Source organism: Melospiza melodia, chromosome 3, assembly GCF_035770615.1.
Source record: "Melospiza melodia melodia isolate bMelMel2 chromosome 3, bMelMel2.pri, whole genome shotgun sequence".
NCBI classification, from domain to species: domain Eukaryota; kingdom Metazoa; phylum Chordata; class Aves; order Passeriformes; family Passerellidae; genus Melospiza; species Melospiza melodia.
In genome coordinates, this window is record NC_086196.1 from 41,567,842 (window position 1) to 41,689,737 (window position 121,896).

At 40.9% G+C, this 121,896-nt stretch overlaps 3 protein-coding genes across 3 annotated transcripts; 1 reads left to right on the forward strand and 2 right to left on the reverse strand.

Moving 5' to 3' along the window:
- Nucleotides 1–19,348: 19,348 nt before the first annotated feature.
- IL20RA (interleukin 20 receptor subunit alpha) lies at nucleotides 19,349–39,005 on the forward strand. The gene is made up of 7 exons (XM_063151469.1): nucleotides 19,349–19,394; nucleotides 30,370–30,499; nucleotides 33,011–33,189; nucleotides 33,855–34,030; nucleotides 34,628–34,772; nucleotides 35,315–35,454; nucleotides 37,940–39,005. Exons 2-7 carry the CDS (start codon nucleotides 30,426–30,428, stop codon nucleotides 38,852–38,854), a joined length of 1,629 nt encoding a protein of 542 aa, XP_063007539.1. The 5' UTR covers nucleotides 19,349–19,394; nucleotides 30,370–30,425; the 3' UTR covers nucleotides 38,855–39,005.
- A 29,340-nt stretch (nucleotides 39,006–68,345) lies between these two features.
- SLC35D3 (solute carrier family 35 member D3) lies at nucleotides 68,346–73,493 on the reverse strand. Its single transcript, XM_063151470.1, has 2 exons — nucleotides 73,058–73,493; nucleotides 68,346–71,921 (listed from the first exon to the last, which is right to left on the reverse strand). The coding sequence occupies exons 1-2, from the start codon at nucleotides 73,491–73,493 to the stop codon at nucleotides 71,092–71,094; spliced, it is 1,266 nt and encodes a 421-aa protein (XP_063007540.1). The 3' UTR covers nucleotides 68,346–71,091.
- Nucleotides 73,494–76,675: 3,182 nt separating this feature from the next.
- On the reverse strand, nucleotides 76,676–119,010 carry PEX7 (peroxisomal biogenesis factor 7). The gene is made up of 10 exons (XM_063151471.1): nucleotides 118,885–119,010; nucleotides 117,508–117,565; nucleotides 115,868–116,018; nucleotides 111,386–111,463; nucleotides 110,974–111,082; nucleotides 100,624–100,730; nucleotides 100,110–100,223; nucleotides 97,046–97,101; nucleotides 90,640–90,739; nucleotides 76,676–79,318 (listed from the first exon to the last, which is right to left on the reverse strand). Exons 1-10 carry the CDS (start codon nucleotides 119,006–119,008, stop codon nucleotides 79,250–79,252), a joined length of 966 nt encoding a protein of 321 aa, XP_063007541.1. The 5' UTR covers nucleotides 119,009–119,010; the 3' UTR covers nucleotides 76,676–79,249.
- Between the last annotated feature and the right edge of the window lie 2,886 nt (nucleotides 119,011–121,896).

The following is a 121,896-nucleotide window of genomic DNA, read 5'->3' on the forward strand; positions in this document are numbered from 1 at the left end:
GGTGCTATTTCTCTGAAGGCAGTATAATTCAATACGCAATATTCAACAGTCCTGCCTGGAGTGCAGCATACCCACGTAATCCGAGGCAGGAGGCAAAAAGAGGACATTGCTCTGCACACTCACCAGCCTTACTTCAGGAGCTGAGGTTGTTCCAGTCACTCTCAGCTTCTCATAAATGACAAGAAGCCCTGTGATTTCACCAACAGAGACTGACAGACCAGCATTACAGCGACAAGAGAACAAGGAGTCTCCCTCCTCTGCCTTGGATTAGGCTTCTTCCCTGCTCTAGGGGCTCTGCTCCTGCTCACAATGTGCAAGTTTCACAAGCTACACTTCACAACATCATATTTCCTTGCTGCACTGGCTAGAAAAGAAAAGAAACACCCAAGAAATTTCTGCTGTGTAAGCATGAGGGTCCAAAGAGCTCACTGAGGTTTAAGGGCAGCAAACTGAGTATTAACTCCCACCCTGCACTTCATTTCAGCTGGTGAGCAGTGCAGAACACGGTGTACTCCCACAAACAGTCAAGATTAAAAACATCTGTTTCATGTTTACTATCCAAACACCAGTGCTAGTATTTCTAATGAATTTCAAGACTTGAGCAAGCTGAAGACTGAAGTGACACAAACAGCAGGCCAAAAGAGGACACTGGAAGACATTACACCCATGTTATGAACATAGCAACTACAAGCAGGCACAACAGAGCAGTGAAACTGGCTGCTTACATTATTAAACATAATGTAATATTCCTAATGTAAGTAGAAGCAAGTTTTGATGCACCTACATAGACCTTTGCAGATTATGTCCTTCCAGCCTTAAAGCATTTATCTGGAGAGCAGCATGGACAAACTCAACAAGAGAAGAAGGCTGGTCCAGTGGGTTCAAGTCCCAGGGCATCCTTGGGATTTGGAGAAGACAGAATTCCCCCAAACTACTTTCACTTTCCTAGTGGCAAAGTTGGAGAAAAAAGTGAGAGGTTTACTATTCTCTCTTGGCTATTTTGCATTTACTGTCATGGATCAGGAGGCTGTGTATTTAACCCTCACAAAGCAAATCACTCATGGTTTTAGGCAAGCTCTGGGCAGATACTGGTGAGTAGTACTGGACATAATGGGTCTGGGGTGGTATCACAGCTATTTGGAGAGGCTGTGAAGCAGAAGCAGGGACAGACTCCCTGCTTGCTACAGGCTGTGCCAAAATCAGAGCCAGCTTTCACAGTCCAAAGGCTAACTTCACACAATGATACAGGTCATCTGTTCACTTGATTAGGGACAGCATTTTAGCCATGGTCTGAAGACCAGACTCCTCAGAAATACTTACTTGTAAACACACAAACAGGATGACAGTGAAGAGCCATTGTGCTAATTGTTATACCCACAAAAGGACATCAGGAAAATTGTTATTAATTTTTTTTTATTTCAGGCAATGTGAACACCAGATGTGAATATTTCACTACTACAGAAAAATCAGAATTACTTTGTAAAGAAAATCCCAATTTAAAAACTCCAAGTTAAAAAAAAAAACCAAACCACAGTCATAGGGTGCAATTTCATTTTTCATTGATAAATGTACCTAGCTTGGCCGGAGCCAAGCCAATGGAAAAGTACATTTCAGAACTGAGCCTTTGATGAATACTTGAACTCTCCTTTTTAAAAGAAAGTATAAAAAGGGAGGGATTTACTCCTGAAACAAGTCTGTATTACTTTTCTCAGAAGATATACATTTCTAATCAGTGCATGCAGCTGTTACTTCACAGATTGGAAAACAAATTTAAGCTGAAAAGAAAACAGCTAAATCCCAAATCCCAAGGCAATGTTTTCTAAACAAACCAAGGAACTATAAAAAGAAGCATGGCTGAACCATATATGGGATTACACTGACATGTTGTGGCAAGACAGGAGTAATGCAATACCTTAATCACAGCTGTGACCACCAGCTGCAATGCTGTGCTCTTTCCTCTGCTTGAGGAGCAGAGAGAAGTCTGGGATCCTCAGCCCCAGACCAGGGACAAGGAAACTGAGAAAATATACAAGCAAGATATCATCACTGGATCCTTCCAATATTTCCAACCACAGTATGTGGAGCTGTGAAGTCATTTACAGATCTTAGCAGGAGAGATGCTTCCCTGTCTGAAAGCAGAGCTGGAAACCCTCATCCCACATAGCTGCAGATATGCATTTGGAGGCCACCAACCTCTGAGCTTTCAGCCAGTTGGAAAGCTCTCTGCTAAAAAAAAAAAAAAAAAACAAACAACCAAAACCAAGAATCCATGAATGATTCAGTTGAATAATCTTTCCTATATCACTGATACTTTGGGGGAAAAAAAGGTTCAGGCTGTGTCCTGAAGCATGACATTTTCAGAGAAAAAGGGGCATGCAGAGAAAAGAATTAACAGAACTGTAGAACTGTGGCAGTGAATAAGCTCCTCAAGCATGGAATTATAAAGCCTTTCCATCTATGGAGTCCCAAGAATTAGTCTTAATACCAGAGAGCTCCAACTCATCCTAACCAGTGAGTAGTTGTGGTAGGGAGATAAAAGGTGACATGAACCAAGGCTAGTTGCAATTCATTTGAGGGTTTCTGAGGAGTCCCTGGGGGCCCCCTAAGCTGTGTGTTCACTGTGGCAGCAGCAGGCAAGGAGACTCCACACAGCTTCTGAGGGTGCTCATTAGATGAGGGTTTATTGGGGGTCCCACCCCCAGGAGCAGCATGGTTCCTGAGTGTTGTATTCATATTTCTAGAGTCCCATACCATCTGAGTGGTGTTCTCACAAGCAGCTCTTCACAGCAGTGAGGTTCCCAGAGCTCCTCCAGGGCTGTCCCTAACCAGCCAACCCACCCCCTTTTATCCCAGTTATCTTCATTAGCCACAGCTGCCACCCAATTAAGGACATCGCAGCTGCAGCCCATTTAGAACAACTAGGATTGGGGCAAGGCCACTTATACAATACATATATTTTACTAGGACTCCTCCTATATTTCCCCCTTTTCTTTTACTAACAGATATTCAAATACAATATAGATATTCAAGTACAATACATACATTTCCCCATGACTCAAAGGCCAGGTTTCTCACAGCTCCTGGCTGTCACAGCTCCTGAATTCAAAGGCCATGTCTCTTCACAGCTCTCAGGCTGCCGCAGCTCTTGGTTCTCCTATCTTCTATCACGTCTTGTTGTTACATTTCTAGAGTCCCAGCTCTCAGGCTGCCACACCTGAGGGAGAAGGGAGGCAGGGGGAGAGAGGGAGAGCCTAGGGAGAAAAGGGCCAAGAGAGACTCTGTGGTCTCCCTCACACAGCCTAACAGGAAGGTTCAAAGAGGGCGCAGAATAAGCCTTGGGCCAGTGGGATTACAGATCCATGGTACTGCAGGGGAGGATCACAGGCTTGGAATAAACCGTGCATTTTCGAGGGGTGAGACAGAGCACACCATTTAAATAAAATGTAACACCACAGTATGGGAAAACTTCATCAGGTCAAAAATTCACAGTTCACCCACAGAGACTTCCTTGCATGGTCAAGGTGTGAGTCTTCAAGAAACCAGAAGACTGTCACATTGTTTCTCCATGACTTCACCTTTGTGGAGATGCAGAAGCTCAAGAGGAAAGCAAGGCTTTTTGCTTCTTCAGGTTTCTCTGGAAAGATCATGGATATGGTATCTAATGGCCACATTTGAAATGCTGACAGAAACAAAAAGTTTCGAAAACAAGACAAGTTGTTTTCCAACTTATCTTGTTCTTGTGAAGAAGAACTTGTTTTTCAAAACAAGTTCTTGTTTTCAAGCACGTGTATTCTTTTGGCAACTCACAAGATGCTCTGATGTGGTCTGTTTTATTCTCCTGTCTGCTTCCTGCAGAGAGTTGCTGGTCACCACATGGCTGCAAAATTCTGCACTTCTGACCGGGATCCATGGGACAGGGAGCCAAATGGGATCCATGTCCTGCAACATTCAAGATTGCAGCACTCAGTATTGTAATACATAGTTTCTAGGCATTGTGCTTAGTGCAATGCACAATATTCAGTGAAGTGCCTGAATTGCTGGGGAGAAGTTTCTTTCTTATTATCATAATCCCAGACTGGAATTTTTCTGTGTCTTGCCTGTCTTGTTGCCAGCATCTGCACTGTTGGCACACCCTGACTGCTGCTTTTGTGCCTTGCCTTTGCCTTCCTGGCATGGTGGAGGGAGTCTGAAGCTGTCCATGCATCAAGTTATTGAAGGGGAAAGGTGACAGGGCAGGGCTTTCATCTCATCCCTGTTGTTTGCAGGATCAGCAGTCCATGGATGCTGGAGGGATGCTGCTGCTCCCTTACAGGTGCAGCCTTTAGGACAGTCTGAGAGGGGACTCTGCACTGCTGACAGCTGTGCAGCTCCTTGGGAGGTAAAGCTGGGTGTCACCAAAATCGGGCTGCTTACAGTGCAGTGTGTGCCAGGGGCTGCTCCAGGCCCTGCTGGGCTGTGCCCAGCCAGGAGCAGCCACTCCTGCTGTGTTCCAATGCACTCCTCCAGGAGGTGGGCAGTGGCATGAGCACAGGGGGAGGGGGAAACTGGGCCATGGTAACCAGCATGTTGGCTGGAGTGGCTCTCTCCTGTCTCTGCAGTTACATAAAATACAAAAAAAAAATACCAGTGCAAGGAAGCACAATGCCATGTGAGCACCAGAAGCACTGAGTTGTGAAGAAGCTTCTTTCAACTTCCTTGTCTCTGACCAAGGAAGATGTAAGTATAATAAAGAAATACTGATTCAAACCCTCTCACCACTGGTGTACTATGAGCATTTTGCAGACAATGCTTTTTATTTTTATTGTGAGTAAACTTCAAGCCATTTCATATTTATTCTGATAACTAACATTTATGTCAGGGTGGAGAGAATTATACATAAGACAGTGGTAGGGATGTGAAACAACATTATGAGGTTCCAGCAGCAGAAGAAAAATTATTCCTTTTACTATATATATCCTTTATACTACAGATAATAATACCACACATAATTCACTTCTAGGAAACATTTCCTCTGTAGGCACAGCAGGCATTTCCCACATGTTTTCTGTGGACAGCAGGTTTTTTACAGGAGTCACAGGTCTTCTTAATTATATAATTCTCTGTGCCTGAGGAGCCAAGTACTGTGCAAGGTAACAGGGAATAGCAAAACTGATTTCACCGCAACATAAAGCTCAGCACAGTCAAAAGTGCTGCTGCTTCATTCCATTGCCTTCATACGTAATAGTGTCATTAATAGGAATCTGGTTTTATATTACAGCAGGAGTAAAAAAGTCAAGACATAGCAGTGGTTAGGACATCTCAAACTGTAGGATGAGTGTCTACATTTTTGCAGGCCTGAGAAGTAAATTAATTGACGTTTTCTGCTGAAACACAGAATACACTTTTATGGGAATAAAAATTCAAAAAGCTTGCTGCTTTTTTTTCCCAATAATATAGAATAGAATCACAGAATATTCTGAGTTGGAAGGGACCCACAAGGATCATCAAGTCTACCTCTCAAGTGAATGGCCCATGCTGGGATCAAACTCACAACCTTAGCATTATTGGCACCATGTTCCAACCAACTAAGTTAATTTTGGTGTTATCTTCCAAGTATAAAAAAAAAAAAAAAAAAAAAAAAAGGTCGTTAGTCATTCTAGGGCTGACTTTCTGTTTCTGAACCAGTAACTTCCTGCATCTTTTGAAACACAGCTTGCCAGAATAGGTATTTCCCCTTAAAATAACTTGGCACTTAAAGCCTCAGCTGATCTTTAACCACTGAACTTGCTGACTGTGATATAAACTGTGCCATTATCTTTCTTGCAAAGGAAGACTTATGCTCAAATTTGGCACTAATGTATTACTTTGACAATTATTTTTGTGTGATAGGCAGTACCACAGCAGTCTAGTATTTGAGGTCCTGAAATCAAAGAAAACAAAATCCAGTTCCCTGAATTGCCCACAAGCTTTCTGTGTAATCCTAGCAATCATTTAGTTCAAAGAGGATTGCTTGTACATCTTTACAAGTACCTCTGAATACCTTTACAGACTGGATTAGTGCCCTTCCCTGTTTCACATGGATAGTACAAGCATAAGTACATGAAAGTATTTAAGGCACTCTGAAAGTAGGGATATTTAGAAGATTAACTCCCACTGAAGTCAACAGTTTTTGAATTACATGTTCCCCACAAGAACGTGTTTATTCTTGCCTTGGAAGGATGAACTCTTCTAACTGTCTAGCTGTTTTAATGACTGTGGTCTGCATGGTCCAGCAAAGTTGTTCCATGTTTCAGACATTTATCATGGCCCAGAAAGAAGGTGCACCAAGTCACTCTGCAGAAGTCCTCTCCAGGTGGTGATCTGATGGCATGGTGGAACCACGAGAGGTCAGCCTTTGTGGAGTTACATTTTATTGAAATGATATGCTCTGTCTCACCCCTCGAGAAGGTACGGTTTATTCCAAGCCTGTGATCCTCTCCTGCAGTACCATGGATCTGTAATCCCAATGGCCCAAGGTTTATTCCGCACCCACTTTGAACCTCCCTGTTAGGCTGTGTGAGGGAGACCACAGCCTCTCTTGGCTCTTTTCTCCCTAGGCTCTCCCTCTCTCCCTGTCCAGGTTTAGAGCAAATTTGGGGAAGAATCCCCCAAAGGAGCTCCGGTGGGAAAAGCAGATCCAATGGGCCCCTCCCCCCAACTGGTCCGGGAGGAAAAATTACCTCCTTGGAGAAAGGTGGAAAAAAACTGTTTATTAAACAATAAAACCAAAACAATATCAAACAATGAGACCCCTTGCCACTCTAAAAGAGATGACAAACTGAGAAAACCCTGGGTTGAAGCTCAGCTCACTCAGTCTCTGATCAATCCCTCTGGTGCTGGAATTGTCGCAGGCCAGGCCCGGCCTGGTGGGCCCAAGTGTGAGCTGCCAGTGCTCCCCTGGTGTTCAGTCCAGAGCAGTTTCAAGAGGTCCAAAGAAAAAGGAAAAAAAAACAGTCCAGGGAACTTCTTTGCCTCAGCTAGCTAAAACTAACTAAAAAGCAAAAACAGAGCTCTGTTCCGCTGTCTTTCCATCCGCAGACAACACAGTCCAGGAGCAGGAATGTGGAGGAGTGAGTGCAGCGTCTGAAAACAAACTGCTGCTTCTTCTCCCCCCCTTCACTCTCTGGAACACTCTTAAAGGTACAAAACTTATTATTCACCATAAACAGAATGAGACGAATTGGGGATAAAAGCATCATATAGTCAACCCAGGACACTCCCCTTTCCCCCTTTTCCCTCAGGAACCATGCTGCTCCCGGGGATGGGACCCCAATAAACCCTCGTCTAATGAGCACCCTCAGAAGCCGTGTGGAGTCTCCTTGCCTGCTGCTGCCACAGTGAACACACAGCTTAGGGGCCCCCAGGGACTTCCCAGGAGCCCTCAAACGAACTGCAACACCATACAGCTAGCTCTACACTCTGATTTTTTTTTTCACTTGTGTTTACAGGACGAGCTTAGCTCCCCACTCCTCACCTGATCTGCTGAAATGAGCAGAGCACAAAACAAATCTAGAAGCTGAAAATCTGATTTCCCAAGGGTGAAGCCTGTTACAAGTGTATGTGAGTACATATGCCAGTGGCAGAAGATAACTGGTAGAAACACAGATGTTTGTGATGCTTGCTGCTACTTAAACAATTTGCTTTTACTCTGTTATAACTAATAAAAACTTTTGTACAGCAGGAAAACCAGACCAGTAAAGACATGACTTGAGAAGAGTACAGAAATAGAAGGTTTCCTGAGGTGAGATTAGTCAGGCAGTGGGCAAGTGGCAGCATACCCACTCGGGAATGACAGCAAAGCCCAGGGGACCATATAAAGGCAATAACAGTAAAACACCTGGTGGTCAGGGTTAAACATGAATACCAATTCTTAAAAGAGAAATCTCTACCTAATATATGCTCAGAGGTTTTGTACAGAGTTTCATGAACGTACACACAATGCAGGCAGCCAAGCAAGTGGCTACATACTCAATCATCTCGGTCAGCAGGCAGCCTCAGCAGTCAGACTCCAGCTTTGGTCCACCTGTAAATTCCCCACTTTCCCATGTGATTTGCTGGAAGGAGGTGGTACTATGACTGGAAACAGTCATAGTAACAGTCATAGTAAAGTTTATGGCTTTTCTCTGTTCTTTAAAGTCAGATTGTTGCCCTGACGTCTTGTGCTACTGCCATTTGTCAGTAACACACTGTAAGAGATGAGCAAGTACAAAATATCACAATTAGATTTCCATGGCATTGTTAATGTGAGGTGTAAGTCAGCTCAAACTGGCACACTTGCTACCTTTGACATTATTTTAGAAAATATCACAGCATCAACCAAGCTGAAAACTTCTCAGATATTTTCCTTGCTGATGGCAAGACAACACACAAAGCATTATAATGACCAGTGTGGGGTCTTGTTGAGGCATGAATTAAAGGTCCTGGAGCATAAAATATTTTTTTAAATAGATTTTATAATTTTGAACTGCATTATGGATGCACATTTTCAGTGTGGGCTCATCAAAATTACCAGAAATTAAGAACATACTTAGCTGGTACTTTTGAGGTTAATCTGATTATGTGTCACCCATCTAGCTTTCTCTACATCTAGCTCTTTTCTCTCATGGAAAGCCCTGTCAAGATGAGTCCTCTGACATACGTTTTCAAGTGTTGCAGCACGTGCTGAAGTAACTTCGAATCAAATGGAATTGAAACTGTAAATTTGAGCAGGATCTTTCAGGCCAAATATCCAACATGAGATGAGAAACTTTATTTATTATCAACATTGAATTCCAACTTTAATAGGACTCCATTGTAATCATACATCCAGGATAGGATGTAGTTGCTTAAATCAGGGAAGCAGGTACATTTTAGGTAGTGAGGGTATCATGCCTGGTCTTCACGTGCCACTGCAAAAGAGATTTCAGGTCTCCCTGTAACACATAGGTTTTCCCATACCTGTTCTTGCAGGTGTCCTGGATACTCAAGGAAATGGTACTGGAGTATCTGATATTATCAGCTATCAGAGTGCTGTGTGTGGGTATCTCTGTCCTTTTAGGTGGTGATGTATTTTTCTCCTGAAAGTCCTTGGCTGAGGAGCAGCAAATCGCACACGCTCTTTCACATAAACTAAAAACTGCCCTCAAATGAGTGCAGCTCCTGCATCAGTGGTTAGGTGTCCACTTCTTGGCTGACTTGAAACTAGCTAATTTGGATGCTCTTAGCAAGGTAGCAATGAAAATGCCCCAAAAAGCAAACCACCTGACTACTTGCAGCCCACACAGAGTTTCTATTCCCTACAGCAGACACACTGCTATATGCATCTCAGCTACCTCAGATACAGGCCTAGATGACACCACAGGACAGCATAACCCTGTCACAGTGGGTGCCTAGCTCTGGCTGTGCTGTGTGGAGACAGCCATACATGTGACTGTCCCTGTGCATGTTCCTGAGGTCTGTGTAACACTCAGCGCTGTCCCACTGTGGCTGCAGTGCCACCCGGCCTCACAGCAACCCATTCTCATGACTCTGGTTGCAGAAATCTTCCCCCTTGCCTGCACAAACCACCCCTACTATTGTATGGACATTTTTGCTTCCTTGAAGCAGCCATGGTAGGCCAGTTTGGAAGCCAGGATACCAGACTTAAAAGGTTAATGATCTATCCATTATGCTAAATCCTATGCAGCAGCACTAATTCTTCCCATTCAATCATCCTTTTCCTAAGAGCTTGGGAAAATACAAGAGACATGGAAGGCTACTGATTTATTGCTGTCATGCAAAAGGTCAGACTAAGGAAGACCAGACACCCAGTTGCCCTATAAACTTAGTACATGACAAGCTGTCTGTTAGTTTGTCTTCAGAACATCCTTTGACAAACAGCCACCATAAAAATCACTTGGAGATTTTCAGTAACTTGTAATTCACTTTTCTGGGTTTTTTTCCCAAAGAAAATGAGAAAATAGATGATATCAGCTTCCAGCATCACATGTTGACTCTGAAATGGAAGCTAAGATACTCTGATTTTCCATATCAGCTACTTACACATCACATCTCCATGAGGGGTGAACTGATGAAGGTTATCACAGAAGGTAACTCAGCAGTGAGACTGTAGAAAAGATTTCTGTTATTAAGTCAGAAACCCAGACTATATAAAAATCAATTATAAATATTTAAATAAACTGGTGTATCTCTCACTTTTAAGCTCCAAAGCAGAGTTTAGGACTACTGAGAACACAAACATCAATGTACATACAGCAGTAGAAAAATGTGCTTATATATGGTATATTTTTGAATATAAAGACATTTATGTATGTAATGTAGATGTGCATTTAGGATATATGAACATATATATTCTCTGCAAGCTGAGAGACACAAAAGAACCTAAGCCACCGCTTCTGAGCTTCTCTCTGTAGGAGAGTTGCCTTCTGACAGCAAGATAAATGAGGTGGCAGCTGTGGTCATTCTCTAGTGCTCATGCTTGTTTAGTACTCTGATTAATGATGAGTGCTTTACTTAGCCTAATTTCTCTCACAAGCCTTTATATGCTGCTCAGAGCCCAATGTAAACTTCATGCGCAGATGCACCCATACAATAAAATGTTTCCATATTGAAAATGACTTTAGTTTAATTTCAAAGTGAGTCCCCCAAGGACCTTATTGGTAGGGATGCACTATCTTGATCTGCCTTGACTTCAAGCCTGGGTTCATAGGCCATCCACAAAAGTTGCAATGTTGCAGTATAATGTGCAGTAAATATTAAAAGGAAATTATGACATCCAGTTGCTATTTTAGTAAATTTGTAAATTCATTTGGACATTTTGGAAAAAGAGGGAAAGGAGCAAGAGCATTGATAGAGGAAAAAAATCTTTCATATTGGAAATCCATCCTGGGAAGATTTACCTGTCTAAGCAAAGTAAGAATCTCTAAAAGAATCTCTAACCTTTACTCTAACACTCCTTCTGACTGAGAATATTGTTCCATCCCAGAAAAAAGTATGAAGCATCATGACATGAGCCTTCTAAAGGAAAAATAAATGATGGAGTCCTGCTGTGTTCTTATAATGATTTCTAACTACATATCCACTACCATCTGAATAAATATTTTATGAGATGAAAGTAATTGATAAAATGGCATCATGTGGGATCATCAGAAGGAGTTTCAACACATCTTTGTGGGCTGGTTTATTGCAACATTTGCACCCAGAAAGAGCCAGGTGAGTGACTTCTCTATGAGTAGTAAACAGCTGAGAAGCTTAGAAATAACCTGTGGTCATAGAGTGCATAACAGGAAAACAACACTGTCATAGAGACAAAGGCACATAGGAAGGCAGATGTGAACTCAACACATACACTGGCTTTCAGCAAATCCAGCAGAAATCAAGAATAACTCTCAAATTGACATTTAAACTCTTAAGAGAAGGAAACTTATTAGTCAAAAATGAAAGCATCTTCTATGTGGAAAAGCAAAAATGAAAAACAAATTAATGGATAGTTCTTCACATCATAACAGCAAAGAAGAGAGGCCAACTTAGAACACATATCTATTCTCTATATTTAAGTTATTCTTGCTTTTTCAGAGAGATGAATACTACCATCTATTTGGCAGGCCACTGCTGAGACCTGCAAAGGGCTTGCACATCCTCATCAATTCGCTAACTGGACATTAATTTTTAGACTAATCTTACTCAGACCTGAAACTTCAGCTTTGACTGTATATTTTCTCTTTTTTTGGTACCTAATTTTAAATGTAAGTTGATGTCTTGAGTGCAACTTTTCTAAATAACACTCTCTAAGTCAAAAATAAAGGTATTCTTTCATTAGGGTTTTCTAAATTAGAACTAGTATAGTAAGAAAACACAAATAAAAATTATCCTTAAATTCTTTGAGATTCTTGCAGCAAATATAAACTTAGTACTTATTTTCCTAAGGCTAAGATGCTCCAATGTGTTTTGTATTTTTCTGCAGAGATGAATTGTTGACATTTTAGGAAATAGATTTAATAGAATTTTTAGTGGCTGAAGTATTAATGCTATCAAGCATTTATGTGGTCATATTGATTTCTTTACCATTGCATACAAAACAAATAGCATCAATGCTTTCTTCTTTCAGAAGTTTACAGTATGAGTTATAGCTAATGCTTTCAAAATTATACCATTATGGCTTCTTTATAGGCTATTTGTTTCTTCATTCCATTTTGTCTAGCAACAAAATACTTGTAAAAACTTGATTTCAAGGCTTAATAGTCTGATACTGGAGTTAAGCAGGAAAGATGAAAGTAACAGGAAATTCATTCAGAAGTGATGGGATTTGGGATTTGCTTATTTTCTGTACAACTATAATGGAAGCAAAATTTCTGTTTAGGTTGTGGCTGTTACTGCAAACTAATCCTCCAGCCTCTGAAAGACAGGGCGGTGATTCCTATAGATAATTTCTAGTTGGTAGCCTCATTAAATTTTTGCTGTGTAAGCTTCACCTTACTCACACATTCACACACCGTGCTCCTGCTTCTGTGAGCTTTAGAATCACCATCCACTTCCATGGGCTTCAAGGGGCTTGTGTGCATCACAGTAACAACTATTCACAGAATCAGGGAATAAGCTGAGTTGGAAGGGACCCACCAGGCTCATTGAGTCCCAACTCCACAGCACCATTCCCAAGATGTTGGAAGTGCCATGTCATATCACCTGTGCATGCCCCTGCTCCACTTGGAAGCACTTTTTTCTACTGTTAGAACAAAATCTTGCTTTTAGGGATCTCTCCTTCCTTAACAAAACACTGCTGGAGTGACATCTCTCCCCCTTACATACATGCCATATCTGCCAATTTCACAGGAGAAGCCATTCATTATTTATATGGAAAAAGCCTTCTCCATCCATTTGAGTAACTGTTTCAGCTGCCTCTTATGATTTATTAACCATTTGCAATGTTTCTGCTTTTCTTTGTTACATTATCATAACAGGATGGTAGCAGCACTTCAAAAAGGACACTTTCCACTCTGTTCCCAAGGGGAGGTAACAGAGCACTGCAACAGCAAAACTTTTGAATGCTTGACTTCTTTATTCACAGTTTTTTGAGTATGACCATATTTTGCACATCTAATTTCTAGGTGGCAGTACTGCCTGGGCTCAGCAGACTCTGTTGGGCCACAGTCTGAAGGGTGATCCCCACAGCAAGCACACCATGAGTACAATTTGGGACATGTCACATCTACCTGTGTTATGGCCATTGCCTCCACCTGCCTGCAGGGAACTCTGCCCTGTCTGTGGCTGCCCCAGCCTTACTGCCCGTGTGAGAAAGAGTCCTGACAATATGAGTTATCCAGACTCAGGCTTATCTGATTTCAAAGACATGACTGACTTTGGGCACTTAAGTTAATAATTATGCCTGACTTTCTTGCTGTCTGCAGCACTAATCACACAAAGGTCTTCCAAACTGAATTGCAGTCCTCTGATTTAGGAAGACACCTAAAACAGGTGCTGTTTTCGAAATGCAAAGTCGTGAACAGATGACTGAAAATCAGACCTTTTGAAGCTCAGGCATGTTAGCCATGCAGGTGTGGTAGCACCACAAACCTCAAGCATTAAAAACCAGCAGGTGTTCAAAAATCGTTTGCGAACGTAGAGTAAGCCCACAAATTCAGATGTCTGATCTAAACCCAGATGAGATTGCGTCATTCCCCTACTTCTCAGGTCAGGAAAGATGCATATAGCAGCAGGGGAGGTAGCTGAGACACCTGTCTGTGGTTTCTAGGTGCCATAGTATGAAGGACAGGTTGGACCCTTAGAACCCAGACAGGAATAGGTTTCCACCCTGTTCCAGGTGTTTGCTAGACTAATTTCTGTCCTGCAAGGCTGTACCTTAAGGTTATTAATGTTTCTGATAAGCAATTTAAGTCTGGTTTGCAGGACAGGCACGTTTTTTAGCATATCATCACCATCATGACTTTCTGAAGGTTCATGAGAGACCTCTTGGGAGTTACACTTAGTCTGTCCTTAACTCAGAGGCAAACTTCCTCTTGCAGGCTGTTGAGCTCGAACATTTCCCAAGCACTTTCTGCTTCAGTGAGTGTCCTGGGTCAAGCTCAGTCAAGGTGTTGATTATTATGACTATTACTTCTCAGTCACAGTTAGGTCTTTTCCATCTCAGTGAACTCACTTTGGATTTGATTTTACAAGTCAAGGGTGGTCTTGGCTGCACTCAGTGGTTTGGTCAGCTCTTCTGGGCTCTATTCAAATCAGGATTTGTGAATACACCACTCAGAATAGTTCTGCCCCTGTGACTTAGGAGGGTGGAAGAATGACTTCCATGTTTGCAATGGTTTAACTTCACTGATTCTGGTAGTATCAGTAGACTGAGTCAGATCAAGAACACGTGCCACATCCTCCTACATGTAATATGATGGAAAATCATAACTACTCCTTGAATTAGAGACAAGGAAAAGTTCTGTTGAAGGTGTTATCGAGTGTGATCACTGGAAGGCTTACATTGATTTCCTGGAGTGTAAGCCTTATAATGTGCACTTCAATTTTAGAGGGACTGTCAAAGGAAGGAAACATGGAGTATTCAGAAGAATATGGGTTTTCTTTTCTGTGAGGAGACCTTTATTTTGTGATGTCACTGTCAAAAAGATCAAGGAAAAGTGTATGTGTAGCAAAATCCATGTGCTAGGAACCTCAGCCTCAGCAAACATCTGCTTTTACTGCTCCACTTTGGGTTAGGGTTCCAAATGCCACAAAGCCTAGAGCTCCAGGGACACTGGAGGGAGGCTCTTGAATAGACTCCCTTATTCTGGCTTCTTTGGAAGGGAACAGGAACACAGAAGGATGTATATGTCCACATTCAAATTTGTCACTGCAGGTAACCTATATGCAAAGTGTCTCTACACATGTTGGCTCTTTGTATATGAGAACTTTATCCTTGGTCATGTTTGCATTTATCAGAAGCACTTTGTAAGAGATAAAAGGCAAAGCATTTGCAAAAGATCCAACTGAACTATCCCCAGAGTTTAGAATATGTACTACTCTCATTCATTTGTGCTTGAAGTTTAGGTAGTTCCCTGTACAGCTGTGTGGGTATGTTTCTAATCACAGCTGTGTATAAGAATGGGGTTTTTTTATTGATGTTGATTGTTTTACTTTTGAGTGAAGACTACTTATTTTGTTTAGTCAATCAAATTACAAAGAGAAAAGAAGCAATTTTTAAGGTGCTTCAGTTCACTGTGAGCAAAAGCAGGACTTTCTGGGCTGTTTATTTTTCCAAAGTTCTGAAAAAGAAATTTGTTTAAATGAGATCTATTAAACTCTTTATCCAAGGTCTTAAAGAAATATAAATGTCTGATCCCTTTCTTTCAGCCTATGACTGAAAATAACTGTACTGTTTTGCATACCTTGAAAATTGTGAACTTTTATATAAATCTTTTAGGGTAAATGACAAATATTTTAGTAAATGAGTATGAAGAATCACTTTCACAAGAGGTACTTAATGGGGGAAGATGAGTAACTGTTGTTACACCGAAACTACTGCAGCATGAGGAATAAACTATAAACTCTGTCAGGAGGAACATGAATAATCACTCAAAAATCTCTTCCATAACACTCAAAACAATATCAATTCACTCTCAGTTTTCTCTTTGAAAGAGAACTCTGATAAAATCATACATCAGAAAAGGGAAAATGTTATTTAACTTATTGTTGCCTAAGTATACATTTATCTTCAAAATGTGAGTGAATTTCATAATCAGAAAGGAAGTATCACAAATAAATGAGCTCTGCTTTATTTTCCCTTGGAGACTTCCCTAGAAGTTTTTAAATAACAGCACGGAGGGCAGCAAAGCCAGCAGCCAGGCAGTCTTCTCATCAATGTGAACAGTGTCAGAGGCACTAGCTGGCAAAACTACAAGTATCAGGATTAGCAAAAGCGACACCTTGCCATCAATCCTCTGCTGAGCTGAACAGCAAGACCAGTGCCTCTTGATTGCACCTAGTGGAAAAACCTAGTGGCCTGCACCTGAGTTTTAACCTGGCTGGCAGAATACAGATTCATCAACAGAGAACTGATGAGTAGGCAAAAGCATGTTACAAATATGAGAGACACAAAACTGTACCGTATCAGAAAAAAGCACCCCAATCTAACCCTAAACCAATTGGTTATACCTAAAAATCCCTTTTACGACTTGCAAAGTGGTTGGTCAGGTTACACAAGATACAGATTTGTTCCTGCAGTGAGCACAAAACACACAAACTGCACCTTTCTCAGTTCTACATCTGGATTTCAAAACATAAGTCTGATAGCACCTTTTAGTGCTTTCAAGCACTTTAAGTTCCTCTGAAGAATAGTACACTGCTACTGTTCTGTTGAAAGAATGCAAAGGCAAAAATTTTCTGGAACATTTTCTGAGCTGTAGGGGGATAGAATATAAGTAAATGAAGGTGGTATAGAATGTAATCTTACCCCCTAAAGAGTTGAAGCTGAGCCAATTATTAAGGATTAGGAGCAGGCCTGATTTTAACAGGCCACAGTTGCAACCAATAAGAAGAGTGTTATAGAAGAATGGATTGGTTGGCTGAGGAGGAACTGGAATCAGTTGGTTCCTGCAAGGATAAGGAAGAGTCACTGCCTGGAGGAGCTGCCTATAAGAAATATCAAGCAGGTATGAAACTCTAGCAATATGGAAGCCTTGCAATGTCATGATAATAGAACTCTTGCTATATAATAACAACACTGGCAAGAGCATTTATGTTTTCCACATATAATTGAAAAATTGTCCAAAGCAGCCTACCTGCATCTTAAATTGCAAAAATTTAAAAATTTCCATAGAAAGATCAGTTGTGCAAGGCTAGATTGGATTGTGGGCACATGTCTGAAGCTTTCAGGTCCTTCTAGTTCTTATGTTGTTCTTATTGAATACATTTGGCAATGTCTGATGCTGTATGCATTGAAATGATTCTTTCATTTACACTCTTGAGTTAAACTATTTACAGAGTAAAGCATGGGCCCTCAATTTTCTGAGACCATCTCTCTATTTGCTGTCAGGAGGAAAAGTCTCAGAAAAGTTCTTGCCTTCACTGATAGCAGGCCCAGATCCAGTGGGATGCATCTGGGATGTGAGGATCTTGACTGCAACTCTATTTTGTTCAAACAGGCCTTTTCTTATTGCTTGCAGAAAAGAAATATGGTCTGTAGAAATATCTGTGCAGTCCATCTACCTCACTCTTCACCTGCTAACGCACCCAGCTCAGTCACCACCCAAGCACAGCCAACATATCACCGTCAATTGGCAGAAACACAAGGCCAGACACTGCCAGCCCCACTCAGGCAAATTTCCAGTGAAATTACCAACAGCAACTGAGAATGAGAAAGGAGTCTGGGATTACAGGTAGTGTAGGAGCCAAAAGCTGTGTGTACACTGTTCTGCAAAATAAACATATTTCTCAGAAATTTGAACGGTACTGAGAATGAGAGGGAGATTGTTGAAAAGCACAACTATGACTTGATTCAAGCTGCAGCTCCTGTGATCGGGGAGAGAGAAAGAAAATCAAAAAGGGCACTTGCAGTCCCAGATTGATGCAATCAAGCTGGTCTTACACTGGTTAACACTCCTCACCGTAGCAAACCCAGAATTTCCTCCCTCCTGCTGGGCTTCTGGGACTAAGGATGTCAGGTGAGAAAAACCCCTCAAGCCTGCCAGCAAGGTTCCTTGGAGAGGTAAACTGCTCCTGAACACCTGTAACACAGAATCTTATCAGGAAAGATTATCATCTCTTTCTCACACTCATTTGACAAAGGCTGAAGCTTATCCAAACACCATTTCAACACCCAGGTAAAAAGGGGAATAAATCAAAACTTCAAGGATTGGATTTTTTTTCAAAACATTTATGATACATAATCCTAAATGTTCTTCTGAATTTTTCCATTGTATATCTGAATTAACTTATTAAACTATTTTTTTATAATAAACAATAAATTCTTCACCCTAGTCAATCTTTTAGTCACCTTGTAGAGCAGTTAAATTCTACTCCTAACCACTGTTGTGTACAATCAAGCTGGAGCAAATCTGCAGAAGTTAAGGGCTATATGCAAATTTGCTGTAACATAAGTGAGAGAGATCCTGTCCTGCTAAAATGCGATTCTTCTATCATTAATTTCTTATGTATATCGTTTATTTTAGACAAAAAAAAAAAGGTAGAACAGACAGAAACAGCTACTGGGGAGAGAGGTCCATCAGGAGCTTCACTATAGTGTGAATGTCTATATGGATATATATACTTACAATATATATTACTGTATATATGCACCATGTACAGTTCCTCATCTTCTGCAAATTAGAATTAGAGAAACAAGCAAGACAATAATTTCCAAAGACAGCCTCTTGTTTTACCAGTCAACTCATCACTTCAGTGGATTGATCTGTAGCAGTTTTGTTGACACCCGGCTCTTGTTTGCATAATTCTCCTTTTATACAGAAAGGCCTGAGGGAAATGGCTAGTGATGAAAGGATTAAGAGAACAAAAACTGGCAAAAGTTTGCCAAGATGGAGAAGGTAAACGTGAAGGGAACGTAACAAGTGGGAGGACAGCAAATCAGGTCATTTGGCAGGAAAGGAGCTGGCAGGGATCCGTCTAAGGGAAGAAGGGCTGATGTCTCAGCACCTTCAGCTGCCAGCGCCTCCCCAAGTACTCAGTGTGTGCACACTTCCAGGTCCCCTCACCTCCTGCTCTCAGTGAGGGCTGCACTGAGCAGCTCCACCCTCAGCGAGAGCTCTGTTAGCAGCAAAAACATGTTATTTCTCACGAGTCCAGAGATGCTGAGGTGGGAATGTGCCTCTGCAGCCCCCCTACTCCAACCGGGGCCAGGTGGAACAGGATGCTCAGCTCTGTCAGGTGGATTTTGAGCGTCTCCGAGCATGGAGACTCCATAGCCTCTTTCCATCTTCAAATACACAATTAAATGCGAAGTAGTGGGGAAAAACGTATCTTTGAACACTCAGAGATATACCACGTTAGCCTTCATTTTCCTCTAAGAAAAAAAAATAAAAATGAGGTGTGCAAGAGCATCCCACTCATGTCTCACGGTGGTTTCGAGGGAGAGTCATTCATCAGTGAAAGCGCTGAGGGATGCAGGAGAAACCACCCCGCAGCTTGGAGGCGGTGTCGGGGCGGCACCGGGCGCTCCCCGCGTCCCGCAGCTCCTCCCCGCCCGTCCCGTCCCGTCCCGTCCGCAGGGCCCCGCGGGAGCGGCACCGCCCGGCTCCTCCTCCCTCCTCCCACCTGCCCGGTCCTGCTGGCCCCTGCGCGGCGCGAAGGGGCGCCCGGGCCGGGAGATGCGGCCCCGATGGGCGCCGGGCTGCTGGCGCTGTCGCTGCTGCCGCTGCTGCTGCCTCCGAGCCCCGCGGCGCGCACAGGTGGGTGCCCGGGAACAGCATCCCTGCCCGGCTGGGAGCGGGAGCCGGGACAGGTGGGTGCCCGGGAACAGCATCCCTGCCGGGCCGGGAGCAGGGACAGGTGGGTGCCCGGGACAGCATCCCTGCCCGGCCGGGAGCGGGAGCCGGGACAGGTGGGTGCCCGGGACAGCATCCCTGCCCGGCTGGCAGTGGGTGCCCGGGACAGCATCCCTGCCGGGCCGGGAGCGGGAGCAGGGACAGATGGGTGCCCGGGAACAGCATCCCTGCCCGGCCGGGAGCGGGAGCAGGGACAGGTGGGTGCCCGGGAACAGCATCCCTGCCCGGCCGGGAGCGGGAGCCGGGATTCTGCTCCCGCAGCTCCCGTCCGCCCCAGACAGCCGCGCCTTGGTGCTTGCTCGTGGTTTGGCTGGAGGAGGAGAGCTGGCTATTTCTGTAATGCCGCTTCATCTTTTCCTTTTTGCTGGAATTAGGTTTTAGGAAGCTCTGCACTGATTTTGCTGTCAGCTCTTAAGTTGATAGCGTGCTCTTGAGATAGTTCTTATTATACGCGTTTGGATAATTCCCCAAATACCTTTGGTGTTTGTAGGTTCTTTTCTGTTTGACAGGCACCACCCTCAGGAGTCTAACTGAGCAGTCAAGAGCCAGATTAACACAAAAGTCAGGATGGGGTTTTGACAGAGATACTCAGCTGGTGGGTTACAGTCCTGAGTGGCTCCCAGTCCCACCTCTCACCTGCTGACTCTATCATATGGGGGCATCAAAGCACGAGAGACGGAGCAAAAAAGGTGGCAGCTGGAGGGGGCTGTGGGAGCAGCTCAAAGAGCGAACTGTCTTGGCATGGTCAAGGATGTTACCCAGTGGGAATGAGCTCATAAACTGTAGCCTGGACCGTGTGTGCAGGGGGAGTCGCCTGCTGCTGTTAAAATCACGTGTTATTTCTCTTTTTTTGTGTATCTCCAGTTAAAAAATGGAGTGAGGCATTGGAAGGATTAGCAGATCTTCTAAGAAACCTACTCTGCTTTAATGCTTTTGTTCTCTGCTGCGAGTGTTGCCTCCAAAACTCAATGCATAAATGCAGAGTCTGCTCCCGTTTAACTCTACAGCAAAACTTTCTGATCCTGTGAGAGCTGGAAGGCAGTGAGGAGAGTTCTCCACAACCTGAATGCCTTCAAGCACCACTACTGTGTCCCATCTAACTCTTTTGATAAACTACTCCACCATGCATCAGTGATTTTTATTTCCTTTCAGAGGGATCGATGCCAGCTTCTTTTTAAGTAACTGACCACATAATTTTCATCTTATTTAAGTCTGATGGTCATCAGTGCAGAGTGTTGTGGAAAATCTGTACAACTGGCATTCAGTTACCATTTTAAAAACCTTTAAAATGTGTTTGCTACTGGTTTTGATTCCAAAGAAAGTTTAGAAAAACGTCCAGGGGGTTATGCTGCCTTTGTCTAGTGGTTGCTCAAGGCAGAAGGGAATCTGTTTGCACATTCCTGAGGTTTTACGTGGACGTGATTTCAGGGATTTGTTGACAGTCAGCAATACTAGCAGGGAAGGGAGAGCTGCGCCTGTCACTGAAGGCTTTGAGCTTCCATTTTCATCTCTTTCAGTGTGAGACCATGAATGTCAGTAAATGTTGGCAGTATTTTGCTAATAATGTAAGAAATTATGTGAAGCATAGAACTGTCACAGCAGTGCTTGTGTGCTTTCTCTGAAGTGAAGTGATAGGGTAGAGTCCCCTTTGGATTCTTTGTTCCAACAGAAGAAACCAGGACCCAAGTGCCATGAAAAGCAGTTTTACAGCAGGACTTTGCGGACTCAGATTCTTACATCTTACGGGATCTGTCCTCTGCCTGTCTCCTTGGGATCTCTTGTCAAGTAACTTTCTGAACTCCTCAGCAGCAGCATTTAAACACTAAATTATAGCTTGATCTTTGCAAAACAACTTTTGTTTTCACTGTGAGGTTTAGTGGGTATGATTTTACCCTTTCTGGATTACACCTACTGTTCCAGCAGTCTCTAACTGTTTTCAGGCCCTGCTGTCTATGAACTGTACCTAACAGACTATCTGAGCAAGGAAAAATATTTCACTTGTCATTGCAATTGGTGTTTTCTATTAATTGGTTTCACTCAACCATTTAAAAATCTGTACTGTAGAACAAATAAAAAAGTGCAGAAAATGTGAAATAAAATGGAAAATTTTTTAAATCAGTGGGATCAAGAATGTTCAAGCATGTTCAAGCATGTTCCTCTTTACCACAGGGAAGTCTTTAGCAATTTTTGTGAGGAACTGATAAGGATATGAAGGAACAGCCTGAATTTTCTAAGTGGTAGAATACTAGTCTATTAACTTACCAAGCTTCATCTTAAATCCTTCTGCTTGCTTAGGGAAATGGGAGGTTTCCCTAACCACATTCTTCTGCAGTTAGAGAAACCTTGAAATCCTTGGCCCGTAGAGTCCTGTCTCTCTCTTGTAGATCCATACAGAAGAAAGAATGCACTTGCTACTACAGTGTATCCTTATTCTGAGGAAAGGGAAATGAACCTTAATGCTGTACTGCAAAACTAGAAGCATTTTGATTTATTTAAGGCATATTTTACTATTTTCATTCAGGTAAGGTATGTGATTTTGAAGCAAATCTCAAAAATTTCTGTTACTGTCTTGGAATTCGATTTCTTGTGGATGAAGCTGCCATTGAAGATGTGCTTCATCAATGTGTCGAGTGCAAGTACAGCTGGTCCAATGTTAAAATGCAAAAACCTGAAATGTATATAATGCAGACAAGGTTTTCTCAGTGCAAACATTTTAATGTAACAGACCTGCTTATGCTGGGTAGCAGTCCTTGCTATCATACATCCAGCCTTACATCCCCCTGGAGCTGATATGTGGCTATATCAACTACATTTCATATGATACAACCTTGAATGTTTCCCCTTTTTAATGTTTTCTAATAGCAATGTAAGTTGCTTGTTCTGCATTGACACACCTGATTTAATTTCCAATCTTCATATTCCACTTTGTCATATTTTTACTAATAAATAGTAGTTTAAAAAGCAGCTTCAGGCCTCCCTTTAAGCAAATTCCTATGTGTTTTCTTTCACAGTTACTAGAACTGTACTGGAATGTACAAAACATCTCTTTTGAACTTGTTCTGGGAAATACAGAATAAAAGGCTAGATATAGGAAAAGCAGTGGGGGAAAAATTTGTAAAATTTTTTTAATGATTTTTTGAACTCTTTGCTTGGAAATTTTGTGCACATAGTATTTCGTATAACCTAGTACATGTCTATAGACTTTGCAGGATTGAAATACATGTGTGTTGGTGATAATTTGTGTGCTTACCAGAGAGAGCATAAACCTTCAGTAATAAGAGTGGAAGTCGATGGAGGGGTTGAGCTTGGTGTTTTTGCACAATATTTCCTTGCTCTCTGCTACTATGAAGGAAAGAGGAGTAAATGTAACATAAAAATAAATAAAAATGGATATTGGCTTAAGGAGAAGTGCAGTACATGAAGGAGTTGATATAGCTGAAAGGCTCATCCTTACCTTCTCATCTCCAGCTTCCAATCTCCTGCCAGGCTATTCTAGACAACACCGAGACCTAGCCCTAGTTCTTGGCTTTGTGTGTGATTCCTCAAACTCTTATTGCCTGATAATTATGGATGGAAATGGTTAAAGGAGGTAGTTCATTCCACGGAGGCACTTCCAACACTGTTGGGATTTGTGATTAAAGCCCAAAATTAGATGTGCATTGCAGTTCCCTGTGCAAACACTCAGTTTCACCACTGTAGCTGAGAACCATTCCTTTCTGTGGCTCTTGTTTCTAGTGACCTTTATAGTCTTAATTCCAAGAGAAACAAGTGGTTAGGATAAGTCATTTGTGTGTGTGTATAGTTCCTATTTATGTTTGGTTTTGTAGTTTTGGCTTGTACAGATTTCTTCTGATTGAGTTCTCCCTGAGAAGGTTTACTGATTATCTGCAAGTAAGGGAGAGAAAAGCGATCCTTTATGAAACCAACAAGAACTCCCATATTTTAAGAAGCTTAACTTTGTAAGAGCCTGAATTTTGGAGCTCAGGACTATCCCTAGATAGAATTTAAAATAACATGCAGCTCTTTTCTTTGTACTTGGTGTGCCAGTAACTTGGGATATTGCTTGGAGGCACCACATTTCTGTTCAGTCTTTCACCAATGGAGAGGTGCCACAGGAGTTCTCTGCAAACAGTTCCTTCCCAGAGGCATTCCCTGAGGGAGGTGAGGCATTACAAGCTTTCAGGGATTGTTGGTCCTTCCTCTCAGATCTCAGGCACAGAAGGTGTTCAACTTTCATCTTCTTAGGATTGCCTTTCCCTCATAAAGGAAGGCAAGTGCTCACCCCCCCATCAATCTTGCATTCAATCTCCTGTCCAAGGCAAAATGTGGATTCAGAATTGTGGATTTCATTAATTAAAATTGTTTTGACTCCCAAGAAAAGCAAAATCTCTTCTCTAGAAAAGCCATCAGTAGGTCACAGAGCAAGGAGCAACATCTATTAGGCAATAAATATAATATTGTTAGTTGTAATTGGATTGTTGTTACCTAATAGCAGTTAGTCAGTGCTGAATGATGAAAGCCAAAAATCATTTTGGTTCAGTTTGTATGTAAAAGATAGATATTTTATGTAAAGATGGATTAGGAGTGTACCAAAATTTTGTGTATGGCAATTTGGCTGATAACTGTCACAGAGCATAATTTTTACAATATTTCAAATAGAAAGCTTAACTCTTGGATACTTTCAAAAACAAATATAAGATGTCAGAGGTATTCTAACTAAGCTTGCATTTTCTTGGCCGTTCAATGTGATTGATCTAAGTAGTAATAATTTGGTAGTGCTAAACATGTTCAAGGTAGAAAAGAAAAACCTCAACATTAAACACTAAACAGGCATTTTTCAGTATTTCAAATAATTTCAAAGCATGTGTTCTAAAAAACAGCTACCACATCATGGCATTGTGCCACCACTGGGTTTTTAAAATTAGTGTAGTTCTTTTTGACAAAAAATGGTTTTGTATGCCAAACTTAACAAAACCTCTTTCCATTTTAAATTAGAAACAAAACAAAAAGAACCACACTGGAACCAAATCAAACCATCAAGCACAAAACACCTCAGTCAGCATCTCAGATTACAACTCTGAAAGCCTTGAAAAGGCTGTGGCTAATTTAATAAAAACCCACCTTGAATTTCACTCACCTTGTTTGCTTGTTTTAGGCCAGTATTGGTCACACAGAATTAATAGAAAACATACCTGCAATAACTTTCGCCTGCTAGAGTGCATCAAGCAAAGGTGTTTGCAGCAGGGCATGGGGAAGGTGGTGGGAGCGCTGCTCTTGTACTTGCAAACTTTCAACACAGTGGAAAGAAAGTTCAGTTTATTTTATTTCATACATGGTAGCAAAAAGGAATGGGTGTCAGCTGCCATGGTCCTCTCCACCTCTCTCCTAACAAACCTTCAATGGACTGCGAAGAATTTCTCTTCCTTTCTGAGGCTGGGTGTTTCTGGACTGAGTCTGAAATGTCCTTTGGCCAATATTCTCTTTAGAAGTGTTTTGGTAAGTTAGGGCAGGGTTTGGATAAATAACGGCAAGGCTTCCCATGGAGGAGGAGAGCCTGTCAGGGCAAGCCACAGCTTCAGTCCCACTTCTGTATCTGCAGTTCTTCTGGCTGTATTTCCACTCACACTGTGACGAAATTACCTCCTCAGGCTCACCTGTTTCCAGTGGCAGCCTGCCCATTTCTTGAAAAACAAACCCCATGTGCCCCAGTCTCATCCTTTTCCCATCTTTCCCCACCTCTTCCCTCAAGTTTTTTCATCTGCCCCACCACCTGGTTTTCATGCAGCCTTATGTTTGCCTTTCTGTCCCTGTCTTTCTCCCCTGTGCCCCCTCTGAGCAGGCTGTGGTGGGAGTGGTGGGCTCCTCTTGTGGGAGAGCAGAGCGTGCTTTGTGGTTAGCTCTCGAGTGCTGCTATGACTTGAACAGGAAATCACCTCTGTGCTCCTCCCCACATTCCCACCAGCACCACTCAAGTCAGAGGGTTTCACTAACCTGACTTCACGCCCTGCGACACCCGAGTTCCAGCAACCCACCATGAGAAAGGCAGCTGAGCTGTAAGGGCTCCTCTGTACCTCTCCTCCTCATCATCCTCCTCCTCGTCCTCCTCCTGCTCTTTCTTCTCTTCCTCATTATTTGGTCTGGTGAGCTTGAGTCAAAAAGAATCTGCACAGAGAAAAACTTTCAGGATCGCTTAATTTTTAACAAGCATACTCATTTGTTTAAATTGTTGCTAAGATGATGAGTAAGTAATAAGTTGGCTAAAGTGTACTCCTTTCTCTGTGTAACTTATGATCTCCAGCTTTGGCTCAGTCCCCCTGTTTACCACTTGGTGCACTCCCTTGCATTCCTGCATGGCCAGTGCTGACTTTCCTAGAGCTGGAGATGTACCAGAAAGTACAACCCCAACACTCTGCTTGTGGAAGAACACTGAACATGATGCTGGATGGACATTTGCTCTGAGAACGACCATTTTTATTTTTATGTTATACTTAGCCATGTGTTTGAGGGACTGTTTTTCACCAAGAACAACACAACCATCAAAACAGATGAGCTGGAGAAAGAAAAGAGAAAAAAAGCCTCAAAAAAATGAAGAGCAACAGCACAGGAGGAGCAAACAAGATGTCATAGGAATATGATGGAAGTCACCCAAAGTTGAACTGAAAGACTAAAGAAAGACCAGTGGCTTAGAGCATTTGTTGCCAGAAGCAAGGTATCCTAGACGGATCCTTAATTGCTTGATGCTTCACTGGTGGGTCTAAGCTACCAGTGGGAAAAGGAAAATCAGGGACTCAGCCTGTTTGAAAGGCTGTCCCCTCTCTGAGGTGTGTAAGAAGGGATTCAATCCATGGCGTTAAAGGAGCAGCTGCAAATGCTGAGGCACAGCTGTAGTAATGCCCACAAATTTGGTACCCAGCACGAAGGTTTCCTTCCATTGGAGGTGCTCCCAAGGGCCACTTTTGTATAAGAAAATATGACCACAGTTGAAGCCCAAGTCTCTGCCATTGTCAGGAAAGCAGTTCCTCTTTTGATTGAATTCTGAAATGACTGTAGGGGAGGAGTTATTGGCTTTTACTGCTGTGGGTAACAAGACTGTTGCAGTAAGGCTCATCTTTCTATATTAATGCTTTCCACATCACTCACTGTCTTAAACTGTATCCTGCAGCTGTCTAGAAGGTTCTGTGATCTTCTTTGTTGCTGTATTTGATTGGATAATTTGGTGTTTGCACCTCTGTGCCATGCCACAGTAAAATACAGCAGATGATCACTCTGCTTGAGAGGGCTACAGTAAACAGCAGTGGTCACACAGTAGGCACCTATAGGTCAGCTTTCAGTGGGTCCTCTGCCTTCTCCCCACCCAAAAATTTTTGCCCCTGCGCAGAAAAAATAATCTAAATTTTTTCTGTATTTATATATTTTTATGCTTTGCAGCTGCTGGGTTACCCAACTGAAGTTCAAAGCTAAAAAATCTGTTTAGAACCAGAGGACATGGGTAGCTGCACTGTATTTGTTCTGCAGCACTGCCATTAAGCACAGCTGTTTGTCACCAAGACAGGCAGGGGGACCTCCTGGCAGGTAAAACACAGATGTATTGAATGGGGAATGGTTGTCACATGGAATTTGTGAGTGTTTAATCTTGTGTCTGTATCTATGTGTCTGTGCATGTGTGTAAATAGATAGATGTGGCTATAACCGGACCTGAGCTTTGAGCAGTACTGACTTGAGCAAGGCATGTACTTGGCAGGGAGCTCTGAGTGATTAAAACTGACCAGGTTTTTAAACCTGGCTAGTGATTTCATAAAGAGAAGATGAAGCACCTGCCATGCAGACTTTTACTCATGTGAGTAATGTCACTGACGTCAGTGGAGTTTTTCACTCACATGCAAAGGTGTTTTCAAGCTAAGTCACATCTGTTTTGGAGAGTCTCACTATAGCTTGTTCTAAGAACAAGACTTTGCTGTTCCTTGTGGTGAAGGTTGCAAGCCTGTATTATTACTTTATTTCCAGTCCAGGTGTCACTCATGAAGATGTAAACAATGATTTTACTCAAGGATTGATTTAAAGCCTGTCCAAAGACAGTAACAAGGGTTTCATTTTTTCCCATGCAATGATTTAATGAAGTGATTTAGCTGTAAAAAAAAAAGTGAAATGGAAAGTGAATGACAGCCATTGCTAGCAATCACTGTGACAGACTAAACCTAGCAAAGTAACATGGGTGACTGATTTCTGCTCTTAGGCCATTACAAACTGAAAATGCTCTATGTGACACCCATGCCATGAATCCCGATAAATGGAAATAAAATCGGAATATGACTGGATGTCATGTGTTTAAAGACCAGAAACTGAAAGACTGAAGACAGGTTAAAAGACTGAGACATGCAGCTGTTGCATATACTTGAATTCCTTCCTGACTGATAACTGTGGAACATTCAAGTTCTATGTATGATCTATTCTCTACACATGCCTCCTGATACTATCAATCACCAAACAGACATGAAGGAACTTATTCTTAACTCTTCCTGGAGTCATAGGAGAGTATGCTAGCTTTATTCTTGTTTACACATGCAGAATTGTGGTATAACTAACTTGCACAATTTATTGCAAGGGCAGGAGCCTTTTACTAAAGGGGCAAAACCAGAAATAGAAACCAAATTTCTGTTTTTGCATCTCATGGAAAGTTAACGGTCTCAGTCCCTTTGCCTTCCAAATCTCACCGAGCTGGGGTAGGTGGGAGCACACCAGCAGTGTTGTAATGCTTTAGATCTTGTAAAGATATAATCTGTGGCTTCTGCATGCTGAGATTGGCTCCTCTGCTGCAGTCTGTTTGCGTTTTGAAACTTCATTTACCACAGCAGAAACCACAGTGGGAGGAGAGAAATTAAAATTTAAAAAAAAAATTAAGATTTCAAAGAGCCAGTTTTACATGTTAATAGTTGAAAAATGTTTTAATGCAACAGCCAAACTCACTCTTACTGACTTTTACTACTTTAAAATGTGCTTGAGGAATAAAAATATTTTAAAATAAGGGTGGACAAATATGGAAAGGTACAGGCAAACAACTTTCTCAGCTCTCCTGGTCAGCTTCGTCTTTACATTTGGATTCACTTAAAGCAATTGCAGAGGACATTTATTTAGGTGAAATGAAAGCCTTTGATTTTCTAGATTCTGTATCTCCCACTTGGAAGCAAGTGTGAGAATAAGGCAAACTCCTGGAGAATTCCTATTGCTGCTTTTATATCCCCTGGCATCCTGGAACTTTTTTATGTTGCTACCTAGCCTATAGTTCGAGGTCTTACAGGCTGATTGTCATGGGATATTTCTGCATCCAAGTGTCAAGGAAATGGGACTTTCTACTTTTTGTAAATAGATAAGCTTGCCCTAAGGACTATACCTGACGAAACTTGTTCTCTGACTAGAAAATGGAAGCTTCTGAATGCTGTCTAAATGCTAAAGATAAAAGAGAGCAGTATTAGAAATATCTTAGATGAACAGTGTTGTGATCTGAAGATACAGATGAATGTATATACCAGTGCAGCCTCAATGAGCAGCTAGAGGCTTGGAAAACCAAGAGTTTGCATGGAGACTGTTTGAAGTCTCTACAGAACTGCAAGGAGATTGTTTTAATACATGTATTGAAGAGAAAAAAATCTTCTACTCTTTGGACCAAAGACACAAGTCTTTGGACACAAAGATACAAGTCTGCACATTAATCAGGAAAATGGTGGTGGCTTTTGCTTACAAAAGCAACTATAGTTATGTATACAGGAGAATGTACACTATTCCTCTAGTAATAGCAAAATATACTACAAAAACACCCTAAGGTCTGCTTACAGAAGTAAGAGCTCAAGGACTATTCATTTGAACAGGTTTATTTTATTTCCCATTTTATTTGCCTCATTTTGTTATCTCAAGAACTAGAATTGCATTCCTGGAAAAGGAGATTAAGGGGTTTTGAAAAGTCCTGAAAAACCACAGAGTCGCTTTTTCTCTTCCCTATTATGCTCTTGTGGCTGCATGCAATGGGAAGCTCCTTCCCAGCAGTGGCAGCTCAGGGTTGCTCCCCCCAGAGCATGGCAGGAATAGCTGAGGCTTGAGTCATAACTTTGAACTTGGGACTCTTCCCCTGGGCCCACAGGCTTCGTTTTGCGACCAATTTAGCAATGTGGGTGCCTTCATGATATTTATTAGATTAGAGGTGGATATCAGAAAGATCTGAAACTGTGTTCTCAGGATAACAAATTTTGCCTGTTTATTAATTTCAAAAGCTGGTGCAATTAATAGCAAGTCAGATGTGTGACCTTACAGTAGATGTTTGCTTTTCACTTTCTAGAGAATCAAAAGGGATGGTCAAATGACACTGGGGCTATTGTGATCATCCAGTCCAATTCTTCAGAATAAAGTCGTACTTCAGTTTGTTAAGCTGTGTTTGCAGTACATTCTGTGTGTCTTTTTTGAAAATGCCTGGTTTGCCTTTTAAAAATCCACTCAGCTACCAGAAGATTCTAGTAAAGTATTAAGGATATTTTTAAATTTTTCAGAGTTAGATTTTCTGTGATGTCCAAATGCAGTTGTAATTTTAAAAATGTGTGTCTCTTCTAGGCCAAGCCTTTCCAGTTTTAGCTTCCAGTCCCTGAATATTTCCATGCCTGCCATAAATGGCAAAACCATTTTTGCTAGAGAAAAAACACATCCGTAAAGATGGAATTTGAGACTGCACTAGGTGGGGACACTTGTAAAAAAAATCATTTCCCTCAGCCAACCACATTACACTTTGAATGCTAAAAAAGATAACTTTTTAAAAATAACTGTGTTGGCTACTTTGGGAGTGTATGCATTTGCTGATTCTTAGTGCATGTTGTTCCTTTCTTATTTTCTTTCTCAGGAGAGTTGTATTGTTCTTTGCCCAACCCTAGGAATGTCCGTTTTGAATCTGTAAATATGAAGAATGTCCTTCACTGGTCAGCACCAGAAGGAACAGGTGATGGAGTATTCTACAAGGTGAAATATGCAGTGTAAGTTGACTTCTTTATTTTATCTCCCACTGACTTTTATTTTAGCATTTTAAATAATGATTTAAAAAGAAAACCCAGCTTCATGGAAAGTATTGCTGATTTAAAGAAAGAACTAAAGTGTGAGCTAGACTTAAGCAGTGTGGTTTTTTAATTTCTGCTTCTGGCACTGTTTACTTCACAGTAAGTTAAAAAATGTACAAGGATATTCTTCCTACAAAAGAAGTGTAGGAAGCAACATTCGAATACTATGGAAGCTTTCAGAGTCATTCCTCCTAAAATGAGAGAGGATGAAGAATAACTGCTGTGGACTGGTATCTGTCTGCATACATCCTCTGTACATACTTAAATGGAGATGGAGATGTATGATTCAATCAATATTAATAATACCCAATGTGTCATTGCTCTTTCCTGACAGACCCACTCCCCCAGATTTATTCTGATCCAGCAAGCCTCTCTAGGAGAAAATCCACTGATGTTACCAAGCATTGTACAAAAACAAGTATTGTGGTTGGAATCAGGCCCTTACATTGTCAAGGTCTGCACCTTAGTATCAAGGGTATCAAGGAATTTGCGTGAGAACCAGATTCCATTTCCTTTATTCCCACTGAAAGAGCACTGTGTCATTCTGAAGGCCAGTGACAGAAGTTTAGGTTCTAAATATGTGTAGCACCATTGTCACAGATTATGTAATGCTCCCAATCTTTAACATTTACACTTCCCTCCATCTAGGAACATTTTTGGAACACTAAAAGGAATGTCGGTCTCTAGACGTTTCCTGTAACTTAAGAGTGCTCAGCAGTTACAGAGTGAACAATAATTATTGTCATGGTTTAGGAATGGTGTTCTCCAATTCAGAAGTTTGTAGGGGGATAGAATATAAGAAAATAAAGATAGTGTAGAAAGTAATCTTACCCCTTAGGAGTTGCAGCTGGGCCAATTATCAGAGATTAGGAACAGGCCTGACTTTTACAGGCCACAGCTGTAACCAGTGAGAAGAAGAGTGCTATAAAAGAGTGGGGTGGCTGGTTGAGAAGGGAACTGGGGTTAGTTGGCTGCTTTGTGAAGAAGAAGAGTCAGCACTCTGAGGAGCTACCCACAAGAAATACCAAGAAGATAAGAAACTTCTCTGTTAGGAGACAACAGTATGGAACCCCTGCAATAAGATGACAACAGAAGTTCTGGAAAAAAAACCATGGTGCCACTTGCTTCCCCTCCACCTCCAGCTGGAAGCACAAAAGGCAAAGATCACGCATGGAGATAAGAACCATTTACTGGAAACAGCAATAAGACAATGAGCAGTGACAGCAGCAATATTAATGATAAAAATGTACAAAAGAGAGAGTGCAGAGCTCAACCTGTGCCACCTAAACAGTTCCCTCTGGTCAGGACCAGTTTTATCAACACTGCTCCATCTGCCATGCTTCCTGCATGGGAAAGGGACACCTTTCTTCCTGGAATAGAGAGAGAGTCCTTCTCCTGTGCCCCTAGCATTGACAAAAGATGGCATCTAATAGCATTAGGGTTTTGGCCATGCCCATGGATCTCCAGGCTCCACTCCCTCATGGTTACTGCAAGAAATCAACCAAGACTTGTACAGGAGGTAAAATGTTCAGAGAGAACTGGCTGCACTGGCTCTGGAGGGCCAGCTGGTCCATGAGGAGTCTGTCGCCAGAGGTATGGCCATCTCCATCTTTCGCTGAGCACAAAAACACTCAGGTGCCTCTGTCTATCCAGGAGAGTAAGGCCTTGAGATAGGAAAATGCTGGTGAGCGATCTGGCAGAAGCTGCCACATGCCCTTACTAATTAGCAGCCAGAGGGGGAATTCTTAATGTGAATTTAAGGAGCAGGGATGTCTGAGCAAATCCAAACAGGAATTTTCCAAGGAAATCTTGGTTTGTTCTACCAGTGTACAAGAGCTGGTCAGCACCAAGGCATTGTTGGTAACAGATATACGGCCTTTTTTCAACAAGTAGGGTTTTGAAATTCATTGAGTTCCAGTTGTGTCTTTTTGTTAAACTAGAAAATGAAGGGTCAGGCAGGAATGAGTAGTCTCCTGTCATTCATCTTGGAAACCCTGATCATCATCTGTGTCTATACTTGAGGATGTGTCACTGACCATTCTGACTGGACTCTTTGTTTACATATAAATAATTATCCATATAACTAATTATTGTGTGTTTAGAATTTATGCTAAATCTGTACAGACTGATGTTGAGAGATATCTGGTCTGCACAGGCAAACTTTGACTTAGGTTGGTGTCACTAACATCCCAGTTAGTTTCATCTGGCTTCTTCTGGATAAGGCCTATTCTAATTTATTTTTCATTAAAAACTTGTGGAAGTCTTGCTCTTCATCTCAGCTGAAGCTGGGATTCCTTGAAATTTCAGATTTCTGCTAAATACAGAAACTGCTTTATCAGCCATATTAAAACAGAGAAAATTATATTATGAGGTGACTAATATATTGGAAATAGCCTTTGTACAGCTTCTTTCTCTTTCTTTTCAATATAGATACGGTGTTGGAAAATGGATTAGAAAGCCAGAATGCAAAAATATAAACAGAACATGGTGTGACCTCTCCAATGAGACCTCTGACTACGAAGAGCAATACTATGCAAGTGTCAAAGCATTCCTAAATGGGGCATGCTCTGACTGGATGGAGACCACACGATTCAACCCTCTAACAGACAGTAAGGAGAACTAAGCACACAGCCAGATGTTCAATGGCCTTGATTAACAATGTGTGCTCACACTGCATGGGCCTTCACAGTGTATAATATTTTAATTTCAGCGTGAAGTTACATCTTTTTTCAGTTGTTTCACATTTATTCTTATATTCTGCTTTTGACAGAAGTAATTGAAATAATAAAATCAGAATTTGGAGATATATATATATATATAGAGTCTGGTATATACTGAATTCTTTTTAATGGTATGGTAAAGCCTTACTCAAGGCAAATAAAATCTGTGGCACATTCGCAGTATAAATGACTCTGATTTTGAAAAGGCTTTATCAAACCAATCAGCAAGCATATTCTAGAGCCCAATATTTCTTATCTGTGCCAGATAATCTAAGAATATACTGGTAATTCAGCCTATTTTAGCAAATTGAGTTTCAAGGTTGTTTGTCCTGTAAAGTCACAGAAATTCCAAGTCAACGTTCACTTTCTTACTGTAAAAATCCTCTTAGTTATCTAAACAAATATTTTTCTACCAATATAAATAAAATTTTCAATTCTCTACTTAGACTCTCCCAGTCATTGCAGTAATGTAATATGATCGATTTGATGAAACTGGTCAAACCAGTGTGCCTCTGCTGAATTTGACTGCTTTTTGTACATGTTCATTTTTCCAGCTAAAATAGATCCACCCATGGTAAGTGTATCTTCTACTGACAGATCTATCTCAATCGTTTTGACTGCTCCTGAGAAGTGGAAGAGAAGTCCAGAGGAAGAATCCATATCTCTGCTTCAGGTGTATCCTGGCCTACAGTACAATGTTTCTGTCCTCAACAAAAAAACAAAGAAGCGGGTAAGCTTTGACAAGGCCGTGGAACTGCTGCTGTTCAATCTCTGCTCTGTGCTTCTTGAAATGCCAAGATTAGCAAACCTGTAGTAGACAAATGTGGTTTGGTTGGTTGTGTTTGTTTGTTTGGCTGGTTTGTTGACATTATTTTCACAAAGGTGCAGGAAATATAGCAATAACTTTACTTTGGACTCCAAGGTTTACATAAATTCTGTTACCCTAAGGCTCCTGGCTTTTCCAGAACATCCCAGTTTGAAATACTTTGTGGAACCATACCATGTGCCTGTCATGGGTGTGTGTGTGAGAACAGGGCTGGAGTGATGCAACATCACCACAGGAATGTGAGCCAGTAGTGGCCAATATGCATGCTTCATGCATATGAAGCACGAAATTGTTCAGTGGTGGTACAAGAATCTTTGATGGGAAGAGAAAATAATCAGAGAGGATGTGACTTAACAAGTAACTTTGATGTTGATTGCATTTGTAGGAAAAGGATGCAGCTGGCAGCTCTTAGAGTACCAACCTTTCTAGAAAATGTGCATGCTCATGACCTTTCTGTAGCTCAGGAGTTAAAGGGAGGAAAATATTTTTAATGTCTTCCAGTGGTTCTTCTCCATCAGCAACAACACCTTGGTTGTGCCGTGGTTAGAACCTGGAACAGCTTATTGTGTCAGTGCACAGATACATGTACCCACACCAGTTTTGGACAGTGGCTATTCCAAAGAACATTGCATTACAACACTGAAAGGTATGTATGAGGTGGCAAATAAAAAAAAAAAGGAAGATGCAAGCTAGAAAAACCATGATGATTGAATTTGTGAGTTTTTTAGGTATCCATTTTGAGAGTGATAATTAGCATAGTTTTTCCCTTCTCTGTGCACTTGTACCAATGAAAGCTTTGCCTCTAATAAAGCATAGCTGTGACTGACTGGAAGGTACATCAGTACCTCTGAAGAAAATTACCTGCATTCTTTGAGTTTTAGTGCATAGAGAATATTTTTTCTCCTTGAATGCTGTTTGGGGGTAGCAGAGCTGGGTCATTCTGAAGTTATCAACAGGAGAACCTAAGGGAGATGTTATTACTTCTTCATAGAATTTAATTTATCATTTAGACAATAATAATAATTGTCCTGTAACTCAAATATATATTTTTTCATTTCCTGCAAATTCCTTGTTTATCTAAAATATTTGCATTTTGTATCCAACATGCAATGGGGTGAATGCTCACATTACTGTCCACATACCTTAACAAGTTGTTTGTTACAATGAAAACTTTTGTTTTATTAACAGATAAAACAGAAGATGAGACTATAACAATCGCATTTGGATATGTTATGCCTACCATGCTGGCTCTCCTTTTTACTTCTGTGGCATGCTATTGGGTGCACAAGTATATTCACATCCACAAACAAAAACATCCAACAAACCTGGTGAGTGTCTTTTGTTGCAGGAGGTCACTGCCAACCTCGGAACTCCAGCAGAGCTGCGTGTTTTCCAGGGGTCCAAACAGGCTTGGAGGAACCTGTGGGTAGCTCCAAATAAAAGCTGTAGTTGCCTCTAAGATCAAGAGAGGAAAGCCACATCAAGGGTTATTACGTGCTAGAAAAACAGAGTAATAGCTCAAGTTTGCAATGATCAGAACAGAGCCATTGGTTTTGGAAGAGCCATTGCCTTAAGCAGTGACTTAAGGCACTGGGTCTGTCAGGGTGTCAGAACTCTGTAAATTTATCTAAGATGAAGCACTGTGTAAAGTCAGTTGGACAAAAGTTATTAATTTGTTGAATTCAGAAACAGGAAGGGAAGACAATTAAACAGTACAGAAACAGCATGACGTTTTCTTGGACTATTACTGGGTATTACCAGATTTTTCCATTTAATTGTGATTGTGAAGGATTTAACACATGTGCATCATACAGAAAATTTAACCTGGATTTCTAGAATACTTTAAAATACTGTACCATCTCTTAACGCCCAAAAATGTATAAACACATTCTGTTATTTAGACAGCTCAAATACACTTTTTGCAAAAAACAGTTCTCAAATTTCTTAGTGCGGCAAAATTTGTTGATTTTTAGATAGAATACTTGAAGTCTATGAAATGTTACTGGTTTCCAGCTCATGATCTCAATAGAACTTTCTCACAGGTGTCTTTAAGCAAGTTGCTCAACCATAAACATGCAATCATAATAATGAATGCAGACTTCAGTGTTAATCCAATCTGCATGACACCGTGGGATGGGAGATACAAGGGAGTTGGTTTCAACATGCTGATCTTGCTGAGGAAGATTAGAGAAGTGCAGAGGTGACAGGAGAAATCTTCACAGAGGGACTGTGAATGCAGAAGGGCTCAGAAGGATGGAGCAGCCACTGCTGCTGTGTGTTCAGATGTGCACAGAAATACCTCCTGCACTTGAGGGGACACTGGTTGGATTACAGGACCATGGAATCAGAGTGGTTTGGGTTTGTAGGGACCTTTAAAGGTATCTAGTTCAACCACTCTGACATGGGCAAGGACATCTGCCCCTAGATCAGGTTGCTTAAAGCTCCATCCAACCTGCCTTTGAGCACTTGCCCTTATGGGGCATCCACAGCTTCTTGGGAAGCATATTCCAATGCCTCACCACACTCAAAGTAAAGAATTTATTCTTTATATTCAGTCTAAATGAACCTCTTTCATTTTAAAACTATTGTCCCTTGTCACTACAGGCCCTTGTAAAAAGTCTGTTTCTGTCTTGTTCTTTATGTTTTGTTCCTGGGATGCAGGTCATGGTATGGGGAGATAGCTTGGTCTCTTGGGGAGCTAACAGGACAGAGCTCTTTAAAGTCAAAGAGCATGAAGGGCTACTTAGTGAAAAATTCCCAATCAGTAGCAGACTAAAATCCTAACTCCGGGAGTTTTTTCTCTAATAAAAATGTCATTTGAATTTGGGATTATTTTTATGTTCATTGTACTTTTTAATGACCATCATGGAGCTTCAATTTGATTTCTCCACCCCTGGATTCAGTCAATGTTAAGGTAAAAAATGAATATAGCCCTGGTATTTTAGTGATGCTCTCTGGCTTTCCCAACATACAGACTGTTCCACATGGGCACCCTGCTTGGCTGGGGGGACATAGAATAAACTGTTTGTTTGGTCCAGCATTTCTGACCTGTGTGACTTTTCAGATGTACCTACTTGGTACATCAATTAGTGGTCTTAGTCTTCCATTTAAGCTTGAAAGCACAGAAATGCACCTTCTGGTTGTTTTTGTATTCACTCCACCAATGCCCACACAATGCTGATTCCTGTCAAAAATTTTACTCGTTTCAAAAAGATCCCTACGGTTTAATTTGATGATTTTGCACAGATTCATAAAAGCAGCATGTGGTAGACTACACAGTACAGGCTCTGTACACTGTGCTTCAGCCTGATGTGTAGCTCCCTCTCTGAAAGAAAACCTGGTATTATTTTATTCTCTGTAAGTTATACACGAACATGTTACCTGACACTGCTTGTGGGAACTGGTTGTTACTACATTTTCTCTTCACTGGTTAAAAGGAGTGGAATGGATTCAGTAATCCTTGTTCCAAGGACAAAGACTGATGTTTTCTCTGAAGTCATGAGAGTTTATGCTGGCTTGGAAACAAAACCTGTATTTGACAGAATTGTTCCAACCATTATTTTGACATCAGGAAGAGGGGGAAAGAGATATTAAAACTGATTATAATATAATTTTACATTAAATAGAATAAAAAAAGGAGAGCATATTGACACTCTTAAATGTTTCTATGATGAACTTTCTTCTTCCCTAAGTTGAAATAACCTCCTAATAAGGTCTAACCTAGCATTATATTTTAAAACTATAAGGTAGTATAAGAAGTATCAACATGTTTTTTTTTATTGAACTTCCCTCAATATATTTCTTACTTTGCAGGTGTGGCAGTACACTGACAAATGCAAGGAGTGGGTTTTCATACCAAGTGAAAAAATGGTGCTCAACCTTATCACTGTTGATGGGGATGACTGTGAGGAATCCAGATATCTGTCAGAAAGGAAAAGTCCCCATTATAACACTGCTTACAATGACACTGAAGGGAGGGATTTGCCTTCTGAACAGGTGCTGAAAGCAAAATATTTGCTTGATTTTTCATGTGAAGAGATTTCACTCAAAGAGGATGCTTTAGTGGAAGGGAACCAAACTGGAAACTGGGCATCTCATGGCCGGTCTGGAACACAGAATACTTGGAGAGATAAAAATGCAGAGGTTGTGGAGTATGAGCATGATGTAAGGACTGAAGATTTCGGTCCTGGTCAGAAACTAGAAGGGATATTTTCTGCCCCTGGGGGGCTACAGGGTGAGCCACAGGTTGCTTTGGGGGACTTGGTTGATATGGGAACAGGACAGCCCTATTCCCCCCAGCTAGAGATACGGGTGGCACACCTTTGTTTGGGACAGAAAACAGAGGAACTTGATTTGAAGGTGGTTGATGCAGCAGATGAATTGCCAAGTGAGACCCATATCAACTTCATGGACCTGGATACTGAGAAGTCTGGGCAGGCATCCTATCATCATCTGGAAAAAACCACACAGGGCCTCACAGAGAAAGAAGGTATGCAGACCATATTGGTTGATTGGGATCCTGACAGTGGAAGACTGTATATTCCTACTTTGTCCAGTGTTGAAAATCAGATGTGTGAAGGACTATTCAAGTATGATGATCCCGACAAAGATGGAATTTTGCTCAGACTCTATAACAAAGGGGTATCTGGTGAATCACCTGAGGACCAAGAAATGTATCTCCTGCAGTTCAAGGAACAGTGGGGACTTCATGTAGAAATGGAAGACTGAAAGTAATTTTCCAAGATATTCAAAAGTGAAACATCTTGTTTATTTTGCTAAAGAGAGTGGTAGACTCAGGGGAACAGGCATGTCTTAATGTTTTGAAGTTTTTGGAACCATCACAGTTTAACAATTTATTCATTAAATGTTATTTATAACAGTCTCCAGATGTGATATAAATGATTATGACATTAATCATAAACCTCTTGTGTAAAATATGATTGTTGTGAGGTTATACTCTTTTTTTATAATAAATAAAAAGAAGAAATATTTTAAAATAAATATTTTTACAGAGAATGTTCCCACCTTACAATTCCTGTGAAAACGAATTACCGGCACTTGAAAGCAGTTACTTTTGGGGGAAAATTACAACCAAACAAACAAAAAAAGGGAAAATATGTAGGGCAAAGGGGTTCAGTGAAATGCCTGTAATCATGCTGGCTGGACCATGTCTCACCCAGCCTTAGGCACAGGCAGCTGAGCACCCGTCTGGCTCGTGCCCTGCAAGTGTCTGCTCCTCTGCGTGGCAGGAGCAGCTCGGGTGTCGGCGATGGAGAGAGACGAGGAGACTGACTTGGTGATCAGAATCTGATTTTATTGTGGGTCACAAACACTTATATACTATTGCAGGGAGACTAGTAATGTGTACTGCAATGATTAGGTTAAAATCACATAAACAAACTTATGCATATAACAGCATCTCTTGCTTGCAGAGTTTAATGGGATTTTCTTTTCCTGGTAAACACGTTTGATTTAATCTTCTTGCAATCCAGGTCTAATTTTCAAAGTTCTATTTGCTTTTGCCAAGGCATCCTGTTATCAAATCTCTTATGTTAACCAGGTCCAAAGTCCATCATCTGTCTTGTGTCCCCCAACATTCCAACACTTGGAGGGAGAGGTCTGCCCCAGACACACCATTGCTTCAGCCTCTCCACACTGCTGGGCCACACCAACTGAGTGCTCCTGAGGGCTTCCTTTTATTGCCTGCTGTCCTCATCAGCACTCCTGATGAGAGTTCACTTTTTCTTCATGTCATGTATTTAGGATAGCAAAATTACAGGGCTATCTAGAAATTACCTACTAGGGCAGTTGGCATTTTCCTTTTCAAAACTTGCCACTTGTTCACTTACTGAATTTTTTTTTCCCTCCCAGTACACCAAAAGACCTCATGGTAATTATTTGTTTGTTTTTTAACAGGATAAGCAAAAAGCAAAAATATTATGTACACTTCCAAACTAGTACATGGTTAGGTGTTTTTAAAGAAAGACCTTTACCTAAATTTTTTTTCTGAGCTGCTGTTGTTTCATCACCTTAGCATTCTCTGTGACTGTTCATCCTCAGAATTTTTCAATTGTAGTCATAGACTTTAAAACCAGAAATTGCATTAAAATATTTCTAATTTTTTGAATTTCAGCATGACAATATGCTGATGACTCCTTATCAGGAGGTAAAAAATTGTCCTCAGCTGATTTTATAATAAAAGTATAGATCATGCAGCAGTGTTACACCTAGCTTATATAAACACCTTTGTTCGTCAGGAGGATTACAGAGGAGAGTTATAGCTTAGTGTAAAAGAAGAAAATAGATGAGAGATGTGAATTTTTTTTGCTCCCAAAAAAATCAGTCATCCAAAAACCTTTCTCAGTATTTCCTAAAGATTTCTAAACTAACCTCTTTGTGCATGATCTTGTCATTTTCTTTTGCAGTGTGGGGCCTCTAATTCATGGGCAGGAAGCAATTACTTGCTCTTTACCAGTAGCCCATTGAATTTTACCCAATTACTACTGCCCTAAGACAAATCACCTGTGTTCAGTGTATAGACATCATGTCCATATGTATGGACAGATAAGGATGGTTCAGCTCTGCAAATATTTTGGTGTAGGCCAACCAACATTCCTTGAAGAGGAAAGTATCCCTTGTTTTGGGTGTGTGTTTCCCCTGGCCTTATTTGCCAGCTGCTGTGTCTGCTGCTGCTTTTTCTGCTAGGTGAGCAAGCCTTGCAACAGCAGAACTACTTGTAAGGATATTTAACCTACCATAATCAAGTAATTGCTTATTAAAATTTGAAAACTTGGTTACTTATCCATTAATTTTTTTTGTGGTTGTAATCTTTCAGTGCATCTTATTCTGTTTTGTTTTGGCTTTTTGTTTTTTATTGGTTTGTTGGGTGTTGTTTGGCTGGTTGGGGAAATTTTTTTTTGTATTTTTTTTTTTTACTTTTCAGTAACAATTAGGTTGTATAACATTTATTTGCTCTAGTACTTGAAAAGGCACCACCTTCCTAGTTAACAGTACTTGTGATTAAAATACAATATGCCGAGATTCTTGCAATAGTTTTCATGATAAAATTATGCTTAGGAATAGTGGTTAATTATTGCACTAAAATATTTGTGATAGAAGTTTGCAGCACTTTCAGTGTTGCTTCCTTTTGATGCGAATTTGCATTAAATTCAGAACTGATACTAGATTATGCAAACAAGTCCTTCATATTTATAAGATACACTTTGAAAGTGTTCTCAGAATGATCACAGCAAAAAAAAAGGCACTGGTGGAAAAGATGTTAATGAAGATAAGAACTTTCTTTTATATGCAAAAGAATTTTTCAAGTTAGCTAGTCAAGTTCTGGAATTGATGAAGCAGACATAATAGTGCATATTTCCATCTGTATAGTACCAGTAAATTGTTGATGCCTTTTTAATATCCTCAAAGTTACACATATTTTTACTTAAAATCTTCTAATTATGTTAATCAAATGAAGCTGATCAGACATGGTACTTTCAGCAAAGCAGTCAGCAAGGAGCAAAATGCTGCCATGTAGATTTGTAAAATAGTAGAGAGAAGAGCAAAGCAGTAAGAGAGCTGACATGTTCCTACTCTTATTGCACTTTATTAAACTTAGCTCAGCCACATTTAGTAGACTTAATGCAGCCAAAAGCAAAATCATAATCTAGAATCATACACCAAGACTTCAGATTACACTGAAGCACGGGATTACCTGGAGCTGGGAAATCAGCAATTTTGAAAATTTTATGGGAGAGGAATAGAATGAGGAAGCTGTTTGTTGAGGACAATAGGATGTATATTTCTTGGTTGTGATGACAATAAAACCAGACCTTTAGCTGTGTTTACAGGCCTGATGTGACTACTACTGGAAAAACTGTCTCTGGTTTACAATATAAGTCATGAAGATGAAAGGCAAAAGCTAGTCTAAAAGGCCAAAGCAATGCACTTCAGAGGTTGAAAAACAGGAAGCCTAGCTATCAGAGTGAGATCTAATGGTGATGAAACTGATAGCTAGGTGTGGGCACGCACAGTTTTGGAAAAGTAGCTATAATTGTAAGTATGGTTTTGCTGCCTACTGCTTAGGCAGAGTGACAGGGGTGTTGAAGGAGAGACTGAAACAGAGCTGAGTGCAAGATACCTGTGATCTGACACACAGCAGCCCTGGAGAGGCTGCTGCAGAATGAGAATGACCAGATGGACAAGTCCAAATGCATGAGGGAAACGTGCAGTATGATGCCATGTCTGGTGGGGTGAGCACTGCAGCCAAAGTGCCCACACAGGGGGCATGAGGTGAGCCAGGGGGGGGATCCATGACAACTCCCCAGTACTGGATGCAAGATCACCAGCTACATGAAGGATAAGGAAATTATCAAGAGGGCTCCAGAGACCCTCCAGAGGGGGTTCCAGGGGTCTGGAAAGAATAGTTAACACTATTGCCTAGCACAACTCTTCCTATGGATAGTAGGGAAGGTCCAGCAAAGGCCCTGAGGAATATTATCTGGGTCTAGAAATTGCACAATATGAAAACACCCTGAACAAAGAAATACTTCAAATTACATAATTAACACATACACCGAAACATGTTCAATTTTTGATGATTTCAAGTTAAATTTTAAGTTGTGCTTTAGGTCTTCTGTAAAACAGAGCAAATTCCTGAATTTGGGACTAACAAAATCTATCAAAGCATATCAAAACAAAAATAAGTCTTTACTTCCATATGGTCTAACCTGCAAACCAGGCTTAATCAGACAGAATGATTGGGATGTGAAACAAGTGAAATTTAAAACAGAAGAGCAGTGTGGTCTGAATATTTTAAAATATGGAAAATTGACTGTTTACCAAGGGCTGTAAAAATTCTCTAATGCCTGTAGGTCTTTCAAACAAGTTTGTTGTTCTTCAATAATGCTAAAAATGGGTGACATTTCTTGCCTGGAATATGCTAAGTATACAAAGATATTCATATGTTGTAAAGTCTTAAAAATTGATTAATATCTTTTTTCCTCTTTAAATAAGAAATGTTTTTTCATCTCTACAGTGAAGTTAAAAAAACCCCCAAGTACTCCAAGCACCGTGGTTTTCAACAGTTAAAGCTTTGATGTCTGATGTGATTCATTCTTGCAAACTCAAAGATTTAAACCTTTTCATCCATTTGACATTGTCCATACAAAACACCAAAGTTCTCCTTAAAAGGAAGACACAGCAGCATGTCAAGATTTTTCTGCCTTGGTTTTGCATGTAGGTTTCAAGCTTGATCAGCCCAGGGGCACATAGCAGTAAGTGTAGGAAGTCATTTTCATGTTTAGTGCCGCCTCTTAGAAACCATCAAAACTTTGTTAGTTTTATTTTTCTTTCTCTGGTAATAAAGAAAAAAAAAAAAAAAGGAACAATCAGTTCTTCTGTTTTCTAATACCTCCAGAATCAGTTTAGCAAAGACAGATTTTTCTGGCCTAAGTTAGGTTTTAAGAAGAGGACTTGTTCCTTAGCATCACAGACCTATGAAAACCTCAGTGGCTGTGGGAAGACACACATTGCAGTAGTGCTGCTTCAGCTCTCAGTTTTTGCCTCTGTTTGGCTGTAGGAGCAATATCCTGCATTACAATATTTTCTAGTCCCACTGTCCTTGCTCTGAAGGCCTCTTGTTTGCCACTGCTCTTTGCAACACTATAAGGTCTCTGCAGGCTTAGAAACCTGGAGAAGGAGAATTGCCCTAATTCTGTATTACTGCAAGGTGACCTCCTAGATCTTTCACACCTTACTTGTTACCTTGTCAAAGTTACAAGGAGTTATTCATCCAAGTAGAAATCCAGCAATGCTGCTCACCTCTGGCAGCAGCTGCAGCAAATGCTGTCTGCTAGCACCCAAAATTGCTGCAGTGATTCCCATGGCACCAGAACATTCTCATTTCACAGTAACTCACCCAGAGAATGGCTTTAGCAGCAGCAGCCTGTGCTATAAACACACATCATCAGCTCTGCCATCCAAAAACTGCCATTAGGAGACAACATATTCCAGGTGTCCAAAGTAAGTCAGCAAGCAATGTGGCCCAGTAGCAGGGCAGCAGATTGCTTTGGTTTTCTTAATTCTCATCATCATGTCATTAAGGGTGAAGCAAAATGTTCAGCAAAACCTCCTGCTGAAAACAGCAGGAAAATACTGAAAAATACCTGGACCCTTCCATTGTGACAGAAAGAGATCAAAATATTTAAGCACTTTCAGCACTCCTGTGTATCATTTGTATACTTTCATTTTGCCTTGGTTTTTATTTCAAGCCCTTCAAGCATTTCATAGTAATTAAAGATAAAGGAAGGGAAGTTGCTCTTCCAGTTTTACAGACGGGGTAACTGATACATGGAAACGCTAAAATGGATTGAGAACCATCATCCAGTGAGTGTGGGGTGCAGGGCAGGAGATGACCAAACACAGATGACACCACTCTAGTAACTGCTGAAGTCATGGTTCCCCTCAGCAATATATCCCCACAGTGCAGGTTACTCCAAGCTGCTAGATGTTCAAGGCTAGACACACCTCCAGCTTGGTTTAAATTAAAAATATTAAATTTTAAGGTGAAAGTGTAGTATGTGAACCAGCTGCAGAGTCCAGACCAACAAGAAGAACAGAAGTCTGACAAACCCAGACTTCAGGGCAAAGCCGACCAAAAGGATCTAAGTAAACCACTCTCTAGGGAAGAAAAGTTAACAAGTCATGCCAGGCAGCCATCTAAGATGGCATAAATCTCTGCTCTGCTGAGTGGGGTGAGCTCCAAATTGCCCCTCTGTTGTTCCATTTTGTTCCACAGCCTCATTAACATTGACATTAAAGTTTTGCTGGATGTGGTTTGTGTGCTAGTTTATTTTGTAGCACTTCTTTCTTCCAAGGGCACTGGACCAGTGGAGTAGATGGTTTAGGAAGAGAGGACAGACTTCAAGAATTAAAGAAAAAAAATAAAGAAACATCAGTTGAAGTGGTTTAAATACAATCAATCTTGTCATGGTGCAGCGTGAGAATCAAATGAAAGACTCCTGTTTTGTACAGCAAATGTCATCAACCCAAATAGCACAGAAAAATCCCAGGGCACATTGGTGAGACTGTTTCTACACTTCTCCTTTGCTCTTGGCCACAGGTGAGGAATGGGTTGAGGGAAGGGGTTCTGTTCTTGTAAACTTCTTTCCCCAGCTGAGACGGGGCCCTCTCCACCAGTGTTCAGGTTTCTCAGTCATGCCCTTCCCAACCTGTGCCACCTTCCAGGCTTCTGATCTTCTAAGCTCTGAATGGCCATTTCACCCTTAGGCCAGCCCTGCTCCTGAAGGACCTCTGCCCTGCAGACCCTCAGAGACAAAATTTATTTTACTAATACTTTATTGGAAAATGGTTTTATGTGTTTCTGAGTTTGCTTAATTATTCTCTGTGCAAAATAAAGGGTTGTTAGAATATATCTGTACATCTATTTCTCGCCCTTCCTCTGGGAGAATGATGTTCTTTAGGTTACCCCTTGCTCCTTGCAATGCAAGCACCATCACCTCTACTGAGATCAGAGGGACTCAGCCTGTATAATGTGATTTAGAAGCATGTTTATTCTTCTCCCACTAGACTTAAAAACACAGTGTGCTTTATTTGTCTTCTTCTAAACTGACTTACACAAGTACCCCAAAATAATTCTCCTGACCTGAATGTGCTTAAGTTTTCCTATGTGGTCACAGAGATATTTTGTCCTTTAAGCAGTTGTCACATATTATATGCATCGTAAAAAGGTATTTCATGTTTACAATTAAATAGTTTTTAAAGATAAATCCTAAAAATTCTTGGTGTGGACTTTTCCCTGGCATGCAAGATTGATCTTGCATAGCTCTCAGACTGCTGGAAATAAATATTTGTTATTTAGCCAGGATACGTATTATATACTTATATGAGGATATAATAGAAAGTTTAGAAACATTCATAGAGCTTTCATGATCAACCAGGAATTTTAAACCTCTCCATATTTCTTAGCTGTTGGAAAAGATGAATAGCAGTCTGTTCTGCTGGTCAATGCTGTTCTCTCTTTTCCTTCTACACCCAGTCTCCCTGGGGCTCACATTTTTAATCTGCACCCAAAAAGCAGTCTGGCAGCAGGGCAGCTGTTATCAGTCAGAAAGGGACCGTCAGCAATTGTCAACAGATAGACAGCAAAATTAATTTCAGGCAGTGCAGTTGGCTGCAGTAAAGACAGTGTGCATTGCCAAAGAGCAAAGGAAAATAGTGAAAGCTGTTTAAGGGTTGCCTTCTGTTCTACTGAATCAGGAGTTTAATGATGCTATAGATGAGCAGAGAGGCTCTGTGCGTACCCCGAGGCAACAGCAGGAGGTTTTTTTACCCTCTTCTTTTTGCTGGGAATTCGTTTCCTACAGGAAAGAGGAGTGCCTACATCCCAGCACAGACCTATGAGCAACCTCAGCATGCAGTAATGACAGCATTTGGCAAAGGGCTCCAAATTAATTACAGCTACAAGTTTCACCTTTGCCTGAAGCTGACACTCAATCTCTTTCTGTAAGTAGTGTAAGCAAAGATACTATTAGGGAATAATAGGGGTAGTGATAGGAAATCTGCTCCTTTCTCTCAGTCCCTTGCTTGCAAAGAGACTTTATTGCAGCTGCTAAGAAAGGGCCTGAAGCAATGTCACCCGCAGCAATGCCAGTCTCTCTCCTGAGCCTCTGGAACCAGCACTGATCTGGTCTGTATGTTCCTGTACTGCTAAGGAAGCAAAGGTTTGTCAGCAAACAGGATCTCATCACTTATAATACACAAATGTGAGCATGAACCTAAAAAACCTTCCAAGTTATCTACTGCACTCATCTCTTGATGGCTAGTTTACAGTACTTTTGTGTACCTTACATCACTAGTTAAACAATTATTTACTTTCATTTATGTCCTTCCTGTATTTGCAATAGCCTTTATTTCTCATTGTAATCACAAATATTTAATCATGATTTTTTTATCTCTTGGGACAATTGTACTTCTAGATCATCAAAAACACAAATGTCAGAATTACCCAGCCTTGCAGCCCTTGTCTAAACAGTCCCACATCTCTGTAAATACATTCTGCTCCAACACACTGGGTGTGGCAGGGCCATCACCTTTTACCCAATTAGTAAACACAATTGATCTGTGTGGCAAAGAGAAGAGTCTTGCTTCCCTTATGCAAACAAATAAATTTTTTATAAAGTCTCTCAGGAGGGACCTGTTCTACCCCCCTTACATCACTAGCTTTAATAGAAACCTTTCTATAAGCAACACAAGATCAATCTAAGCATGCTTCTCAAATCTTCTTGATTTTCAAGCTGCAGAGTATGCTTATGGAGCAGAAAGTACTGCTGTTTTCCCAAGATTGCATCAATGCCACTGATAGAAATAAGCTGGCCAAGATTAACGACATAGGGCAGCTAAGCTACAACCTTTTTCTACAGCAGAATGCTGTGCAATATTACATTGCAGCTGGCCTTGGGTCTCTATACTACAGGCTCTATTTTTCTCATTCTCCTGGCAGTGGTACCCTATTCCAGCAGGTGTTTTACCCTCCTGCTTTTACCCTGTGCCATGCTGTTTCCTCAAGTTTTTTAAGGTTAACACCAGTTTTCCTTTCCTAATTAACCTCAAAGGAAATCTCAACTTCATCCTGATGTTTTAGTGCTTCTCTGAGATCCATTGTGTAACCTGGCCACCTGAGCATGCAGGACATTCAAAAGAAGCCATTGCCAAATTTCCAGCCTTCTTCTCAATGCCACATGAAAAATCTGAGAGAAAGAAATCCATGGCTTCTGCAGGGCTGAGGAGTCTGCAAACCAGGGTGGTCAGTACCCAAAATGCTGGGGTTGCACTGAGCACTGGACATTCCTGCCAAAGATTGGAGCACTTGAAATAGAAATTCCACCTTCTCCCAGGCATGGGAGCTAAGTGCTGCATTTGATGCAGCAGATAATAAATTGAACTGGAACTGAAGATTTTGTTCAGAATTCCTAGAACATTCTGCAACAGTTGGTAATTTCCTGATATTTCTGTGGCATTCAGCAATGTAGAATTTCTCATTACTAGATTTCTTCACAATAACTATGATTGTTTTGAGGTCCATCCTGCAAAAGCAAAACCATCCCACCTATCCTCTGGAGCTTGTGCAGTGATCATGTTACTACTGGCTCCGTTAAAAATTAGCATTTTGCTCATGGCTGATCCAATGCCAAATATTCCAGTAAATAGCAATAATCAAAATCCATTAAGTCAATGGGCCAGTTGTGGCTTGTTTTCCCTACCTTTTTACTGTTCTGTTTTTCATTAGTAAGAAGGCAGATCTGTTCCACATAACTTTGTTAACATTTATCTGAAAGTTATCTGCTATAGAGAGGCCATCAGAGTTCCCGGGAAATACAAATAAAGACCAAACCAAGCAACTTTATTGAGACTAGGTTTGTAAATTTGCTTATCTTCTAACTTCTGGTCACCATGACACAGGGCAGATGGCTAAGATTACTTTCAGTCTGATTTGATTATTACTTGTTTTTGTCTCTTCGGCAAGAGAGCACAAGAGATCCCACACTGAGTTAGCTGGGGAGAACCTTGTCCTAACAGTCTCACCAAGGGTATCTCATTACCCCACGATCCAGTGTGCTCTCCAGTCTTAGCAGCAAAGAAACATCAAAAGTCAGTGCACATGGTTGAAATTCAGTTAAAGTGAGCCCCTGAAATATAGATGTAAATATTATCTATTAAAAATAGAAATATCATGGCAACAAGCACAGTAGAAATACCAACATGTACCTTCAGTTAGAGATGGAAAACTCTTAGCAGTTCAGATTCAGCTCAGGGATTTAGCACTTAATCCTTAGGCTTGCAACACACTTCACTAGGGCTTCAGGCAAACCAATCTTTTTTCTTCCTGTTTTCTATTTCTGCCTCTATTACTCCACGTTTAGTATTTAGAAAGCTCCCCAAATCTCTCTCAGCTTTGCTCTGCCTGGTGCAATACATGCAGGGACTCAGACTCCGCCTCAGGCAGTTTTCCTTCTCTGAAGGAAGCAGGAGCATTTTGGCTGCCAAGACAAATTGCAACTTCTTATAACTAGCACTGGGAGCTGCAGGGGAAATCCATTGATTCATTCTCTCAACCATGAAAACTGCTTGGCAGAAATGTGTCACACCACGGTGTGTCTTGTCTGCAGGTTCATGAGCACCCCAAGATGAGAAGTCCCGAACTTTCCAAAGCTCTTGCTTCCTCAGAGGGAGGGATTGGAGGCCAGGCCCTTTGTGCCTTACAGAAACCAAGGATGTTTGAGTCTTCCCATGCAGAGGGAAGCCTTCCGAAGGAAGTTGTTCATTGAATAAGAAAATCTTCACAAATTGAGTAGGACTACTCAATGAATGGACTGAATGGATAGACTAAATCTGCTTTATCTTTTTAACATTTTAAAGGTGTTGCCACCAGTGCAAGAGGAAGTAGAGAGTGAGATGCTTGTTAGGCACAGTTTCAAGGAGAGCAGATGACTGGGAATTTAGCTACTCTGAATTATGCTGAACCCCACTGTTCACTGCCTTTTTTCTCAGTTACTCCATTTCTGTGTTACTTGTCCAGGTTTTAAGAGTTTCAGAGCCCAGTTCAGACCCACCTGGTTTCCTCTGCAGCTTGTCAGTAATACAAAAAGGGTGAAAATGGCAATGGCACATTCAGCATGGGCCTTCTGGTCTATAATGAGCACATCTTCAGAGGCAAAAACTTGCAGTGGGTGACATCCACTTGTTATTTCAATATCTAAAAACATAAACCAAGTGGATGTCTCCCAGATAAATACATTACAATATATAATATAATGCAATATAATATAACATAATATAATAATAACAACAACAACATCATTTTAGAAGGCTAAACCAGACAGGCTGTTCTGAAGAAGCATGAGTGTGATATATAACTCAGGCTATTGCAGAAATCTGGAGCAGTCTTGGCCCTGTAACTAACCACAAATGAGCACACACACTGCTCAGACTCCCTTTCGTCCATCCATTTGTATTTATTTCCAAATGAGACCTCTTTGGGAAGGCTATCTCATGACTTTGCATCCCATCTCAATGACTGCTTATAATCTTGCCTGATTTCCATTCATCAAAATTAGTGTCTCACACTAAATAGCATTAGCTGGTTTATCTACCTGGGCAGTTTCATCTATCATGTGTCCAACATCCATGGGAATGTTCCTCTACAGGAAACCTCTGAAGGGAACAAGCTGAAGGGAAACCTCAGATACAGGCACCCAGCTGTTCACCCAGCAGTTCATCCATCTGCAAGCAGGCCAGCACAAACTCGGGTCTGAGGACACCCTCATATTCAGAGAGAAGAGTCATCTTTTATGGAAGAGGGGGCAATGAGCACTTGGGGATGAGCTCTTGCTGGATGAGTCAGAGGCCTCTGGTCACATTGCCCCAAGCAGGACAGGGGTACCCTTGGATTTCAGGACAAGTGAAAGTAAAACAAAGATTTTTTTTTCTCAACCACTCTTTAAATTCAGAGCCAGAAGGATTATGAGTCCACTTGCAGAATAGGTAACACCAAGAGACTGAGAGATGGGCTTTGTTCCATCCGAGTTTTTATACTTTTCCCTGAACTGCTTGTGAGTTTAGTAAAGACTCAGCCAGAAAACTGTCCATGGTGCAAAAAGTAAATCATGTCACTGAGAACTTATATGAAGCAAATCATGTCACTGAGAACTTCTTATATGAAGCAATCTGTTGAGGGTGAAAAAGCACATGCAGAATTACAGGTCAAAGCAACTGCAATATTAATGACTTGGTGACTGCCACATTTCAAGGCTTTTGCAGTAATGCCTGAGAGCATCCAAAGAACACATTTCTAATGTAAACCTGGACCCTAACCCTAAGCAGAGAAGGAAAAGCAGCCTTTTCCTGAGGTTCTCACCACATGGGTGGTGCCAAGGACCAAGATGTGGAGGGAGCAATGTTGTGGCAGTGCCATGCTCCCCTTGGCATGCCTTTTGTAGTTATAATGTCCCTGGAGCTTTAAATTTTGCGGGTTTTTTTCAACCCTAATTGTAACCCTAAGCCTAAGCCCAAACACCTCTGAGACCTGGCATACATAACTTCAAGGACTCCTTGCAAAGCTTTTCCTTTCTTCTTTTTGTTACCTACATGAGAATCTTTCTCCAGGCTTCCCAATAACTTCCCCACCAGCACATTCAAGGGAAGAATTAAACCAGCAGCTGGCAGCTGGACTGACTTACCTGTCTAAACCCACAAGTCAATGACATCTCCTGGGGCTCCACAGTTTTGCAAGCCAGGCTGATGGCAAGCTTTTAGCTGGGGTGACAGCTTTCTGCATTTCAGTACTTTGGTGTGCCAGTTATTTAGGAGCAGATGAGGGCACTGAACCCACCAAACTCCTGGAACCCATTTGTCCCCCCCCACACCTCTGCTGTGGCACACAGAAAGGCCTGTTGGTGCTCCAGCAGTGCTGTGCTTCCCCAGCTCCTGCAGGCAGGTGGGAAAGGATGAGGAATTTCCTTTGTATTTCTTTCTTTAAAAAGGAGTCAATGTATTTTTGCTTCCTTAAAGTGCTTAGTGTGGAGAATGTTACCCTCGATCAAATTGTGGAAAGTGATAGTGTTATTTTAGCACATACTCAAAATACATATTCAGCTTGTTTGGGATGCCCTGAAAGGCACAAATAACCACAGTCTCCGGTGCCCATCTGGAGCATTTGTCATTGACAGCTCTGTAGCACAAGACGTCTTTTCCTCCGAGCATCGCACGGATTACGTTTCCCAATTTTTCCCGTTCCTGATTTTAAGGCGGGGCTTGGCGCCGCCTGGCGGTCACGGCGCGCCCGGCTTTGCTGCGAGGCAGAAGTGAAAGAAAAAAGAGAAAAACGTGATTCCTTTCCCCCCAGTTTCTTAGTTACGTGCACTCGTGTAATTTTTAACACTTCACTTTAAAAGTTCTTAAATACAGCACCAGCTGTGCATCCTTCAAGTGAAATAAAATATAGTCTCCCTGTCCTGATTTCAGCTGGAATAGAGGTAGTTTTCTTCCTAGGTGGCTGGTAGAGTCCTGTGTTTTGGATTTAGGATGAGTGCTAACACACTGACATTGCTGAGTGCAGTGCTTGCTCTAAGTCGAGGACTGCTCAGTTTCCCATGGACTGCCAGTAAGGAAGTGCACAACAAGCTGGGGGGGGCCCATGGCCAGGACAGCAGATGGAAACTGGCCAGAGGGACACTCCATCCCAGGGAACATCACGGCCAGTATAAAAACTCTGGGGAATTGGCTGGGAGGGACCAACTGCTGCTTGGGGCCAGGCACATCATTTGCTGGTGGGTGGTGAGCAACTGTATTGTGTTTGTTGGGATTTGTATCTCTTTGTCTTCTTCTTATTACTATTATTATCATTATCATCATCATTATTATAATGTTTTACTTAGTTTCAATTATTAAACTGTCTTAACCCAGCATTTTTATTTTTTCCCCCTGATTTTTCTTTCCATCCCACCGAGGGGGCAGGGGGAGTGAGTGAGCAGCTGTGTGAGACTCAGTTGCTGTCAGTGCCCCCAGTACACTGGAGTTAAACCACACCACTCCTTTTGCAGGTATTTTAACTGCATGAGTGCATCTAGGTTCAAACAAACCTTAGAGAGGGTATTTTTCTCTTTATCTTTTCACAGAAAGGATTCTGTAACAAATGTCCTCACATCAGCGACATTTTGGAATGGGAAGCAAGTTAAATGCAGCTGTTTAAAAGCCATCATCTCTGCCCAAAGTTACACACAGTAACCACCAAAATGCTGGCCACAGAAAGGCAGGCTCTGTAAAGGAACGTGTATTGTGGCTCTTTTCATGTGTCTAGAAGCTCCCCATGAGGCTCTTCTCTGAGGGTTGTCCTGTCTTACTTTTTCCAGATTGTGGAGTTGTAGCCCAAAATCTTTCTAGTAGTTCCAAATGCAGTTGATCCTCACAATTCTCTCATTATTTCTGAAATGTATATTTCCCAATTTTTCAAGAAATGGTGAGGGCAAAGCAAAATTCAAGAAAGATTTTAAGCGCAGGAACCTGCTGTGTCAGTGCATCACCACCCTCCCCTGCGCTGCCCTGTCCCTTCTTAAAGAAACCTAAAATATTCATTCATCACACCAGCCCCAGAGTGGACTCCAGGCTCTGAATTGGTGCCCAAGTTTCTTACTGAAGGACAAAATAGGGACAGTCAGACATCCCATGAGGTGCCAGAGCATTCAGGGTTCAATGGATCTTATGTCACCAAGCCTAGCCACCAAACAGGAACGTGCAGAGGGAAATCTCATGCATTTCTAGGGTGTCAGCACCTTGTGCTAAGTGAAAAGACAGGAAGCTCCTACACTCAGTGTCCGGAGCCCTGAAATAATACCTTTTGAAACCAGGTATTCACAGCAAGAAAGGCTCAGTCTTCTCTTGAGCATGATCACTAGATGGTGAGGGGATCACCAGTAAATTTGAAAGGCTGGACCATCCACTCCAGAAGTGGGTCACAGAAATTAACCTCTTCCTCTGCCCAAGGAGGGATCCAAATCCATGTCAGTTTGAATATCCCCCACACCAGGAGCTTTTAAGCCTATATAGAAATTCAAGAAGGAAGACATTCCACCTCTCTTGAAGAACACAAGAGGAAGCAATTGTATCTTTTCTTGTTAGTAATGGGAAGTCATTTATACTTGTCTCTGCTCTCAATCCCAGTTATCTAATTTATGCACAAATGTAAATGCTGCCTACAGAGGAGAAAATGACACCTCCTCTTGATGTCCTGTAGGAGAACACTGCTGCCAGAATAAAACTCGTACAGAGATCAGACTTGTCAGTGTCTATGAGACATTCTCAGGGTAGACAAATTGATAAAGCCCTTAGGGGGATTTAGGGGAAAAAGCTATTTCTGAATCCTAGTCAGACTGAGACATAATTGAGATGTATCTCCTGCCAAGACTCAGATATTGCCAAATCTGAATTACCTTTTTCACTATTTAAATAACCGAGTTCCACACACCCCAAACCTCCAGATACTGAAGAATTCTTTTCCCCAAATTGTTATTTTTCTAAAAAAACCCTCCATACTATTGTCATTTGAGAGACTAGAAGCACTTGGATACCTGGGCATAAACTCAGGACTAAGCCAAGGATGGTAGCAAACTTTCAGCTTCAGTTGTTACCAGTGAACATGATGAAGGACAGGACGAGCAGGTGGACACAATGCCTCAGAGGCACAGAGATGTTAAACTGTAAATTGCTATCCATGATTTGGAAACAGAATTTAATTACTGAGAGAGAAGAAGGGGGGAAAAAATCTAGAAATGAGAACAAAGTTTCTCATAATTGGAGACCTGAAGCTCTGAAAATCTTTTTGGTAGCAGCAAAGAGCCCAAACCTGGAGCTTCATAAATTAGTGAAGGGGACTAAGGAGTAGACTGAAATAATCCCAGATATCCTTAGCAGTTCCAGATTCATCTTTTTAAATGTTGAACAGAGAGTCAACAAAATCCCTTAGAGCTAATCACAGTGACCCTTCTGTGGAACTAAAAGTACTGTTAGAATACAAAAAAAAAAAAAAAAAAAAAAAAAAAAAAAAAAAAAAAATCAGCCAGATCAAATAATAAGGCAGATGAAGCCAAATTTTGCTTCCAGTTCTTCAGATTTCACATTATCTATGGGTGAAGCTTCCAGTCTTGGCTGTAGTCTATAATTGATATGTTTCAAGCAAGTTTTGGACCATCTCCTCATTTCCTGCATGGTCACATAGAGGCACAAGTCCTCAAAATAAATGGGAACATTTTGTTACATCTTACTAACAAATGGATGCTTATAGGAATCCTCTATGTCCTGTCCTGCCACTCTTACAAGGAGAAGCCTGTGTTGCCAGGCCATGAGGCTGCAAAGCCAGGGAAGCAGGGAAGTCTCACAGGCAGGGATGAGAAGGACGCCTTTTCTGCAGTGAGTGCTTCCTCTTTCTGCCGAAGCAATGCCAAAAAAATGCATTCGAAACATAATTTTCCTTGCACCAGCACTAAGGCACGTAGCCAAAATGTGGTTCTCTTGACTTCTGTTCTGGTCCATCAGGAAAAGTGAATTATGGTGTTCCCATTTTTTTTTTTTTTTTCATAGAGCTGCTAGAAAATGGCAGATTTGTTCCTGGAAGGGCAAGTGTTCTGAAAGATAAAGCTGGTACTGCCCAAGCTTCCTGGAACACTTTCAGGTCACTGTAAACAGCCTGATAATACTTTGAATCAATGGCTCAAGATTAATAAAATTTCAGCAGGTAGGAACATCATAGGTAGAATGACCATGTGAACCTGGTAGCAATCCTGCAGGGATAATAATACCAGAAATTTGTATTGTACTTTGAATTTATTTTCTTTTTTAGAATTGTTTAAATAAAAGCAAACCCTTTTACAGGGAAACAAAAAAAAATCAGATCTGTCAAGGCTTCTTGATTTTCTCTTTGAAGATAAATAAGGTGCTTTTATGGTCATATATAGAGTCTTCTTCTAGGTAACTTCAGCCCATTGGAGACACTGACAGTCTCTGGAAACATCCAAAGGGACAGGAGGCCAGCTTTAATCATTTGCAGATAATACACTGTGCAACATAGAGAGACTGAGGAGAGCAATTCTACATGAGAAGGAAAAAGTACTGTATTCCTTACAATTACCCATCTTCAAAGGAAATAAAGGCTTTGGTGGTATAAAAAAAAAGTAAGAGTGGTGCTGTAGTTATGCCGTATTTGCTGTATCCTGTGTGAATTAATTTCATTCAAGTATGAACTGTGCTTGTGGCTCTCTAATTTACATGATGTTGCTGAACAATTTTCTATAGCGCCTTTTGAGAAGAACTTGGGGTTTTGGACAAATTGAATATTGTTCTCTCTTCCATGGAGACCATCCAGAGCCAATGACGCAGTTTTTTATAGCCCTTTTAAAATTTCATCTTATTTTTAGAGCGTAGAACTTTTTTTTGTTGGTTGGAACCTATTCTTTTGCAGAGACACATTGTTTGAGAAATCACAAGTGGCTTCACATAAGCCACATAAATCAGGAAGGATCAGAGACTGGGGAAGCTGTAGAGACTGTAGGAAAAGCTGAGGCTGGAGCACGGCACCACACTGCAATGCAATAGATTGCAGCACATATCAGATTAGGTGGAAGAGCTACCTGCAGTTCAATATACCACATGCTTTTGCCATGCTTGTGGTGGAGGGAAGGGAAGAGCTGGGAGCTGCATTTGCTGCAGAACACAGCAGCAACAGCAGGACACAAAGAAACAAATTGGCTGCACCCAGCCATGACAGAGCAACACTGCTGCTTCCCTGGGCAGAGGACAGCCATCTGCTGCCTCTCACAAAATGCCAGCCCTCCCATGTGGGCTCCAGCTCCAGTCTTTAAATTCCCAAACCCTCTGACTCTAGGGACTGGGAAATAGAAACCTTAAGCCTGACTCCACTGAGGTCAGGCTTTTCCTCTCTCATGGACATCCCCAGACTGAGGACCACAGAGAGAACCCCTGGAGAAGGCAAACTTGGTTTGTTTGTTGCAACTTTCTGATGGTCACTATCCCACCACTCTCCATCTACAGCATATGGTTCTCACATCCATTTTCACTTGCTTCTGGAGAATACACCGTTCCCTGCTGTAGAAGCAGTTGTCTGTGGCAAGGACAGCAAGTGTACTATAATAGGTGTCTGGGTAGCTGCTTCTACAGGTCTCACAGCATGCCCTCTGGTATCAGGAATAGTAGGTTCCTGGTACCTGATTTAAAAATAAATAAATAAACTAAACACATTACAGAGGCACAGAAATCTGCCTTGCCAGGGCTTCTGAGGCCAGACATGTGAGTTGGGCAGCTCAGGAGAAGTGCAGCTCTATTCACATGGTGCTACACCCATGTAAATCAACCCAAGTAATCCAATCTGTCTCTGCACCTAAGGCAATCTGTACCTGTGATAATCTTCCCAAAAACAATAAGGAGCTATTGAGAGTAACTCATACACTAATCCCCAAAGGAGTGTTACAACCCAGTTTGTGGAGGAGGAGCAAAACTTGAAAGCCCTGCAGAAGGCTTTGGGCAAGGCAGTACCTGTTTCCAAGGCTCCCTGCTGCCTGTGGAGCCCTCTGCCCCGAGGAGGGATGCAGGCCTGGAGACAGCTCGGGAGAGCAATGGATGGAGCTCCAAAGGGCAGGAGCTGGAGGGTCAGGCTGCCACCGTGACCTGCTAACATAGTAAATGCTAATCAAGGCAGTGTATCTGAAGACACTGTTGTTTCAGCTCTTTTGTTTGTTTGGTGCCCATGGTAATTTGTCTAAAGTCTGAAGTTTGCCATTTGGTAATTTTTGCATAGCTAATGAGAATGTACCCAAGTCCCCAACATCTTGTAGCTCTCTCTCTGTGTTTAGTCACCCCAGAAACTGTCTTCCAAATGTAGATATTAGACAGCCTCCAAAACACAAGAGATTTACAGTATGTGAATACAGCATAGGCTTATACTTACCAGTGAAATGAGTTAAACATTTTTTAGCAAAGCATGAAATTCAGATTTCTTCAAATGACCCCTCATTGTTTGTCTGTTTGATCCCATTGGAGTAATCTATAAAACTCCCATAAACTAAACAAGAAGCACATAAAAAAAGCTGTTTACCACTCACTCTCCACTTATTTTCTGAAGTAAGTCATGCTCATACATGCTCAAGCCCATGTGATCAGTAGCTCCACAAGCAGGAGTGTTTCTCCAAAGCATGTTAAAGAACACCCCACACTTTATTCTCTCTTACTTGGTTCACAGTCAGAGGCAGGTTAGTTTTTTTCCTCTACCAAAGAGTAAAAGGAGCTGTCAGAAGTCCCAGCACCATGTTCTATTTGCAATAAATTTGCTCAATTCCTTGCGGCAGAACCCCAGGCAGTACGAACCTGAGCTATAGCTCAGCTGAGCCTTTTGCTGCAAACAATACCCCATTTTCTGCACAGAGTAAAAGAACATCTGGTGGCTGCTTTACAGGGGGACTCATTGCACCTTCTTTATCACACTTCTACACCTGTGATCTCTCTTCATTACTTCTTCTTCCTCTCTTCAGATACGAGTTATTACGAATTGTTAAGGAGTATTGCATAATGTCTTCTCCTAAGAAGGATTTACCCACAGATGGAACCTGGTATTAGATGAGGCAATGCTATCTGTCTGCCCCGACAGGTTTGTGAAGTGCAAGCACTTCTATTATGCACTTGATGCAGTTTTATCTTCTAGCAGCGCATACAATTGCAGAGGATCATTCAACATTGTATTTTGATCACCAAGTCTTTGGCCTGAGACCATCTCTTGTATAAGCAGAGCCTCATGCACTAGGGGCCTCTTTTTGTCTGTGTCCTCCAGATACTTCTGGGATGAAAATTCTAAATATTATCAATCCACAAGACTGAACTATTCCTGAGCCCTTCCACTCCATAAAGTTGGCATAATCCATTTGGTGTTGGGCCAATTGCTTTACAAAGTTAAATCTTTGTACTTTTACTACAAAAGCACAAGGAAAAAGTTAAAACTACATGTCCAAGGACAAACACAAACACACAGACATGGTATTTACAGAAATCCTGAGCTGATAAAACTCAGCTGCTGCCTGTCTCTAAAGTCCACAGTCTTTGAATCTTGTCTCATCAGATCACCAACCACCTATAGAACTCCAGCCCTACTCCCAGTTTCCATCAGTGCATCCAACCATTGCAGCACTCAGAAATTTGTCATATTGTCCCAGTTCTCTTCAAGGCACAGGAGAAAGGGTTGAGCTCTGAGCTGGCTGGCCTAGCCAAAGGGGGGAGGATTGAGCTCCTAACATCAAGCCACAGATGCAACACACACAGGCCCCATCCTGCTTTTCACAGCCCTGCTGTCTACACACAGCTCAGGGAAATCTGTACCCCAGCTACTCAGCATAGATACTCCTTGGGCTCCTGGGAGGGGCTGGTCACCTTAATATAGGGGTGGAGAGCTCTGCAACTGGAGGAATAACTAAAACCAGGTTTTGTACCACTGTTTTTATTTATGCCTTTGGAGTGTTCAGCCCTGCCTCTGTTCAGCTGTTAGTGCTTTAAACAGATCTTCCAGCCATGTGAATGAAATTATCATTGAATGCAGTGATTTCAAATCAGATCAAGCATGAGTCATTAAATTAAAATATATACAATCAATAGAAGTATTTTACTATTGTACTCTTGGGATTATTTCAGAGATGCAGTTACAGATTTCCATTAGATGAGGCTAACCTGATTTACTAAAGAATTTTGCTGTTTTAAAACTCTCCTCTGTTGCCATGCATAAGACCCAGCTATAAAATCCTGCAGATCCTAATTTTCATCAACTTCAGAGTACCTTCTGTGCCACACCCTGAAGCACATCTATCAGCCTGCAAAGCAAAAAAGGTGATACTTGCAAAGGATGTGGAAGCAGAAAACAAATGGTGGATACAGCAAAGGAGAAGCATTTAAGACCACTGCCTCCTATAGCTGCAAGCATCTCTTAGTGCTGCACTGCAAGACATCAGCCCAGTTCCACACAAGTTTTGTAGAAATGATGGATGGAAGAAGTAAAATTGAGGTTTTGATGACTATCTGCTGACACAGCTTTGTACTGTGCTTGTAAACTGGAGTTTGTCTAGTAGCTCCCTGAGAGAGCTGGACCAGGTACATCATTCATTTATAGGGAATACTTGCTCACTCTTAGGAGCACGGTGTAAGTGGGCATTGCCTGTAATAATGACAGATACCACGTGTCCCTTTGTGATTACTGTGGTGTTTTATAGCAGAGGAGGTGAAGGAATCCAGCAGGTCATACACTCAAAAGCAGTCAGTTCTGGTGAACTTTTTCAGCAGAACTCAAAGCCTTTGCAAGGACCTTTCTTCTAACTGTGTTGAGGCACTATTTTGGTGCAGCAGGATAAGTAATTTTCTGAAGGATAGGATTTATAAGACTTTTGAAGATGGAGTGTATCTTGAAGAATCTTTTATTAACTGCTCCTCCTCAAGAATGCATTAAAGAAAACATACAAATTACCAAAGACTTATCTTGCCTGGTATCCCATTCTCAGCAGCACCACAAGCAGGTTCTCGGGATGAGAGCAGGGGGCTGTGCATGGTACACCCTCTGAATACTCTCCCAGGCTGAAAATATTTCAATCTCAAAGAACTTCTTGATGTATATGAAGTTTTCTGTATTTATTGACCCTCAGGTACCTGGAGTACATGGGTGCAAGGAGTTCTCTTCACTGTGCCTATGACATAAAGGAAAGTTTCAGCTTCCACTGCATCCTTTGGCAGCAAGTGCCACCAGTCTAATGCTTCCTGTGTCAAGGACATGTCTACTTGCTTTGAACCCAGAGCTACAGCACAATCCTCCCATTATATCAGATAATTCTTCTTGGAAAAAAAAATATAATGAGAATTACAGTTGTACATGAGACCCAGAAAAAACTCGGGGCCAAACATGAAGAGGCCAGTCTGCCCTAGATGGCACTGAGTGGTCATGATAATTCTGCACCACTTGCAGTGTAAATATGGCTGGAAGGGTCAGCAATGCAAAACTAGCCTGGGATTTGGCATTATGAAATGCAGCAGAAAAGTGAAGGATAAAAGAATGTAACTTCTAGCTAAAGTAAAGATTAATAATTTCAGATGCTGCTACAAGGAAGATGGGATGAGGAACCTGTCAAAGGACAGTCAGAAGGAGAAGGGCATTTATTGCCTCAAGTGGTTCTGGCACAGACTGAGGAAGTTTTCAGCCCCCACTGAGTTCATCCAATCCCCATTTCCTGTGCTGGACATTCCTGCCCCTGAATTTTGCCAAGTAGCAGATTCATGACTTGCAGACTGCATCTGAACTCAAGAGGAAGGTATCTCCCTGCACAGGGTTTGTGGACACAGATAGTGGGGTGAAAACTAATGACAAAATCACAGCAAGCCATACAGCACCAAGAGAAACGACAGCCAGTTCAGTCTCTCAGTTTCTGACATCCCTAAATGCAGGTAGACAACAATTCCTACAAGGAACAGTTCCAGAACATGGGACATATGCAACAAACAAGGCAAAAATCCTGAACTGCACCTCAGAAGCCCCTAAGACAGATATATAAAAATCACACTCCCCTCACAGGAGTTTTTATGCTTCTCTCTTCTGCCACAGCAGAAAAATGCAGTTTTATGTGCAGCATTTCCTGATCAGGAGAGATACTTATAGATCATGAGGGACCTATTTGTCCTGAAACAGCTTTTTGCCAATCAGTTTCATTGGCATCATTGTGGGACCATGTCAGTGTAGCAGAAGACAGCCAGCTCTTTTCTTGTTTTGAAGCCCATTGATCTCTGCAAATATACAGAAGTAACCCACAGTCCAAAATCGATGGATGAAACCCCCAAGTACTCATGTGTCCTCTTACAAGAGTGAGTGACAGCAAAATTTCAGAGGCAGTGCAATTCTATTTACAGCTGAAAAGGTCCCAGCAATGAAAGACCTGGCTATAGTCCAAGTCTGGTGGACTTTGTTTAAACATAGACACCAGCCCTGGAACACAGCAGCTCCTGTCACAAGTGGTGTAACAAAAATGCCAAATTTGATGGATTGTCTAATCTTTATCTCACGTATCAGATAGACCAAAAGCAAATGGAGTGGTTCATCTAAATCTTCACCTTTAAGAAAGCAAGTTAGCAGAAAAAAAAAAAAAAAAAAAAGAGATGACTAAATTAACCTGGAGGCTGTGGTAAAAAATTAATCTACACTTCTGGCTTGTTCTTTTTCTTTTTTTCCTTTTTTTCCTTGCTGCTGTTGTTTTGGGGTTGGTTTTTAATTCCCCCCCGTCCCCGGCAATACTGTAATATGAATGCCAGTTGAGGCATTGTCACAAAAAAGAAATCTGGGTAGGGAGACATTTGCTCCTGAAGGAAAACAGGAAGCAAATGAAATGGCTGTAAAGTTTTAAATTTTAAAATTTAAAATTCTATACAACGACAAAACAAGGCAGCAGCTATATTTATTTCCAGCCTCACAGATCCCTGTATGTGGTGGGTTTCTCCAACCTTGAAAGTACTGTGATGCACTGGGATGCTCATGGCTCAGACTCTGGTGAGCTCCCTGCACCTGCATTTGGATCAGATAGCAGCACTGGATTGAAAATAATCAAAATTATTTATGTTCTTCTTGTTATTACTCAAATGTTTATTCATTATTCTGATTGGAAAAGGCTGAGTAACAGCACTGTAAATCTTTGGAAATGTGTCTGTGGGACTCTAGGTTTCTTTGCTTCTTTTGGCTTACCTTCTTCCCAGATAGCTTATAATACTTTATATTATAAAGTATTATAGCTCAAGCTTAGCATTTTTAGTTAAAATGTGAGCAGTTTTTTGCATGAAGCTGCAAAACTGCTCCTGTGTGTCTCTACTGGCAGCCACCCACAATCAGACTTTATGCACCCTAATGCTGGAAACGCACTTACCTAAATTAGATGTCCCATTGCAGCAGAGCTCACCGATGGCAGGGCAGATCAGCACTGCTTGCACCCTGGGAATCAGCTGGCCACTCCTTATCTAGCAGCAGATTGAATTTGTGGCATTTTTTATTCTAAGGCTCAGCTGTCAAGATGCCAGAATTGTTTGTCAAGTCAGCTTCAAGAATAATGGCAAATCCCTGACATTCTCAGACGGGCTTGAAGGTTCACTGTAGCAAAGCTGCTTTACAGAACTCATTCCTTATTACAGTCCTTACCTTCACATCTTCTTTTCCCAGCCACTTCGAAGGCAATGAAAATAAGGCAGCCCCCAACCTAATCCATTCCATACACTGAATGATTTTGCAAGCTCAGCAGGAGTTGTATTGCCTGCAGGACCTCTCTTCTGAAATAAATCTGTTCTTCTATAAAAACTATTAGTGCATTTGCATATTTCCTTTCAGAAGCACTGAGGGAACTATATGGAAAAAAATGTAATAAAGGAAGAATTTTGCTGCAGTAATATCTGGACTGCACAGGTAAAATTTGGGCTGTTTCTTTCCCTTTCCATGATACCACTTTGCAGCTGAGCTGACCTGTTACCCTGCACAGGGAGGGACTGGGTTTTCACGTGTCAGCTCCCTGTAAGGAGCTTTGGAAAAGGGGCAAACCCCTGATCCCACAGGAGAGCACTCACCTATGCAGCTGTAGTGTCCACAGCAACTCTCCAACAGCCTCTGCAGTCACAGCTCTTCGTGTCTGAGGGTGCCAGCAGGGCCCTGGCAGCTGGTGGCCCTTCCCTGATGCCATGGAACACATTAAACTGACAGAAACTCCTTTCGCCTGCAGCAGCAGCTTTTACCATCAGCTGTATTGCCACAGCAATGCCACCTAATAGATTTGGGGCAGAGGGGCTCTTTCTTTGGCTTTGCATCGCTGGAATTCTGAGTGGCAGCTTTTCAAGCACAGATCTCTGCTTGGCAGGATAGAAAATAATCCTAAAATCCACCTCCAACACTCTCCTTGGCTTGGGGAGGTGGAACACCAGACACTAGTGAGCCCCTAATGCAGCGAAATGCTTTCATTTGGGCTCATGTCCTACTGAATGAAGGCATGGTCAAGGCAAAAAATGCAGAAATGTTTTAGTGCAATGAATGAGAGCATTCCTGAATGCAAGGTAGGGCTGTGGTGACTGCTCTATATTGCCACCTAGGAATCTGTTCGCATCACAGCTTTTCTTTAAAGTTTGCCAATTTATGTGCCAACATGTTGGATCTATACAAAACACAAAGAGGAGCCCCACTAAAAAAATAATCTCTGTTTTCATACCATGCTTTAAATGCAGAGATGCAGCAAAGTCTTCTTGGCTGTGAAGGTCTTACTCACTGTGCTTTTCATGATGAGTATGAATCTCAAGTACAGAACAGTGTCCTTATTTTTGACCCTGAAAGTGGCATCTGACATTTTTCGTCTGCTGGCTGCTAGTGTGTGCCAGGCACAGGACTCTGGGTGCTGTGCCCTACCTGACCAGTGACAGGGAGACAGGCAGAGGTGAAGCTTTCAGAAAGAAAAGTAAAGAACAGAAACCTCCATCAACACCAAAATCAGCAGATTTTGAGGAAAAGCACTGAAGTAGATAAAGATGAGGAAAGACTAAAACTTGGGTAGCAAATAACCCAAACTCCTTCTGCAAAACCTTCTGTTGTCATCCTATTGCAAGGCTCCCATACCTTCTCAGTGATTTCTCAGGGGCATCTCCTCACAGCACTGACTCCTTCTTCTTTATTGTACAACCAACAAACTCCAGCTCTCTTCACAGCACAACCAACAAAGCCCAACTCCCTCCTCACCCAGCTAACCCACTCTTGTAGCACACATCTCCTTATTGGACACAGCTGTGGCCTGTTAAGGAGGGCAGGCCTATTCCTAATCTCTGGTGATTAGTACAGCTGCAGCTCCTCAGGGGTGAGATACCTTCTGCACTATTCTCTTACTTTCTATCCCTCCACAACCTTCCAATGAAAATGCAGCTCTAGCTGTCATTTTCTTCCCCTACATCACTTAGATATTGCTTAGCTTCTTTTCTGAACTGTGGCATTGAATATTTGGAGCAGCTATAAAAGATCTTTATGGGTATACAAGCAAACTTAATCACTGTTAAGTAGATTCCCCAGACAGAAAAACAAAGTGTTCTGCTTGTGTTGGATGACAGAGCTGGATACAGCACGAATGACATTGTACTGGTTTTATCAAGCCACTGCAACATGCAGGTGTTGGATGAAGAGTTCAGCATTTAGAATGCACCCCAGGACATGACCAGGTATTACAGATGATTCTGCTCATTCATACTATCTATTAACAAAAGAAAAAAAAAAAAAACCAAAAATAAACAAAAAACACAAAAAAAAAATACAACCCCCCCCAAAAAAAACCCAAAAACCCCAAAACTGAGCAATATTGAAATATTGAAAGTCCAACCCCATCTCAGGAATCCTGTTGGAAATGTGCTGCTGGCTTGGCAGTGATTCTTCACAGACCTGCATCCCAGCTTCCCTAAGTCAAGCAATTTCTCCCATAGCTCCAGGCAAATGCTTCCCAGTCTCTTTTCTTTCAGAAAATGTTGTAAATCCCAGGGTCAAAACTGTGTGGCTGTGCACTCAGCTGTTTTGTGTGCATCAGCCTTCTGATATTCAATGAAGAATCACTCAGTGGCCTCTTGGCCACTATGCTTAAGGAAACCTACTTTTGTTCCTGTAAAATTGTGATAAGGGAATATTTAGCTGGTTTTCATAGGTTTGTAGCAACATACATTGTTGAACATTTTATCTGTTCTCACGAACGTTCACTCACTCAAGAAGATGCACTGACAAAGGGAACCTCTCTGCCCTTCAGACCCCAGGTTTGCTTGTGGCTTGAGAAACAGAAAGAAAAATTCATATTTTACCTTTTAACCAGTAGCACGTTTTGGAATTAGACTAACCATAAGGACAAATTTGCAGAGATACTCTGCAGACAAAAAATGCACTTAACAGAATTAAGACAATTCAGGACATGAGGAGTTAATGGTGATATACACAGCAGCCTTTAGCTGTTTTCATCTACTGATGATACTGATCATTATTTACAGCAGCTGGTAAACCTGCCTGGTTTACTATTATGGCCAGTTCCAAATCATTATTCTGTCTCATTTGACCCCCATGTTAGGCAAGAAATGGTCTGTGTCTTCAGAGGTTATTGCTGTTTATCAGAGAAATCCTGAATTCTGTTAAATAATTGTTGGGATCTTCTTGTTTTGTCAGGAACAAAATCAATAGCACCTAATAAAAAAAGTACTGTAATTTTGAGAACAGAGCTGACATTGCTTTTACTTGATAGAAGACAAACTTATTAACAAGATACATGTGCCCAGAGCAAAATTTCTTACAACTGTCCAGTAAAAAAAATAATCACAGAACCACAAAGAATAGATGCAGCCATCTTTCCCCCAGCCAGCTCGCTCACTCTGCCTCTCTCCTTCATGTCCACTGCTCTTCCAGAGTCCAAATTCAAGTGCATTCACTGCAGATTCATCTCACTTTTTGGCCATTGGTTTCTAATGCTGTCACTTTTTTTTTTTCATTCAAGAACATTTTTCCTTTCTGCAAACTATCACATATTCCCCATCCATCCTAATTTGTAGCTCACATATTTTCCCCATCCATCTTCATCCCATCCCATGTACCTCTTTGAGCACTATTTTCATGCTCTCTACCTGGGTTTTCAATTCAGGCTGCCTCTCTTCTGTTCAAACACAATATCCAGCACTGAAGAAAGCCAGTGTGACTGGCTTTTTTAAGTCTCAACCTACAAAAAAACAGAGCCTGGCTCAACAGCAGGTTTATAGCCTTATTACTTAAAATGTTGTTACTACAAGAAGATCTCCTGGTTCTGTGTGTATAATAAATGTCCCCACGGGCAGGCCCAGCCAGGTTTCAGTGCTGGCTGTGTGGCAGAGGGGGGGCCCTCACTCCAGAACCTGTCCCGTGCACAGCCCAGCTCCGCAGGACACTGGGACACAGCCCAGTGGGCACCGCTCCACGAGAAGCTGGGACACAGCCAGGGCTGAGCTATACTGGGATCTGGGATGCAGGGAGCTGGTGGGCAGAAACACACACGAAGGTAGAAAGAAGCAATCTGGACATTCAAGATCCTGCTGGTCTATCCCTTCCTTGCCCTTCTAGAAAAAAAAAGCAGGAGAAGCCTCTTTGGCAAGTCCTCCATCACTAGCAGTGATTTTCAGGATGGACACGGGAAAAATATTTGGGAAAAACAGCAGCAACAAAAGAAGAGAAAAGAGGGCATGTGCATGCTCATCAATTCCTGACAGAAACAGGGTTGAAGTGAAAAGCTTCCCGACGACCTTCAACAAGAAACTGAAGCATGAATACAGCAGCTCATTGAGAGCAGAGCTGATTGCCTCCACTGCACTTAGAGACTCCAGTCAGAAAAACACAGAAGAAACCTCGAAGTAATACATGAAATTATGCAGGACACAGGCAGAGAGGGATAAGGTGTTAACCCTTCACCATGATTAGCAGCAAAATGCTCAAATGTTAATTTAGAAACCAGAACTGAAGGCCTTGCATCTTTTTGCCTACTAAAGCCTTTGCAGCAAACAGTCATTTTTGCAGCAAACAGAATTACAAGAGGCTATTAAACACTGGCAATAAACTATCCCAGAACGTATGCAGGGGTCTGAATTGTTGGTTAGTAAACTGTAAAATTTCTCTCATTCTCAGATGGCTCTTTGTAGATTGCTGCATATTTTCCATGTGGAAGTGATGGCAAATACAAGATTAGTGATGTATGCAAATTTTTAATTTATCCTTAGAAATTTTAACTGTACCTGCCTCAAAATAAACTGTCCTCTCTTTAATTTCTTAGAGAGAAGAATGCATTTCAAAAAAGACAGCCAGTCTGGCTTTTGTTGTCCTGCTGCATGCGTATTTGTGTGCGTGCATGTGCGCGTACGTGCACGTCTAGGAGTGCTACAGCAGGTGTTACTCAAGGATGTGTTGACACTGAAATTCCTGTTTATTCTCAAAGCAGTCATTGTGCATCAGGTTCATTTATTATCTGACAACAAGGATGGTCTCCTTCTCTAAACCAACCTGCAGGCACATTTGTGTGGAGCTCTAAGATGAATTCGGCAATAACTACCGACCGCAGCCTGGTCTGGCACAACCCAGTTTCAGCCACAGGCGTATTATGTACCTTCCATCCAAAGCAAACAGGTAAAAATTAATGCTTGAGTCATCTCCTAGTGCTGCCATATGACATAGATGATAATACAAATACTTAACATTGTAAAATGAAATTAATATTATGTCCTTTAATAATGCTGTCATTTTATAATGGAACTATTAATAACGAGCTTCATCTTGCTTTTATTAATTCTAGAGTTATAACAGCTACACCAGTGACATTAAATTATCTTAAATATGTAACCAAAAAAAATCACCACTGAGAACAACTGAAATTTTGAGCTGTACCGAGGTTCCAGCACTTCAGAATCCTGTGCTCCTTTGTCTGTCCTTAGCCCCTCTGTCCGTGACAGTATTTATAGTGTGTGGTCACATGTTGAGGAAACTTGGATGGTATAAAGGCACAAGAATAACTATAAATGAAGCAAAAATGAGCACCCTGGAGTAGCAACAATAAGAAAAGCAGAAAGCTTTTGGAAAGCAGTGCATTTTATTCCCACATCTCATTCTACCATCTTCCGCTGACGCTATTAAAATACCTCAGCACGAGGCAGTATTTTCATTTTATTGTGTGACAGTGTCTGTTACTGAAAAACTGGATTGCATTTGCCAAATTCCCATTTTAATTTAGGGAATTTACAGGTAAAAACAGAATACAATATAATCACATTTCGACTATACATGCAAATGTACAACATTGTAACAGCAGCTTTTTTAATAGTCAAAACTGTTTGAATTTCCATAGATTTCTACTAATAATTTAACAACAGTAAGTGGCAAAACATTTAACCTCCCCACAGGAAAAAGTCCTGAAACAAGAGTCCAGTGGGAGAGCTTCCTAGAGCACATGTCAAACACGGTATGTGCACTACAGCATCTAAGACTGGCATCCAGGTGGTAAGAAGATCCACATTTTTTGTGGACAGAAAACACTGAGCACAGTGAGGACAGATCAGAATTGTGTGTTTCTCTCCAGCCATCTGTATGATTACAATGCAGTTCAATATCGCAATGAGTTCGGTAACACAGCGACTATAAGTAATAGGCACAAACTTCTTTAGCCTAGGATGCATTTGAAAAACTAACAAAAGCCCTATTACATTAGCCTAGAAACAATAAATAGTACTTTTATTGAAAATCTCCCATATGGAGCTCGAACAGAAGGTAAACGTATTTTGGCAAACAGCCAGTTCCTCTTAAACACAAGCTATACATAACATGTGATGTACAGAGCTCCCTGCCCTGTCCCCCAGCTCAGCAGCTCCAGGCTTTTAGCATAAATGTCCTTTTAGCCTTCTCTTTCAAAATTCATGGGTGATGCCAGGAGAGCCAACTTCTGCAATCATTCTGAAAACACACTGCCACAGCACCTGATGTTTCTGCCTGCATTTATTGACAAGAACCTAAAGCTCCCCCAGAGAGCAGTTTTGCAAATATTCCCTGCTGGGCAAATTGCTCACTTCAGACTGAACACGCTGTGAGGCTAATGCTGCCTGCTCAGCTGGAGAGAGCACTGGGCCAGGCACTGGGTAATTAGGGCTGTGCGAATAGCTGATTTTCAGTTCAGTGGCTTAATAGATAATAATAAATAATTATTAATAACAACAATAACAATATTGAAAACAACAACAACAACAACAACAAACGTGGTTCATTTTTTCAGAAAATGGTAACAACTTGTTTCAGTCTGTTGTCAAGGTGGCCTCAATGGCTGCAGCACCCTTTTGGGGTGAGAAGTACTCCCAATCAAATCTCTTCTCTGTCTAGTTCCACCCAAGTACTCCCACCTACCAAACGGGTATCTTCAGGCAAAGAAACACTCAAACATTTTTTTCCACAGTCCTCTCAGTTAAACAGATGTGGGACAAAATACTAGTGTATTCAGCTGAGCCTCGCTGGAGTGCCTGCTTCCCACTTCCCGCACGGGCGCTTGAGTTCCCAAGGGGAAAGGCAGCTCTGCCCCTCGCAGCCCATGGGGACAGGGACAGTCAGGGCGCTGGGGAGCTGCCCCTGCCAAAGCCATGGGTGTCCCTGTGCCGAGCACACTGAGCATCCCGCTCCCCAGGCACTCGGCTGTGGGATCTGCCAGAGCCCCGGGCAGCTCCTGCTGCCTGCCCGCGCTTTGTTCCACAGGACAGCCCAGCACAGGGACAGCGAGGGCGGATACACACAAAGCCATGTACCAGCACGTGGCCAAGATGTGGCACAGCTGTCCTGCAAAAGCACCCCTGGGAACTTCAGAGTTGCTGTCCCCAGCTCTGCTCTCAGCCTCTGCTTGTGACAGAATGAATGGAGAGGACACCTGGGTTCCAGTCCAGGCTCTGATTCATCTGACTTTAGGGTACCAGGAGGGATAACACAAGGCACACACTTTCTCCTTAAATTTTTATAGCCCTCCCAAATCCAATCAATACATACCAACATTTCCAAACTCTTTTATTTGAGTCAAGCTAATATTCCAAATGCTACTTATAGTTAAAGCTCATAGACAAACATCCTTCTTTTGCCAGCCAAAGCTTCTCAGAAGCTCAGATCTGGTTCTGCTTTCACGTACACCACCACAAGACTAAAGGATTTCTACTGAAGACACAAAGCACCCAAGGTAAACCAGGTCCAAGGCTTAGCCCGGAGGGCTTCAATTCATCAGAGAAGAGAGTGATTTTACACCAATATAACTGAAGTGGCACAACCTCTAGCTCTGTTGTAATTGTACTGACACAGAGGAGCACAAAAAAGTACAGTTAAATACGAGTTTATATTGTAGGAATCGGTTACGTAGAGTACCTATAATTGGATGGATACAGATACAGAAGCACACTGACAGAGGCTCCAAATGTGTAAAAATCACTAGGCTCCAGACACAATCTAAGGTATAGACCACTGCTGTGTCACTGGTACTGCCAAGTATCCCAGTGGCACTGATATCCCTCATATTCCCAGCTGCTGGGCAAGCCCCTTCCCCTTACCCAGCTCTCTCTGTGTCTGCAGCAGAGTGTCAGCACCTTAGCTGAGGTGGGTCTAAAGTGACATACTGAAAGCAGCTGAAAGCAAGCCCAAAGCATGAGCAAACTATGATCTTTTGCTTTTTGACAATGAGGTAAAGTCATCCTGAATGATCTGGATTTGTGAGCATTGATGTGGAAATGTATGCTCTGCCTTCCCCCTGTACAGAAAACCAGGTGTCTGTCCTCAAACAATAGGTTTTCGAATCTGCTTTTTAAGGGTTTGGTAGCTCTTCATTTTCTATCAAATAATCCTTCTTTATATAATTAGCACCCCTCACCAACCTCCATACTCCAAGATAGGCTTCTTTCAGCGAGCTTCTGTTCACTTCTTGTGTGACGGTGGATTTTCCCTGAGCCACAAGTGTCGTGGCTGATTTCTCAGTGACGTCCTTCTCTTCCTCTCCATTCTGTCTCTGCCCTGTGGATGGTCCTTCCGCCGCTGCTTCCTCGGCCCCCTTCCCCTGGGAAATTGTCTCCATGGCAAACAGAGCTTGGTCCCCAGCCTGCCTTTTCCCCTCCTCTTCTCTAGCTTCTTTCTCCAGGTCCTCATAGTTGCTTTGCCGCCTGGTCTCAACGTACTTGGCCACGCAGTAAATGACAGACCCCAAGGTGTTGACCACAACCCCAGCTATAAATAACTTTGTGGGCTCCACATCATTGAATGCCACCATGCCTACCGTGATGGTGGCTATGCTCTTCACCACCCCTACAAAGCTGGTGGTCACAGCCGAGTTAATGTAGGTGCAGTGAAGGGTGGTGAAGTTCATGGCACAGCTAATCAGGACACAAGCAATAAAGATGCATACCATGGCAGGGTCCTTCCAGCCTGGGAAGGACCAGACGTTGATGGAATCCATGCTGGCAAAGGAGCAGATGATGAGGAAAGGGGTGGCCGAAACAGCGATGGCATACTGAGCTGTCAGGGGTCCATATTCACTGTCTACACTGGTTTTCTGAATGAGCACCAGGTAGGCAGCGTGTATCAGCACGGCCAGCACGCCTGTCACATAGCCCATAGCGTCCCCAGTCAGGTCACCAGCTCCTGTCACGAGAGTCACAGAGAGAAATAAGCATAGGTGGTGTACGGAGAGAGCGCCGTTCTGGACTAGAGGGATATTTAGGAGACAGGCATTACTGCACTTTCCATAACCCCTAGGATTTGTCATGCTTGTCCAAGTCTTGCCTCCCAACGAATCTCTTATGCATTTTTTAAAGCTGCAAACATACTGAGTGTTTTTTCATACCCCCTCTAAATCCCCAGCCAAAATCAGATTGCCTTCTCCCTTTTGTGAAGACACTGTGGAAGATCTGTAGCTGAAACCACATACACACACACACACATACACAGAGCGACCCTGAGCATCCTCTTGCCAGCACAGACACATGGCACCTCTGGCTGCCTGGGCTGCCTGCCCTCCAACCCACTGGCCATTCTGCACCCTCTAGTCATGAAGCCCTGTGGGATTTCTGAAGGAACACCTCCCTCCCGAGCCCCCTGTCAGTCTCTTTGCAGATTAAATTATTCACTGTGCATGTGCTCTGCTGTCTGAGGCAGCCCCCAGCCCAGGAGTGCTGTCGGGCCACAAAGTGCCAGCTTTGCCTCCCACCCCACCCACCCCTCGGCTGGACAGCAGCACGGGTCCTGCTGGCCCCAGAGGGCTGCAGCTCACCCCTAAGTTTGCACCACACTTGGTCCCAGCAAGGCAGAAGTTGTCCCACGGGCTTGCGGCTGCTCTCAGAACATTACATCTACCCCTGTAGGTTCACCCACCTGCCATAAGGCTACAATTCCCTCCATAAGGTTGCACTTTCCCTAGTAGGGTTGCAATAAGGTCGCAGCTACTCCTGCACGGGCCCGCATAAGGATGCACCTATCTCCAAAAGGTTGTACCGAGGCCTCCAAGAATGTGCCAGTCAGAGCGGGGCTGCATCCAGCTCTGCAAGGCTGCACCTGCCCGCCCGTGAGGCTCCGTGGGGCCGCAGCTGTCCCTCAGCACTGCACGCACCCCGTATCCTCGCGTCTTTCTCCCGGTCCGGCGCCCGAAGCCCGGAGGGAGCGACTACCGCTGCGGCCGCCCCTCCCGTCCCGTCCCGTCCTATCCAGTCCCGTCCCGTCCCGTCCTATCCAGTCCCGTCCCGTCCCGTCCCGCCCGGTGCCCTCGGTGCGGTCGCGCTCACCGGCCAGCGCGGCGCCGCAGGTGGTGATGAGGACGGCGACGAGGACGCCGGGCGATGGCATGCCGTCGCGGAGCACCAGGGCGCCGGTGACCAGCGTGACGAGGGGCAGGCAGCGCTTGAAGACCACATACATGGGGAGGCTGAGGCCGCGCAGCGACCAGAGGGTGAGGGTGGACTGCAGGGTGGCCAGGGCGGCCACGGCGGCGAAGGGGCGCGCCAGGCGGGGCCCGAAGGGCGGCAGCGCCGCCAGCCCCCGCCGCCGCAGCGCCTCCAGCCCCAGCGCCGCCGCCGCGCTGCTGAGGCACTGCAGCAGCGTCAGGAAGGCGAAGTGGTAGCGGGCCAGCAGGAACTTCAGCAGGATGTTCAGCGAGCCCGAGCACAGCCCGTGCGCCACCGCCACCGCGACGCCCCGCGCCCGGCCCCGCCAGCGGAGCATCCTGCCCGCGCCCGGCCCCGCCGCCGGGCCCCCGGCTCTGCCGCCCGCCCGGCCACCCGCCGCGGCGGCGGCGGCGCGGGGGGACGGCGACGAGCGGAGGCAGGGGGCGGGAGGAGGCAGGACGCGCTCCCGGCAGGGCGGCCGCCGCCCCCGACGTGTCCCCCCCGCGCCGCCCCCAGCGTGGCTCCCCTCCTACCCGCGTCCCCTCCCCGCCCCCGGTGTGTCCCCGCGCCATCCCCGGTGTGTCTGCGTCCCCGCTCTCGGTGTCCCCCATCCGGCCGCCCCCGCCCCGCGCGTTTCCAGGCTCGTCCCGCGGTGTCCCCCGGAGTACGCCCGGCTCGGCGGGGATGGGAAGCCCCCGCTGTCCGCAAGCCCTCCCGACCCCGCTCGGGTGCAGCAGGACGGGCAGCGGGAGCGGGCGCTCGGGTGCTTTCCCTGCCCAGAAAGCCGCGGGGCGCCGGCAGCTCCGCAGCCGAGTGCCACCGGCCCGAAAATAATGTGGAAGAGCCGTGGGAAACCCCACGTCTCCCGGAGAGGGGAGATCAGTGCAGGTCCGCGCATTCCCAAGCAGGGACTACCGCTTTTCCTACTCTCCAAAAGTATCCGGCCTCCCGGGAAAAAGCATCTACCGAGCCTGCCGGCAGCATCCCTCCCACTGCCCCCCTGCTGCCTCGGCTTCTCGGGCTGCGAACGGCAGAGACAGGGACCGCTGCTAAGAAAAGCAGGGAGAACCGGGTTCTGGCAGAGGGAATTGCCTTGAGAAGTCACCAAAACCTGGTAGCCACACAGCTTTCAAAAGTGATGTTTTAAAGCCTGGTAAAGCTTAAATAAGCTGATGGTTTCTCCCGACTTTACAGATGAAAGTTTTAACAGGAGATGGCAATAGACCATATCGACTCCAAGGGAAAGGCAAAGCAAAAGCAGTTCTCACGGGCAGCCAGTCCTCTCCACCACTCTCCTGCAGTGTCAGGCAACACAAGGAAAGGAAAAACTATAATTTTATTCAGAGCTACCTTATAATCATCCATTGATTTCTCTCATCAGAGCAGGCAGGGTAAAGGACACAGGGCAAGGTTTATAAAATGAAGTAAGGTACACATTAAGAATGAATGTCTGAAGATGAAAACTGGTAATGCAGGAAAAGAAAATGTAGGTACTGGAGACCAAGCCTGGTTTCAGAACCCAATGGAGAAATGTGCCAATACATTTACATCAGCCTCTATTTGGACTCACCCCAAGCCCACATGCAACACAATTCAAAGAAAAGTGGGGATCACCTTGACAGTGTTTGCACATGTGATAAAAACAACTCCTTCTGCCAGGTAAGTGCAGATGGAAAAAAATCAGACTGTGCTTTCGGGAAATACCGTAGTAATTTGGACTGTACCTGAGTGTACCCTCTGGCAGAAACCATTTAGTCACCTCACCAGTGAAATTGTCACTAGAGAAGTGAATGTCTGACATTGCAGAGCATCAGGCTGAAAAACTGCTTTGGGGGCTAAATATTTCCTTGACTGAAACACAAAAAACAAATGTATCAGAAACAAAAATTTTAATAGACTATTTCATTTGTATGGACTGTAGAATGATCATCCTAGTCCAACTGCCTGACCAATTCAGGGCTGAGCAGAAATTAAATCATGTTGTTAAGGGCATTCTACAAATGCCACTTAAACACTTAAACAAGCTTGGGACATCGACCACCTCTCTAGGAAGCCTGTTTGTGTTTGAATGCCTGCTTAGTAAAGAAATGCTTCTGAGTGTCCAGTCCAAACCTCCTCTGGTGCATCTTTGAACCATTCCCACACATTTTGAGTCCCAAAGGGAAGAGATCAGCAGTTCCCTATCCTCTTGCCCTCCTTGGGAAGCATCAGAAAGTGATGAGGTTTCCTCTCAGTCTCCTTTGCTCCAAACTAGACAAGCCCAAAGCCCTCAGCTTCTCCTCACAGGACATGCTTTCCAGCTTTTCATCAGCTTTGAGGTACACTTCTGGATGCATTCAAGGACCTTCAAATCCTCCTTAAATTGTGGGGCCCAGAACTAAATGGAGAACTCAAAGAGCAGCTGCACCAATGCTCAGTTTGGAAAGTCAATTGTTCAAAGTGCCAAATCCTATCTTTTGGATCTCACTTGTGCTATAAGGTCAGCTTCTCTTGCAATATCTCTTATGGTACTCCTAATTTTGTCTATAGACAGGAAAGGGAGGTGGAGAGGAAGCTGTTGTCCCTTGCCAAGCCACCCTTTTCTCAACATGGAGGCCAGGTTCATTACTAGTCTTCCACTGCCTCTCCACCACTCCACAGTCACACAAAGTGTTCTCCTGCTCTTTACTGGGGAGGAACTGAATAAAGCAACAGGGAGGTGGCATCAGAGGTGACACTGCAGTGAAGGAACTTTCCCCACACTGGCTGTTCATGTGTCCAGAGGGAACAGTGGCTGCTCAGTTCATACATCAACTCTGTTAAACTCTGGCCTGGCAGTGGGGCAGTTCATAGCAATGAATGGCTCTGTGGTTCCTTACCCTAATGAGATGATTATGATACCTTAACTCTCATTGTTTAAAGGAAATTATGCTCAGATTTGCATTTCACCTAGCTGCAATTACACAGGTGAGAGGAAAACAAAAAATGCAGCAAATTGGTGTCTTCCTAAGGGCATAGATTTTTTATAATGGCTTCTTGGATGAAAATGTTCAAGACCTCTATAAAATGTTTTATGGGAAATTTGCCTTAATTAGAGTCTAATGCAACCATCAGGTCCATCAGGGAAGAACTGTGTAGAGTTGTATCCATTCCCCATTCCATGACCCTGAGCACAGCTGAGCAGTACTATTGAAAGGCACAGAACAGCCTGCTTATGCAGCAAAATTTGAGGCCAGCACTATGCTTAGCCAGAAGAAAGAGATCACTTCATCACTGACACATACTCTGCACAAGCAGACACAAAGAATGATTTAAAATAGCTTTCCTTTATGAAAATAAAGATGGGGCACACAGCTAGGAAAAGTTGCATAAAGTATGGTCGCTACCAGTACAGGGGAAAAATGTGACCATCACCCAGTATTCATAAACCATGGTTGTGATATTCTTCTTAGAAGATACTCTCAGTATCTTTCACAGCATTTACTTTTTGAACAACATTTCTTAATTGGGGAAGTGAACACAAGAGTATAGCCAAAGACATTGGGTGCAATTCATTTAATAGCATTATAGAACAACAAATCCATGCCTTTAGAACTTGATTAATGAAAACATTTCTTAAACCAAAGAGAAACCCAGACTTAAATAAAACAAAATCTTTCACAGGAGCAAGTTTGAAAGCAGAACACATTACAGGTTTTAGATTGTTATTGTTAACTGTTTCAGTAAATGAAAAAAAAATTGGAAGCTAGTATTTTGGTCATAAAATAAGTATTTTTTCAAAACAACTATAGCAATATTCCCTGAGAATTAAGAACCAGCAACAACTATTGCCAAATTGTTTTTTCTGTTACAGTGCAGAAATGTTACAGCACATTCTCACCATTCAAAGATCACACAGCAAGAATAAAGGCCACAGTTTTTATTTACTATGTGCATCTTCTGGATGTGCTCAGCTTTCAAGAGAAATAAATCTGGATACAGCAACCCTCAGCATTGAAGTTAACCAAGACATGAAGGGAGAGAAGGCAGTTGAGGAAAGATTTAATCCATGTGCTGAGTGTGCATGTTCAGAATTCCTAATTTTTCCCCCTGCACTAGGTTTTCTACATTTTCCCTTCCAACTGATAGGCTATGGCAGCATTCTAGGATAACCCACTCTCCCTGTCCCCCCAGAAACATGCATATAAAATACACACCTGCCACCAAAATGTTCCACTCAGACAAGCAACTAGTAATCGAAGCAGAAAAGGGAGATAAAACAGAAGAGTGGAGGAACTATTGAAGTTGAAATAATCAATTTTAATGCCTAAAATTAGATTTTATGGCCCATGGTACTGCTGAAAGCTGCGTGCAGCACAGCTTTATTTTGCATTATTCCTCAGCACACAGAATTAAAGTGCAGTAAAAGGTTCAGATTTGGTACAGCATACTGTCATAAAAAAAGATAAAATCTATTTTTGTTAATAATTCAACTCAAAAATATGTCAGTCTGGGGGCAGTTTGCATTTGACCAAGAAAAATACAGGATCCAAATGGGATCCAAATTGTCATGTTGTAGAAGAAAGTTTCTTCCTGTCCAGCCCTATATACCCCATCAATATATATCACATGTCTCCCTGTGGCTACCTGTAAGTTTCCTGGCTCTTCCTCCAAGATAGAATAACGATTCTTTCCTTGCAATTTGCGGGTCTTAGCTCAGCTGAATTCTTTCCTTCATTGCTTCAAAGCACCCAGCAGATCTGGCAGTGTCTGCTATTGGCTGATCTAGGAGTGCTGCAACCCAGAAGGGTAGAGCATTTATTAACACCACTATGAAAACCTGAACAGAGATCTGCAAAGACCCAACCTGCAAAGAGCCTTTTGATGGTAGTGTAGTTGAGATGGACTAACAGCAGAAAGGAGACAGTTTAAAGAAGGTAAAAAAAATGGCTAGCAGGAAATGAGGAAAGGCTAACACATACCAATGAGTGCTGCAATACTAAAACACTATTCAGAGATGTTTGGATAAACAAAACATCTGAACATCTCTACTTGCCCCAGAAAACTTAGATGGAAGTACCAGCCTGTGGGTTGAGGGGACAAACTGGGAAGGCAAAGTATTCAACATCCCTAGAACATGTTGTGCATATTGTAGTGACTGCAATAGTTTGGCCATGCTGGATCTGTTATGCTTATATCATGCAACTAATCTGCATGTATTTAGGTCAACTGGTCTGGACATCACTTCTCACTTTGGCCAGGCTATCACAGGTCCTGAAACACTGGATTTATGGCCACTTTCCACTTCTATTTCTTGGAAGAACTTCCTAAGTGAAAATAGAAGACAAGTCTAATAGAAGAGATGGTTGCCCTATCTCTAAATCTTGATGATTGTGATCCAATTAGTTTTGTATGTATTTCATTTTTTCATAACCATTTTCTCTATTATCAGAGCATCTTTCTACATAACTTCATCAACTGTTTTACTCAAAGAGATATAAAGGAAAAATATATGAAAATAATCTTTACCATCTTTGTGAAGCAGCAATCCAAAAAGGTCAAACAAATCAGCTGGCTACAAACTATGACATTTACTGTCGATCAAGAGTAAATGCATCATATTGCAAAAAAAAATAATGCAACATGACTCACAGCAAAACATAAATGCATCTGGGTGATACAAACTTCAGTTGACATTACAGTACTTTACAGTAAAAAGCCTTTATTTTCTTTTCCTTTCTTTTCTTTTCTACAGTGACATCTCAAAACACACTGCCAGTTGTTTTTTTTTTTTTTTTTATCTTTATAAGGAACAAGAAGATTCAGGCCTCTGCTCTCATCATTAGCCAGACAGATCACAAATTCATGCTGGTTATTCTGTTCTGAAGACACCACTGATATCTGCTATGGCCACTCTTCAGCCTCTGAGGAGCTGTGGAACATTTTGCTACTCAAGTACTACCTGCACAGCCGACCAAGCCCTGAAGTCTCCACATGTTCAAGGGCACAACACTCCATTCAAGAAGTTCTACTTATAAAGAGACACTGAGATTAGTGACACTGTTGACACTTTAGCACAAGTCTGGTTGGGGGGGGAGAGAGAAAGGTTCCTGGCGTGTCATATCATCTTCTCTTCTAAACAGGAACTGCCAGACACGATGGAGTATAGATCTTGACTAGTTCATCCCAAGCACAGTCCACCACCTACAAAGCAAACAAAATCTATTTAGGTCCTTCACAATTGTCATTTTTACAAAAAACACAGGGAACTTAATGCATATTGTAGATTTAGTATCAGTTGGTACTCTGACTTAGCATGCTTCAAAATTATAAAATAACTAAATTGGTTTTGGTTTGGGTCTTTTTTTTAAACTTTAACTTTACTGAAAAACATGAAAATTAACAAACTCCTATTTTTCATACTCTTCATGAGGAAAGCAGGGAAACGTTTAGGTTTCAATTGATTGTTCCAAATAGGCAAAAAAATGTAACTGAAAATTAAATTAAGGAAGGACACACAAAAGTCCCGACCCTGCCATGTTTCTTCTCTTTGCAGAGTCATAGGATCCTTTCACCATAATATCTAAATATTTCATGACCAAATCTGAAAAACCTTCTTATACTTGCAGATACAGAAATTTCTTATAGACATTTTCCTAATGTCTAGTGCTGAGGAATGGAAAACCAAAAGAGTTCAATGAAATTATACAGGAAGTTTCCTGAAGAATTAACCCAGAATTTCAGTCTCACGCTTGATAAGCCATGAGGTCACTGTCAATTGTTGAGAAGAGAGATGTGTACTTGCTGATCATTGGGATTTGGGGGCCACAGTGCTGCTTCAAGCACTACCTAGACCCCCACTAGTCTAAATAAGAAGTGGTGCCAAAGGCATCTTATAAACACAGTGACTGATTTGAGTATAACCACAACTTCTCTGAATTCATCATCCCAGGCTCTATCCTAGATGAAGGCTTGAACTTAAAACTAGAAACCCAGAAGGTTAACCTGAGTCTGTAGAGCTTAAAGATCTTAATAAATAACAAGACTCCAAGGAAAAAGACTACAGAATGCTTTAGGTTTGAAAATTAACTGAAAATGCACTTTAGAGTCTGTAACAAAGTGAAAGGGTTAACCACACTGACAATGACTCAAAAAGATGACCTAGGTATGATATATATTCACAAAATATTGTAGGAGACAAGAATTAAGGCAAATAGAACAAAGAGGAGAGCTAAAGAGAAAAACCTCAGGAGGTCCACAAATAAATGCCAGCAAATCTGGCTGAAACCATATTGCATTATCTTTACAATGTCATTTCCAGTTGGGATTACAAAAGATACAGTATTGGATCCTCTGCACAACAAGCTTCCTTCTGCTGCAGCCTGCAATTCCTGTTCTCTCCTAGAGCCAGAATGAACAGCTGCACACTAAAAATTTGGAAATCCAACTACAGTATTTGATTTCAGACTATAATTAGCCCATTTTGTGTTTACTATACTGCACTATTATTCATTTTCATTGCTTCCTTAGCTGGTTCTACTTAGTTATTTGAAGTGCTTTCCATATACATCTAAATGGGTCAAAAAAACTCTTGACAATATGTCTGTCTATTCATACAACATAATAGAGCTTTCTGTAGCAAATGTTCTTTCTGCTGCATTGCAGTCTCTCAAATCATACCAAAAAGAAAATTTGAGTTTTCCACTAAATACTGTGTAGAAGCTGGCAATCACATAAACTGCAGGTTTTTTACTATTCTCCACAGCTACAGATCAATGTTCTATAGGCAATACTTTCTATTTTTGTAAAGAAACAAGAAACAAAAATAACATTTGGAAAAAATCCCATGGGAATTCCCACCTGTTATCAACGTAATTAGCATCCCTGAAATCGCCTCTGAACAAATATAGTTATCAAACCATTTAATCTAGCAACATTCAAAATAAACAGGGGATATTAAAAGAGTTTGAAAAGGATCACATGCGATAAGTTGCCCAACTCATTGACTTAATGATACCACGTGAAAGGAGAAAACACAGCCAGCCAGCAAGAGGAAAGCAAAAGCTACAGTAAGTAACAGTGAATCAAGTTCTCCTGTGCAGCAGGAAGTGTATAATGAAATGCTGATACCAGAAACCTTGATGAAAATACACATGTGAAGTACAGAACACAGGTATCTATGGGAAACTGGGACACTGCAGCATGGCAGAACATTAAAAAAGGAATGACATTGCCATTTCTCCTTACTTTCTCCAAAATACAGGCAAGACTGTCAGAGAAAGGGGCAACTGTAAGCTAGGAGTGCTGCAGCCAGTATTTTTTGATGGAGAGTGCCACGTGCCCTTTTGCTGTAGCTCAGAGATTGTCACTGCCTCCAATACAAATGACTAAGATGAATCCTAAGATGAAGAGAAGGACTTGTTCATGCAGCAACTGCATTAGTTTAGAAAATGTCTTCTCCCTGCATTTTGCCTTTTATCTTGTGACCTGTCTTATACAGTGGTTTTAGAATACTTGTACAACAGTTGTGTGCCTTTCCCCAGAAGAGGAGAATGTGGGATACTGAATGAAAGTGCTTTAAAAGTATGTAGAAACGTCAGTTCTCCTGTGACATACGACCATTTTTAATATATACTTCAAAGCAATTTAGTCTTTTTTTAAAAATAAACGAAACGGTACTTCATTTAAATATTAAAATAGAGGTAGAAATTTCATTGGGATGAAGGCTCATCCAGCATACCATGGTAAATAAATATAGCATACAAAATGGGCAAGTTCTTGGAGTTTATATTTTGATCAATGAGATGATGTTACTGACAGGTGAAGAAAGTTCTTCTGTGGTGGGACGAAGACAAAGGAAAACTGAAAATGGACTCACACTTGATTTGCGAACCTGATAAAAATCCCTCCATTAGGAGCATGAAGGGATGGAAGTTTGTCATCCTGTAGAAATGTCTGCTGCTTTGTGGACAAATTTTACTCTGATATTCAAACAAATCCCACGATATTTTTGGGTCGTTGAACTGTATAAATTGCAATATCCTTATAATATTGACTATTTTGCACGGCAAATTTTGTATATCATGCAAGTTCCATTATCATTTATGAATAGCCTTGTAACTATAGAATGCAGTTTTACCATGGAAACTTTTAACTATTGAATAGCAGGGAAAAGCAGAATAATTAGAGCTTAATTGTAAAACAAGAATATTCTTTGTTTCACTGACTGGTAAACTATATCAAGAAATAGCACAAATAGAAGAAGCATTCTAAGCCTGGTAATTTTCATTGTAACTAAAGCTACATGGAACAAAGGGAGTCTAACAAAATTACATTTATTAATTGTCTTTATTGCTTTTATTTCAGTAGCAAAGTTATGGCACCAGCATATACATTAAAGGTATGGTATCAGCATATACATTATACTGTTGTTACTGCAGAATAAATATCTTGCCAATTTCTCTGCCAGCAAAAATACAAAAACAAGTACAAAAAATGGGGATCACTGAATTGTTTTCAAGTAAAGCCAGAAAAGCAAGCAAAGAAACAAAAAACCTGCAGTCATCCCAGAAAGCTAATTGCTTGACTATAAAATCATAGTTCAACTCCGCTAAAACAGCTATCCCGTATTTTATTGAAATGTTTATCCTTGTCCCAGAGTTTAACAATGTTTTCCACCAACGGATTTAATACTGACATCCATTCATTTATCAGAGCCATTTCCATTGACTCACTAACTGATTTACTCCCTTGACAGGCCCTCTGTTTCCTATTCATCACAGTCATCTTGCCTTGCAATAGACTTAGACCTTTGCCAGCACCCCAGGGCAATCCACTCAGTCTAGTGCAATTACCTGCATGACATTCTGCCTCTTTACTCTTCAGAAGAAGCAAGAGAACAAGAGAAAACTCCCAAGTTTGCCACCAACTTTTTTATTCACTACTTGAAGACACAATAAATCTGCTAGCATAATCAAAATTAAAAATATTCAGAAGAACAACTAAAAACTAAAGAGTTCAATTACCCTTTATGAAAGGGTTTAATCAGAACAAAGCACAGACCTCTCTAGATTAGTAGCTCCAGAACTATCTTGGTGCCACTAAGTTTCCAGAGCACTCATAATGAATCATGTGATAATATGTAAATGTGCCTGAGAGAGACCCATTTCTCAGCTTCTCCCCATCCCATTTTCAAATAAGATCTGTCTTTTCTTTTTTCTGTACAGGAGCCAGCAGAAAAAAAAAAATTAGTTCTTGACTCTCATTAGTTGTGTTTCCTTTCCTCTTAGTTTCTTATCTTCTGTGTCTTCTCAAACATAACTTAATGGTCTATTTATATCATTATTACATGTTTTTGAGGGATCCTGAACATCCTCTAAGCTTGTGGGACGGAGATTAATTGAAGATAAAGCAAGCTATTAGGTTTGCTACTCATCAAATGATTTTCACAGGTGAACATTAAAACTAATTGGTCAAGTCCATAATGGATCATGCATGAGTTTAAACTCATTCAATACCTATTTTCTTCTAGAAAATCTTGACCACTACTGTGGCCTGTTTGGTTAGCAGTTTCCCGAGTGAACTGCATGATGCCAACCTTTACATGAGACTGAAAGTGATGGGAGTTTGCAAATAAAACTTCTTATTTTCAATGTTCAGTAACACCAGTATTTTTTTAATTTACTTTTCAGAACATACACCTTGATTTAATTATTATTTCCAGTAAAGACAAAATGAAACAAACCCAGAACAGAACTTCTTATAAAGGTCTAGGTTAAAATTAGAGTTATCAGAAGCAGATGCTCCAAATGCTGCTTTAAAAATCCATTTATTTCTTAAGGAAAAAAAGAGATAAGAAACTTGAGGGGCATTATTTTTCACATTGCAGAGACACATCATAAAGAACTGATCTAAGAAGCCAAGAGCTGTCTCATCATTTGTTCTGTTGTTCTGACATGGGTAATGGGAAGATGACTTGGAAGTTACGCATAACTTCCAAGTGGGCTTTCATCAGTAAGTTGTAAAGGAAATGGAGATGCGAGTTGCAGGTTAGAAAAAAATCCTTGAAATCTCCAGATTTGGTAGCAATTCCTCTGTACTCTAAAAATTAGGAGGAAGACTCAGACTTCTAAGAACTGGTTTAATTGATTAGTCAATTTTAAGTTCTGTAAAAGGTACACTGGAACTGCAAAATGCCTTTCTGTGCTGATACTGACCTTGGTGACCCCAAATGCAGTCAATTTCTACCTGTGAAACTGTTTTCTAATGACCCTATTTGACCTTCAAGCTCATCCTTCAGCTCAAAGTTCAGTTCCTTCCTTTTGGGATATAATTACAAGTAATCATAAGCCAAACAGTATTTTCAGTAACAGCTGCATCATTCTGCTGTCTTCCCCTGAGTTTCACTTGTGCAATTCACTGGGACTTCTCAAATGTTTACTGGTCATGAGGAGAGTAACAGAATCCACTACACTGAGTAAAAGATGGGGCTCAAAGAAGTAGCAAGTATTTGTAAGCCATTGCACCAAATAAAATGCACAAGCAATACATTTACTGAGTAAGAAAGCACCGTCTCCCATCCTCCCCAGTACTTCAGTATCAAAATTTATTTTCCTCTCCAAACACTTGCAGCTTTTACAAAATTGTGATGCCTGACAGAAACCTTTCCAAACACCAAGAAACTCTTGCTGATAATGGCAAATAGTGACCATTACTCATGAGTGCCTGGCTTTGACTTACACAGTGAAAGTTTAATTTTCACAGTTTGGGAAAGACATACAGTAAGCACCACTAAGAAATATCTCCTTTTAGCCCCTCCAACTCAGTAAGGTGTTCAGATTGGTTTAACACTTGCAGCTGTGAAATCTGAGTGAAATCTCATATTTTATGGAAAAATCCACTCTGAAATTTGGTAAGTAGGTTCTTTTTATCTCAAAGAATCAAAGAAACTGCATAACTTCAGTTGCATCCTGGAGAAGGACCATAAGGAGAGACTAAAATGAAGTACAGATAATGTTATAATTATAGCAGTGGCATAGCCACAACAGCTGGGTGGAAGCTATCAGGTCCTTAGTAATTAAGTGTAAAAGATAAGAGCAAGTGATCAAAAGAAAAAAAGCAGAGAGTATCTGTTCTTCTGTACATTTCCACAAGATGTAACTCCACTTTTACATGGAACAATCAACATTTCTGGGCCTCTTGAGCATACACAATTACTTTAAATGAACAGCAAAACACATAGCCAAACAGCCTTACTAAAGACATCATCTGCATTTATATTTGGCTATACTGGTTAAGCCAGCTTCTGCAGCCCCTCCTGTCCCTTCTGTTTCCTGTGTTGGCACAGCAAATGCAGCACACTGCAAAAGCTGCACAAAGAAAATGAGTCAACAAACCTGCACACCAAAACTTGACAATGATCAAAAATTCCCCCATAAAGCTGGATGAATTTAGAACTAGATTTCAAGCTACCTTCAGGGCATGCAGGTCAAGTGTATGCAGTTTGGCCATGACCTCCCTCCAGCTAGTAAGGAATTACAGCTTTAAAATTTTAGTGACTCAGGATACCATCAGTTTCACTGGATCAGCAGACCAATGCAGGCACCTCTTCTCAGCTCTAAGTACCACTGGCCAGGTGAAGGGAAGGAGCAGACAGTGGTTGTGCAGAACATGCTGGTGACACCCCACAGCTTTAGGAAGAAGAGAGTGGAAGTTCAGGAGGGCCAAATCACGAAGCCAGTGTAACACAAAGCACAAGAGCCATGGGTACCACACTGGTACCACCACTGTCTCCATAATACGGGGTGCTGTGTGTGTGTCATGGTTCAATCCCCACCAGCAACAGAGTACCACGCTGCTGCTCCCTCACCCTGACCCCCACCAGGTTGGATGGGGAGGAGAATTGTAGCCAGAAGGTTAGAGAAACCAAGTTTTCTCCCAAACTTGTTGACAGAAATAGCTATTTACACAGACAGCTGCCCTTCTGTAGTGCAATTATGATCCAAACACACAGTAGAACCACAGGAGAAGCAAATCCTAAGTGATCACTATTTGTGTTGTACACAAGTTATTCTAAAACCTAGACTTCAGCAAGCATTCAGGTAACAGATGATTTTGAACTAGAGAATGGACACCTGGTTCATTCTCATTTGGAGCTGAAGATTTTTAATTTCCAAAAGGAGCACCTCAGCACAGTACACTGTGGAGTCCTGTTCTGATCTGGCATGTCTCAGAAGTCTAATGTGCTTCTCACATACCAAGTGCTCCCTCCACCACTTGCCATCACTCCCACTGAAAATTACGTATCCTTGCAGTTTAGGAATGGCATTGTTCATAGCACAGAAGAATAGAGAAATTTAAAGATTCCTCTCCTGTTCCCATTAGATACTTAATCTGTTCTCAGCAGCACAACAGAAATCCTGACTCAATGAAAATCATTAATTTATACTTTCTACTGCCTGCGTTACAGAGTTCAGAACAGATGTGAGGTGTAGCTAAAGAAGATTTTCAGACAAAATTAGTGTCAGGTTTTTTTACACTTGTGTTACGCAAAATTGTTTTAGAACTGCAACAGAAAGGGCTGGGTATCTTTTGTCCATTATTTAAAGGGATTCATTATACATGTGTATTTTCCATTCTTTACATACTTATGGAAATAATTTCAGAATCGAGTCAAGAAAGGAATGTTTAAAGGATCTGTACTTTTATCTGTGTCATTAATGGATTGCCTGAAGATATTTAAAAAGCATTCATTACTCCCATATGGCATTTAGCCTACAGCAGAAGAAAAAGGCTGCTTTTAAATAAAGCTGCACAAGTAACACCAAAGGAAGTAACCTACAGCATGTAAACATGAATGTAACACAGCAAAATCCCAGGAAGAGATGGCTTAAAGGAATATGATATTTTTATTATACAGAGCACAACTCCACTACATGGTCGAGCATTACCAGCCCAAAACAACGAGTAGTTTATGGCTGATAACCATTTTTTAGTCCCTACATACATCCTATGTCTATCTAGTGCATATACAGGGAAGCAAGCTTCAGTTGTTTTTCTTATCCTTAAACTTTGGAAAGAACGATCTGGTTTTAAAAACTGCATACTCTTAATGTTGCTGACAGGGTAAAAAGACTTTCTCAGTTCTTAATACTATACAACATCACAAATTTAACAGATTTTTGGTGCTTAGGGTCTTGTCACTGTTCTCATGCGTGCCGAGGTTGAAAGCTGGAGTTGGGAATATTTTCTCCTGGAAAACATGCCTGGCAAACTCTCACATCAGGACTTGCAGTTTAACAGAGGAATACACTGAATATCATAAGGATCATTTCTGTTAATGCTTCGCACTGCAAAATGCACATTTTTCTATGCACCTGAAAGTTTGTTTGTTGTCTCAAATTTCTATGAATCTGATACTAACATTATGGTGAGGGGAAAAAAACCCCAAACCAAACAATATCTGATTTTTAAAATTCAAAGCTTTCAAAAAACACCTACTTTACATAGAGGCAGATAATCCAAAATAGATACTAGAATATTTAATTAAGTACAAAGGAGTTTTACTGTTTCAGCTAGCTAATACTAGTGGGTCTCTTCACATTCTTTATGACCACATTCTTTTCCACGTTGCCTCCCTGAGCACAAGAACCAGCTTGAACCTCTCTGCCTGAGGGTTCTGTTCAAAGCTCAATCAGTTCCACAGGAATGTCTTGTAATTCCTAGATTACTAGCTACTTAATCACAATATCTATTCTGAACACTTTCAATAATGCATATAATTTTTTCCTTGATGTGTAAAAAAATGCTTCAAAAATGCTGAAGTTCATTGTGCAAAGCCAAAGAAAACAATCTGTCTAGACAACAAAAGATATCATTAAGAATGAAAGCAAAGGTTAATGACCAGAATGGTACTTAATTTGAGCATAAATGAATAGCTTCTCCATTATAAACAAAATACCCTGCATTCTCCCTGGATCCTTCACTTTTTCCCTGGAGGAGAGAAGCAGTTCAAATCTGAAGTCATAACTCCTTATAAAGCAAACAGTGAAAATCACAAATCATGCAAATAAATGAAGAAAACAAATAAAGGAGGTCATCATCAGATTTATAAAGAACAGACATAAAGACAACCTACTTATTGGGAACAGCAGCATAAAATTTAAGCAAATAATCTTTGTTGGATGGATGCAGAAGCCAGGGAAAGACTCCAAGGGCTCATACTGGAAGCAACTATTCAGCAGGTGCTCATAGAATCATAGAATGGTTTGGGCTGGAAGGGACCTTAAAGATCATCTAGTTCAAACCTCCCCCCAACATGCACAAGGATACCTTTCACTAGACCAGGTTATTCCAAGTCCCTCTCAGCCTAGCCTTGAACACTTCCATCCACAACCTGTTCCAGTGTCTCATCAAACTCACATTAAAAATTTCTTCCTTATACCTACCAATGATGTCTCAGTTTGAAGCCATTACCCCTTGCCCTACCACTACATATGCTTCTAATAAGTTCCTCTCCAGCTCTCTCCGAGGATCCCTTTAGGTACTGGAAGGCTTCTACAAGGTCTTCCTGGAGCCTTGTCTTTTCCAGGCTGAACAACCCCAACTCTCTCAGCCTGTCTTTGTATGAGAGATGTTTCAGCCCTCTGATCATCTTCATGGCCTTTCTCTGAACTCATTCCAACAGGTCCATGTCCTACTCAGAGCTGAACAAAGTATACTCAAGGTGATATCCCGTGGGTCTTCCTATAAAAATGGGGCTATGTTTCCCTTGTGTTCACTCCTAAACTTAGTGAGAGTTTAATTTTATCACAGATTTTTAAACTTCTTTAAAAAAAACCATTCACAATTTGCATTGCTGTGATATCCAACCCTTTGAATACATTAAATCAACTCAATGGAAAAAAACAGAGGAATATCAAAGCTGCTGCAAATGCCAAACTTCTGTCTGGAACGCACATTGGCACTCAGTAAATATGGATATGTACCCCAGATTTATAGATTTTGTGCACTAAGTCCAACATCAGACTTGCAGAATTTCTGTGTGGGAAAAGAAGATACCTGAATGCACAAATGTCCTAGTGTTGATGGGGATGCACACCAATATTTTCCTTTTTTCAATGTAAAAGTGCATGCGCGCTTTTCTTTCAATTAATTATCTACCATGAAGCAATGGGCTTGTAGTCAAAGTAATCACATTCTCAACACAAAATGAAAGAAAAAAATCTTCTTTCTTCATTCAGACCAAATGCAAATCCCCACCAACTCCATGGAAAACTGAGCTGGGCTCAGCACATGTGGGACTGTGAAGCCTAAATGCACTATGCTATGCTTGCTACCCCCTCTGGACCCAGTGCAGCCCAATCACATATGTGCAGTCACTCGGGATGAAGTTTCCATCCCCAGCAACTGGCCCTTACATATTTTTGCCTTGCACTGATGAAAAATAACCTGAACCTTGAAAGCTTTTTTGAGCCTTACAAATTTCCCTATGCTCACAGCACAGCCTTGTGTACAGTAACTGCAGCCCCACTGAAGCAACAGAATTTAAGGAAGAACAACCACACAGAAAACCCATCAAGCTATCATTTAGCTAGAATGGTTCCATGTACAGTAAGCTAAGTATTTGGCCAAACTTACACCTTTCTCCTGTGTCATTTTACCAGCAGAAATGGTTTTAATTACAATGGTTTTAATTTGCTTTGTCCAAACAGAATGTGAATGCAGATGTTACAATTTTTATTTGGGGTAAAAAAAAAATCATTTGACTGTGAATTTGAGAATAATCTAGATGTAGATTATATCTCTGGCATGTTAAATAGTGCATTAGGAACAGTTAATATCTTGACAGTAATTTTTGTGTGGAAAACTAAAGGCTTTCTCATTTTAAAGTAAAAAATTAACTTATGTTTTTCAAAGTTTCTTGTCTAAAAATCATTTCATACTACAAAGAAAGAATCCTGTTTACAAAACAGAAACAACTGTAGCAACAGGAGAGGGGAATCCTTACAGAACCAGTACATAAATAAGGGCTACTGATAAAATAGGTTCTACTTCTTCACTTTAATAGCTGAAGGTTTTTGAATATCAGCCAAGATTAAGCCTCTCCTAGTCCTCTAAACAGTATGCCAAACCAGGTCTAGGCATCCTGTGTGACACTACCAACATTTAACTTGACAATTTAAGTAGATGGAAGAAAGCTCTGTATCTCAGCTCAGCATTCTAGACTTCTCTACTATTCTTCCTTCTGAAACAAAATACTTCATTTTCCCAGAGCTCACCATGGCTTTCTGCTATCTGATTTTGCAATCTTGTCTGTTCTGCCCTCCTCTCCTACCCAATGCAAGGAACTGCTTCACAAAAAATATGGACCTGAAATGAGGCTTATTTGATAAGCATTCAGCCAGACTCACTTCCAGAAGCTTACTGCAATCTGGTGACTTATTCAGGATCTGAGTCCTGCAGCCCAGCCATGACCACAGTGCCTATAACAGGCAAGGGAACAGTAAATGCCTCCCAGCTCTTACCTGACCACGGTTGTGAAGACTTAAATCGAGACCACATGTAAATTCAGTGTGATGCTCAACTGTCTCCAGCAAAGGATTAGGCTTGGAAAAGTCCCAGAATCTATAGATAGAATAAAGGAGGGAGAAAGAAAGGGAAAAAAAATCAAACAAACCACAATTAAAGTAATTGAAAGGCCATTTCAAAAATATAATGCAAGATATTGACAAATCTGTCGCTGCCAGGGTATTTAAAAAAGCAAACTCATCCACTTAAGAAACATAACAAATCATACTCCTGGTAAAGCCATCTGCTGATTTGCATAAATTAAACCCCACTGGGCAAAGCCATCTTTGTGTCCTGTTGCAGAAACTGAGATCAAATTTGGCACCAAGGAGCAGTCGTTGGGACATCATTAAAAGAGAAGAAAAAACGTAGGTTAGAATATTCTTGTTATATTTCTTGATGGCTGGGGAATTTTATCCCTGAAAGATATTAGCACAATTTGTGATTTTTCTCAGTTTTTGGCATCATTAGCTATGGGGTCTTTATTTATATAAAAATTACACAATCATTTAGAGATCTGTCATGCACATTGTGAAATTTGAGACTGTGTTCCTGCAAAACAGAATTTAGTATTATAATTTAGTAACAAATTTGTACTACGCTGCCTTACACAGTTAATTCCACTAGTTCATACTTTTAAAGTAAGTTTTTCTTTCGAGTCTTGGTTATTAAAAAATACCTAGAAAATAACAATTCTGAGGTCTTCTACTTCTCCCAGCTACTGTCCCAATAGATGCAGTATCTATCAATGCAACTAACAGGAAGTATGAGAGATGTAAGAGTAGATGGGATTAAAATAGAGGTAAAAGGCACCTCAGCCATGAAAAAAAGGATTCAGACACAGAACTTTCAGATCATAATACACTGACAAAACCCTGTATGCCAGCACAGAACAAAGATTTATTCTCTTTCTTGTGTTGTATATACCACTGAGAAAAGTCCACAGGCTGCACAGCACAGCACATTTTGTGGGCTGTCAGCTGTAATCAAATTTTGTACAGCCCACATTTTCACACAGGGGTCAATTATATGCTTTACTACTTCTGTAACAATCATAAAGGTCTCTTTGCCTTGTCTTTATTGGGAAAAGTGACAATACTTAACAAGAACAGCTCATTATCAGACCAACTGCAGTGGAAGTACTGTAAGTTCAAACCAATTCAGGGAAAATAGCAAACACTGGAGCCAGCAGGGTCAGTTTGTTTAATATGTAGATGTTATCTCCTTCATAAACAAGGAGAGTGGTATCAGCACAATGGCTATGCCATAGCAACAACCCTCTTAATTTTTTCCTAGTACCTGAGATCTAAAATAAACAACTTATTTTGCAGGAGAGAGGAGCAAAAGACCATTTCAGCATTTTCATCCTCCCACATTTGTTCAAAAGAAGGCAAGGAAACAAATATTTTTGTTACTAAGTAATAGTGTTAGTTCTTAGTAATAGTGTTGGCCTCCACGTGAGCTCTCTAATATTAAATTCTTGAAAGATAAATGCTCATAACTGAAAACGATTAAAGGAGATAACTTTAGATCTACATGAATAAAGAACCTAAAAAGACCTTTTGATCAATTTTAAAAATAGCAGGACAATATAGTGCTTGTTATATGGAGTCATGTTGTAAAGAAGCAGTTTAGAGATTAAGAATACTGCAACTTAGTTCAAGTTCAACAGACTGACTAAAAGCTTTGATACATTTTTTAATATATAAATAATTACTAGTGAAAGCTCAAAAAAATGTTCATTGTCAGGACTGATAACCATTGATGACAAATTAATGATGTTTCTCATAACAACTTTGCACTTCAAAGTGAGAAACACTGGTCTACTGCACAGCTTTCAAAACCACCATGGTGACAGCAATGCTTTGCTCAGAGTCGACTTCCACCACATTCTGCAGACTGAGAGGGCAATGCAATTTTTCTAAGACACTGTTTACCACAGCAGGAAGGCTGTACAGAGAACTGAAGATGCACTCACAGCACCAGTAGGTGGGCTTGCATAATTTCAGTTGAAAGTGTATCTACAGAGTTAGCAGCATTAACTTAAAACACAGGCCAGACAACCACAGAGGCTTTTAGGGTCCCTTACAGGTTTGTACAGCCTGTACAATCACAGGTGTGTCACTTAAATCATTATTTTTACCTATATTATGTATGAAGCCACCACTTCAGTCACATCTGCACAGATCACAAAACCCCAGAACCTGTATGAGTGCATCTTCTTAAACTTTTTAAGGCTGGAATTGTTAAAAACATAACTTCTCCCTCATTTCTCTACAGTTTCTTTGTTTTACATGTACCTGGCACGCAGTTCATTGGCTGCACATATATTGCATGTGCAGAATAAGTGGACTGCTTATTCTGAACAAGACATTATGAGAAGAGAAAAAGCCTGTCAAGTTATGGATTTTATAATTTGTACCACCCACAACAGTGTCACAAAGACCTGTGCTCCCTGACCAATTCACTTTTGCCAACCCAAATATAGTCTGTCCCGCATTTCTTCTACCTTGTCCTCACTCCCACCCAACCCTTACCAAGTGTCCCTGCACCTTCACTACAGGCTGGGAAAAAAGAGGTAGGGAGTATCATTCCAGGTCCAGTGTCTGTACAATGCCTGGGCTGTGGCACCCTGGTGCTGCATGGTGAGGAGCTAGCAGATCAGTAGGAAGGTTACTTGTGGTGAATTCATGCTACGTCTCTCACCTTCCTTAAGGCAGTACTTGGGGTTCCCCTCTCTTGCATGCTCAGGAGTTTCCATTAAATTTGTAAAAACTTAAAGCTTTGTAAATTCAGACTACAAGTTTCCTGTTAAATCTAGTTAAGTTTTCAACAGGTTCAAAAGCTACTCCAGGAAATGATTCTATGAAAATGCACAGATGGAAGCACAAAGAACAACTCATCAAGTCTACATCCTCCTGGGTAAGAAAAAAATATTATGATAAATATTCATGAAAGCTTTACTAATGTTCTTAGGCTACATTATGTCTTCATACATAATATTTTTAGGTGGGTGTGAAGCAGATGTTTAGAGGGTGCTTTCCATACAAGCCCACTCAACAACTAATGCTAGCATTCACACACAACCACACCAGACACAAGTCACAGTAGCATGTGGATGTATAAAGCCAAGAACCTTTCAAGGGCAAGACAGAACTCAGTGCCAGCTTACTACAGGTGTATCACACAATTCATCCCCCTCCTCCTGTTCTCTAATTCCTTCTCTGGCTTGTAAAAGTTCTTCCTGCAAACTAGAAAAACTGTCAGAGGAGAGCTTAGTGTCAAGCTACTTTTGGATACAGGCTGATCAGGGCAATGATGTTACTTCAGGCATTAACTGGGAACATCTAACTATTTACACACTAATATTCTGAAGAGATTATTTCATTATAGTTCCAGTGAAGTATCAACATTATGAAGCAATTTGGGTACAGAAGGACATTTTCCATTTGAGGAAAATAAGAAAAAAAGAGCAAATGAGCAAACACCCACTTTTTTCACCTTGAACGAAAATACCAGAAAAAGGATAGTAAGGATACCTAGCTGAAATGAAACACAGTTTATTTTATGATCAGCCTTATTCTGTAAGATTTCTTTGTGATCTGAGTTACTAAACTTGACATAGTGATGGAGAGCTGGAGATAGTGGTTTACCTTACAGTGTGTTGCAGAGATGATGTCCAATATAAAAAGTACAACTTTTAACAAAAATTGCCTTTCTGCCTTAGGGATAAGCTTCTGTGAATATGATCCAAGCTCTGGCCTGATACCAGCTTAATGAAGCTCTATAATTTATCAGCTCTTCTGTTTAGATTTTGGTGAGCACTGTCTGTGACTAATGCACCAAGATTTCTTCTCTATATGGAAGAGTCCAAAAATACAAAATGGTGATTCCAGTAAAAGATGACACTGGTGTTCTTCCAAACTGAATTTTGACAGAGATAGCATTTAAGAATATGCATGCAGACCTAAAGTAGTTCTGGAAATATTACAGTACTTTGTGTATTTCCTGGCATTTTAATGATTCATTTGTGTTCAATCTGCTCTTTAATTAGCCTACATTTTTTCTGAGCTCTTCCAAAGAGTAAGGAAATGGTACAGAAAACATTTGTCTGAATGAAGCATTTACTGGACAGAGATTATAAATCATTATACCAAGGTATGTAAAAACTCAAGTTCAAATCAACATCCTCATCCTCTTTTTCTCAGCTCCCAGTACCAAGTTGTGAACTAGGTTTCTTCTCAGTAGCTTGACTACAGTGCTTACATTCCATGATTATACTATTTGCAAAGTTAACAAAGCTAAGCATTGATAACTTTGTTTTCAACCTATTTTTTTCTTTTAGATAACCAGTCGTGATTATGTGCCAAACTAGCTGTATGACCTGAAATAAATAAAACCTCTGCTTCTTACATGGTAGTTTGATAATCTGAACTAATACTTGCAGCTGTTTAGTTAAACTATAAAGCTTCAGTAACTTTTAAGATTACAGAACTCTAACAGTAAAGGATTGCTCCAATACTATGCTGTATCTGTTATCTACTATAAACTAATGCTTTCAGGTAATTCTGAGCTTCAAACAGACACACCAAAGAATATAAATGAACAATATCATAAAGTGCTATTAAAATAACACTGCAATGAATCTGTTTTTAAGGGGCTGACATACCATGCTGCTCTAGGAAACAAAATTCAGCAACCCCCACCAAATGGGGCTAAAATGTCACAGGCCTTGAGTAGATTCAACAAGATCCATAATTAATTCCATGTACTAGAATCCCTACTTCTCTTCCACCTTTTATACATTGATCAAGGATTTTTATTCTTCAATTAAAATGTATGTGTATGTGTGCATATATTCACATCCATGTGTTTGTGGGCTACATGGATGTGCACATATGACAGGATGTGTGCATGTATGTACATGTGGAGTCTATGGTGCATCCAGTAAAATGACCCTATGTGGTAGAGGTACAATATAGCCTTTAAAAGAGATGTTCCCAAATTCTTACGGCAACAATTTTTCTCCAGAATAGTTATACAGAATATTCTGCTTGTGACACCTTTTCCAAAGACTTTCACCCAGCCTTCTCTGTCGTTTGTTCACTCATACCAAATCCAACAGTTTTACTAAACTGTTAAAAATCTTTATTTGATCTCTTCAAGTATGCTGTCTCCCCTTAGTAATGACAAGTAAATCTTGGAACAGAAAAATTATGTCTAGAGTGAATTTTGTGAAGAGGTCCCCAGGCTCTACATTTATAGACATGATGCTTTGTGAGCTAGTAGCTCTCTCTGCCTTTTCTAACAATTTCCACATAGGAAAATGTCAGAGATGAAATTGCACTACATTTCAGTACTGCATGAAGCACATTAGCACCAAACCTGAAGGATATATAACTGGTGTCAAAAAGGGGAAGAGCATGACAGCACAATCAAGTCACTTCAATGCTCAATGGGTTAACTTCATGATGCAACTTTATATGATGCTATAGCAGAAGACTGGATAGATTTATGATTTGGCAACACATAGAGGCACCGAGAATTAGCAACAGAACCCTTTGGCAGCAGAACCTCTCTAGGTCTGCTGTCAGACCAATTAGGACACAGCCAGAAGTGACATTACTTGAGATGATGTGGACAAGTGCACAACTTTGCAGTCCTTTATGGAGGCAAGAGGGCTTCTCCCATTTCTTAATGTACTGCCTATTACATTCAGTCCATGTTAGAAAATTAAAATGTGTATCAAGCAATTTGGTTGAGGTATTCAGGAATATTTCATAGTGCATTGACTTGTGATACCATGTATCTTAGAGAAATCCCAGTATCAGATCAAACTTATTTTAGGACCTTAAATCAGTTTTAAAACAACAGTACTATGAGATCCTCAGCAGTATCAGATATACTGAGCAACCAGGGGAACTTGCAGAAGTGCTGTCTAAATTCAGCATACACATTATGGAACACTGCTAAAGCTTCCTCAGATACTGGTAGGACAAAAACATTGTTCATAAAAAGCCTAAATAAAAATGTGCCACAGAAACATATGAACTCACCTAACTAATTTAATTTAGGGGGGTATTACCTTCTTATCAGACATTATCCCAGCTGGATGCAACTATGCTCAGCAGAGTGATGTGAAAAGGATTGCAGAAAGCATCTGACAGAGCAGACATTGCTCAGCAGAGTGACTGAGCTGGGCTTTAAGTGACAAACCCATTGTGTCTTCAACATAGCTTATGAAGCATCTGACAGCAACATTAACTGCTCTCCAGTATATCCACTCTGGAACTGTTTTCTATTGCAAGCTATATTAAAATAGATCACTTTTCTGTTTTTATCCAGTTAGAGAAAATACTGTACCTTACAGTAAAATCATAGGAGCAAGAGGCCAATATAGTTGCATGGAATGGTGAAAACTGCAAAAAAACAAAACCATTTTTAAAGTTAAAACATTGTGAACACATACAGGCTTACTGTAAGCAGCAAGTTATCAAAGTTTAACTACTTAAATGGTTTTGGTTCATATCACATCATGCTGCAACAAAACAGACTACATCAATGTATTTCTCCCCCATGCTTCCAATTACAAAGAATCATAGAATTAATAATCACAAGGACTGCTCTGTGGGATCCTGTTTTGCTTAGATTTCATTACAGCAGTACCAAATAACTCTGCTGTAAACTTAAGAAGTTCTGGAACAGTCATATAAACTGTCATTAAGTTTTGCTTTTGGCTAATAGACTAAGTTTCATCTTGTTATGTAAATCAAGTTTCAAACCAGCTATGTGACCAGTTAATTATTTTCAGAGAGACAAAATCTGTGCCATACTGCAGAGAATATAAGATATATTACCATCATTATTCTACATCCCCACAATTTTGAAATTATTTATACAAATGGGAAAATTGGAGATAAGTGGAAAAACTGAAGGCAATATAACATGACTTCATGATTTCCCCCTCTCCTACATGGCATTTTACAGGATACACTCTTCCATGGACTCTTGCAGACTGGTCTAACAACTGCAGCATAAAAAAGATGCAGTTATGCAAAAATTATTCATCTCAGCTCTAGTTTTTTTTGCAACCTTCAGTTTCCAACTATTTTAAAATCTGTACTTCTCAGTAAGAAATACAACAAGCCACTGACATAACTTGAGTTTGAAATGCAGGTCCCCCACATTGTGGTTCACAGTTAAGTCTTCCTGCAAGACTTCTAATATTATTCACAGCAATTACAAAGTCAAAAGTTAAGTCTAGGCTATTGCCACAACCACCCAGGTTGTCAAGAGAGCAGCGTATGTTGATGGCTGCTGAAGTCTGCTGACAGAGCTCTCTTTATTACAGCAGAATTGAGGAATGTGCATGCTGGAACTTGAACCTCTGCAGAGTTCCTGCAATTTTTTTTGAGGGGAAAAAAACCCCAAAACAAAACGAGTTCTGCACCTCAGGAAAATGAATACTAGAGGGGAAGAAGTCTGACGGCCACCAAAAAACAATGGTACACTTTCCATAAGCCCCCTTTGCATATTCTCATAGTTTAAGATAAAGCAAAACCATACTGTCAAAATTTTATTTAAATCTTAAGTATCCTAGAAACTTACCTAAGCAAACTCTATCAAAATACTTAGCAGAGTGCTACACATGTAAGTTGAAAAAATTTGCATAATTTCTTTCTGCTACAAGAGAAAATTCTGTTCAATTTAGCTGTAAGATAGTACAATTTTAGCATCTGCCTGCTATACAGGCAGAAGATACCACCACATCATCCATCCTGATTCCAACATATCCAAATATCTTTTTAGGTAAATTTGAAAACTATAACTGTATTTCAGTGTAAGACATTGAAGCCAGCTAAGAACGTGAGGATCAAATGCACCAACATCAGAATCACCCAAAAAGGACTCCAGATGACCTCAGTGCACTGATAATGCCCTGTACTGCAGTGAAAGACCAAAATAAATCTGCAGGAATCCTGACAGTTTTGTGTTGGGTAGAATTCCTTGCCAGTCTCAGATCTGCTGCCAAGACTTGTGGTTTCCACTTTCTTTTCCGCTTCAAACTGTGTGCTCCTGTACCCCTCCTTTGTGTCAAGGCTTGCAACTGTGTGGTTGAGCAACAAATTGAAACAGCTTAATGATCCAGACAGAAACTAGTCACTTCCAGGGACAGGGTTTTCAGTCAGAGCCATCAGCTGAAGCTTTACAATTGCTTGTGTCAGCACAGCACAGGGGAAGGGATATCAGTAGAGGCAGCTGCCTCTATAGAGGCAGCATCCAGGTCTCTCTCTCAACTCACTGTGACTGGTGAGTTACACCACACAAGTGGAGATATTGCACCACCTCGAAGGGCTGGCCCACACTGTCATATCTTATGTGCTCAGGGACCATGGCTGTCTTGAAATGGAAGCAATGAAAGTCTGGTAAGATGGAATAGAAGTCATGTACTCTCAGCGAGCCTCCTTTGTACATGGATGCATCTTCTCCTATGAAAAATATTTTACAGAGCCAGGTTAGAGAATAGCCATGCAGGCATTAAATTAGAAAAAAAGACTCAGCATCAAACACCAATGAGGAGAGCAGACCAGGAGTAGCTGGGATAAGCAGAGCAGGTGCTTCTCATGTTGTCTGACCGTGAAAAGGATTTGTGATACAGAATGACTACCTGAATCACACCCTTTTCTGACAAATTACAAACTAAGCACAGTAACTTCTAAATATGTTAGAAACAAATCAAGGCCATGTGAAGCAAAAAACCAACCAAGGATAACTTCTTCTGCCAGAAAAAGTTTCTTTCCTAGAAAATATTAATAAACATACCTGTTCTAGAAAGGCTTTAAAAGAATTAGGTACTATCTCCTTTTCCAGGAGACTTTGATATTGATGTATTTGACCCTCACACTCTTTGCTAGTTTCAATATTTCACACTGAAACACAGTTTTAGATTTTGAGCTTACCTAAAAAGACATTTGGATACATATTTTCATACAACATGATAAAAATGTCATTGTGCATTGAAAGCAAATTCTTATTGGTGGGTGTTCTAGCTGTACACAGATCTAGTAAAGTCATCTGTAGCCTTTCAGGCATAAAGTTTCAAAATCCCTTTGAATGCATTAATATTTTCTTTGTACACACAAAAGTATATATTCACAATGTGTTTTGTATCTTGTTTTCTGTGAATATTTGCCCCTTTGTGTAGAAAGAGAAAAGCATAATTTAGAAATGAGTAAGGGAACATGTTTTCCCCATCTCAAATTTCCCTCATAATTTAGCTGAAAGTAACCTTCAAACCCTCTCCCAAGCCCTCTAACATCCTGTTGTTTTTTTCCTTAGCTATTAGATAACATAAAATATTACTGGCTCACAGAAAAATTTGTGTACTAATTCAGTGATGGTCACTGGGAAATAAAACACAACTTACTTTTACTCTTCTGATGGCATAGGTATGACCAAGCAAGACGAACACTGGTTGCCGGATGTTCCTCAAATCCCAGCCTTTTAAGCTACAGTCAACTGCACCGGTCACCAGCAAGTTCTGATGATTTCACAAAACAAAGATATATCATGACAATTTAATTACTAAATTGTAGCAATGTATATGTTGGATACAAAAGTTAGATAAATCAAAAAATACAGATTCATAAATCATAAATGAAGTGACACCCACAGTATGTAAATTAAAGAGCACAGACAAACACAAACTGGTCTTCCACTTTTGACTACTCTGCCCGCTAGAGTTAAGCAAAATCTCTGATCTGCTTGGGCTGACCATCTCTTAGAACAAAGCTCTTCTGGAGATGCAATAGTGAATGAGAGCAACAATGCTACTAGGCATGTTTTCATAAAGAGAAGATGCAATAATGTTGCAGTAAAACCCCCTGCTATTTAATGAGAGTGGTTCAATTAGCAAAACAGTGGGATGAACGGTTTTATACCTCATCATATTTGCACCAGTCACAGCTCAAGACCTCAGCCTGGTGGGCTGGTATCACAAGTTTGACTCCTGGAGTTTTCACATCCCAAATTCTTAAAGTCTGATCACCTGAAACAAAGAGAAATCGATCCAATGTTGTTGCATCAGTTACAAGTTTCAGTTAATCCGTTAGTACTTAGCAGACAAGTGTTTCTTAGCTTTCTCATCTACCCCTAAAGACCTACAGCATTTGTATACACCCTTCTTACAAATTCAGTTCCTAACAGTTTGTAAAGATATTGAAAGCTGCATCAGCTGACAGGACAACTAAGCTTTTCAATTTTTAAAATTGGGATTTTAAAGCCCTGAATATTTAGCTTTGTGTCAACAAAAATAGATTCTCTAGCTCTCTAGCTTCCAGAGAGAGAAAATTAATTAGAATTTATTATTACTATGCTTATGTTCATTCAAGAGACAAGTTTCATCACTAAAAGATGATTAAAACACTCATGATTTCTATATCAATAGAATCAATACTTGTATCAATACTACCTAAATTTAAAAAACACTGTTTTATGCTGCTACTGAAGAAATTATTGATAATTCTGTATAATGATTGTTTTCATGCCCTTTATATACAAGCACTTTGATGGTTTTAGTGCCCTGTTGGTCACTGGCTGTAAAGTATACAGCTGGGCACAAGAAAAATCATAGCTCTTTTCAAGAAACTGGCTAGAGATCAAACCCACTCCTAGAGCCACAGCAACACTCCTAACTGCACGAACCACCAGACTCTGCAGACTTCCCAAAACAAAAATCTCATTAAACATTTGGAAGTTTAAATAAATAAGGCAGAGAGAGCTTAGTTCACTACATGTCACAAGTCCAGCCTTCTGACCACAGAGACCATGAGGAGCTTGCTGTGGTGTTGGCTGGCTCGTCCTCAGCCCTCAGATGCTGCACTCTTGGTGGATAAATTCCCCATCTGTAAGGTGGGAACAACACCCAATTTCTCCCTGTTTTCACTGCCCTCCCCTACTGTCAAGAGGAAGACTGCTGCTCAGTACAGGGATAGCACTCCTGACAATGGCACCCTGCAGGCAGCTGAAGCCTCAAACATCGCTGCAGAGCTTATAAAAACAGGGCAACATATGGAGAGGAAGAAACACGAGCAGCAGGGTTTTGGCAAAAGAACAGGTAGCACGCCCTGGATCCACTCTCCATTAGCCTTGCTAATCTGCTTGCCTGCAGAGGACAGTTCAGTTTGAGTTTTAAGTCTTTCTGAGATATTATAATGGACTTCTTAAAAAGCTTTTATTTTAATTTCATCAGATAACATAGATTTGAAGGGGAAACACATATTTCATGACAGACAGGATCATTTTCCCCAAGCAATATATAAATTCAGGTGAACTAGAATGAACTGCTACAGAGATGCTACAGTAGCATTATGAGGGCCAAATGCATTTGGAAAAGTAAGTTATTCAGCCAATATCAATTTTGACACTAAATGTAAAATTGCCTCAATTACTTCTTTTTAAATAGAAAATGCTGATGCATGAGAAAATGAAAAAAATTGTTATTTTTCCACGGTTTTTTGTTGTTGTTGGTTTTGGTGGTTTTTTTTAAATTTGAAAATGCTAGAGTTAGCAGTTATAATTCTGGCTGGCACTATTAGTGAAATGTTTTTAATGGAGTAACACAACATGCAAGTGAACCTTTCTGTGAATAGAAAAGACTGATCTAAAACCAAGCGAAAATACAATTTTTCCATTTAAGTGGAAAAATCAGATTAATAAAAAACCCCCTGATAAACAGTGTAATCCTGACTCAGTGCACCTTTTAACAAACTTTTTTTAACCTCAAGCTTATTTCCATTCATACATATATATTTACATTTAATTTCAACAAAACCTACAGTAAAAAATTTGCAATTTCCACATTTCAATGAGTACCACAAATACTGAGGATGCACTTCTCCTACAAGATAAAGCAAAAGTAAGATAATAATAATAGAAACTACAAGGAAAGCACACCTAGTACAACCATATCTATTAACAGACACTTCTAGCTGACACACTAAAGTAAGCAACCAGAAAAGTACCCACCATTTCCCCCCTAAAATATTTCTATTTTTGTAAGAAGCAGTTTCTCTATGGCAACAGACTTTTACTGGTCCATTAGATAATTTATTATGATTTCAGAATTGTTTATACATTGTACTGCTTTCTTTCTTTCTAATGAATATTTGTTAAATCTTGGACGAATCAATAAAACTACACAATGTACACTCATCTATTCAAAACTTTTCAATTGATGCTAATCTACAAGTACATCATTCTTATACAGAAGATAAAGATTGCTAATGTGAATGACAATGTCTAATAGTGAAAAGATAAAGTATTTTCAAGATTTAAATTTCATGTAGGCTTAATACTATCTTTTATTTTCATAGATATATTTTACCCAAATTCATAAATCATCATCTCCAAAGTCCTGTGAGAACAACCAGCTAAGCAATCATTTCTAAACAGTGCAGAGGTATAACAGTAACTACAAAAAATAGCTAGGTATTTGGGAGGTTAATAAAACCCCACGAAACCTTAAACACTATCTGAAGGAGAAAAAAATTCTAACTAGGACAGGTACAATGTTTTTCAGGAACTCGCTTCCACTAGACCAGGTTGTTCAAAGCCCCATCCGAACTGGTGTTGAACACTTCCACGGATGAGGCATCCACAGCTTCTCTGGGCAACCTGTTCTGGTGCCTCATCACCCTCCAAGTACAGAATTTCTTCCTAATACTTAACCTAAACCTACCCTCTTTCAGTTTAAAGCATTACCCCTACTTCACTACATTCATTTGTAAAAAGACAAAACATCACAATTAAAGCAGTGCCACTGAATGATTACAAGTTTATATTACTTGCTGCCTTACGTGTATTTTTAAATACTGAACCAGATTAAATTATTTAGCCTGAATTAAACAGAAAATCTGTGGGAAAATTAAAAGCAGAACCCAAATCTCATGACTCTCAAAACCAATCTTTTTATGTGTGTTAAAATGATTGTGCTGATTGCTTCTATCACAGATAATTGTTCTGATTTTGGCTGAAATATTTTTCTTCCAAGTAGCTGGTACAGTGCTGTGATTTGGATTTAAGATGAGAATGATGTTGATAACACACTGATGTTTTGGTTGTCACTGAGGAGTGCTTACACTAAGTCAAGGACCTTTCAGCTCCTCATGGTGCCCTGCCAGTGTGAGGCTGGCGTTGCACAAGAAGCTGGAAGGGGACACAGCCAGAACAGCTGACCAAAGGGATACCCCATAACACAAGGCATCATGCTGAGCCTACAAAGCTGGGAGAAAATAAAAGGAAGAAAGAGATGTTTGGAGGGATGGCACCTGTCTTCCCAAGTAACCATTATGCATGATGGAACCATGCTTTCCAAGACATGCCACAACACATGCCTGCCTATGGAAAGTGGTCAATGAATTCCTTGTTTTGCTCTGACATTCACAGCTTTTGCTTCACCTATTAAACTGTCTTTACCACAACTCATGAGTTTTCCAGCTTTGACCCTTCTGATTCTCCCTTCTCCCACTGTGGGGGAGTGACTGAGTGGCTGTGTGAGGCTGAGCTGTCAATGGGGGTTAAACCAATACAACAGTACAAGAAAACTTAGAACAGGTATAATAAAGCTCATGGAATTCCACACAAAGTGACAGATATAACAGTGACACAAATAACAGCTTCAGTTAAATCATCCAAGAGTACTACTGAATACACAAAATCTATCACCATGTAGTACAACTTACCCAGCAAGTACACATAATTACCAGTGGAAACATACTCTCCAACTGGTCAATTCTAGTCCGATACAAAATGCTGTCAAGCTAAAAATTACAAGGGTATTAAATTATTTTAGGGAAGAGCCCAACTAATTATTTTTCTAAAAAGAATAAGAAAAATGAAATGAAATGAATAAAATAAAATAATTATTTTTTAAAAGTTAGTGATGACCTTATTTCAGTGTTGCCCAAGAGGATTATACATAAATTTTGGGACAATTTTTTTTTTTTCAAAATTGACCAAAGTTAGGACTTATGATTAAGCCATTCTTCAGCAAATGGCAATATCTGTTAGATGCCTACCTGTAACCCAAACGACACAACCCAGATTAATTTACTGTAAAAAACTGTTACTGATTATTTCTTCTGAACACTAAAGTGTTTCATAACATGAGATTTTAATACAAAATATTACAACCTGAAAGTGCTTTATATTATAGCATGTGCTACATACAATACTTTACCATAGTTAGCACATAGTATAAACTGAGGGATAAACTCATTTCCTGAGAAACACTTCAGCTTGTGCATTAGGGAATGACTTAGTAAAGCTTATTTGATGCACTGGTTTTGGCCAGGGTAGGTTTAATTTTCTTCACAGTGGCTGGTATGGGGCTATGTTCTGGATTTGTGCTGAGCACAGGGTTAACATCGAGAAGTTTTTGTTATTGCTGAGCAGGGCTTACACAGAGCCAAGGCCTTTCCTTCTTTCATACTGCCCTGCTGATGAGGGGGCTGGGGATGCACGGGAGACTGGGAGGAGACACAGCTGGGACAGGTGACCCCAACTGACCAAAGGCATATTCCAGACCTCTGACAGCATTCTCAGTATATAAAGTAGGGGAAGGAAGGAAGAAGTGGGAGGACATTTGGAGAGATGATATTTGTCTTCACAAGTCACCATCACACATAATGGGGCCCTGCTGTCCTGGAGATGGCTGAACACCTGCCTGCCCATGTCAAGCCATGAATTAGTCCCTTGTTTTAATTTACTTGTATGCACAGCATTTGCTTTTTTCCTAAGTGTCTTTATCTCAATCCATGAGTTTTCTCACTTCTATCCTGCCTATTCTCTCCCTGATCCTACTGGTGGGGCTTGGTGGCTGGCTGGGGTCAAACTCCAACACTGGAGCACAAGACTTGGAGGAATTCAATAATGTACTGGTAAGGCATGAAATAACAGATTACAAGTGAAAACACTCCCCTCACATCACTACATAAATCTGACATAACAAACTAAGCAAGTAAATTGTATTTCAAACACTTCTAGCATAAACAGCAGCCACAGTAACTCCACAGTCAGCTTGCTCTCTAGATGCTTGATTTGTACAAGCACTTGTACAAATTGAAGCATCTCATTCTTTTATCCCTTTAGGGTTTGTTTCAAAAATGACCATTTTTTTGCAAAGCCTTGAACCTTTTTCACTATGGCATTTCTCCTAACACATTGAACAGGAAAATAACCAGGAGTCATAAGAAGCAAAAAGTGGACCCACACTGCATTCAAACGGATTGAATATAAGCCACTAAAAAACAGTGCTTGGAACTCATGAGAAACCAATGTCATAGCCAAACAGCAGATTATTTCTTCCATTTTTACAGAACCTCAACAAACAAGCATTTTTGGAATTACTTATCTGCAAGTCCTACTCTCCAATGGCTCCTTCTTTTGCTCAGTGCTACTTCTGAGGCAGGAATGTGAACTGAAACTTTAAAAAAGTGATGTCAAAAACCTGACAATCCCAAATTTTGATCCAGAAACACAAAAAACACCTCTTCTGAGAAGCTGCACTAATTCAGTAAATGTTCTCTCACTACAACACCTAGTGTACACCTTCCCCAGCTCATTATTTCATGCAGTATGATTTGTTCAATCATAGATGTGTTTACAATTTGAATACCAAACACAGAAAGGTGCACCAAGACTACATGCCAGCCTGATCTATGAAACTACAGCTTGGCAATCCCCTTACTACACACATTTATCACCAAGAGACCAGCAAGCAAGAAGAGACTTCTTAAAAAGCAACTCACTAACTCAGGGCTGGCAGTAAAACAGAACGTGAAATAAAAAATGGGTTTTAGTTTCAACGTTAAAGTGTAGCACTCAATGCAAGGACTTACAAGAGTGGGATCTGGATTTACAGATTCATTTGTAAAGTAGCAAAGCTACAGTCATCCAACACTTTTGTCAGCATAATAAAACTGTATCAGAAATTATCACATCTTGTTGTGATACAAGAAAATTTTTTGCCCTGGGCTTTGAGTCTGAAAAACAAGTCTTTGAGCAAAGAATACAATTAATTGATCTATTCTGATGAATACACACATTGTCAGGCAGATTTAAAAAAAATTTCTTTCCCTTATTAATGAATTAAGATATTATTAAAATTATGTACCTGCCCTGATCAGTAAACTTAAAGACTGATTTAAAAAGGAAAGCAGTATTAAAACTAAGGGCCCAATATTTAATAAAATAGCTATCAGTCATTCTAAATCTGGGCTTTGTTAAATCCAAAACATCCATATTTTTATTTGTCAGTGTTGTATCTGTATCGAAGAATACTTGCAGATAAAGTTAAAATGGTATTTATTAGGTACTTTACATTGTTAAAGGACAATAAACCCAATTGATACTAAAAAGGATGCTTTCTTTATAAACCACAGGACTAAGCAAGGCCTATTGCTCTGCAGCCATGGAGAATCATTTAGCAGAACTGATTAACATTTGACTAAATACTACTGTTGTGTGCATTTCAAATGTTTTTTATAAGATTCTTACCAATTTGCTCTCTGGGTTAAAAAAAAAAAAAATCTAGGCAAATGACATAATGACTCATTAAACCCCTTTAGCCATGAGGCTGCTGTTAATGCTGTTAGTGGCTTCATGTCACTTCTTTAATGACATTTTCCACATCAGTGTGTTTCCAGCGTAAGGCAGACATTTACCAGGGCTCTGGTTTGGTGCCACACGTACACCTGAACATCCTGCTTATCTGCTCAGAAATTGTTACTGACATCACAACAGCACTTATTTACACATCCAGAATTAACAGTTTGCTCTGTTACTATGAACTCCCAATTTAAAAAATAACAATAACAAAAAAAAGATAAGCCGTTTACTTTTAGGTTTTGAAGTACAAATGATTGTGAATGAAGACAACAGCATGGTAAAACACCTCACATGTCCCTGTAAATGTTAAATGGAAGTTTATTAGATGCTGAATAAAACCTAATTTGACTGAAGCATGAGACATATATATCTTCTGCAATTCAATTGCATTTTATTGTCTGCTGCAGACAAGCTCAGTTTTCTTGTATGTATTCAGAATGGAGACTTAATGAAGCAAAAAAAGCTATACCCAGTATCAAATTCTTTCTCAATTGCTTTTTATTGCCATCTTGGATTTCTCATTTTCTTCACTTGTATTCCTCTTCTAGTCTCATAATAGCTTGGGAAAAAGCCGTATTTCAAAATCAAATATAAGCTTCAGGCATAGGTTGATCCTTTTGAACAGCTATTTTACTGTGGTTTGCAATTCTGTATGGTTTTCTGTTTTGAGTGTTCACATACTAATTAGTTACACGGAAATTAAACTTCTGCAGGATTCTATGGGGATTCAGATAAAGGCAAAAAATGGCAGGGGTGTGGCATGCAATATGATTTTAGATCTTCTTTCCCCTTGCTCACATCCTTTAAAAGAAAAACAAGAGTGCATTGTTTTACTTACATTTTTTCCAATCTGTGGTTCACAACATACCTAACTTACCTTACTCATACATGCAGAATTGAAGATGCTGCCACATGAAACAGTTCATTTCTCAAGCATTACAACTTCACTATTAAGATAGCAGTAAGTACATGGTTTTGAGTAGGTATGTGCGAGGCGGGATGAGAAAGGAGACAAGTGGGGCAAAAGAGAGAAAAAAAAAGACACAGACATACAGATACCCTACAATCTCAAAGCAGTACAGACTCCTTCAAGAAAAGAATGGTTCAATGATCTTTAACAACATCCAAAAAAAGCTATTGTTTTTAAAAGTGAAGAAATACAAGTGAGATGAAAAGAAGTATGAAAAGAAGTGCATAAAGTTTCCCTCCAGATGCATTTCAGTTACTAATTTTCAAGACAACAAAAAGTTGCATAATAAGAGACCACAGAACTGCAGATCAACCTTTCCAGCAATCACATCCCAAAGAAGGGAATAGCTCTAAATTTGACACAGTACTATCACATTGAGATTCAAGTTTCTCTCCAGCTCCAACTTTAGCTCAATAGAAGATGAATCATCAGTGAAATTTAGCTTTCTGTCCCATGATTTTCTGTCATCCTCATAGAGTATGCAGATCATAGCAAGTTTTAAATGAGGACAACCAGCCTCCTTGAACAGTTCCACTTTACTCTCATCACATACCTTGACTGACAGACTAGAATGCCATTAAGCACTGAACAATAAACTCTCTGAACACCAGCTGTGTGACGTACATTTCTTACAAGGAACTGGCCTTTACACACAGAGCTAGAGGGTCATGAGTCCTTCTACTATCCACAATCCTTCTGACCAAAGAAATGACTGCCAATATGTATTTTCTATAGTAAAACAATCCAATCAAACCACAGGAAAATTACAATGCAAACACAAAACCTTTTCCACATCAGCATGTCATGATTTCTATGTTATTTCATCTAGAAGTACACCAGACATTTTATTTTGGAAACTGTAAGAAAGTTCATCATCATTTTGAAGACTTCTTCTAAAATCTAATCATTTTATACCCAGAATTACACTATCAGTGTACCAATAGCAGATTTTTATTTCACACCCGAGTGACAACTTCACACTTAGGGAACAAAAATAATGTGTCTTTTGTGCATGTTGTTTTTCCATCAATGAGTGAAAACTGACTGCAATTAGCTTTAGGCTCCAATAGCATAATAGTCCCCTTCAAGCATCAAAGTAAAAATTCACAAAAGAGTAGGAACTCTGTAGTGTTCTAGTCAAAACTTCCAACAGGTGCACCCACTGAGTCACTCAAAGATCAGATCAATTGTTGTACCAAATTTAGGTACCACAACATACGGCATCTAACGATCAATGTTTCCCAAAATTGTTCAAGGGGCAATCTATTAGAAGAAAGTTTGGCTACATATCCTAGAGGTTCAAATATGAAGTAATTAGTTGTATCAGCAAAGCCCTTTTGTTCATCTAGAATGCCAGAAATTTTGTATGGCTAAGACTACCATGGACAGGAGGGTTCTAAGCAGGACTTTGAAGAGAACATTCCTTAGAACTTGCAAAAAACACTTAAGCACTTAACCTTGACCAAATGGTACTTAGGTACTTATTTTGTTTGTAGTATATAGATAGTTGCATTTCAGTAGAACTGTTCATACAGTGTACAGGCCTCAATCCCACAAGTTTCTGCACATCATGCTAGACAGGTATCCATCACATAATGTGGAAAAACCCATGCTCCAACATTTGGCTTTCAAGCACTACTATGTAGAACAAATAAATGTTACTCATTCATCATTCTAGCTAAACTCTGCAGGCAGAATCAGTTGGAAACAGCCAGACTGAAATTTTATGAAAGCCACATGTACTTTTTCATCTGGCTTCCCACAGAATAGGAAAAACTAGTATCTGTGTGTACATACTGCCTCTCCAACTTCAGCAACAGGAACATAGTTATGTTTACCCTCTCAATATTAGAGCCAAACAATTTCTATTAAAATCAGTACAGAAGTACAACAGATATGAAATCTGAGAAATTTAGGCCACCAGAGTTAATCTATCAATATTTGTATTAAGACAGTTCCTTATAGCCCTTTTAATTCCCAGGCAAACTCTGTGGCTCGCAGCACCTCTCTCCCAGTTAATCATCAGCTGGGCCCCAGGTTTCACTGCAGAGCTCTCCTTGTGCCTCCGAAGCAGGAGCAGTGTTTGGAAAACACTACCATCTCACCTCTCTCTGCCACTGTATACACCCAACTCAACTGTGATTGTATTTACCAGCAAGACCCACAGCCCCTGCCAAAGCAGAGAACAAAAATTGATTGAGCAAGGCACAGAGATCTACAGAATTGCTTAAAAAAGCTCAGTGGGAACTGACTACATTTCTCACAGGGTTAACAGTCTACCAACACTTGAGATAATTTGAGCAAAAACATAAGCCAAAACACAAAATAAATTATAAAACATGATTTAGTGCTCAATAACAAGAGTGAGAGGAATGGAAGAGAGATACATAAAATAACAGAAAAAACTGCCACAAGGTCACTGCTAGAAAACTGCTGAGCCCCATTTAACTGGCCAAGAGGATGATCTACTGACTGTAACAGAACCTACAAATCCAGCTGCAGCAATACATCTATCTTTCCTTGTTCCACTTTTATAGAACAAGTGTATATGACACACACTACCATCTGCTGGAAAAAGTGCTGAACTGATCCACTAACAGAGAAGGCAGCTTTTGGGTTTTTGTTGTGAGAACCTCTTTACCATCATGCTTACCTGAGGCAGATGCAAAACAACCTGGGATGTGTGGAGACCATACAGTGCTGTAAATTACTGCTTCATGGCCTTTAAAAGTGCATAATGACTTCCCCACAGCTGGATCCCACTGAATAAAGGAAAAAAGAAGACTGTTGAGGTATACATTCAATAAGAAATGAAAGGTTTCATACATTGAAAAAACCCTAGCTTTATACATACAGAAAGGATTAAATGAATGTTTTTAAAAAAAGGCATTTTTAAGCTTAAACTGGTATCATCTCAGAGTTTAAGCAACCTCTCAATTAAAGCAGAATTTCAGCTGCAGAGTAAAAATAAACAGGAAAAGAGAATCCATGTTGTTTCTTAACACAAAGGACTATGAGATCCAAAAGAAATCACACTTTTCACCTTCAACAGAAAACCAACATACCAGCTTGGCTGTTTGATCCCATGAACCAGACACCACTAGCTGCTCTCCTCTAGTTTGGCTCCAGTCAACACTATATGCCTGTAAATGACATAAGAGTATAGTTTAGAAGGAGCATTAGAATACAAGTTTCAGGCTGTAGTTAGCCAGAATTTCACAAAATAAACTGGGATTTGCAGATTGTATTCTACTCAGCTGAAGTACAGCAAAACCTCCCAACAATACCATTTGCCTGAACAAAAATTAAATGCAGCCTCTCAGTCAGACATTCAAGGTACATACAGGCTAAGAAAAGTATCTGAAAAAGCAAAGATGGGCCAAAATGGAGGAAAAAGAAAAGTTGCAACAACATCCACATATATCTACCATCACTAGGAGTCTACCACTTTAAAAGCCATAATTCAGACTTGATTTCTTATCGCTGATCCAATTTTATTCAGAGATCTACAGTTTCCAATTGCTAGCCATCTCTCATTGTAAATGCAATCTCTCTTCACAGGTGACTTTGAGATTTTGACTGACTAACAATAAATGCTTTTTTATTATAGTTTTTATTATATCTACCTCTCCTAAGAAACATATGTCATAAAATACTCCTGGTTACCACCTTTTCTAGGTTCTATGGCACTCTTTTTTGATCATCCAAATCGTCAAACAAGTAAAATAAGATAAATTTAAAACTCACTTTCCCTCATAACTACCCATTTCAGCTATTAAGAAATTACTTTCCACCGTGTAGTTGAAATAAGCTCCCTCTTCCCTGACAGCATATTCTAACGCTGGCCCCTGCTTTGACAGAAGATACCTTACCTCCACCCTTCACTGCTGATTTTTCAGCTCTGCTGCCTCACAAAAACAAATGCACTAAGGTAGTTCTTCAAATTATTTAAAATCTTCAGGCGTCAAGTACATGTACAACTTCATTCTTCAAATTCACATCTTTACTTGATGGTGCATTCTGTTTTGTCTGGTTTTACCTCACACCAAAGTGATTCAATAAGCTGCACTGGGGCACAAACCATTTCAGTGTAAGGTGGATAAATATTAGATAAAACAGTTCATCCACTTCACCTCCTGACCCAATCAGAACTCCCAGGACACTTCTCAGAAATGTGGTCGTTACCTATGAGTAGTAGGTGGCACTGCCCTCAACAGCTGGGTCACTAACCACCAAGGATTTGTACTCCACCTGGGATAATCTAGCTCTAGCACAGCACTGGTGTGCAAGTCAACAAATGTTGGGTTTGCCTTGGATAGATGGAACTGTGCATTTAATAACAGCAACCCTGTTTTGAAGGTGGAAGTGCTTGGATCTGTGTCACCAGATTAAAAGAGCAGAGTAGCTGAAAGGGAAAGAAATCCAGCAACTGTTTGGAAGTCTTCTGTGGAAAGCATCCTGTGTGAGAATGGAAATTGAGGCAATATTTAGCTATTTCTAAGCATTTTTGTTTCTAAGAAATATTTCAGCCTATGCTAGATCCAGCTTAGATGAACTGGTTTTCATCTATTTGCTTATCTTCCATAAGTCAAACACAACCACTGCCCAGAGAAAAACAAGCTGCTTTATCTGCAACTCTCCTTTTTTATTTGACAAAGTCCTACTTTCCATATACTGAAAGCCAAACTGCTCTAGAACCATTTTGTATTGAACTCCCTTTCTTGAGGAGCTTACAGCTCAAATGTACAAGACACTGGGACAGTACTTAACAAAAGCCATATAACCAACTGAGAGGTAATTATTTTGGGATTTTTTACCAACCATACTCTTGACTTTTCTACTTTTGTTAGCTAACTAATTATCCTACAGTTCATTAAAACATGTTCCTTCCCATTCTAACTCTTCCACTAAAATAGTGGAAGGAAACACATCAGTACCTCTCCATAGACTCTAAGAACAGAATACACAACACTTCTCCAAACTGGCTCCCAAGCTCCTCACAAATATTTCTCTCTTTGCCTTTGAACCTCTGTGATGGCCTGAGCTCAACTCCTAAGCTGCTGCTGTTTGGAAATGCCCCTAATTGCATCACTACACAGTATGCCTCGCTCACACAGCAGCTCAGTAAGTATTTGGTTCTCATATCCATATTCAAGATTTTCCAGAGAGAAACAGATCTTTGGGAAACATGCACCTGTGTCACACAATCCACATAGCTGGCATTCAATACATCGTACGTGGGATGTATCAGATCTGCTGCAGGGATAAGGCAAAGCACACACAGGGCTCCCAGCTCCCTCCCAAGCTATCAGCACGTAGATCTGCAGAGCAGGTGCTGTGACACAGGCCTGGGCACATATGGCACACAGGGCTGGCACTGCTCAGCGCTCTGCAGCTGCAGCGGAGGCAGCAGCACCTGGGCGAACTCTGCTTCAGGCAAGAATTACCAACAAAACAGACAACAGGCTCAGGAAAAACAAGAGATCCTGTCCATTTGGCATGTGACAGGTCTAAGCTAATAGGGAGAGGATGGAAAGAAGACAGCAGGACTAACCCAGTAAGGTTCACTTTTACTCTTCTTTCTTTCTCATGCCATCCTCCAACATAAACGTAAAGACACTTCAACGGAAGCTGTGTTGAGCAACTGGGAAAGACTAATAACACAGCATAAACCTTAGCTGTTAATCTTTTAGTGCTTTATCTTCAATCATAAAATAAATGAACCCTAGCTTATTCCTAAACAGCAGCAAGAAATGCCTCTGGCAAGATGAAAATTGAAGGAAAAAAAGATGTAAAAACATAAAAAATAGCTTAAAATAAATGTTCAGGTTCACTTTACAAGACAAATTTAATTCAAGCATTCTATTAGCTCACAATCCAGTGAGATTTCACCAAAACCAAAGGAAATTAGACTAATTTATTCATAAGATTCAGCAATTGGCTAGTGCTGTAATAAAACTCATCATCCTTTGATAATACAAATTCACTTTTAAATTAAAAATGCACATTCTTTTTGAGATGGAACAATGATCTCATTTAGGAAAAAAAAAAAAAGAAACAGATCCCTGTCAATCATGCATTAGAAATAATATAAAATGCAGTGACAGAACTGCCATTAAAAATGTCAGATAGGGATTAAGGATTAAGAAGATAGTGAGAACACTGTCTGCGCCAGTGTTTGCCAGAAATTGCTAGGTAAATTCCTTCTGAAATCTATCCTCTTAACACAAGTTCATAAAGAATCAATACAAACCTTTCATATCTCACAATAAATTCTCACTCAGCCCATGTTTCCTATTCTGTCTTTCTGAGCACAGTTGAATATGCCCACCTCCCATGCTACCAGCTCAGCTAAGACATAGACACAGAAATGTTTATTTCACAAACAACAGATGGTGTAACAGAACCAAATAAACTTACTGACGCAATTTCAATGAGAAAATGGCAGAAACAAACAAAAAAAATTTTGGTACTATGCTTCACCTACATCTTTCTGTAACTACTATCAGCCTTTGAATATTATCAAAATCCTGATCACAACTAGAAACTCCTCTCTCAAAATTCTCAGTTTATCCAGTAAGTGTATTAAACCAAAGTAGAAAAACTACCAAGAAGTAAGCTATAGAAGATGGGCTCTTGTGTAACTACAGTCACTCAGCTTTTAGCCTAGTGCTTCATATCTGAAAAAATCCTGAGATTTTTGGGAATTAAATTGAATTCCCTCAATCAGTTTTTTGACTGCATATCTACTAGATTATTTTATTAAGATAGATGTGCTTTAGATAAAGTATCAGTAAAGTCCAAGCTGAAACTCATTGCGTCTTAAGTTCAAAGACTTAACAGAAGTGAGTGGAGGGTCAGAAGGAAAGCTTAAAAGAAAAGGGAAGAAAAATCACTTTAGGGAAGATATATGTACTACAGAATAAATAACCTTAAAACTATGCAAATGTATTTATGAACCTGAATATAATATTCTTCTCTACCCATACACCACTGCACAAAGAGACTGAGATTTTAAGAAAATCAAATGTAACAGTATCAAACCAAGGCTAAAAAAACATACACACTGGCCCAATATTTGACTGCTGTTAGTTGAGTAGGAGCTCACAGATGCTAGGAGGGGAAAGGATAAGCAGATCTGAGTGCAACCCCCTTGCTAAGGATGTGCATAATGTGTATCACTCCACAACCTCAAGAATAAGACTGATATATCAGCTGTCTGATTTAGGCCTAGCTAATAAGGCTCTCTAAAAATCCAGTGTAACTGCAGTAATTTCATACATCACAATGATTACTTAGGCTGTAAGGAATTACAAATGATATTTTCTGAATATATTAGATTTGTGTAATGAAGCAGCACCTACTACAGTGTATGAACATGCACAAGAATATGTACATCCACTTTATATTCAAGTTATTAATTCAAACCACAGGCTCAAAAAAGTTAGAAAATAACAAGCTACTTTTGAGTATAAGACTACAAATAAATATTTTAATTATTCAAACATAAGAGCATCCATTACATTTTTTAAGTTTGCCTGATTTACCTCCAGAGTGTGCTCCTTATAGACTTGCAGCGGACCTTTGGTTTTAGCCATATCCCAAATTTGCAGAGATCCATCTCCACTACAAGTGATCAACATGTTTTCATTGTTCTCACTCCAGGTCACATCAAACAGGCCATCATTCCAGTCAAAACTAAATTGGAAAAATGAAGATATTTGTCTGTGAGAAAGCATGACATAAAACATGGACTAGTTCCATGCAAACAAAGTCTTTAAATTGCCTTTTTTACCATTCTAAACAGCATTTTTACATATTTGAGTTTCAAGTGAACTTCCTATTAATTTACTTGTTTGAATGTCAATTTCTACAATCCTATGCCAGAACACTTTGATTAACTTAAAGCATAAATGAGCCAAGGATATTCCACAGACAAAGAAGGAACTCTGATTCCAGTCTAAAACTTGCCACACAAACAGAGGTACAACATGACTCAGTCTGATGTATGGTTTCTCCAGAATGCAAGAGGCAGTTTGTTTCTAACAACTGCGATAAAGAAAGAAATAAAACTGTGTTGGAAGAGCCTTATCCAATTCACACCACTATGAATCTGAGTCACAATGAAAACTCAACAGAAGCTCAGTCATGAATTTACTGAAGAACTCTACACTCCCTTGAAAATGCTTCCAATACACCTACAATTCACCACATGGTATCTGATGCCATACATTAGTTACTCTGCAACAGCTTCCAATTACTGCAATACTATCTGATGAGAAAAAAGAATTTCTTTACCCCCTTTTCACTGAAGGTTTAGCTAAGCTTAGGTCAAATTTGATGGCATCCTGCAGCAATGATCAGGTGCACATGGAACACTTTGATAAACCACACAGTCTGTGGGTCAGGACTTAGGACTTTCTACCACAAAATAAGCGGAGTCCCTGAAAACAGAAATTAACTGTACTAAACCAGAGTACTTGCCAGAAGTAACAGAGAGTTGAACATCTTCAAAGAGTATTGTTTTACAATTATGAATCAAAAAAGGTTTCTTGGAATATGATTAATTATTTTTAATCATTTCCACATCAGCCACCTTAATCTAAACAAATACTGCTTCAAGACTTTCCTTAAAACATTTTAGGTTAACAACAGACAAGTATTAAACCCTATCCTTTCTAACCTTTCTCCCTCTTCTATCCACAGCAAAATCAATCGTCTTAAAACCCCTAGAAAACTATATCTCCTAGGAAGGACCTCCATGACTTGACGTAGCTTCCTGCTCTATTTTCAGTATAAATCAATCATAAGGGCATAAATCTAGGTGTCAAGGCACTATTCCTAAAAAGGTAGAACTTATAATTTCAAGCTAGGGCAGAGAAGCTGCTCTTAATTCACATTGTCAGTTTTCCACAAAATAGTTTACACTATGGAAATGGTGCAAACCAGATGATTTCCCATAACAAAATTGATGCAATGTAAACATATTTTTTGTACTGTATGTAAATACAAATACATCAATTTCTACATAAATAAAAAGACTGCATCCAGTAGTTACTTCAGAACTGAAAAGATACTTTATATTGCCAAAAATAACTAAAAATATTTCAATTGTGCCTGGTACTCACAAGCACAAAGTACAAAGTAAGTTTTTATCTTACAAAAATAAAAGATAGACCTGTATTACCTCCTGAGCAGAATAATCCCAGCTTCGTTTTGTTCCAGCACTGCCAGAGTTCCACAACCTAAACCAGTAAAACAAAACAAAACATCACAACTAATTCCCCAATGCCAATGCAAACTGGAGTGGTTCTGAAGCAGCTTCAGAGTGCAAACACAAAGGGCACGTGAACTTTAGGAAGCCCAACAATTACTTGCATAATTAAACATCTTGTGGTCTCATGCTCTCTAAAACAGTAATTAATTTACATCACATTCTGGTTTGATTTTGCTATTTGGTGGTGGGGGGTTTTTTTTGGCTTTTTTGTTGTTGGCTTTTTGTTTCTATTTTACTCCAGTGTATCTGTCAGTGAGGTTGAAAAAGACTTGCTTATAAAGCATAAAAGTGCATTTTCCCCATGGGCCTCACATGACAGACATACCAACAAAGAGTTCCCTTTCGTCTTTTTGATAGCACAGGCGACCAAACACTTTCTTCATCCCTTCCTGAATATAGTAATACAAACACAGCTCACCAGAAACTAAATGAATAATTCAGTTCTGATAAAACGCACATCAGTTCTGCTTCCTCATCTGATGGGGATATTGTTAAAGTAATTCTACACTTGGAATTTTTTTTTTAAATTAATGTTTTGGGGAGCAATATTCCCATTGGAAATGAAAAAGATGCCAGTATTGAAGAGGGCCAGACTGGCTCTTCCAAGAGACCACGGGGTCAGCAAGGCCTGCCTGGACGCTCAGGGACTAAAACAAGAACAGCTCAAGAAGGTGCAGAATCACAGAATAAGCTGAGCTGGAGAGGACCCACTAGGATCCAGTCCAACTCCCGGCCCTGCACAGCACCATCCCAAAGAGAACATTGTCCGAACACTTCTTGAGCTTGTCCGACTTGGTGGTGTGACAGCTTCCCTGGGGAGCCTGTTCCAGGGCCCAACCACCCTCGGGGTGAAGAACCTTTTCCTGATATCCAACCTAAACCTCCCCTGACGCTACTTCAGGCCGTTCCTTCGGGTCCTGTCACCGGAGAAAGTTATCTTCAGACATTTTATTCACACTGTGTACGTCTTTACTGCCACATTTATTCTCGACCCTGACAAACGAGCGCTCCCCCCGCGGGCGCTGTGAGAAGCACCAGGGCAGCGGCGGGCTGGGAAGAGGCGGATCCCGCCGGGCTGTGGAGGGCGAGGGGCAGCAGCCGCGACACCCCCGGCCCGCGGCGGGCACAGTCGCCGTCTCACGGCAGAACAAATGCAGCGGAAAGTGAAGCCGTCCCCAAATGCTCTGGCATTTGACAGACACCGTCTGTCCTTCCGCACACCCACGTTTCCAGCCTCCTCCTGCTCAGCCACGTTCCCGGTCACCCCCGCCGCGCCGCCCCCCGCACCTGCCATGCCGTAGTACTGCGCGGCGGCGCAGGCCACGCGCCCCGGGCAGTATGGCGAGAACTCCACCGCGTACCCGTGCAGCCCGGGCAGCCGCAGGGCGCCCGCGCCCGCCGCCGTGCCCATGGCACCCGCCCGGGCCTCCGCCGAGCCGCGGAGGAGCCGCGGAGGAGCCGCCGCGCCCCCGGCCCCGGCGGAAGCGCCCGCCCGCCGGGCGGTGCCGGAGCCGCGGCGCCGCCACCGCCATCTTTGGCCATGGCAGGGGGCGGCCCAGCGCTGGCAGCGCGGCGAGCCGGGCAAAGCCGGCCCTCAGGATCGCCTTGTGCCCCGGGGGAATCGCTGCCAAACTGCAGGAACAATCCGCTCTGTTATACGCCGCATAGATCGGCTCGGTGTGCGTGCATCAGCTTGAACACATGAGATGTTTCAGTCATAAGTGTGTGCGTTAGCTTTCATTTTTCCTTTTAAAAAGACCTTCTAAGGTTCTCATTCTAATTTCTTGAATAGATCTGCATATTTTATCATTCTTCTCAGTATGCAATTGTTCTTTATGGTAGTCCTTTTATGAATAAACTTCTTACACCTGTGACAACTTCTGTTTAAGTCAGTGGGAATTTTGCCTTTGAAAGAAAAAGGTGGTCAGGGGGTGTTCAGGCTTAGAAAATTAATAGCAGAGCAGCAGCAGCAGCTTTTGCCATATTATATCCTATATATATCCATATCTATATCCTTTAAAATAAAGACACTGAGATTATTCCAGTTGGACACAGACCACCCTTATTAGTAACAATGACCCATCTATTTAAAGACAGACCCATCTCTTTAAAGATAAAAATGCAAAAGTATCGCTTTACACTTTCAGAACTTACAGCAAAGGCAAATTAAATTATTTAATCACCGATACCTCATGGAACTTGGACCATAGTTATGTACTCCGGCGACCTGGCCTTATACTTAATATAAAACCTCAACTACAAAATCCACTGTAAAGCCACAAAGTATCAATTTTCTTAAACTGACATTCAGATGCAGAATTAAGTGGTTCTACTCATTCTTCAATTTTGTAATAAAAATGAAAACAAGTATGCTTATTAAATAGCCTCCAGGATTTTAGAATAAAATCAGTTCACTGCAAGTGAAGCTCAATTTAATGTATCCTTTGGATTACCACAGCGGTTCTCAAAGCCTCATAACTGGCAATTTATAGGCTCCATCATGTAAAATCAGATTTTTTAATCCTGGGGCAAAGGAATACCTTACAGAATTGGCTGCTCCAGGCCATATTCAGCCAATTTTAGCTTCAGCGGAATCTTTTTACATCAATTTATCTTTTCAAAATGTAAGTTACAGGACAGTTTTCTGAGCTAGTGTTTTTAAAGTAATTGCCATTTATGACTGTGATGTCAATAGCAACGCTTGAAAAGACATAAGGCCACCACTGGGGTACAGTAAGTAAATTTGGACACTGTCATTTGCAAGGTGTCAGGGAGTCAGATGCCTAATGGTGTAAAATCCAGTTACTCTATAGATAATTTATCACTGAATTGGAAAGATTTCATCAAGTGCATTTTTTTCAAGACAGATCTTTCTTAATGAGTAAAATTCTGCAAAGAGGTTATGCAAGCAGGAACCAGTTCTTATCAGCGGCCCAGCTTTATTTTAAAGACACCATTAAAAGAATTTTCATAGACATAAAGATCAAGAAATGGATGAAGGGTTACAAGGAAGTCCTGAAAGAAGGACTAGTTCTCAAACTTTTTTTTTCCACAAACTTGTGAATTCTTGTTTTGAAGATCCACAGAAGTAGAAAGCAAAGTAATACAGTTAGTGAAATATTTGAATGGGATGGTTTCAAGGTAGAATGACAACAAAAGAAACAAAAGCTGTTTTACAGGCAAAGAGAGAAGGTCCCAAAAAATGAAGTTGCTAAACATGACTCTACTTCCTCCTCAGCCCCTGGGCTGCTGAGCAAATGCAAGAAACACCAAGGACTGTCAATCATAGCAGCATTTTATATGCAGCCACTGAAACCAAATGATCTACCAGCCAGCTCCTTTCAGCTAACACCAAATCACAGAATCACAGAATTGGTCAAGTTGGAAAAGACCTCTGAGATCACTAAGTCCAACCTATGACTGAACACCACCATGTCAACTAGATCATGGCACTCAGTGCCATGTCCAGGCTTTCCTTACGTACCTGCAGGGACAGTGATGCCACCACCTCCACAGGCAGCCTATTCCAATGTCTAATCACCCTTTCTGTGACAAAATTCGTCTTAATGTTCAGTTTAAACTTCCCCTGGCTCAGCTTGAGGCCACTTCCTCCCATCCTGTCAAAAATTGTGGGGGAGGAGAGGCTGACGCCCCCCTACCTACACCCCTTTCAAGGTGCTGCAGAGATCAATAAGGTCATCCCTGGGCCTCCTCATCTCCACGCTGAACACGCCCAGCTCTTTCAGCTGCTGCTCATCAAACTTGTGTCTCAGAGCCTTCACCATCTTTGTTGTTCTTCTCCAGACTTGCTCCAGCACCTCAATGTCTGTCCTGAACTGAGGAGCCCAGAACTGGACACAATACCCGAGGTGTGGCCTCATCAGTGCAGAGGAAGAATCCAGACAGATTCTTCCAAACAGACGGATCCCACTTGCAGCAGTAGATGGCAGACATGTTCTATGCAAAAAACGAGAGCCCTCAGTTGAAGGAAAAAAATCCCCAACTACACTGAAATTGAAAACACAACATAATTTCAATTAAAAACGGGAAAGTTGTTTAGTATGCAGTTTTAGGTTATCTTTATGCAGCTGTCACTTTTCTGACTCAGCTCACAGACGTACCCCCTCATTAGCATTAGAATAGGTGCTTGGGATGCTTACTGCAGTAACTCCATGCTTTTGGACCCAAGAGCTCTGCTCTGTTACAAACACATGTCCCTCGTTTCCTCAGCTTGCTAGCTGGCAGCTAGCTTAGTTGTGAGTTGAGATGGTAACCATCACTACTGTGTGCACAAATACT

Coding starts and splice junctions, on each gene's coding strand:
- PEX7 (XM_063151471.1), bottom strand. CDS start 119,008: ATGGGCACGGCGGCGGGCGCGGGCGCCCTGCGGCTGCCCGGGCTGCAC. Junction 111,464..115,867: donor ATAAGGAGCACACTCTGGAG/GTAAATCAGGCA, acceptor TGTCATTTACAG/GCATATAGTGTTGACTGGAG. Junction 90,740..97,045: donor TCCTATGATTTTACTGTAAG/GTACAGTATTTT, acceptor TTCTATCTATAG/ATTCTGGGACTTTTCCAAGC.
- SLC35D3 (XM_063151470.1), bottom strand. CDS start 73,493: ATGCTCCGCTGGCGGGGCCGGGCGCGGGGCGTCGCGGTGGCGGTGGCG. Junction 71,922..73,057: donor CTGCGGCGCCGCGCTGGCCG/GTGAGCGCGACC, acceptor CTCTCGTGACAG/GAGCTGGTGACCTGACTGGG.
- IL20RA (XM_063151469.1), top strand. CDS start 30,426: ATGAAGAATGTCCTTCACTGGTCAGCACCAGAAGGAACAGGTGATGGA. Junction 33,190..33,854: donor ATTCAACCCTCTAACAGACA/GTAAGGAGAACT, acceptor TCATTTTTCCAG/CTAAAATAGATCCACCCATG. Junction 34,031..34,627: donor ACAAAAAAACAAAGAAGCGG/GTAAGCTTTGAC, acceptor AATGTCTTCCAG/TGGTTCTTCTCCATCAGCAA.